Source organism: Cryptotermes secundus, unplaced genomic scaffold (assembly GCF_002891405.2).
Source record: "Cryptotermes secundus unplaced genomic scaffold, Csec_1.0 scaffold1251, whole genome shotgun sequence".
In the NCBI taxonomy this organism is placed as follows: Eukaryota; Metazoa; Arthropoda; class Insecta; order Blattodea; family Kalotermitidae; genus Cryptotermes; species Cryptotermes secundus.
In genome coordinates, this window is record NW_019721527.1 from 283,406 (window position 1) to 427,584 (window position 144,179).

General features: G+C 41.5%; 1 protein-coding gene across 2 annotated transcripts; it reads right to left on the minus strand.

Annotated features, from left to right (window-relative positions):
* Nucleotides 1-13,265: 13,265 nt before the first annotated feature.
* Nucleotides 13,266-113,694, minus strand: LOC111875559 (runt-related transcription factor 3). 2 transcript variants are annotated; one of them, XM_023871893.2, is made up of 5 exons: nucleotides 111,816-113,694; nucleotides 59,820-59,933; nucleotides 58,922-59,041; nucleotides 15,809-16,009; nucleotides 13,266-14,747 (listed from the first exon to the last, which is right to left on the minus strand). In XM_023871893.2, the coding sequence occupies exons 1-5, from the start codon at nucleotides 112,198-112,200 to the stop codon at nucleotides 13,924-13,926; spliced, it is 1,644 nt and encodes a 547-aa protein (XP_023727661.1). In that variant the 5' UTR covers nucleotides 112,201-113,694; the 3' UTR covers nucleotides 13,266-13,923. The 2 variants fall into 2 exon arrangements, with proteins under 2 accessions (XP_023727661.1, XP_023727660.1); XM_023871892.2 differs by having other exon boundaries at nucleotides 58,922-59,056.
* Nucleotides 113,695-144,179: the final 30,485 nt, after the last annotated feature.

Here is a 144,179-nt window from a genome sequence, read left to right on the forward strand (position 1 = left end):
ATCGGTTGTGGAGCTAAGACTTTGATGCAAGTGGCTGAGATCAGAGTCCAAGGGTGACCTGGTTTCTGTCGTCGTTGAAATTTCGTGTCCAGCTGCAAAATGTTGATCAGTTAATCAGAAGCATCTTAGAAAAAGAGGTTGTGAGGTTGAGAGGTAGATGGATCTGGCTCAGGATCGTGTCCAGTGGCGAGCTTTGGTACTAGCGGTGCTGAACCTTCGGGTTCTGCTATCAGAGAGTTAGTTAATTAGTAAGATGGATCTTAAGGAAACAGGTTGTGAGGATGGGAGGTGGATGGAACTGGCTCAGGATCGTGTCCAGTGGCGGCCTTTTGTATTAGCGGTGTTGAACCTTCGGGTTCTGCTACCAGAGAGTTAGTTAATTAGTAAGGTGGATCTTAGGGAAATGGGTTGTGAGGGTGGGAGGTGGATGGAACTGACTCAGGATCGTGTCCAATGGCGGGCTCTGGTATTAACGGTGTTGAACCTTCGGGTTCTGCTACCAGAGTTAGTTAATTAGTTAGATTAATCTTAGGGAAACAGGCTGTGAGGTTGGAAGGAGGAAAGGACTGGCTCGGGATTGTGTTCGGTGGTGGGCTTTTGTATTAGTGGTGTTGAACCTTCGCGTTCTGCTACCAGAGTTAGTTAATTAGTAAGAGGGATCTTAGGGAAACAGGCTGTGAGGATGGGAGGTGGATGGAACTGGCTCAGGATCGTGTCCAGTGGCGGGGTTTGGTATTAGCGTTGTTGAATCTTCGAGTTCTACTGCCAGAGATTTATTCGAATACTCAATCAAATATTTTTGACTCCATGTGTTAAAAATATTGGTTTGCCAGAAACTTGAGCGATGCAAAGCAGAAACCATACAAACAATTGCACACGCAGCCAGTAACATGTACATACCGTTAACAATAATATTATTTTGCTATGCCGAGTTTGCATCTCCCCCAATTTGCACGCGAACTGCATTGTTTTGTTTTGTTCTTTTTTTTTTTTTTTTTTTTTTTTTTTTTTTTTTTTTTTTTTGTAAAATTGTTCGCACCAGTGCATGAAATCAGCAATATTTATCAGACACGAATATTTTGATCAGTGTTTTAATAGGGGTGAGAGGGAAAGAGAAGGATGAAAAGACATGCCTCAAAAATATATTTTTAGCATATTCCTCTGTTAATCATTTTATTTCAGCCGAAAAAGCCGCACATATTGTGGTCAGCGTTACCATCAATGATAAATATCTCATTAAGTGACCATACCGCCGCCACAGCGGGTGTTACGGGTACGGTTTGGTTACGGGTATGCAGAAATTGGTTAGGGGATACAAGTTTTTTCAAACCTCCACCCCTTTTAAAATCAACCGTACTACCTACAGGATTTTCAAAAACAGTATTTTGATGCAGGGCAGCGCGAATATTTCATAATTTTTGTGCATTCCCCACCCTCTTGTTTTTTTAGGGGAGGGGGAGAGTTGGTTGGCAGATATCCCCGCTGTGCTGGTGACATCCATTTTGTAAAACCACGCCCCCCCTTCCTCTCACCATCTGCGGTCCTATGCTTCGATAATAATGTTGAGTGCACGTGAAATAATTGATCGATTTTTGTGTGTGTATGTGTGTTTTACAGAACTGCATTGACGCTCTGCTATTGGTTTACCCTCGAATTGAAAAAAAAAATAAATAAAACTACCTGCTTGCAGTTCACGTCCTGTACTTCCACTAATTAATTGAAACAATGCAATTTTAGCTTTCATTTTACTAGTACTAGCAGAAAAAAAAATACTGAAGCTTTGAAGGGGGTGAAGGGATGGGATTGAAAACTCAACCTCCCCTATCATATATGTGTGTGCACGTGAAATCAATAAATGAATACATGATGCAAAAATCATCGGTATATTCGAGAGTGGTTACTGTTTCAGAGTGTGGACAGAGAGGGGTAGAGTGATGCAGGGGAGTAGGGTGGGGATTGAAAACTCACGGAACAGGAAATGCAATGACGTCACAGCGTCACCACATTATTGTGATTTCAACGCGTTGCATTGCATGCTGGTAATTTTTAATAAATCCCCAGGGACACATATACTTTCCAAATTTTCAGAACAGGTTTTGCAAAGTAGAATGTATATAGTAGGGGTGTATGGGGGGTGGAGAGGAGGAATGGATATGCATGGTGATGGCGGTGCATGGTACCAACTCATAAACAGGTTCATTTGTATCATTCATACTCCTACGCGGATAGAAGCAAGAATTTTTAATATTATAAATCGACTTCCCAATTGCAGTCAAATATTTATTGTACAAAGAACACTTTTCACGCTGGTAGACAAAAACAGTGTTCGGACACCCCGGGCTTCATTTCATATTAGCGGACAGTGTCCGTGGCCCCCTGTACAGCATCCTGCACTTCATATTACAGTAAACGTAAAACAGTGTAGGCCATGACAAAATCTGTCGGTGTCCGAGGACCCATATTCGTTATTAATATTTTAAATTTACACGCGCAATTTTTAATTCCCCCAAATTCTGTTCGGTTTAACACTTCGCTTTCTCGGTATGTCAGTAACAATAATAAATATGCACTGTTTGGGTTATATATGTCATTGTTTTTTTAGATTTAAAATTTTCTTTTGTTATACAAAAATACCTATACATTTTCATTGGATTATTGATGTGTTCAAGTTACGCCAAACACATCACGTGACTCTGTTCGGTCTTTTAACACGGCCATTCACAACCCATGCATAATGTCGAAATCAATTTTTAGGTAAATCATAAAAAGTTGTTATAAAATTTGTAATAAATAGAAAGGTATAATGTTGCAGAATCATGCCCAATCATTTTTCTAATAATCCAAACATACAATTTTAAGAACATTATAATTATATAAAATGCCAGAACATGGAAAAGTATGGGTAGCATGTAGCATTAGTAATAAATTCTCATAATATTTAATTCCTCGTATTAATCTGCTAGAATTTTAATAACAAATTCCACAGAGCTGGCTGGTCTAGATGTAACACCCTAGACTTGTATTCAGTAGGTTATAGTTTCGAATCTCGTTTTGAACACTAGTTATTCTGACTGAAGATGTTTCGTGGTTTTCGTCACTCACTTCATATAACAGTCCATTTCTTCCCGATCTTTCCGGAATTCATCAGTCAGCTTAACTTTCGAGACCACGGTCTTGGTACGACGTAGTAAAATAAGCAACAAAAAATTAAGGTCATTGACGCAAATGCGGAATTTAATGAACACAATTCATGTTACATATTTTGAGGTTTCTAATGCCATGATTATTACAATTTTTGTCTTCTGTATTTGATACCTCTTAGTTTTGCGGGCGGACAGTGACGTTTCGGAGGAATAGTGTACCTACTTGTGCAGGGTTGAAGTAACACTTAACACAAAACTACACAGTATCACATATGTTCATATTGTGACCTTCTGGGTTATGACATATTATTATAGATTTGTAGATGGATAGAGGCGTTTCGAAATTATATACTGCCTCCATATTCAGGGGGGTACCATAGTTGGTTGAGGGCTATGCTACAAGCCGGAAGGTCGCGGGTTCAAGTCCCGATAAGTTCATTGGATTTTTTTCAATTGACCTAATCCTTCCAGCCGCACTATGGTTGACTCAGCCTCTAACAGAAATGAGTACCAGGAATTAATTAAATAATTTTCCTGGGGACTAAAGCGCTGCCGACACGTAAGGCTGACAACCTTACCGCCATCTTTGAGCCGATTGTCTACATAATGTGGGAGCCTCAACGTCTCAGAACCCTATGGGCCTCCACGGCCTGGTACAGGCATATCTTTACTTTTCTTACGTCACTCCACATTCAGGGTTAAAATCACGCCAAAGCTGGTAATGGAGCCAGCACGTTGCTGTTAGACGTTTATACCCTCCTACCAGACCACAACGCTGTACCATGACCCTGAATACCACAGGCAATATCAGCCTTAAGCGTCTGAAAACCTCGAACCTTACTATTTATATAGGATTTGAGATTCTCACAGCGGTGTTTAAGAAGAGTACTATATTCTGGGGTATAGCGCTCTGTATGCTACATGCTTCATTTGATTTCTTGCTTGACTTATTCTTAGAACCTAAAATGGAGGCGACATATTCCTCCGAAACGTTGGATTACTTTTAACGGCCTATATGGCGTTATATGGGCACGAGGTATCGTAGGTGGTTGACGTTACAAGCCGGAAGGTAGCGGGTTCTACTCCCGATGAAGTGGATTTTTTCAATTGATCTAATACTTATAGCTACAATATGGCCCTAGGGTCGACTGAGCCTCTAACAGAAAGAGTACCAAGAATATTCCTGGGGGATAAAGGGCAGCCGACGCGTAAGGCTGACAACCTCAGCGCCATTTGTGAGCCGATTGTCTAGAGAAAAAGTGGGAGCCTCGACATTTCACAATATGGGCTTTCACGGCCTCTTACAGGGATAACTTTTTATATGGCGTTATTTCCCATAAGATATCATTCTTTTTGTAATTTATATTATATTAGAAACTTCCGTGTGTCCATAGCTAGCACAGGAGCCGAGCTCTTGCTTCTATTGCTCCTCGCTGGAAGAGAGTGGTATGTGTAGAATATTCACCAGCATAATTTTCAGAAACATATATTTTTTTTTATTAATTTTATCATCTATCAATGATTTCATTTCCTCCTTCATTTCCCATTTCCCGCTTATATATGAACACATACTTACCGCCTTTATAAATCGGCATAAATATTGTATTTGAAGCCTTAAACAGATGGTTCGAAGCCAATTTACTCTCATTAAATTTTGATAAAACCCATTACATATCATTCACAACTAAAAACAACCACCAAATTGATCTGGACATCAGTTATGCCAACAAATTAATCTGTAAAGTACTTGATACAAAATTCCTTGGAATACATGTAGACAGTACACTGTCTTGGAAAATACATATTGAACAAATTATACCTAAATTAAATGCAGCTTGCTATGCGATGAGATCAATTAAGCCTTTTATGTCACAGGAAACATTGAAGATGGTTTACCATGCCTACTTTCATTCTATTATGAACTATGGATTAATATTTTGGGGGAACTCTTCACATAGTGTAATAATTTTTAAAATACAAAAGAATATAATTAGAATCATTACAGGATGTAGAAGTAGAGATTCATGTAGAGAATTATTTAAGAAATTAAAAATTCTACCTCTTCAATCGCAATACATATTATCGCTTCTCTTATTTGTTGTTTACAACAAAGATAAATTCAAATTAAATTCTGATGTCTATAACATGAATACTAGACAAAAATATAACTTCCACCTACCCTCATCAACTTTATCAGTATATCAAAAAGGAGTCTACTTTACTGGCATAAAAGTGTTCAACAATCTGCCACAAAGTATTAAAAACTTGGGCAATGATACTAAAAAGTTTAAATCAGAGTTAAAGAATTATCTACATGCTCATTCCTTCTACTCTTTAGATGAATACTTCAATGTAAATAGAGAATGATGTAAAATTAAGTTATATTAATTTTTAAGCTAAAATTGCCTGTACTTATGTATGTAACCTTTTGACTTGTTCTGTATCCAAAGGTACTAACCTGCTTAGGATTTATAGAATGTAAATAAATTCAATTCAATTCAATAAACAAAGTGTCCCCTTGTGCAGTATGTTTCCCCTCCTAACACATATTTTGAGATGTTTGAAGCGTTTGTAATGTAGGCATTTGGTTTAACCAAGGACAGATTAATAAACTTACAAATTCGTAATAAGTAATATGAAAATAAGCAGGATCTATGTCTGTCTTCTTTTGTTTTAATATTTGTTTACACGTTTATTACACATAGTCTGCAGAATCTGCAATAAATTTATATGTTCAACAAGTACTGGCTCGAGAATGAGTTGTGTCCAGTGGCGTAACTCATATATTTTTCTTCGGTTCACTTAGGTATAATTTTAATTCTTGTATTGGGGTTTTACTCAGCTATGTCTGGTAGAGTTGGGACGGTGTATCTTTTCAGTCTGTGTGTAGTTTCGCTATTGTCTATTGGGTTCACTGCTAGTGAATTAGTGTGTGTTTTTAATTTTCGTAAGTATTTGATATTCCGCTAATTACAGTGGCCGTGCGCTCTAAGGCATGAACCGCCTTCGCCCGCTCGAGCACTAGGATCGTGGGTTCGAATCCCACTTGAGGCATGGATGTTTATGTGCGTTTTTCTGACTTTGTGTTGTCCTGTGTGTGGGTGGCAACCTTGCGACGGGCTGATCACTCGTCCAAGGTGTCCTGCTGACTGTCTACGGATTAAGGGGCCAAGGTCCAACAAAGGGTCTTAGAGCCATGGATGGATAGATAGATGTGATACATGGTAAAGTAAAATGTAAAGGCATTCTTTTAACAGGCCGTGGAGGCCCATAGTTTTGTGAGATGTTGAGGCTCCCACATTTTTCACTAAGAAATTGGCTCACAGATGGCGGTAAGGTTGTCAGTCCTACGCGCCGGCAGCCCTTTACCCCCAAGAATATTCCAGGAATACTCCTGGTACTTATTTCTGCTAGAGGGTGAGTCAACAACAGGGCCATAATGCGGCTCAATGAACTCATCGGGACTTAAACCCGCGACCTTTCTGCTTGAACATATTACCTCAACCAACTACGCTACCGCGTGCCCCATATGTGATGTATGATATACTACATAAATGAAAAGGCTTTGATCGAACATTTATGCATGTTATTCGTGGTAGACTATGTAAAACTTTCACTTTACGCAGCATTTGATGACCTGTAGGACTGTAAAGAGATACGGGTGAAAACAATTGAAGTTGATATTATGAAAGCATGTATAACAAACGATAACAATCCCCGTTGAATTTTCAACGGTTGATAGTAATTTGTAGTTGTATATTGTATCTATAAATATTTATCTCACTTTAACTTTCTGCATCTCACCATTCCGTTGCAATTGTTCAAACTAGCGTCTATTGTTTATCTTCCGTTGAAGTGTAGAAAGTAAAAGTGTTGCAATTTTGACGGAAGATAAACAATGGACGCTATTCTCACTTTAACTTTTCAGATTGAAGGATAATTCTGCTTACTTACCTCTGGGCGGCTGAATGTCGTGGGTCGTCATGGTCGCATCCATTCACCTACTTTTTCAACGCGATCTAAGAACCTGTCGGTCTGCTTGACCCTCCAACAATATGGTCAAGTTACGGTCGCTTCTACTCCTCCCAGAACGAAGCGGGGTCTTGCCCGTTAGTGCCACATGAATCTCCCAACACCTCGAATTACAGGCCCTTCTTGTCATGGACTGTGGCATTTCTGGTTGTCGTTATTACAGCTCTCTCTGCATAAGAGTGCGGAAACGTGTTGAATGAGACTCAAATTCACCCTTACGTTTGCTGTAAATAGAGTTTCATAAGGGCTAGAATGTATTTGAACCTTCGTAGATTAAAAATGAAAATTCGCTTAGTGGGTGGTGGAGTCCAGCTGGGTCCACTCGGCAAGGCGGCCACTGATGGGCCTATTGTACCTGCCCCGAGTGATTATGATGATGGAGTATTTGGTGGAATGAAGATTGGCAGGTTAAACCGAAGTACTCGGAGAAAACCAGCTCCTGCGCCGCTTTGTCCATCACAAATAACACTTTACCAGACCCGGGATAGAACCCGGGTCGCCATGATGGGAAACCAGCGACTAACTGCTTGAGCTATGGCGCGGCCAAGCTTCATAGCACTCCCATGTTTAGAAGATGGTTAAGCGTACTAGTTTTTTTCCTAGATGTCCAGATTCGATTCTCGGTCCAGAGAGCGTCTCTCCTGGTTTAGTAGAACTCGAAAAATATTACATTGCAACTCATTAGTAGTGTAAGACATAGGTGAAATATTTCGTTCTTTGACCTCTGAAAAGCTGGGGGTCTGGATTTATCCATCGTCCGCTATTTCAAACAACACAACTTTCTGGAAACTGGATCTTTCTGTCCTCAGGCGAGGGGTTGGGAAGCATCTACTATATTGGGTCCGTTATAAAAATCAACCTAAATCACTGGACAACGTATATGTTTGTCTGGTTAATTGCAGCTGGTCCTCGCCAGCATATTTACTTTTAGTTTCGGGCCTCGCGGGACCAATGGTTCAATATTCTTCTGTCTCGTCAATCTTGGACTAAATATGTAACTCTAACTACAGCTATACAGAGTGTCCCAGGAGGAAGGTCAATATTCTGGAGGTCGCTGTATCGGTCATTGTAACCAAAAAAGTTTATACGTACAGGTGTCTTCTTCCGAACGGTTTCCGAGATAGAGTTATTTCACTGTACAGTACACTGTACAGACGAGCAACACGCCATGTCCTCACACTAGTTGCACCGAGATAGAGCAATCTCACTGTACAGTACACTGTACACTGTACAGACGAGCAACGTGCCACGTCTCCACACGAGTTACAAAATGCATTGATGTTGACGGTAGAATTTTCGACAGTGTATTGTCACTTGTACTAGTGATTTTAGGCGAGGGTTTGGATTGGTGAGTCGATTTATTGAATATTCCCCATAAGGAAGTACAATTGATTCTAACACTTTCAATCTTACTGCAACTATAACACTTCGTAACTACGAACAATGATGACACTCTAAAGGATACCTTAATTACGCCATATAAACTAAAGACTTAGCTTCTTACTTTTGTGTCTGAGGTTCTGAATTTAGGGGTCATTCCTGGTTACAACTGCTCTTTGGGATCGCATTATGTTGGAAACAATTGTAATTTCCGTGGTGACCAGCCGTGTCTTTGTTTCGAGTGTACCTTCGGAACGTATGTAGCCAATGGTTGCCTAGCAATGGCTGACTTCGCTGCGGGAACAATATTTACCCAGCCGTTGGCTAGCAGTGGACGTTTGTTTCGACTCCGGTATCCCGGCGTTTACGCTACACGTCACAGTAGTATACTAGGTAAACTGTACCAACTTTGTCACTGGAACAGTAAATACTGGTATTAGAAACAGTACGTAATGTCTCTTTCTTGTCAACAATTTTAGAACCGTACAGTGAAATAGCTCTATCCGGGAAACCGTTGGGAATAGGACACATGTACATGTACATTTTTTGGTTTAAAATGACCGATAATATGACCTCCAAGAATATTGACCTTTCCTCCTGGGACATTATATATATATATATATATATATATGTGTGTGTGTGTGTGTGTGTGTGTGTGTGTCAAAGCGAGATAACAGAAAATTGTACAATATAAATGGTGATAATGCACGTGCAGACATGAAACTAAGACAGAAAGAAAGCTGGATAATACATGCAGCAAACCGAAACAAAAGCCAAATTCATGAACACCAATGCATGGGATTAATTTGAAGATTTTCGTGTTGAAACCTTACTATCAGCCGTTCTGCGGTGTTTCACAAATTAAGAATGGAGTCTCTACACTCTTCTTCTTCTTCTTTTTTGTTATAGGCTTAAAAATACAAACAAAGAAATGAACCACGTACGGACGTAAAGAATTCGTCCGCGTGGTCAACGTTTTCCTTCACCTCTTGTACGTCATTCTGACGTCAGCAGACGGACGTGAAGTATAAGGTCCGCGTTGTATTAGCATTTAAATAGAAGAATTGGTTGCAACTGTTTTGAGTGCCTGTTTGTTTAAAAGCTACTGCGCTCAGTTTGGTGTGGGCTCCACGAAGATATTCCAGGCCTGATTTCCTTTCAGAAAGGCAACTTAACTGCCTTGGAGATAATTGCTGAGTGTGTGTTTTCCATCTTTAAAGGAACAAAGGTAACATAAATGGTTATGAGCTGAGGGTCATTTTCTTGGATTCCCAAAATCTTCCTCAGACGTTCATAAAATCTAATGGCTCAACGAGTTATTTTTAAAATTATATTTTCTAGGTTACTAACCGTCAAAAAGACAGTTAACTCTGTAATTTCAAGCCATTTGCGGTGTTCGGGAATGGTTCATAGATTATGTCCCCTGATGGTATAGTTGCTTTTCATCGTAATGGAAAGGGAGAATTTTGAAATTATTCTGACATTTTTAATGGCGAAGGATAATATTGTAAACTTATTAACATTTACGCGTCATTTTCTTATATTCTGTAAAGTGCTATAAAATCCGGGAAGGTAAAAAGTTAACCCAGTTCTGTTTCTACGTACATCTCAGCACTGTTACGTGTAGAAATGCCAGAAGTAATTACCACAAAACACTTCTTTTCCTGTTAAGTACAGAATAAAGTAGGACATTAAGAGGGAAGTAAAAATGCAGGTGGTAGAATATAATTTCAGAGTGTAAATTTCATAGAATAATAATTTATTAGGGAGGGTAGTGGCCACTCACGAAAACACGAAGGCTAATACTGATCATTTACATTTCTGTTTATATATAAACGGCATAACTCTCCTTCTCTATTGGTTCTCTCAAAGCCTTCTATTTGTCACAGATATTTATTTTCGAGTCTTTCTATTATTCGAGATGATATTATAGTTATCATTCGTGCTTTATGTAAAACAAATATTTGTTTGTAATTTAAAAATAATAAAAGAGTCTCATCGATTTACGTTTACTTTACTGGTCTTTCGGTCGGTATATTTCGCTTCCGGACTAAAGCCACTGAGTTTGTTGTTGTTTTGATACTGGAAGCGCTTCGCGTTTGTAACAGCCTTTTTGTTCCCTTCATTCGTCTCACAAAAGACTTAACAGATTTTGATTAAATTTAGTTACATTGACCCTTAAATCATTTAACGACTTAATTTGATTACAGAATTTTTATAACTTTATATGAGACATGATGACGATCATGGATTGTGAATGAGTAGGGACTTCGAAGGAGACGGTAATGTTCTGTCATATGGAAAGACTGTGGAAAATTAAAAAAAAAATCGGAATAGCTGGTAACAGCCGGGATTCGAACCGGATTCTTTATTACAGAAGCTTCTCACACTGTCACTTAATTAAACCTTTCCATTCTATTTTTATGTAACGAAATATTTTAGTACATCTGCGTAATAATGCCAATATGAAACTTCCTTTGTCGTAAACCAACCGAAGTTTTAACTTGTTGTCGGGCTCAACCGATCTGCAACAGTCCTAAATAATTCAAGATCAGAACAATCAAACTTTTTAAGCGGAATAGCTTATGAAGAGGCCTGGACGAATTTACTCTAATATTTTTATTCTGAACGCTTTGAGGATATCACAAAGAAGGAAAATTGTCTTTAAACAACAAAACATAAACACTTTGTTTCTGTAGTGTTAGTGTATATACATATATTATAATATTATTTATAATCTAAAATATAACGAAACAAGTTTAAAATAAACATCAGAGGCGGAAATCCTCTCTGTAACGTACTGTGCACTGGAAAATGTAAAATATGATCAAGTCTATATTAATCTTCCATAAAGAACGAGGTCAGGTGGCAGTAGTGGCCATGGAATTTTTATTTCTTTGATAATATTCGTTATCACATTGGACGGTACTACGATGTGTTACCAGTAGTTCCCACTACTTCATTATCGTTGACATTCTTTCGAAGTGATAATAATAGCGCACTCATGAAATTCTTCAACAATTTTATAATTTGTGTATGTTAGAAGCTTAGAAAACTGCACTTTTAAAACTTAATTAATCATAAATGCATGCCCCATTTCTATTTTCCAACCTCATAAGAATTTAGAATTGTACATTGTCAAGAGGATTTTGTAAATGTGTTGTGTACAATAAATTTAAAATTAATTTATTTTAACAGCTTCCTTTTTCCAAATGGAGATACATCCAATGATTTATTCTTTCTATAGTGATCTTGATTTATAATGTCTTAGAATCTGATAGGTGATTACTACCTTCTTCACCGCGGTTGGTGAATAATTTTATATCCGCCTTGTAACGCAGTGTACTTCGGAGGCAGCCTGGCGTTTCGGAGTATACGTATATATATATACTTCATATATGGACTACAACCTCGGGTGGGGGGGGGATGCGGGAGCACGCTGTATCGTAGTTGGTTTAGGCACTGTGCTTCAAGCCGGAAGACCGTGGGTTCGATTTTCGATGGAGTCATTGGATTTTTTCAATTGACCTAATACTACCAGCAGCACTATGGCCCTGGGGTCGACTCAGCCTCTAACAGAAATGAGCACCAGGAATCTTCCTGGGGGTAAAGTGCAGCCAGCTGGCGCTTAAGGCTGACAATCTTACCGCCATCTGTGAGCTGATTGTCTAAGAAACGTGGGAGCCTTGACGTCTCACAACCCTATGATCCTTCACGACTTGTTACAGGGATAGCTTTACGTGTTTACCTACATCTACAGGATCGAACTATAATAAAAATAAGAAATAGGAGAAATGGGCGCGAAACTTCAACCGTGAAGATGGTGACAATATGTCCCTCCTATACGTCGACTTTTCTCCAAGTTACAGTACTCTACACAGTCTCGCCTCAAATCCAACAAAATAAGTTATTCTGTTGGATTGAGATCCTCCCAGCGATTGTTATGAAGAGTTCTGTCTTAAGGGATATAACGACATATAATCAGGTAAAAGCCAACCGAGATTTCGGAGAAATATATCGCCTCCATCTTCAGGGTGGAAGAGTAAGTGTAAGATAAGAGACCATCATAAAGCAGGTAGTCAGCATGGCCAAGATAATGAATTTTCTGCGATTGGGGAAAATATATAGGCCTCAGTTCTGGATATAGAAGAGGACTGTCCTCTGGACGCGATTCTGTGTAGTCCGGTAGAAATTCGTCTACGTTTCGAAGGAAAGTATTGCCTTCATCTTCAACATCGAAGAGTATATAAAATAATCAACCAACAGGAACAAAGCAGGAAACTGAAGTCAATGGAGATGGAGGTAGGAAGTTCCTATTCTACCCGACTACACGGTAACACGTTCAGAAGATACTACTCTTTATAGTGACCGCAGTGAGAATTCCAAAATGGGGGGGGGGAAACATTATTCTGTTTATACTCTTCAGCATCTGAGTAATTGTTTACAGATTCTTGGGGTTTTAATTGCACCTTCTCAGTTGTAGACGCACTACAAAAAAAACCTCCGTGGCTTTAGCCTGCACGCGAACTATACCAACCGAGCGACTGCCGCTTGTCGGCGAAGTTAGTGCCAACTTTAGCGGATAGATGGTGTCTCATGCTCAGCGCAACAAATCACCACGGTCGTTAATCAGTTATGCTCACGAGGCTGAGTGGACCCGTTCCAGACCCGCTACTTCTCAGAAAATCTGGTAGCGCCGGAAATCGAACCCGGGTCCTCTGGAACTGTAGCCAGGAACGCTGACCACTAGACCACAGAGGCGGTCTGTAGACGCACTACAGCGTCTAATAATGAGAAGTTTGTTCATGAACTAAGAGTAGATTACAAATTTAAGGGATCAGTTACAGTCAATTTAAAGGTAGTATCCTGACATTCATCTAGGATTACTGAGGAAAGCCACGATGTCTTTAAAGACAGCGAATTTACTTCCCCCACATAGATTTTGTGATAGAACAAGAATATTTCTACCGGCTTTACAATCTTCTGAGATCTGAGACCGTGTAATTTGGTAAACAGATTGCAACGTTAGACGGAACTTAATACCCTAACCTTCAGGGTAGAAGATAGAGGAAACAGGCTCCTCCGAAACATCGGTACATCTAGCCGATCAACCAGAAAACAGCATCACATTCCATTAGAAACTAGGATCTCATACATATTTACAGACTGTTAACATCTGTATAAATATTTATGTCACTTCCATGATCACTTCACTGTCAACTACCATCACCGTTCCCACCGCTGCCACCAATGTATTTTCGTTATTCTAGAACACATCACGTTTAACTTGTCGTCTCCAAATAAATTCGATTTAAAGTCAGATAGAACTCTTTAACAAACACCATGGCCCACTTGATACTTTTAATTACTAATACGGCCGCCAGACGTCGGAATGTCTCGTGGTAGTCTTGGTGGCAGTGACTGTTGAAGCAGGCGGGGAAAGTCCCTTGTTATTACAAGTATCCGCAGTTGTCGCACAGGGCGATGTTGAGGGCTTCACTTTCTTGGTCGGCATTGCAGGCGGCGAGGCAGAGCTGCTGCGTGTCCCTTCCGCATTGGACCTGTTCGTGACTAATTCCTCCGGTGCATCATTCTCTTCAGTTTCTGGGACTGGAGTCCGTCTTATGGGTAATATCAGGGGTGGCCTGTGTGTTGGAGTTAGGTGATGGAGATGGGGGTGCAGATGTGTGTGCAGAGGGTTTGGCGCACTCCCGTATAGTTGGGAATATAACCACTGTGACGTCGGGGGTAGCAGAGGAGTGTTAAGGAAGAGACTAGCGGCCGCCGCTGCAGCTGCTGCGCTGCTGAAATAAGCTGAGTGCTGTCCACCCCCAGGGTGGTGGTGGTGGTGGTGGTGGTGTAACAGGGGATGAAAATGAGGGTGTGGATGTGCTGTGGGTGCGAATCTTATCGTGGGTGGTGAAGGCGGTGGGGCCTCTAGAGGAGAGGTAGAAGAGGATGATGGAGCATCTTGACCTGTTGGAGTAGGCGTTGTTGTGCCTTCAGGTGTAGGTGAGAGCCGCGGAACTGTTGTAAGCTGTCCCTGCTGTCCCTGTCTCCTGGGTTTGGGGCTCCTGACTGTCCCTGACGCCGGCTGACTGCTGGCTGTGCTGCTGCTGCTGTGACTGGCCACACTAATGCTCATAGTCCCTATGGTCGTGTCGCTGGAGGAGCGGCCCTGGGGTTCCGATACTGTGGAAAGAAAGGTCGCATTAATGCAAGTCCCAGCATTGTCGAAACAGTGCCAAAACTGAAAAAACTTTGTGTTCTAATTACACTCTATTCATTCGTGTATCCTTGCCTAAAAGCTTAGTCTGTATAACGATGGGCTAGGAGATGGAGGGCCGCGGTTCGATTCCGACAGGAACCAAGAGTTTTTTCTCTACTCCACAGCGTCCACAGCAGCTCTGTGGTTCACCCAGTCTCCTATCAAATAGGTACTGGAAGTTGTTTCCGTGGGTAGAGCGACCGGGGCGTGAAGCTGACCACTCACGTCCCGAGATCAAGAATTGTGGAGCTATACCTCATCTCTCTTAAAGGTTTCAGTGGCGTGTTTAATTAATTAAGCAAAAGGACAAATTTACCTTTACCTTCACCTTTTAAAATATTTTTATTGTCCTGTATCTCGCCACTTTATAGCTGAAATATAAGAAAACTAGCCTGGAAAGGCACAGCCAACACATTGCCATCAGTAGTAATTCAAATTTAATTAATTTAATTTTCACCAATATCTCTCCTCAGGCGAGAGGGCGAGCGTATTTTGAACCATTATTATTATTATTGTTATTTTTATAATTATATATAAATTAATTAATGTTCAGGTATACTGAAAAATTGTATTAATATTTTTGTTTGTTTTCTTATTTTTACTCTCTTGATAAACGTATTATTTAATATATAAATGTCCCTTCTTGCCTATCTCTTAAGTTTCATTTTTATATATGTGGATAATTTTCATGTATTATTTTTTATTCTTGTTGTATTACATGCGACTTCTTCCTATTAATTAATCATTCCATCTCTGAATTTGGCTTTATTGCTGTTAAGCGATGAAATATGTTAAATTGATTGAAGTTAAGTGAACTACTTTCATTCTCGCCGTAAGAACTAGCCTACCGCAATAAGCATTCCAGCAACACGCCCAAAGTAAGGAGGATACATTAGCTTGACGGGAACTCCCCGCTTGGTGAGCCGACGCTTGACCCTCCAAGTCGCCGAGCTCGGATCCTACCGCTATGAATGCAGAACAGTACCTGAGGACAGTCTGTTGGGTGAGCTGAGGGGCTGGTCGGGGTTGGTGAGCGCCAGCACATGGGGCGGGAAGTGGGGCGCGTGCAGACCGGCCGGTGCCCCGCAGTGTGGCGGCAGGTAGTGGTGCGCGTACCCGCCGGGCCCTCTCCCGAACGGTCCCCACGGGGGCTCCGTTCCACTCATGCCAAGGTGGTGAGCGATCCCTGCAACAGAGGTAGCAGTCAGTGTATCACCATTTGCAGAATCAATTCAGTTAATTACATCACCGTGCGCCTGTAGAACCAGTTCAGTTCATTGGACCTTAAACAGAACCAGTTCAGTTCATTTTACCTTAAGCAGAACCAATTAGTGTTAATTACATCACCGTGCGCCTGCAGAACCAGTTCAGTTCATTGGACCTTAAACAGAACCAGTTCAGTTCATTGGACTTTAGACAGAACCAGTTCAGTTCATTTTACCTTAAGCAGAACCAATTACTGTTAATTACATCACCGTGCGCCTGCAGAACCAGTTCAGTTCATTGGACCTTAAACAGAACCAGTTCAGTTCATTGTACCTTAAGCAGAACCAATTAGTGTTAATTACATCACCGTGCGCCTGCAGAACCAGTTCAGTTCATTGTACCTTAAGCAGAACCAATTAGTGTTAATTACATCACCGTGCGCCTGCAGAACCAGTTCAGTTCATTGTACCTTAAGCAGAACCAATTAGTGTTAATTACATCACCGTGCGCCTGCAGAACCAGTTCAGTTCATTGTACCTTAAGCAGAACCAATTAGTGTTAATTACATCACCGTGCGCCTGCAGAACCAGTTCAGTTCATTGTACCTTAAGCAGAACCAATTAGTGTTAATTACATCACCGTGCGCCTGCAGAACCAGTTCAGTTCATTGTACCTTAAGCAGAACCAATTAGTGTTAATTACATCACCGTGCGCCTGCAGAACCAGTTCAGTTCATTGTACCTTAAGCAGAACCAATTAGTGTTAATTACATCACCGTGCGCCTGCAGAACCAGTTCAGTTCATTGTACCTTAAGCAGAACCAATTAGTGTTAATTACATCACCGTGCGCCTGCAGAACCAGTTCAGTTCATTGTACCTTAAGCAGAACCAATTAGTGTTAATTACATCACCGTGCGCCTGCAGAACCAGTTCAGTTCATTGGACCTTAAACAGAACCAGTTCAGTTCATTGTACCTTAAGCAGAACCAATTAGTGTTAATTACATCACCGTGCGCCTGCAGAACCAGTTCAGTTCATTGTACCTTAAGCAGAACCAATTAGTGTTAATTACATCACCGTGCGCCTGCAGAACCAGTTCAGTTCATTGTACCTTAAGCAGAACCAATTAGTGTTAATTACATCACCGTGCGCCTGCAGAACCAGTTCAGTTCATTGTACCTTAAGCAGAACCAATTAGTGTTAATTACATCACCGTGCGCCTGCAGAACCAGTTCAGTGTATTGTATCACCATGTACAGAATAGTTCAGTTCATTTTGTCATTAGCAGAACCAGTTTAATTAATTGTGTCACATTGTAGAGAACTATTTGTAGAATTATTTCAGTTAATTGTATCACTGTGTATAGAACTAGATCAGTTCATTATATCACATGCGAAACCTGCCAATTTAATTGTACTGTCATGTAGAGAACCAGTTCAGTTGGTTTTATTGCCGTGTTCAGAAACAGTTCAGGTCATTCTAACATGCGTAAGGCGATTTCAATAAATTGTGTCACCGTGTGCAAAACCAGTTCAGTTTAGCCCAAATCACAGCTTCTAGTTTCCATGCGATTCATTTTAAATGTTTCCCCCTATTACCAAATAGATAGTCTCGTACCCATGTCGCGCTGTCTGACTTCAGTATTCGGCTGTTTCATCATCATCTTCATTGAACTCTTCCGCCTCCAACGATGAACTCAGAATTTGTCCTCCTTCTCGTGTCCTTGATTTTAGCGGTAACATCTGTTCACATTGTCTTTCCGGGTTTTGAAACCTATTACATTATACACTCGTTATAAGGGACCCGGATATAACGGATTTCATATATACAAGAAACGGACAAACACTGGCTGTGTAAAATTGTCAATTTGTAGATATGTTGAGACATTATGAAAGAGTTTAGTTAGAAAACTAAGTAAAATGGAAGGCCGCACCATAGCTCAAGCGGTTAGTCGCTGGCTTCCCACCGCGGCGGCCCGGGTTCGATCCCCGGTGTGGTCAAGTGGGATCTGTGGTGGACAAAGTTGCGCTGGGGCAGGATTTCTCCGAGTACTTCAGTTTCCCCTGCCAACCTTCATTCCACTAATTGCTCCACAGTCACCCTCACCTATCATCTGGGGCTGGTACAGTAGGCCAGAAGTGGCCGCAGTACAAAGGACTTAGCCCCACCCCACTAGCAATAAAAAAAAAGTAAAATGGAAAAGTACCCCAATATAATAGCACTGACGTAATCACACTATGTGTTTCTGTTTATTGTGTGTGCGGGTTATGTATCCTACGGTGTACTTCCATGAAAACCCGTTCACTCGGTTATTGCGGACTTCGTCGACAACGGACATCATTAGTCCGTTATAACGAGGGGTTACTGTAGATTCATTTCCATTTGTTTTGTCTGAGATAATAAACATATTATGATGTGACGGCTGGAAGCCGGATGATGGAGCCGGAGCGGATGTCCATTGTTGGGCAACGGCTCGGAAATCACGTTTCCGCTACAACGAATAGCAACGGATGAGTCGTTGCCAGGAAGTAAGTTGCTAAACACAAGATTCACATGATGACAAATATAATAAAGGAGGAAAACTAAGTGTTCGATATGATGACCTACATTCGGACTGCGTGGCAGTTGTAAAAGGGAGTTCAGTGCATTCAATTTCAGGAGAGATTCTTCATACAGATTCGTCAGACTGAAGTCGTTCAGAAATACATCAATATGTCAGCTGTTATATTTGTCTGTAATTGTAAAGAAGAGCCAATAAACCAAATTATCAAATACAGAACATATTATTATTAGTCACGCTAACCCCTAATATGTGACAACATTTAGGAGGCGCGCGTTAGCGTAGTTGATTGAGGCACTGTACTACAAGCTGAAAGGTCACGGGTTCGATTCCCGATGAGGTCATTGGATTTTTTTAATTGACCTAATCCTTCCAGTAGCACTACGGCACTGGGGTCGACTAAGCATCTAACAGAAATGAGTACTAAGAATCTTCCTGGGGGCAAAAAGCGGCCGGCACGTAAGGCTGACAATTTTGCCGCCATCTGTGAACCGATTGTCTAGAAAATGTGGGAGCCTCGATGTCTGACAACGCTATGGGTCTCCACGGTCTGTTACAGGGACAGCTTTACCTTACCTTTATCATACATATTGAATTAAGACTTAAATTTAAGAATGTATCTGAGTTTCTTTCAAATTGTGATCACTTCTGTGGTCTAGTGGTCAGAGTTCCTGGCTACAGATCCAGAGGTTCGGGTGCGATTCCCGGCGTTATCAGATTTTCTGAGAAGTAGTGGGTCTGGAACGGGTCCACTCAGCCTCGTGAATATAATTGATGATCTATTTCAAGGAAATAGCGGCTACTGTTTAGAAAACCGAAATTTACGGCCGTGGGGATCCGTTGCGCTGACCACGTGACACCCGCTATCCGCTTAAGTTGTCACTAACTTCGCCGAAAATCGGCGGTCGCTCAGTCGGTATAGTTCACTTGCGGATTAGAAACACGGAGTTTTTTTTTGCTTTGTTTTTTCTTTCAAAGTGTTCAGTGCTTCAACTGTAGCTACTTGTTTTTCCAAACATCTCACTTGACCGGCGATACCTTGCGATTAGTGACGTCACTGCTGTCGAAGTGGGGGGCAATACTTTCCAGTGGTGTACCAACTGGTTCGCCTCTTGTCCTTTGCGCGGTACGAAGAATGGGGTGTTGGGGAGTGAAAAATATTTTTAAGTTGTAAATGTCGCTTTGTCTGCGGCGCCCTTTAAGGGTGTCGAGAGGAAAGGGCTGATAATGCTAATTACATACAACACGACACTCAAAGGGTAGAGCCAGTGAACAGGACACGAATCCTACCTTAGCCTGAAACACTCGATACATTTACTGAAGAGACAGCGTGTGTTGCCGCAGTATTATTCGAGAGCCCCTTATTGTGGTTTCCGGACGAAACATGACGCGTCATTTTAAATTTACCCTGATATATATATAAGACAGTATTTTGACTGTAGTTTTGTGCTGGGGTGTAATTTCTCTGTCTAATTCAGGCTCTACAGCCCTTTTGGACCTTGGCTGCATTTTCAGTTTCTTAATCCATACACAGTCCGTAGGACTCCTTGGACGGGGGATAATAAGCCCGTCGCAAGGCCGCTACCTACACACAGAACAACACAAACGCAGAATAAACGCACACAGACAACCATTCCTCGAATGGAATTCGAACCCACGATCTCAGCTTTCTAGCGGGTGAAGAAGGTTCATGCCTTAGAGCGCGCGGCCACTGCAATTGGCGAGTGTGAAACTTGGTCTCTGATATTAAGGGAAGAACATAGGCTGAGCGTATTTGAAAACAGGGTAAGGTAAACAAAGGTAATGCCCCTGTGCTTAATTAAGAACCACGCCATGAAGACGTATAAATATTTTTTTTTATTGCTAGTGTGGTGGGAGTAAGTTCCTTGTACTGCGGCCACTTCTGACCTATTGTAACAGCCCCAGATGATAGGTGAGGGTGATTGTGGAGCAATTGGTGGAATGAAGATTGGCAGGGGAAACCGAAGTACTTGGAGAAAACCTACCCCAGCGCCACTTTGTCCACCACAAATCCCACTTGACCAGACCTGAGATCGATTCCGGGCCGCCGCAGTGGGAAGCCAGCGACTAACCATTTGAGCTATGGCGCGGCCCTAAGACGTATAAATAGCCCCGTAATTCTTGATCTTGGTACTAGACAGAAGTGAGTGGTCAGCTTCATTCCCGAGGTAAGAGTTCCTGCTGCCTATTGGACAGAAGGCTGTGTGGGTCACAGGGACGGTCTGGACGACTTGGAGAGGAGATAAATCTCCTCTCTATCGGGAATCGAATCCCGGTCACCCAACCTATAGCCCATCACTAAACCCGACTGAGCTGTCTAGACTCCTAAAATAACAGGATGTTGGAGAAAACTGCATATTGAGGCGCTTCATAACTTGAATCCTTCTCCAAAAATTATTAGAATTTTCAAGTCAATGGAGATTGGCAGGACATGTAGCATGCATGGGGAAGGTGAATGCATACAGGGTTTTTGTAGGAAAGCCAGAAGGAAAGAACCCGTTAGTTATACTAGACATAGGTGAGAAGATAATATTAAAATTGATCTTTGGAAAATAGAATTGGGTAGTATGGACTGGATTCATCTGCCTCAGGAGAGAGAGACCAGTGGAGGGCTCTTGTGCACACGGTAATGAACCCATAGGTTCCATAAGATTTTGGGAAATTCTTGAGCAGCTGAGCAACTGGCGACTTCTGAAGAAGGTCTCAGCTTCATGGAGTTAGTTATTATTTATATGACAATATGCCTTGAATATGTTATCAGATTTGGTGAAAACAGTTCTTTTGTTTGGGTTTGCTGAGGTTTGGTCAGTGAGGAACTAAGTAACATAGAGATAGTGTTATGGGTTCTGTTTTGGACTTAGAACTGTGACAGTCTTATATCTGCCGAGTTGTTTATTGTAGAAAAGAAAATCTTGAATAAGAATGGATGATTTTTCTTCTTCCCAAAGTTTTGAAACTTTGTACCGGGCTCCGAAGTAAATATGCTATTGATTCCTCCATCTCTTTCAAGGATCGACCAGGTTGGCTCACTTGATGACGTTTGTGATTTCTATTCAGGGACATCCGGTACGATTCTCGGCCGGAACACCGAATATCCGGACTAAATATAAGATTTGCATTTCTCACAGCGGTGGTTACATTTCNTTAAGTTGTCACTAACTTCGCCGAAAATCGGCGGTCGCTCAGTCGGTATAGTTCACTTGCGGATTAGAAACACGGAGTTTTTTTTTGCTTTGTTTTTTCTTTCAAAGTGTTCAGTGCTTCAACTGTAGCTACTTGTTTTTCCAAACATCTCACTTGACCGGCGATACCTTGCGATTAGTGACGTCACTGCTGTCGAAGTGGGGGGCAATACTTTCCAGTGGTGTACCAACTGGTTCGCCTCTTGTCCTTTGCGCGGTACGAAGAATGGGGTGTTGGGGAGTGAAAAATATTTTTAAGTTGTAAATGTCGCTTTGTCTGCGGCGCCCTTTAAGGGTGTCGAGAGGAAAGGGCTGATAATGCTAATTACATACAACACGACACTCAAAGGGTAGAGCCAGTGAACAGGACACGAATCCTACCTTAGCCTGAAACACTCGATACATTTACTGAAGAGACAGCGTGTGTTGCCGCAGTATTATTCGAGAGCCCCTTATTGTGGTTTCCGGACGAAACATGACGCGTCATTTTAAATTTACCCTGATATATATATAAGACAGTATTTTGACTGTAGTTTTGTGCTGGGGTGTAATTTCTCTGTCTAATTCAGGCTCTACAGCCCTTTTGGACCTTGGCTGCATTTTCAGTTTCTTAATCCATACACAGTCCGTAGGACTCCTTGGACGGGGGATAATAAGCCCGTCGCAAGGCCGCTACCTACACACAGAACAACACAAACGCAGAATAAACGCACACAGACAACCATTCCTCGAATGGAATTCGAACCCACGATCTCAGCTTTCTAGCGGGTGAAGAAGGTTCATGCCTTAGAGCGCGCGGCCACTGCAATTGGCGAGTGTGAAACTTGGTCTCTGATATTAAGGGAAGAACATAGGCTGAGCGTATTTGAAAACAGGGTAAGGTAAACAAAGGTAATGCCCCTGTGCTTAATTAAGAACCACGCCATGAAGACGTATAAATATTTTTTTTTATTGCTAGTGTGGTGGGAGTAAGTTCCTTGTACTGCGGCCACTTCTGACCTATTGTAACAGCCCCAGATGATAGGTGAGGGTGATTGTGGAGCAATTGGTGGAATGAAGATTGGCAGGGGAAACCGAAGTACTTGGAGAAAACCTACCCCAGCGCCACTTTGTCCACCACAAATCCCACTTGACCAGACCTGAGATCGATTCCGGGCCGCCGCAGTGGGAAGCCAGCGACTAACCATTTGAGCTATGGCGCGGCCCTAAGACGTATAAATAGCCCCGTAATTCTTGATCTTGGTACTAGACAGAAGTGAGTGGTCAGCTTCATTCCCGAGGTAAGAGTTCCTGCTGCCTATTGGACAGAAGGCTGTGTGGGTCACAGGGACGGTCTGGACGACTTGGAGAGGAGATAAATCTCCTCTCTATCGGGAATCGAATCCCGGTCACCCAACCTATAGCCCATCACTAAACCCGACTGAGCTGTCTAGACTCCTAAAATAACAGGATGTTGGAGAAAACTGCATATTGAGGCGCTTCATAACTTGAATCCTTCTCCAAAAATTATTAGAATTTTCAAGTCAATGGAGATTGGCAGGACATGTAGCATGCATGGGGAAGGTGAATGCATACAGGGTTTTTGTAGGAAAGCCAGAAGGAAAGAACCCGTTAGTTATACTAGACATAGGTGAGAAGATAATATTAAAATTGATCTTTGGAAAATAGAATTGGGTAGTATGGACTGGATTCATCTGCCTCAGGAGAGAGAGACCAGTGGAGGGCTCTTGTGCACACGGTAATGAACCCATAGGTTCCATAAGATTTTGGGAAATTCTTGAGCAGCTGAGCAACTGGCGACTTCTGAAGAAGGTCTCAGCTTCATGGAGTTAGTTATTATTTATATGACAATATGCCTTGAATATGTTATCAGATTTTGTGAAAACAGTTCTTTTGTTTGGGTTTGCTGAGGTTTGGTCAGTGAGGAACTAAGTAACATAGAGATAGTGTTATGGGTTCTGTTTTGGACTTAGAACTGTGACAGTCTTATATCTGCCGAGTTGTTTATTGTAGAAAAGAAAATCTTGAATAAGAATGGATGATTTTTCTTCTTCCCAAAGTTTTGAAACTTTGTACCGGGCTCCGAAGTAAATATGCTATTGATTCCTCCATCTCTTTCAAGGATCGACCAGGTTGGCTCACTTGATGACGTTTGTGATTTCTATTCAGGGACATCCGGTACGATTCTCGGCCGGAACACCGAATATCCGGACTAAATATAAGATTTGCATTTCTCACAGCGGTGGTTACATTTCTGTCTCCTGGGATTTTAAGTCATGGTAATTTGAAAGTTAGCCGACGTTTCGGAGGGATATGACACCTCTGGCTTCAGAGCAAACAGAGCCCTACTTGTTACTTGCCTGATTCATGTTTCTTGCTTGGCTTACTATTCAATCTTCAAGATGGATGTGGCATGTTTCTCTGAAACGTCGCTTAGTTTTCAACGAAATATACTGTCTTGTATCCCAGAAGAGGGAACCGTTCCCATCCTGCCTGAATTTTTTTCGTGGCTTTCTTCAGTCCCTCAAGTTAAATACCGGAATGGACAATGATAAAGATATTTGTACACTTTGCAATATTTTTGTTATTTTGTGTCCAAAATATCTTTGAGGTTACGTCACATCTTGTCTGGGTAACCTTAAGGAAGATAGATCCTTTTGTAAGAAAGAAAACCATGGGCATGTGGATTTTGCTCCCAATTCTCTATTTAGAATTAAGTTTAGTAAGTTCCCAATAATGACGCAAAAATCTGCGTCCATTTGTGATGATGACAGACCCTCAAAGATGTTTGAGACATAACATAATGTTCCAAATTCTTTAGTGATGTCACAGTCACTTCTGTGAGTAGGCATTTCAATAATTCCTTAAATATCTCTCAGATTACTTGTATTCTGAATATTTTAGTAATAATGTATAAAACATTCCTAAATTTAGGAGATCGAAAGGAATTCAAGCCCATTCTTTACAGTTTTATCTTATCTTCAGTTAACATTTGTTTCTACCTTGTACGCTAGATATAACTGTAGAAATCAGTCGCCTCTGGCCTGGTGAATTTTATTGTCCCAAGTTATTGGACAGTGTAAATTGTAAATTGCAATTTACTATCAACTAACATGTTCATAACGGACTACTCTACACGGATCACCTACCAAATTACAGTATTTAATCAGACCAAAATATTTCGCTCTATCACAATATTGTCACATTAATTTTTTCCTGCAAATTACCTAATCAGTATAATGTTCTAATTTATATTTTCATACAATAGTTTTAGACGTTCTTCCTTCTAAACGTTGCATAAAATATCAGTTCGTACCTTACAGGAAACACAAGACGTATCCAGCAAAGGTCAACCGTTTAATGCTGATTAGAGAAAAAGCACTGAACGCTCCTAATTTTCTACTTCATTCTAGAGATCTTAGGCGGCGTAAATCATTTCGGATGGTGATTTTCAACCCAATACAGTCAACATAAAATTAATTCGTTTTACCACGACCAATTTTCAGAGCTTATTGCGCAAAAATCATAAATAATTAGAAAAGTCACATGAACATAATTTCATGAAATTAAACAATATATGAAAGCAACATAGGCCTATATGATATCAAAAAATATGTTACTGGAGTAATTAAGTAATTAAAATAATTCTCGAAAGTAAAATTAGATATAAGTTTAACTAATTGACTAAGTCCCTGAAGCTGAATCCTTGGGTAGCCAAGAGTTGTCCAAACACGCAAGAATTTCCCAGCATTTTATGCAAACCAAAAGGTTCAGCACCATGTTAACCATTTCTATATCTGATCCAAGATCAATCCAGTCCATAGCCCCATTCTAGTTCATTCATTCATCAGTAATCTCTCAAGACGACAGGTCCACAGTCTCTTCCGAAACAGTTCCTCCATTTAATGCGATCTAGAGCTTTCTCCTTCAAATGAGAATATCCTCTTCTGTCCCCAAGGTCATCCAGCATCTTCTTACGTCTTCTTCCTCGTCTTCTTGTCACTTCTATCCGTCCCTCTATCTTTCCTTCAATAACTTCTTTTAGAAGGCAGTTACTGTGTAAGATCCATTCTAGTTATATAGAATTAATTTTAATATACTTCTAGATCGTCCTAATGTTTGCCTTGCTTCAGGTTTTCTTACCAAATCTTCCAGAGACTTCTCTCCCGCGAGTCTTACAGTCTTTGTATTAACTTGGGGAAGCGTTTGCGGTTCCTCCGTCGGATCTTCAGAAACAATTGTTTCGGAACTCTACTGTGAAGTTGAGGAGCGCTGTTGTGATTGGTTTATGACGCCAGTTGGGATAGTTGCACAAAGAAGAAGAACTCTGTTGCGGATAAACGCATCCCAGATAGCGTTATTGCGGACGAATTCTGCGTGTCACACCCAAGTCATTTCGTATGAACCATTCTACGCAGAAGGATACCCGCAAACGTTTCCCTTCTACAGAACTCGCTGAAGAGCTTCGTGAACATTCAAATTCTCTTTCAACTTGCCGATATTGCTCAGAAGGAGAATCTTCATGGTATATGCTGACAGCGTCTTTATTCGATATGAAATGAAAATTCAATACCGACAACACAATGTGAAAGGGACAGAAACGCACAAAATAGAAATGAGGCGAAGAAGTTGGAAATATGCGGTGAACGTGGAAGGCTTTAAAGAGAAGCGCACGAAGTTATGACGTGTGAGTCATGGCTGTAGCTTATTAGCAACTGATGACTTACAGACTCGAAATACTGTAACAAATTTCGGGGTACGTTGAAAATTTAAGCCTAATGAATAAGATTTAAAAGTTTACGGTGATGGCGTATGTGTATAAATACAAATTTTGCTTTTCTGGACATTTTAAATATAAATTATGATTAGTTACTATAGGATTCTGACGATGGTGTATAACACACTAATATGTTGGGTTTTTGGACTTTATCCATCGTCATGGTTTTTAAGATAACAAATAAAAACACGACGTTTCGGAAACTGGATCTGTTTCCGTCNAAGTCCAAAAACCCAACATATAAATTATGATGATGAATGACGTGCAGAGAATCGGTCATTTATATTTATCTATGGCTCTACAGTCATTTTGTTGGAAATTTGCCGCTTTTCAGTTTCTCAATCTTTTACACACTCGGTATGACTCCTTGAACGGGAGATCAGCCCGTCGCAAAGCCGCTACCTTCACACACAAAACAGCGCAAACATAGAATAAACTTACACATAAATCCATGCTCGAATGGGATTCGAAGCCAGGATTCCAGTGTTCAAGCGAGCAAAGACAGTTCATACTTCAGGCCACGTGGCCACTATTATCGGCGAATCGGCCATTTAATGAGCCTAAAGACAGTGGGACATAGATAAAGCGAACCCACTTTAACCCGAGTTCCCAGTAATCCTGACTTACAATGGCTCAAAGATAATCGGTATCGCCAAGAATTATTAATTTTAATCTAATTATTTCATTTCCTTGCAGTAAAATGTATTTTTTAATCGTTATGTTATACTTTAATGGACCTGTCTCTCTTGGCTGTGAGAAATGTAATCCAGTTACCGCTTGCCCCGAACCTGGCGTGTTGAACGTTCTCGGGTTCCGTTCGTTGTTCATACGATATATATTCGTATATTTATAAAATGCACGATTCAATCTTTTGAACAAGTAATTTTACTAAAAAGATCTGAATGTCATATACGTAACCTAGTAATAAAGATTCGCTAGTCCAAACACACCAGTGCTTTGATAACAGTTAGTGAGGATCATTGAGCTCGCGCTGCAGCTATCGAGATGGGCAGGAAAGCTCCTGATTTTGCATAATCTTACTTTACGTCACAATTCATACCCTTGAATTTTAGCACCTGTAACATAATATATAAATTTTTTCGGGAATAAACTGTGTAGAGGGTTGAAGGGTTTCCATCATTTCGACAAATATTATAGTTTTTTTTAGGGTTGATATCTTTTGAAGGTTTCGATAAATCTTATGTAGATATGGAAGTGATCAGTGGTTGCAAGTGAAGCTACGTTTGGATGGAACAGGCGAGTGGGTTGTTTTCTAGTAACGAGTGACCACGTGGTCAACGAAATTAGGTGATAAAATATGTTTTGGCAACCAGGTCGTCTTCAGAAGAGAAGATGAAAGTTGTTTCATCGCCCTGTGCTTAGCACAAGACGTGATGGATCAGTTTTTAGCTTCCACATCATGAGAAGAAGAGGTGATGAAGAAATTTCTAGAGTTGTACAGGTATGAAAGGTGAAGTAGACTAAAATACCAGTAAGAAAAAGTATTAAGTATTTTAAATATATATATAGAACATATTCATAGGGGCACGCGGTAGCGTAGTTAGTTGAGGCACTATGTTACAGCCGGAAGATCACGTGTTAGATGCCCGATGATATGGATTTTTTTCAATTGGCCTAATCCTTCCAGCCGCACTATGGCCTTGAGGCTGACTCAGTCTCTAACAGAAATGAGTACCAGAAATCTTCCTGGGGGTAAAGGGCCGTCGGCGCTCAAGGCTGACAACCTCATCGCCAACTTTGATTTCATTGTCTAGACAATGTTGAAGCCACTACGTCTCAGAACCCTATGGGCCTCCACGGCCTGTTACATGGATACCTTTAAAGTTTTGTCACGTATTCAGAACAAATACTAATACAAGGAAGTGTGTAGTGATGATGATGATGATGATGATGATAATAATAATAATAATAATANTTGTACATTAATTTAAACACCAAAAGAAGCTAGTTAACAGGAACCTGTTACGTTAATTTTTTCTTAAAATGTCGAATAAATATAGTATCGTAGAACTTATAATATTAGCTAACTCTTGGCGAAAACGTAATAAAAATGGTAGCAAAGAAGCAGAAAATACACAGAATATAAGAATATAGTTAGGTATGCCTTGAACTGAAACTTATTCCCCTACTTTAAAACTAGATAGACCGACACGAACTGGGCACTTGATACATTTATGCATTTTCATACACCAAATCTCCGGCCACAAGTAAATAGAGCTTGCGGGAACATAATGCTCTGAATCCCTGCTGACATGCTTGTTTTGAGACGCTTGAAAAGTGTTTTTTTTTTGTTATTGCAAAGTAAAGCAGCTACATTAAAGACACCAGTAGCTGCAGTAGAGCAAAAACATTGAAGATGACAAAAGGATAACAACATGATACTCTTGATTGTAAGAGTAATTTGAAATGAAATGTCAAAGTAAAGTAAACACTATTATGACTAACCTGACAAACCCTGTGGTTACTACATGTACGTACTACTACATAACATAGAAATAATTTCTTGTTTTACCTGTATTTCGCACGATTGCCAAAATAAAGAGTGAATATTTACCTAAATAGCACTGACATTTATATTGGAGAAGCTGTGTATTTCTCTGAAGTAGGAACTTCATTTTTAAATATTATTAAGATACATTTCAGGGTTCGGTTGGTTAATACAAAGTCAAGTCAATTTCAAAGCAAGAAGGCCAAAGCTATTCCTGTAACAGGCCGTGGATGTTCGAAGGGTTGTGAGACGTCGAAGCTCCCACATTTTCTAGAAAATTGGCTCACAGATGGCGGTGATATTGTCAGCTTTACGCGCCGGCCGCCTTTCCCCTCCCAGGAAGATTCCTGGTACTCATTTATGTTAGAGATTGAGTCGTCCGCAAGGGCATAGTGCGGCTGGAAGGATTAGGTAAATTGAAAAAATTCACCTCATCGGGATTCGATCCCGCGACCTTCCGGCTTGTAACATAGTGCCTCGACCAGCTACACTATCGCGTGCCACTGCCCATTTCGCTTAGTGGGGGGTGGAGTCCAACTGGGTCCACTCGGCACGGCGGCCACTGATTGGCCTATTGTAGCCTGCACCGCGTGATTATGATGATGGAAAATTTGGTGGAATGAAAATTGGCAGGGGAAACCGAAGTACTCGGAGAAAACCGCCCCAGCGCCACTTTGTCCACCACAAACCCCACGTGACCAGACCCGGGATCGAACCCGGGCCGCCGCGGTAGGAAGCCAGCAACTAAGCGTTTGAGTTATGCCGCGGCCCCATGCTTGTGTTAACTATCTTATTTCGACTGCGAGACACATTTTCTGGAATGAAGACGTTAAAGCCGCCTTCCCCACAGAGTCTATTACGAAAACATTCTGGTGGTGTTGGTGTGTGTTGTGGCCGCTTGGCGTCGCGACGCTCGTCGTTGAGAAGACGCCCGCGCTGTGTGACGGATAGCAGCGCGCGGTCATGCTTTGCGGGGGACCAATGGGGCGTCCCACAGCCGGGGAACCCCCCGCCCAATCCCGCCCGTTCGCCCGTGACGTCATCCTAAACCCCACCCTCATGATAAGCCTTTACTTTGCTAGGGAAATTAATTTTTTCCTGTTTCCTTCTCTCTTCTCCCTTGCGCTCTCGTTTCTTCGCGTCGTAAGAAATTCAACGGGTCTTAGAGGATATTCTTTTGTCATTTGGACTGACGGGTCTGCTGCTCCTCCGATACTCCGTTCTAGAACATAATCAGCCCAGCTCTCGTCCTCTGTTTACCCTTCATACTTAATTTATCTTTATTTATTTATTCATTAATTGATTTCCTCCTTTCTGCATGTCTCCCTTCCTCACTCATTGTTTCCGATTTTCCTTTCTTCGTTTTTCCTTTTCCTATTTTATTTCCTTTGTTTTATATATTGCTTGACTGTCTTATTTTATTTTGTCTGTCCCCTAGCCTATCTATTCCTCTCTGCTTTTTCTTCCTGTCTCTCTTCAATTTTGTTCACATTCCCATTCAGTTCTTCCTTGTTATTTAGATTTTTATTTATAACTCATTTCTTACATCCTCTTTTCCTCACTGCTTCTCTCTTATACTCTCCTTCTTCCTTCCTGTCTTTTTATCTTTCTTTCCTTCTCTTCACTTTTATATTTATTTATTTATTTATTTGTTTGTTTATTTTTTACAAAATCCTTAACTCACATTTTCCTTCCTGGCTCCTTTCCTCTCTCACTCTATCATGTTTTCCCTCTTTCTCCCTACTTTTCTCTGTTCATTACATTTTCTCTCCTTATTTTTTTATTGCTTTTATATTAATTTAACTACCGATTTCTTCGTTTCTATCTTTCTCTTTTCCTGCCCATGTTTCTAATTTTCTTTCCCTGCTTCTCTGTACCTCTCTTTCTCTCTTTCTCTCCTCTCCTGCCTCCTTTCTCGTGTTCTAAATCCGTTTCAGTGTCACAAGCACAATTTCAAATTATTCATTAACCAAGCCGAAGTTATGCTCGTCCACCGAGTTAATAGTATTTTCCATTATGTGAAACAAAATTTATTTTGATAATTATTACATGCTTTTTGATAACCTGCAGCACAAAGAATGCCAGAGGTCTATATTAAATGAGCCTGGTGTCATATTAGTTCAGAACAAGGCAGCTAGGGCTTTACTATGATTAAAACTTTCCTCATATGAAATTTGAATATAATTATCGGGTACAAAACAGTTGCGAGTTTAGAGCTTCTAAGGGCATTGACTACGTACCTGTACGAGTATACTTCTCTCTTTCGGATATGACATTGTGTATTTTATACAGGGTGATTCATATAGAACCGGCCCGACGAAATTAGGTGTAATATAAAATATACCATACAGATATTAAAGTAATTTACACATATCTTCTCTTGGATTGTGTGCCGTGATCAGAGCAGGTGTTGAAAGTGTCCGCCCTTTTCAAGTAGGCATTAGAAACACTTGCTGTTCAACCGTGTACTCCATGACTGTCACCTGCGCACTGCAGACACGTTTCGGCTAATGGCTGCCACTTCCCGGATCATGCGCACACCATTCGACTCAGCATGGCCCACGGATTATTATGTCGTAATTGTGAGCGGTTATATGCATCACCTGCGGAATTATTAGCAAATTCATAGGGCCGGTTCTATACGGATCACTCTGTAGATGAGTACCAGTATTTCTGGCGGAGCCTTCTAGCTCCATCTTCAGGGTAGAAAAGTCTTTATATGGTGTCACATCTCAGGAGAGAGTAGTTGCCATAAAAATAATTTAAAAAATCGTCCCGTAGAATAATTATCACATTGTCTGATAAGATATTCTGGATATGCCCCACCGTGAAGTCTGGTAGACGTTCACTAGCATTCCTACAGAACTCTGATAAACTTCTACCGAACTACAAGGCGTCACTTTCCAGAAAGTAGGACTATTTTACGTATCACGTTAATCATTTGGTTATGACATTAACTTGGATTATTCTGTGTAAGATTTGAGGTCTTCACGGCGGTGACTATGAAGAATGCCGTCTTCTGGGATGTGGCGCCGTGTAGATATTATGTTAATCGACGTTTCGGAAGAACATTTCGCCTCTATTTTCAGGGTATAAGAAATCTGCGAGCGATGAACTAGCGTGAGCAGGTGGCTGCAGACTGATCATAGGTTCTTCTGAAACGTCGATTAACATAATATCTACAAGGCGCCACATCCCAGAAAAAAAAATTCTTGGATTATTTATATTTATCTGGAGAAAAGTTCAATTTAAGAAGTTCCTCATTATTTAATTCCCTCGAACCTCCTGTAACTTCCATTTCCTTTGGACAAAATAGCCCTCTTCTCCTCTCAAAAGATCTCATCTCCACATTCTGTGTATTCATGAGGTGAAATATAAAGCTGATTCTAAATTATTGTCGGGGTGTCTGTGGCCTGTAAACGGAAATCCCGAGAATAATTTAGAATCAAGTTCTATATTCACTCTAATGGCAAAATTTCTCGCTTTACTCACCGATATATTCTGTACTAAACACATACCTTCTTATCCTATTGTCTTCTTGGTTTTATCGTCTTGTAATTCGAAGACACACCGACGTTTCGGGCGAATATATTATCTCAATTTTCAGTGTCGAAGAGGAAGGGAAGCAAAGAACCAGCAGAAGGAGACAGAAGGCCAAGGCTGTTTCTGCATATTTTATGCATGGTTTTACTGTTCGACCCTGAAGATGGAGGCAATATATTCTTCCGTGGGGTCAGACTGTCTTCGAATTACACGGTCCTAGAATAGAGAAGACCGTTTTCTTCATACTCCCTGCAGTAAGAACCTTAAAATCGAAGCTGTTTTGGGGCATATTTTAATTGTCTTAAATAATGTTTCTGCTTTAACTTCTAGTCCTGCGAGTTCTTGTATTATTTATTCCCCATTCTTATCTCCTTTGTCGCAAATCTGTCATTCTTCTCTATCCTTTCGACCCTCTTTTCATCCTAGTTTTAATTCTCCTCTTATAAAGCTTACAGTTCTAGTGTTTCAAACCTAGGCAAGCTAGAAGAAGGGGTTGGAGGGAGGATTACATCGTTTAAACGCTTGTGTATTGTAGTGGGGCTGCTGCTGGCTAGGGTAAGGGAGACGGGTTAAATCCTCTTAGTGTCTTCCCCCTTTTCCTCCTAAGCCTTCGCCCTGCTAACCCTTTCAGACGAAGGAAATTCCCATTCATTTAGAACTACACGCCCTCGCCGCTTCTGTTGTATACAGCGGGAAAGAGACGTGAACCCGGCCTCGCGCGTTTGTCTTCATCTGTTTGACTCAGATCCGCTTTTATGCGTGGAAGGAACTGAAACTGCTACCGGAAGAGACAGTGGACTTCACTTATTCATCATTATATAATAAGGGGATTCACAGAACGCAGTCGGTATTGTAGTTCCCTGTTTGGGAAGTCGTCACAACAGCAGCAACTATAAACCGAAACGACATTCAATTTAAAGTTAGTAACTGTCAGCTTGGAGCCGGGATAGGTCAGTCGGTACAGTGATGGGTTATGGACTGGACAGTCGGGATTCTATTCCAGGCAAAGATAAGATGTTTATTTCTATTCCACAGTGTCCAGAGTGGTCCTGGTGCCCACCCAGCCTCATATACAATTTTGTATTGGTGTTCTTTTCCCGGAGGTCAAAGGGGACGGGGCGTGAAGCTAACCTCTCATCTCCGTCTAGTGCCGAGGTCAAGATTGATGGAGCTATACCACCAGTCCCCTGTCCGTCTTGATGGTGTAGTTGCTAAGTTACTATGTACAATTTTAATGGTAAGATCCAAAAGTAGGAGACTCTTTCAGGGATAAGATCCAAAAGTAGGAGACTCTTTCAGGGATAAGATCCAAAAGTAGGAGACTCTTTCAGGGATAAGATCCAAAAGTAGGAGACTCTTTCAGGGATAAGATCCAAAAGTAGGAGACTCTTTCAGGGATAAGATCCAAAAGTAGGAGACTCTTTCAGGGATAAGATCCAAAAGTAGGAGACTCTTTCAGGGATAAGATCCAAAAGTAGGAGACTCTTTCAGGGATAAGATCCAAAAGTAGGAGACTCTTTCAGGGATAAGATCCAAAAGTAGGAGACTCTTTCAGGGATAAGATCCAAAAGTAGGAGACTCTTTCAGGGATAAGATCCAAAAGTAGGAGACTCTTTCAGGGATAAGATCCAAAAGTAGGAGACTCTTTCAGGGATAAGATCCAAAAGTAGGAGACTCTTTCAGGGATAAGATCCAAAAGTAGGAGACTCTTTCAGGGATAAGATCCAAAAGTAGGAGACTCTTTCAGGGATAAGATCCAAAAGTAGGAGACTCTTTCAGGGATAAGATCCAAAAGTAGGAGACTCTTTCAGGGATAAGATCCAAAAGTAGGAGACTCTTTCAGGGATAAGATCCAAAAGTAGGAGACTCTTTCAGGGATAAGATCCAAAAGTAGGAGACTCTTTCAGGGATAAGATCCAAAAGTAGGAGACTCTTTCAGGGATAAGATCCAAAAGTAGGAGACTCTTTCAGGGATAAGATCCAAAAGTAGGAGACTCTTTCAGGGATAAGATCCAAAAGTAGGAGACTCTTTCAGGGATAAGATCCAAAAGTAGGAGACTCTTTCAGGGATAAGATCCAAAAGTAGGAGACTCTTTCAGGGATAAGATCCAAAAGCAGGAGACTCTTTCAGGGATAAGATCCAAAAGCAGGAGACTATTTCAGGGACCTAGGCATCGGCGGCTTTCCTCAGCGTGTAGTCGGGTTCGATCCTAAGTCCGGTTGTATAGACCTTTGCGTGGTAAAAGTGGCGATTGTGCGGGTTTCTTCTGAGTACCTCGGTTTACCCTGCCGATTTTCATTCCACCAACTGCTACCTATTCACCAGTCGTCCTATCAGGGACGCTTTATACCGACAGAGTCGTTAAGTAGCCTATCAAAATGAGACCTGGGCGTAAACGGAAAGTTTAAATTAAAACGTGAATAAGATTAATACGACTCACTACATAATGTAGTTGTAGGCTTTCGTGTAAAAGGTCGTAAATAATTTAGTTCTAGAAAAGGCATAGTTTGGCTAGCTGAGCGACTATCAGATTCGTTAAACTACTCTGCCTATTTAATACTTAAAGACACTACCTTAACGTTTTCACTTGAAATGGATTTGGAAGGTTAGAGCCGTAGCCTGTTTTAAATTTTCAGGTGAGGTGTGGAGAAGATTATGAATGGTCCACAGCGAAAGATTAGGACGGAGGGCTCCTTGCTTAATTAGATTATGAAATGAATAATTTTAATAACCAATAAATGTTGAACCAAAAATTTTAATGAACGTTTAAATGAATAACTATTATGTCAGGGAAATCAGTGAAAAACGTTTGAGATTTTCATTACATAATACATCATACTAGAGAATTAGATACTACGAGGAAGTGTCAGTAAATAGGTCACAAATTGATATAAAAAATAGAACATGCTATTCAAACCTGAAGAAGAAAAGCATCTTTATCTACACATATCTTCCACCAACAATGGCATATTTGTCCTAACGCTTTACCAACGCTTAGACACCCGCATCATAGAAGTCCCTTGACTCTTGTCTCAGCCACTTCCGCACCTCCGTTTCAAACTCTTCATCATCAGCAAAAATTTTGCCACGAAGGTGGAAGTGTTTTACTCGACAAACACTTCCCACAGTTAACAGACAATATTTTTTATGAATATCCTTTGCACTGAGTCCTTTTGTTCACAAAAACACAAGAGAACGCTGCTCTTGTATTACATTCCTCAAGCACGGGTGCCATTTTGACTACTGAAACCAGTCTCTGAACTTGCGCATGCGCATCTATTACTTCTACTTTCATGAAGCTGGGCTGTGCTGCTACCTAGTGATGCATATAGAAACTTCTTACGTCCATTACAGTTGGTTTACTTCCATTTGTGACCTATTTACTGACTCTTCCTAGTACATTGTAATAAAATAGTATGTTGGTGTGTAGTTCATATACGCATCAGTAATTGTAAATAACAATGGTTATGGAGCAATATAAATGTTAAGTTTATATTTTTTGCCATCCTCTAATTTATACATCTACATGAACGCTCATAAGCTGTGAAATCGTTTTAAAATTAGCTTGCTCCCGCAGCATTATAATTAGACTACACCGATAAACACAGCAGTAGGAAAAGTTGCCGTACAAGCGCAGCGCCAAGGAAGATTCGTTTGCTCCAAAGGTGCCTTGAATTAAGCCATAGACCTTGCATCCTTTCATCTTATTAATGAAAATATTATTTACTATGTAAAATAAAGCAATGTTTCTCTCATTACTTCATATAAATTGTATAACAAAACACGTAGTGCCAGATTTGAGGTTGTGAGAAGTGTTATCTTCAGATATGATAGTCTGGTAGAAGTTTGCCCACATTTTCAGAGGAAATTACTTCCTCCATATTCAGAATCGGAGAGTTAGCCAAAGAAGAAAACAAACTATGAAGATGGAAACAATATGTTTATCAGAATCATTTATAAATTGTTACCATTCCCCATGGCGAAACAGTATTTCACGACTACGAAAGTCAAACACGATAATAAAATAAGCCATCTTTTGACACATTCCTGAACTAGTGTGATTCAATTCAAATTACAGACACTTGTTACTTGAAATCAGTAATGAATATCAAATAGCGAACTGAAATTGCTGAGACGTCATGGGCCATGTCGGTCTGTCATGAGGCACTTTTCAAGAGATTTATATATCAAATTGTTTATTTATTTCTTTTTATTGCTAGTAGGGTGGGACCAAGTCCCTTGTACTGCGGCCATTTCTGGCCTATTGTACCAGCCCCAGATGATAGGCGAGGGTGATTGTGGAGCAATTGGTGAAATGAAGATTGGCAGGGGAAACCGAAGTACTTGGAGAAAACCTGCCCCAGTGCCACTTTGTCCACCACAAATCCCACATGACCAGACCCGGATTGAACCCGGGCCTCCACGGTGGGTAGCCAGCGACTAACCGCTTGAGCTATGGCGCGGCCCTTCAAATTACTTACATGACTTTCTTCTTCCTTGAACTCTGCTACACGTTCTGCCCATCTAACTCTCTTGATTTAATAACACTGGGGAAGAATTTCGCGTTTCATGCAGACCTTCGTTTTGTAAACCCATTCCAGTCTATAAAAATTTTCCGTCAAAAAGTCCCTGTTTTTTGCTTTAATGGCGACACAGCATATATATGTACACCCTTGCCTAATTCTCCTCTAAACAACGGAAATACATTTCTCTCAGTCACAGCTAAAGAGCCACAAAATTCGAGGGTTTCATAATTTGGACCACACATACAAAGTTAGTACTAATAAATATTTTTTAAATTGTATTAACAGCTATTACTTCTATATTACCACCACGAACTCAATTTTCTCCTTGTAGTAAAGTTGTCCATGTGCTTAACTAATTAAGCACTACGTCATGAAGGCGTATGGGCGAGGGGATGTATAGCTCCATTATTCTTGACATCGGCACTAGTTTGGAGGTGAGTGGTCAGATTAAAGCGCCGGCCGGTTCGCCCCTGGAGAAAGATCACCATGTACCCACTGGATAGAAGACTGCATGGGCTTCAGAAATGGTCTGGAAGCTGAGGAGTAGATAAAATTTCGTCCCTCCCATGTGCACTGCGCAATATTCGTTTATATTAACATGCAGCCTAATTTTTTCTGAATAGTCTCGAGTGTAACAAATGACAGAACATTCAAAATAGACAATTCCGGTCTCTAGCTGCCATTTCTACAGACAGCCCTTTCATTGATTTATTCTAATACATTACATTATGACAGACCTGTTACTGAAAATGCATGCGGTCAGAAATTGAAATTTGCTTCCGGTAAAGTTCGAAGAGTAGGCAGACCTCCTCTCAGATGGTTCGATTCAGTTGAAGAAAGTTGAAATTGGAGACGAAAGTTACAGGTTTTGGACCAGTAGAGAGCAGTAGTAAAAAAGGCCAAGGTTCATTGTGGACTGTAGCGCACGCTGAAGAAGAAGAAGAAGAAGAAGAAGAAAGACTGACGCCTGGCGGTCCTATCAGGAACTACGAAAAGAAATGGCGTCTACTTAAGGACAGAATGGCAAGCCTGAGGCTTTTGTGTGCGTGGATCATTAATTGCACATTTACTTCTCCCTTCTAACGTCCAAGCATCACTTTAAGCAAGATTTCCATCCTGTCAGCGGGATTAGAACACGTTCTGTCATCAGCAGCAATACTGGAGCAGCTGTATGCTGTGCAAGCCATCTCCTAGTCAGCTGCCTCAGGAGTGGAACACGTTACGTCTTGTATCCACTCTCCAGTGGGATATAGAACATTTTAATTGTTCCCTCCCCTTTCAACCCCCATCATTTCCCTCTCTGCCAAATTATTTTTCCGTTTCGCTTTCCAATTCGTAGCGATTTTTTTATTTCATCCTTGAATCTCGTCTTTTTCTCTCCATCCCTTTCCTAGCGTTCTGGACACGGAGCTAAGGGTAGGAAGAGGGAGAGGAGTGAGAGATGAGGTGCCGAGCAGTGGCCCGCCAATTTGTAGCAGGAAGGCCCTCATTAGTTTCCTGTCGCCAACACGTGTGGCGCCACTGCTGCATGCCACGCAACTGATTAGAAAGCAGAGCCGCTGGAGGGGATGTGGAAGTGGGGAGTGGGGCATGTCGCCTTGAGGCAAGTCTGGTCGGGACACAACTTGGGCCCAGACCCGTACTTCTTGTTTGTTTATCGCCCCGGCCCCAAATTCATTGCTTTACAGTAGCTCCCTGACAGCTGTGCCGAGCGCACGGGTACATGTGAAAGCAATGAATTTATATTTTTTTGTCCGGAAGACCAAGAAGGAAGAGACCACGCAGGGGGCATAGACGTAGATGGACTGTAAAGTTATCCCTGCGCTTAATTAATTAAGCATCACTCCATGAAGACGTAGGGAGGGCGGAGTTATATCCACCATTCTTGACCTTGGTATCAGATGAAAGATAATATTAAAATTTAATTTAATGCTGTAAGTCTCTACTGGATTAAACTGGGTCATACAGATGACGTTTGTGAGCATGGTGATAAATTCAAGACTGCGGTACCTAGTGGGTTAGAATAGGGGTAAAGTTCTAGACTAGAATCCGGGAGACGCTCGGCTCGAATTTTAGGCGGGACACCAGACATCCTGATCTAGGTCCTTCGTGTTTTTTCTCAGTTCCTCTGGGAAAATACTGGGATAATATTTCGATAAGGCCACTAGAGTTTCCTTCCAAATCCTCTCTAATTCATCCATCATTCTACCATTCGGCGCTATGATATTGTCACGTATCCTGGTAACGCGACAGGTAATTAATGGGTTCCGGGTTAGATGAAACGATTCACTGGATGTTCAACAGGCGGAGCTACAGTTAGTTGTAACACAGTCTTACTCTAACAATAACACTTCGTAACTACAAACAATGATAACGCTCTAAAGGATACCTTAACTGCGCTACACACTCGTAAGATAAAGACTGCGCTTCTGACTTCTTCTGACTTCTGTCTACCTTCTGTTGGTCAATTCAGGTAGAACCGTATGAAGTTGAGTAGAGTTATAGCGTTCTTCGCCGTTACTTTGCTTTGGATGTTCGTTGCCGTGTGAACGGAAACGTTTCTATATGCGTTGTCTCGGAATCTACGTGACTCTGTACGCAATGCATTGTTTCTTTAGTCGTATTCGGTGTTGTAGAAACATGACTATCGAGCCGTTGTCTAGCAATGGACGCCTGGCTGTGCCTCCACTATTGTCGCTTTCAGGCGTCATGTCACGATATACCGTATTTACGCATGTATAGGCTGCGTGCGTGTATAGGCCGCAGCACAATTTTCAGACAGAAATTATAGAAAAAATAATTTTCTTGGAATATTATTTCAGGAGTAGAAATTATTCCGAAATTTGGCAACGTTAATTTTTTTTAAATGAAGTGTGATTTCGAATATTTCGAATATAAGCCGCACCCCAGTTTTCCTCTTGAATTTTTGGCAAAAAATGTGCGGCCTATACATGCGTAAATACGGTGATTAAGTCGTTAGATAATCCACAAAAGAAAAAGAAATGTTGTCTTCTATAAAATGATGCCGTGTAGTTTGGTAGATACGTACCAGCGACTCGGAAAATGCCTTGAAGATAGAGACAGTAGATTCCTCTGAAATATTTGTACCTGTCTGTCAAAGTATATGACGCCACATATTAAAAAAAACACGTTTCTAATACATTTCGCTGAGAAAACCTCAGATGGTACATGCTAATCCATGGAATCTTTCTTAATAACACTGGATGTCAAGCAGAACCTCTTCTTTAAGAATTACATCTTTCGGGATATAACGCAATGTTGTCCGGTGAAATTCAACCGAAGTTTCGGAGGAACATATAGCCTCCATTCTCATGGCCGAAACTGGAAGACACCAGCATCGAGCAGGTATGAAGCAGATATTCCTTCGAGACGTTGGATGACTTTAATCAGACTACACGGCGATATGTCCCATAAGATAGAACTTTTCATAGTGGTCGCTGTGAGAACCTCAAGTCCAACAAGAACTTTTGGTCACATGCACAAAAATGAAGAGGCAGACACACCTCAGTTCACATTCTAATCTAAATTCGAAATATCCAGAATTCTTGTGTCACCAAAATAATGAGGTCGATAAAAAGAATCAGTTTATATGAAGAAAGCAGTCTTCTGGGATATGGACGTTCATATGTTCGTATATGTCCGTAATAACCCATAAACACAGGAATTTTGTTGAACAGTGTGGCAGAGTAACGACATTAAAGAAGAGCAAATGGTAACATAGGCATGCAATGTCTTCGCTCGCTCGGAAGCCGGGATCGTGGGTTCGAATCCCATTCAGGGCATGGATGTTTGTGTGCGTTTCTCTGTGTTTGTGTACAGGTAGAGGCCTTGCGACGAGCTGATCACCCACCCAAGGAGTCCTACCGTATGTCTAAGATCTAGTAAAACCGAAGTGAAACGGAGAGTTTCATGGAGGTAGGCCTAGGCCAAAATAAGGGCTGTAGCGCCAGTGAAAAAAAAATGGTAACGTAAAGTTATCCCTGGGCTTAATTAATTAAGCACCACTCCATGAAGATGGAGTGGAGCTATAGCTCCACCACTCTTGACATCGGCACTAGAAGGAGACAAATGGTCGGCTTCATGTCTTGGACGCTTTACACCCGTGGAAAATATTCCAAGACAGCCATTTGATAAAAGGTTTGATGGGCCCCAGAATCGGCCTGGAAGCTTGGAGTAGAGAAAAATCTCTTGCCTCTGCCGGGAAACGAAACCCGACTCCTCGGCCCGCCACCTCATAATCTAATCGCTATACCGACTGAGCAGTCGCGGTTTGTATTAGATGAAGGGGTGTGTTCTTAAAGTTTATGTTTCAGATTGGTCCAAGAACTGCTAAAGGAACACCACAGCCACTCTGTGGGAACCCCCTCTTCTTTTCTCTTCATCATTCCTGCGAAGGTCAAACGTGACTGCGAGCTTCGAATTGGGTCAAACTACAGGATAGTTCCGCGCATCTTCGCACAGGGACTCGAAACAGGAACTGCCTTAATTCCTTTGCCTTGAACTTACTCCTCAGAGCGTCTGAAACAAATGCTGCTGGTTCTAGAATCGAACACAGGATTCGGCTATCGCAGCACGCCTCCTGAGGATTCTTCACTTCTTCCTAGCCGTGCCGTGAAGAAAGAAATTCGAAGTTGTAGCAGTGTTGTGCTTCATTTAAGTTTTTGGTGTTCTGGGTTTGACTCTTGCCCTCTCAGTTACTTGAGGTAATACGTAAAGGTAATATTATCCTTCAGCAGGTCACGGTAGCCGAGCGGTCTAAGGCATGTACTGTCTTCGCTCGCTTGGAAACCCTAATCGTGGGTTCGAATCCCACTCAGGGCATGGATGTTTAGTTTGTGTGTGCGTTTTTCTCTGTTTGTGTACAGGTAGAGGCCTTGCGGCGAGGTGATCACCCGCCCAAGGAGTCCTACCGAAAGTGTAAGATCTAGAAAAACCGAAGTGAACGGAGAAGTTCATGGAGGTACGCCTAGGCCCACTGGGGCTGTAGTGCCAGGGGGAAAAAAAAATATTATCCTTCTGCTCATTTAAGTACGAAACCTTGAAGAGTGGAGGTATACTAGGTCCACCATTCTTGACCTCGGCATTAGATGAAGGTGCGTGGTCAGTTTCACGTCCTGAGAAAAGCTCTCGGTATCCTTTGGGGAGGAGGATGGGCGGGCCTCAGAGCTGGTCTGGACCCTGTGGGGTAGAGGAACATTTCTTGACCCTGACGGAAATCGGGACAGGACGTGCGGCCGTAAGCCCGCTGCTATACCGACTGAGCTATATTTTTGCAAATCCATTCCCAGAAATTTAACAGGTTTTTAGCCATATCAGTTTTTGTCTTATTTGCATGTAGTAGGTGCTTATTTTTGATTCTATGTAGTAGAATATCCTATTTCTATGTAAGTTTCTCGTGATTTTCTTCACATTCCACAGTCCCACTTTCCTTTCCGATTAGATTTTTTTTATTTCTTATTTTGGGGATGTATTCTCTTGAAATGGGTAAATTATTTCTTATACGTTTCGATCGAGAGTTCTGGAAGGAAATAAATTGATTTTGTGCCGAGGAGAACTGTGTATTCACATATAAATTCATTTAATAATAAAATATATTTTGTGGTCATACTCTGAAACAGGCCACGACAACTTTCATCGTTTTCTTTTTTGCTTCAATATATCATTCACAGACGCTTCATTATTTGATGCTATGTAACCTGTGCAGTTAAAATTTTCGTTAAAAAAACAGGAATTATTTCATCGAATACCGAGCAAGCGGGTATATTGGTAATGTTCTAGACTTGCATGCGAGACGTTCTCGGTTGGAGTCTTGACCAGCACACCACCCATCCACACTGAGGTTTATCGTATAGTCTGCAGCCACCAGCTTACGCTGGTTCCTTGCTCACGGATATTTCTACCCTGAAGATGGAGGCGTTACATTCCTCCGAAACGTCGGTTCATACAAGATCTACACGTCGCTACTAATAATTTGTCATTTGACCGTAAGCAACAATATAAATACGGGTGACGTGAAATTTTGGCGAAAACCAGAAGGGGTTTGTCATGTTAACAAATTTGAAAGCCATTGATTAGAAATTATTCCCGGAATCTTTTGATCATACCGCGTATTTCAGGATCTATGAAATTCTCTTTCTGAGAACTCATTACATGTTTTGGACATGTCAAGACCTAAGCCTCGCTATTCAGTTACGTGGAGCTGTGTGTACAGCTGCAAGTTTAAGAGCTAGAGAGAGGGGCACGGTAATTGTATTATGTAGGTGTCATCTTGCCAGTCCTTTGACAAGGCGCGCGAATGGATCTTAAGTATACATACAGGTTCCCAATAAGGTAGCTGAAATTCTGGGTTCGGACCCCTTTCGTTAACACCAGCCGTGTTTTGACAATCTCTCTAGTGAATATTTGGTAGCCAAAGCATGTAGTACGCATGGTGGAAAAGAGCATGTATAACAAATTTTAGTCCAGAAAACTCAAAGGGTTAGAACACTTAGAGGTATGTATGTAGTTGAGTTAAGTAAGCAAAGTAAAGTTGTCCCTGTGCTTAACAAATTAAGCACTACGCTATGAAGACGTATATGGGATTGGATGTATAGATCCAAGTTTTCCTGACCTCGGCACTAGTTGGAGATAAGTGGGCAGCTTCAAGGTCCGGCCGCTTTACCGCTCGGGCAAAAAGTCTTTTGTACCCATTGGATACGAGGCTGGTGGGACCAAGTGCCGGTCTGGCCGACGTGGAAAGAAGAAAATTCTTGACCCTATCGCGACTCGAACTCTGGCCCATCAATTTCTTGACTAGCTGAGAAAATGTCAAGTTTCATATTAATTCCTTCTGGAATTTGATACCGTAAAGTCTGATGAATTGTTACTAGCGTTTAGGAGGAAAGTGTGGTCTCCATTTTTAGGGTGGATCTAACCTGAAGAAGGGAGGAGCAGGCTACTCTGACATGTTGGTAATAATGCAGTCTCCTATATCTAATTTTAATAAAATCTGTGGAACGATCAGCATGTCTGAAAACTGAAAGAATGTCCAGCAGCACTTAGTAATAGCAATAATAATGACAGGCCAAGAAATTCAGCAATTTGTTTAATGGAAGCTCGGTGTTCATTGGCGCCTTCATTAAAAACCGCAGCCGGATTCGAGAACACTGCTTTTTAGATGTGACTAAGTGTAACTCGGTTGAATTTCACAGGGCTTTCGGAGAAATATGCTGCCTCCATCTTCAGTGATAGCCGCTTACTTACTGTTCGTTGCTTAGCTTCCTCTTTGGCCCTGAAGATGAAGGAACATCAATTGGAGGTATCTTTGAACTTCTGTCAGACTACACGGTGTCACATTCCAAAAGACAATATTCTTCATATTCAACGCTGTCAGAACTTTCACATAAGTTTTTGACTTCATCTTGATTCGTCACACAAATATAAGTATAAAGATTATTAACGCCGTCCAGTGTGATTGATAAATATAAAGGATGAAAAGTTAAAAGAACACAACATCTCTCAATCACACTGGACGAAATTAGTCATCTTCTATACTTTCATACGAGCACAAAAATTAAATTTTCACGTCAAGTATTTTTTTATTATTTTTTATTGCTAGTGGGGTGGGACTAAGTCCCCTGTACTGCGGCAACTTCTGGCCTATTGTACCAGCCCCAGATGATAGGTGAGGGTGATTGTAGAGCAATTGGTGGAATGAAGATTGGCAGGGGAAACCGAAGTACTCAGAGAAAACCTGTCCCAGCGCCAATTTGTTCACCACAAATCCCACTTGACCAGACCCGGAATCGAACCTGGGCCGCCGCGGTGGGAAGTTCACCTCAAGTAACTTCCAGGCTTACGTAACGACAACGCAACCATTCAGTAGTACATATACAAGAAAACCCGATTTTATAACCTTTACAGACTGAATTTCTTTTAAATATTCATTTCGTACCTCACAGGAAACATGTTTCCGCTCACAAAGCTCAGCCGGTTAATGTAGATTAAAGAAATAGTCCCTGTTCATTGTGAAAACCACGCGGAGTCACACAAATACACTCTGTGGGGAGAACGCAGAGTTTTGGTATGTTAAAGCAAGCTGTACGTACAGTACTACCAGGCTTTAAAGGGCTGAAGTGTTGATGGCTGAAATGAAGTGTTAGAAAGGGTTAAAAGCAGCACCATTCTGCCATCTGGCGAGTTCGGTGCTGTACTGAAACAGCAGTGGCTGCGTCACGGTGACCCAACAACATTTTCATAGCGGGCAGTTGAACATCCGATGGCGTGGGATCTCTCTGCAGAGTCAAAACGTTCGTATGTAAATCTGATCTCGTGCAAACAAATGACTCGATTAGGGAAACAGCGCCGGTCTGCATTTGTTTCACTTCTGTATTTTTATGTTCGGTAGGCTACATTGTAATGCGAGTGTCTCCATTGTTTCTGTGTTTTTTCCTTTCATTTCTGTCTCGCTTTGTCACAAGAGTTTCACTGTGTAAACCTGTACAGCTCGTCCTGCATTAAGCGGATAATTAAAAATCACATTATCGCCATTACGGCGAGTGGAAGATAATTTGCTTTTATATATGGTGAGTCATTCTGTCCCTGAACCATTTGGTGACCCCAGCGCGATCATCGTTTTCTTGTCATTCATTCTTTCTCTTCTTTCTTTGTTTTGTTTATCAGTCTATCTTCCTAACTTAACTCTCTTTGTTCCATTCTTTCTCTTTCGATATTTTAGCATTTATCTGATCGCCTGTTTCAGCACTTTTTTTCGTTTTTTCTTCCCTTTTATTTCTTTCTCTCTTTCCTTCTTCCTCTCCTTTCCTTGTGTCCTTTATTATTTTTTTCATTGTTTAATTTTTTCGTGTCTCTTTTTTCCGTCTTCCTTCCGTTTAAGGTAATGATATTTTTATACTGGTATTTTAAAATTATTAATTTAAGTATATATTTAATTTTGTATACAATTTAAACTTTTTTTTACAATGGAGCCGTTTAGAAGAAATTTTTAATGTTTTTGTTGAATGGATTAGTAATTTAATATTTATATCGAATTCTTATTTTTTCATTTTGATTATTAATTACTGTGAATTTTGCGTTACCTTAAGTCTGAGAGACAATGAGTAACGCAAAGGAAAATCACGAAACGGAGTTGTATGTTTGGTTGTTATTTTCATAAGATCCTGCTCCAAATACCTGGCTTACACAGTTTCTGATGAAAAATTACAGCATCATTATAACTCATGATTTTGAAAAGGATGTGACAGGAAACTCTGGATCTGTTGCAGTGCTCTATCGTAATACTCTGCTGACAGACCAAAAAAAAAAAAGAACGTGAAATACCCAGTCCCCAACCATTATAGAACCTTCGAGTTCCCGAATACGAAATGACCCTTCTTGCTTCAACTAAATTGTAAAACTGAGGCACTGAAACCCTTGAGACTTTATACAACATGAGGTATTCTTTCGACTGATAATTAGGGAGTAATTTAGGAAAGAACCGCCGTGGTATATTTTAAGACACTACCCTACAGTTTCCTTGAAAATACGGAGAAACAAGGAGTCGGGATAACTCAGCCGGTATAGCGACGTGCTACGGGCTGGACGACCCAGATTCGATTTACCCAGAGTCAAGAAACTTTTCTCTACTTCACAGTGCCCAGACTGGTTCTGGAGTCCACCCAGCCGCATATTGAATGTGTACCGGGGACTTTTTCCAGGGAGGTAAAGCGGCAGAGGCTCGAAGCTGACCACTCTTCCAGTGCTGAGGTAAAGGAGGGCAGAGCTATATCCACTCTCTCCATATGTTTTCAAGGCATAGTGCTCAACCAATTAAGCGCAGAGGCAACGTTACCCTTCTTAATTTTAGAGAGAAACCATAAAAACTTCAGTCAATATGGCAATACCTGGTCAGTACTCGACTCGGCCAAACGCGAACCTCTCTCAGAGGCGCGGTGTCCTATATTGAGCAGCTGGCTGCATGGCGACAATCAATACCGAATTATGTTAACTGTGAGCAAGTTAGAATGGCGTTAACACTTCTTAAGTCGTATTTCGGAGATGCCGGGTTTGAATTTCAGCCGAAGTACTTGCTGTTTATTCTTACGGTTTTTTCTTCAGACTCCTGACTCGAATTCCAACATAATCTGTACTAGATTATTGCTTGGTCTCCATTCATGACCGCCTTTCCATTTCGTTCCCAGTTAAATTATTGACCTATATCACTTGGAGCTGAAATAACGTATTAATACTGAAGAAAAAATCAATCATTCTTTCAGTACTTTTTCATCTGGGTTGCCTAGGACCACTCGTATATAGTGTCGACTGCCAAGGTGATAAGTAAATACTAAATCAAATTTGGAAGGAAATGGCTGTAATCTCATTGAAGTTCGATGCTTACCTGTAGGGACTGAAGAAAAACCGCGCTAAACAACTTAAGATTGCAGGTATCTCGGCTGAGATTCGAACAGAGTACATCACAAATACTATCGGATACCTAACTACTGTCGAGAATGGAACCCGGTCCTCCAGTCCGTTGCCTCTCGCTATACTGACTGGGGTATCTCAGCTCCATTTATGTAGCACAGCACGAAAACATTATCAGTACTCACAGAAATATTCGGAAATTCAGAGGGTGCATAATTATAATGAAGTAAGCTCACACTCACAAAACTTACGAGCGAGAGTCAATAAACTTGCCACAGATGGATACAAAACTTGAAATATATTACACTCGAACCCCGAAAAACGTTTATTTTTGGACATATTCTCCACCAACACTGATGCTCTTGTATTATCGCTTTACTAGTACGTCGAAGTCCGCAACATAGAAATCTTTTGACTGTTGTATCAGCCACTTTCGCGCCTGGTCGGGCTTTACCTGCGAATTTCGAACGCCCTTGAGAGATTTCTCGATCCAGTTGTGAAACGCTTTAAGAGAGACCCACCGTAAACAGGAAACATTTTTTTATGAATGTCCTTTGCATTGAATCCTTTTGCACACAAAAAAAGCACAACATATTTCTGCTCTTCGGTAGTATACTGTCAAGCTTGGTCGCCATTCTACTGCTGAAACCAGCCTCTAAAATGCGCATGTTCTTGTGTTACCTGGACTGTCATGAAGCTGGATTGTGCTACTACCTAGTGACCCATATAGAAAAGCTATTACATCTGTTACAGCTGTTGACCTTCCATTTGTGAACTATATACTGACTCTCCCTCGTATTTGTAGGCCAGGACAAGATTGCGCTAGTTTAAAAGGAAAAGAGCAGAAATAGTATTTGATTCTTTACGGTAGCATTTACGTCATGACGTGGAAGTCATCAGATCGTGGGGTAACAAATTGATCGGACAGCCTGTCAAATGAATACAGATTTCATTTTGAAATATGAAGGGGACAGCTCGGGAGACCTGTATGTAGGTGAGATGATGATATTAAAATTGATCTTAAAGAATACGATTTGAAGGAGTCAAATGGATTCAGCTAGCTTATGACAGGGACCAGCGTCGTGCTTTTGTGAATACGGTAACAAACCTCCATGTTGAATAAAGTGGTGGAAATATCTTGACTAGTTTAAAAAAATTTGGTTTATGAAGAAGGGTTCTGCTGGATGAATTTGTTATCAAGGTAATTTTTACTGTAGAAGATCCTGTTTCGATTCTCTGCTCGGAAGCTGGCTACATGACTGGGTTATTTTTTTCTTTTACTTCACTCGGCCCTGCAGGAAAATTATGGGACAACACTCGTACTTTAAAATATGCCACGACCGAGTATTTACGTACATTTCTTAGTGGTTATTGAATGATCAAATGGCTACAGACAGCATAATACGGGAAAACCATCGTGAAAAATACAGGCAGAGGTAAAAGAAGGCAGAAGTTCCTGCAACAGACCGTGGAGGCCTACAGGGTTCTGAAACATGGAAATGAAGATACAGGATCTACCAAAAAGAGTGCCTGGTTTTAAAACACCTGTAACTTAAGAACAAAAACGCTTTGCAGTAACTGCAGTGTAACGCATCCCAACTGTACTTAACGGACAGCAGTTTTGATTACGTGTCCTGCGTAAAGTCCCGGCTTTCAATTTGATACGCCCTCCAGAATCCATAAACATATTATTAGAATTATAACATTAACATATCCAGGCGCTTAGATGCTGACTTTATTCCTTTGAGCACGTGTTCAGACATGGGTGATATCATGTGAGATTTTTGGTGGAAGAAGTATCACTGAAGCGATGCTTTCTCCTGCTCATTGCCATTCCAGCATTGCTCCATACCCTTATATCATAGAGCCAGATCAGGCAGCGCATTGTCACACCCACGCTCTTTAATTTGGGAGCTTAATCTCTAGACACGGCACCTGGCTGCTAACCAAATGTTATACATACAATGAAAGATAACTTTAAGAACAATTTCTAATTTTGCAAATACTGCTATCTCTTAAATAAGCATATTTTTTTCCCCTTTGGCACTACAGCCACAGCCCCAGTGGTGCTAGGTCTACCTCCATGAACTTCTCCGTTCACTTCGGTTTTTCTAGATCTTACACATTCGGTACGACTCCTTGGGCGGGTGATCAGCTCGTCGCAAGGCCTCTACCTGTATACAAACACAGGAAAAAGCACACACACAAACTAAACATCCATGCCCTAAGTGGGATTCGAACCCACGATCCCCGTTTCCAAGCAAGCGAAGACAGTACATGCCTTAAATAAGCTTATTAGTCAGACTAATTCTATTCTGTTACGATAGAATGGCGACGTACAAAAGCAGTTCTGTATCATATTCAGTAGATCACCGGTTGGACGCTCATCCTGGAGATCATTCATCCTGACTGAAGTTGTTCGTGACTTTTCTCAGGCTTCTACACTCCTTATAACTCTGAGTTATTACAATAAGAGTTTACCAAGCTCGCATTTATCGACATGTGTCCAATTCATAAATCTAAAATATTAAAATTCTATGCGAAATAACGTATTCAGTTGATTAAAGCATCGTTACGAATCCAAACAATCGATAGATCGCATCCCGAACACAGTCGATGCAACCATCAAATATTTGATTCGAAATTCTGGTGGTAGTGAGTGTTGAGTTTGCGGCCATCTGACATGTAACGCCGTCTAGTTTAGTAGCTAAATACAAATGTTTCGGTGGAACATGCTGCCTCAAAGCTCCTCCTGGTCTGAAAAAAGGGGCAGCAACTTCCGCGAAACATTGGTACCTATCTACCAACCCACAAGGCCTTAATTTCAAATGAAGCTAGACCTCATCCTAAACAACCAAGTGAATTCATTTTGTGGTCCGCGAAACCCGAGAAGTGCGTTCAGTTTATGAAATTGACTTGACTTGCCAGTCCGACACTGATGCCACAATTTGAATCCAATATCTGGATGTTTTTTCTCAATCGTTAACAGAGAAATCCCCTGGGCCACATCATCACAGAACAAGTTTCCGTTCACTAAGCGGCTTACAGCAGTTCGCAAAGCGCTCACTGCGACTCGCTCTGTTATACTCAACAACGGTCTTGTACCCCTTTAAAAGGAACGCATGCAAAATGGAACATTAACAATTTTAAAATAAGTTAAAAACTATGCACGATCCTTATGTTTACATTTTTAAGAAACAATCATGGATTCTTATTTATAATAGTACGTTTCTAACAATTTTTTCTTCGAAGAAAGCAGTCTTCTGGGATTTGGCACCGTGTATATGTGGTGTTGACCGACGTTTCGGAGGAACGTATCGCCATCATCTTCAGGGTAGAAGAAAAAATATAAGGAATCTGCAAGCGAAGAGACCGTGAGAACCGGTAAAAGCAGACTGTTAACGTCGGTTAACACCACATATACACGGTGCCAAATCCCAGAAGACTGCTTTCTTCATAGTCACCGCCGTGAAAGCCTCAAATCTTACAATTTTTTCTTCGTTCAGACCACCCAAATTGTGAGGAGTGATAGCTCAGACGATACAGTGATGGGGTACGGATTTGACATCCGGGGATCTATTCCCGGCAGGGATATGAGTTTTCTCTACTCTACAGAGTCCAGATCGGCTCAGTGACCCACTCAGTCTCCTATCCAATGGGTAACAGGGGTTCTTTTCCCAGGGGTAAAACGGCTAAAGCGTGAAGCTGACCACTCACCTCCATCTAGTGTCGAGATCAAGAATGATGAAACTATACCTTCACTTCTCCACAGCCTTCATGGTTTGGTGCTTAATTAATTAAGCACAGGGACAACTTTACCTCTCTTAACTTTACCCCACAGCTGTAGAACACATTCTGCTGAGGAATTTGATTCTGATTAGCGTCCTTGCCATCGCATTTGAGATGTCCCTGGTTTCGAATTCGGCCCGGAGATGGGATATCCTGACTGACGCCGTTCGTGATCTTCCTCAGTTCCTCGAGCAAGTTAATGGACGGTCGCTTCCTTCCTCATCCTATCCATTCTGTCATTCACTTATTATATAGGCTGAGTTAGTAATATATTCGTCAAATCAAACGTAAATATACAACACCAGTTGCCACCTCTGTTCATTCAACCTTGAGCATACGACTCATAAACTTTAATTTTGTATGATTTAGTTGTAATGATTATGTTTGCTGACCTGACCTGCTGGCCTGTAAGGCCCCCGAATATTCCATTGTGGATCCTCAGACACCCCACATTAGACCCTGTCCAGAAACAGCCCAACGCTGTCCATTTTATAACACCTTCCACATCTACAATCAATCTTAATATTATCCTTCCAACAGTGTCAGGGATTCATAAATTATCACTTCATTTGAGGTTCTTTAAATTCAAAATTTATATCGGATGCACATTTTCCATTTACATGCTACATAACCTCATCCATCAGTCCGCTTGTGGGCACAACTGTACGGAGTCTCTGAGTCCAGCGCGATCTCTTCTTGGTGATTTTGGTTGTCACCGTATGCTCGAAATGTAATTTAGTAATTTTCTAATCATGACGTAACGATCTTCTTTGTTATCTTATGATGACCCCTCCTCAAAGTAATTTTAGACAGAGGAGATTATATTTCGATAAGATTAAATAAGTTATGGAAGTTCTTCCTGCATGTTTTCGCCGCCCTCCTCTTACAGCTCGAAGCATTGGTGTCAGTATCTTGTTCTCAAACACCTTAATTCCGCATTCTTGTCTTAGAATAAAAATCGTACAGAGTTACAAAACAGAGTTCGTAATCTTAGCGATAAAGCTCTGTCCTTGTACTCGGCAGGTACTATCTTCGAATCTCAGCCGGGACACCAGACATCCTTCAAGCAGTCCCTTCAAGCGAACTCGAGTATTTTACAACTGATTCCTTCCAAATCCTTTATAATTATAGGGTATGGATTACAACAGGGTCTTGGTTATAATATGTCATCCTCTTTCTCTCTAAAAAAGTGCTGCTGCAACCACTACACAGGAGCTTTTTTCCACAATCTTAATGCACAATCCAGAAGCCAGGCCTAAAAACACGGCCTGTATGTTGGTACAACTTCCTTCCGATCCTCAGCCTGTTCCATCCACCTCCCATTCTCACAACCAGTTTCCTTAAGATCCATCTTAACTAGTTAACTAGATCTCTGGTAGCAGAACCCGAAGGTTCAACACAGCTAATACCAAAGCCCGGCACTGGACGCAATCCTGAGCCAGTTCCATCCACCTCCCATCCTCACAGCCTCTTACTAATTAACTAACTCTGGTAGCAGAACCAGAAGGTTCAGCACCGCTAGTACCAAAGCCCGCCATCGGGCAAGATCCTTAGCCAGTTCCATCCACTTCTGACCTAGAAAACCAATCTCTGTTAGATCCTTCTTAATGTAATCCTCCCGTCTACTTTTTCGTTTTCGAAGTTGAAGTTCTGAAACAGTCCATGATTTATTTCAACCGTCTTCCAGTGCATACACTCATCTATCTCCTCCTTTCACTCGCACTACATGTTTCGGCACATAAATGCCATCTTCAGGTGCTTATTCAATTTACGCTAAACTAGTTCATTGCATGCCTTGTCTTCATATTAAAATAACTAAAATATATATTTATCATATATTTATCAATATATATGATAAATATATATTTTAGTTATCAATATTTATCAATATATATAATAAATATATATTTTAGTTATTTTAATATGAAGACAAGGCATGCAATGAACTAGTTTAGCGTAAATTGAATAAGCACCTGAAGATGGAATTTTTGTGCCGAAACATGTAGTGCGAGTGAGAGGAGGAGATAGATGAGTGTATGCACTGGAAGACGGTTGAAATAAATCATGGACTTAAATCAGTGCAACAGGACGCTAAAATATAAGATTCTGAAACAGGTTTCCCCACTTAATTTCTTCATACTTTCTTTATTTCTGTACCTAAGTATATCTCGAGAAGCTTGCACTTCCAAAACTTCACTATCATAATAATAAAAATGACAGCTGTGTGGTGGCCCATGGCATCAAGGCGTGCAGCGCAAGTTTAGAAAGACGGTTTCTACGTCTGTTGTATAGCTTAGCTGTAGAAATGTTTTGCTACTGCCAGCAACATATCTCTACATCGTAGACTACAGTACGTGTAGGAACAGTCCTACAGGTCTTGCGGTGCACCTCGTATCGTCACCTGCCTTCCCACAGTAACAGAGATCTCCTACTTTAATATCCAAAATTGCCGTTTGTTTCAACGTTCCTACTTGCATACTATTTTGGGGGGAGACACTCATTTCAGTCATGCGTAATTTACATATTTCTTTAAGGGAAAACATTATTACGTACTCATACACAGTAAGTAGCAAAGATATTTACAAAATTTCTGCGTTTTTGGACTTCTTCTATTGTCCAGTATTCTATAAAATAAAATACACGACGTTTCAGAAACTGGATCTCTTTTCGTTCTCAGGTGAGGGGGAAGACACATACTAAGTTGGGCCCCTTAGAAAGAGATAACCTCAATCATAGCCTGTTTTCTAGAATACCGGAAGATGGAGAAAGGCCGAAGACCCAGTAACTCTATGTGTTATGCATCACCGTCAGAACGTCAGAACTCTTTGGAACCAACTAAGTTATTGTTTTCATATAACATATTTGTCACTTTGAAAAATGGACAGATTGAAAACATTTTTCGAATAAAATAATAAATATTCACGGAATGTATTCTTGTCCTACATACTCCGATTGAACGATTTTTGTTCAACTCTGTACGAAAGTCATGCTACCAAATTTTCCCTTTTCTCTTGCTCCCACTTTGGAGCACAGCGCTGATTTCTCAGTTTCATTATCATTTTTACAGACGGTAGGACACCTTGCACGGGTCATCGGCTCGTCGCAAAGCCTCTACCTAAACACAGGATAACACAAACACGAAATAAACGCATACAAACACACCAAACATCGATGCCTTGTGAGGGATTCAAATTCACGATCCCAGCTTCCAAGCGAGCGAAAACAGTACATTACGTAGATAGCTCGGCTACCGTGACCGACCATGCTATCAATTACCTCACAATAAAGGTAACCTACTCTTTAAAATTATCTGTGATCGAGGGTCTCAACAAGGTCATTGTGAGAATTTCGAAAGTGAGAAAAACTGGGACCCTTTACATACACATATTGGAGGTTCCAGGAGTATGTAACATGGTGGCCTCATAGTCTATTTTGATGTCTGAAATTCCTTTGTTGCCATATTATATATTTCTAGTAAAGAAGTCTCTATATAATGAGCTATCAAATTATTTTTAAGCTATCAAATTTGGCACATATTGGTTGAGAGTTCTTGATTTTTATTTAATTTTACTTGTAAACCTATTGTTGACACATTTTATTAAATGAACATTTTTAAAAATATGTTTACGACTAAACAACTCCAAAGGTATGTCAGCAGATACACAGAACCTTGATCTGTACATGCAATAAATTCCATAAATGTATATCTTTAAATTGATTAGAAAATTCATCTAAATTGTATCAAATTTCCATTCCGAAGGAAAGATTTACGAGCTAATTTTAATGTGCTTTTACATCGGAACGTTATCACAGGAGGAGCTCATAAATTTCCTACTGTGGTACCGTCCATGGTGCAATTAGTGGCGTACAAATGATAAGGAATTGTCAAGTTGCCATGACAACAGAGCCCTGCTTCAGCAGTTGGGAGTTAATGAGTTTGTTAAGAGAGCCTACGCATTTTATTGAATCCGAAGATAGGTTGTAGCATTGATAAATCTGCGCCTATATACCAAGTCCTAAGGGAATTCAGTACAAGTCAAATCATCACAAATCATTTCTCTAAGGTCCATTTAAGCGCTGTCCTATTTATCAGCACGCCGCAGCGTATTTGGTTCAGGCACTGTGCTGCAACCCGGAATGTCGTGGGTTCGATTCCCAATGAGGTAAATGTTTTTTTTCAATTGACCTAATCCTTAAAGCCGCACTATGTCCCTGGGGTCGACTCAGTTTCTAACAGAATTTAGTACCAGGAATCTTCCTGGGGTAAAGGTCGGCCGGTGCATAAGGCTGACAACTTCACCGTCATCTGTGAGCCGACTGTCCAGAAAATGTGGGAGCCTCGACTTCTCGCAATCCTATGGGCCTCCAAGTCCTGTTAGAGGGATGCTCTGTAACTTTTTTATTGTCTCTTACATCCTATTTATCAGTTCCATTTGGGTTTGTTTCTAAAACTGTGTACACATCTCATGTTTCCCGAATGTTATAGCATAATGAATCATTCTGTCATGTTTTTTTCTTCACGTAAGAGAGGCGTGGATAGCGAGAACTGAGGTTTTCTTTGTAGTGAAAATTCGTACTAAGGAGGTGCTTGGCTCGAATCTCGGAAGGGGTACCAGCTGTCCTAATTACTATTGTAGCGTGTGGAGCCGTTACTATGCAACGAACGCGAGATAAGCAAAATATACCAGAGCCGTTCCTAGGCAACTGCTCGGTAAGCATGTTCCCGCAGCAAGAAATACGAACGCAACAAGAGAGGAACGGTGTTTTCTCTATGGTCCTTGACGAGGTGTTATAACCGGGACGGTCTGGGACAACAAGCTAGTTGCATCGTAACAAACTTTTAAGTGTATATCTTATTTTAATAACTTCCCAATCAGTCCAGAAAGCACAGATTGAAGTCGTGGGACTTGACATGAATGAGCTGAATCCCAGGATCTATGTAGAGAGTCTATTTTCTCGTGCCACCGACGTTCCTGCTACTCTGTTTAAGCCGCTTTGTCTCTGTACAGTTCCAGATTCCCTGGAGCTAAGTGAGGTTAGGTAGAATGAGCGAGTGAGAGGCACAGAGAAAAGTAGAGCTATTAGTTCACCTGGTGGCGGTCTTTTGCATTTGCTGTCGCCACGACAACGCGATTTGAGGGTAGTTTTTTTTTTTTGTTTGTTTGTTTGATACCCCTAGCAACAGGGATCGAAAAAATCCCTCTAATTCTGAAATCCTCTTTCGATTCTCGATTTTAGCTTGGGCTTACTTCTCCCATGCGTGTACCCTCTTCCAGGCCCGTCTGTCTGTTTCTACCGTCCATACTTTATCTTCTCTCTTACGCCCGCTCTCAATAAGCATAGGCATTTAATCGCATTCTCGTCAGATACTGCACGGATATACAGGCATAAGGAATTAGGAACAGTTTTTTATAATTCTACATATTATTCTACAAATGTGTAACGGATAAAATTCGCGATTTCGTAAATCAATTTTAAGGATTATAAGACGCTCCCTCCTGAGCTCCTCATTCAAAAATATCCAGAATATTAGAGAGACAAATATTTGGATATTGTTGCTGCGTTTTTCATTGTTATTATTATTATTATTATTATTATGTCCAGTAAAACAAAATGAATTTCGTATATTATTATTATCCTCTGAAAATCTATACTATTCATTTCTTAATTAAATATTTATGTTTCATTCCTCAATTCATAATAACACTTAGTTTAATGATAATGAAATTATTATTACTGTTATAATTATCAGTTATTTGTTTGTTTACTTTTACTTTTATTCATTATTATTTCTTCCAAGTACTTACCTGTAATTTGTATTTGACTTTAATAAGTTTGTCTATAATGTAATTCATTCATCTGCACTGTGCTGTGTCTGTAATTGGCCTTGCGGCTGTTGACTCGGCACATTAATATTAAAGAATTGAATTGAATTATTGAAACTCGGTTTCTTACTTCAAAGACATGAGGTGATTGCAGAGATTAAAATTAAATATGACCTATTTTACCTAGTCTGTGAGAAAGTTTAGTGTTACGACATCATTACATCTGTACATGTCAATTTTTGCACCGTTCTAAATTCAAATCGGTTGACAGATATTGTATTTGTGAAATTTGGATTTAACATATTATTGAACACTACCCTGCTTTTATACTTCACAGTTTCCTACCATTAATGATAACGGCGCTGCAGCCATGTGAAATTTTTTATGTAGAAGTAACAATGTGTAATATAGAATTCTAAAATTTGTTATGGTAAATATCTTAATAGCCGGTCACGGTAGCTGAGCGGTCTAAGGCATGCACTGTCTTCGCTCGCTCGGAAGTCGGGATCGTGTGTTGATGTTTGTGTGCAATTTTCTGTGTTTGTGTACAAGTAGAGGCCTTGCGACGAGCTGATCACCCGGCCAAGGAGTCCTACCGTATGTCTAAGATCTAGTAAAACCGAAGTGAAAACGGAGAGTTTCATGGAGGTAGGCCTAGGCCCAAATGAGGGCTGTAGCGCCAATGAAAAAAAAATTAATAAACAAATAACTTGTATTAAATTCTTATTCGTGTCGAGCGTAATACAGTCATATTGCAGGGCTGTGAAAATTACAGCCGATTCATCAATCAGTATGAAAATATTGAGGTAACTTTAGACCTGGATAGAGAAATTATATATTTTTTAACGTTAAACTTTGTGGTGGAGCGAAATGTTTGTAATGTATGTAACATATAAAGAAAATACTGAACATGTTCATTAACATAGAGACGACTGAAATTTCTACGTGACTGTTTTTATCGTTATTAACATATTTATAAAATTTGTATCATAGATCTATTGAGAAGGCTTTGTGTATGCAGGTGCAAAACGTTTTCCCATACAAGAAACAAACTTCGTCAAAAATGATTAACATCAAAACCTTGAGAAGTTTCGGAGAAACAGCTGCAATTGTACAAGGATGTTATCCTTGATATACTAACAATATGCACTAAACAATGATACTATCTCAAGGTACCCCACGAACATCTAGAGACAAACGCAGATACCGCGGTTTTAACTCAAGCGTAATTTTCACTCTTCTTTATTTCTGACATCCTCTGTTCCTACTCTAACTACTACCAGTTCTCTATGTGTGCATGCACCATCTTGTACTTTCTAAGTGACTTGTCCAATAGAGCAGACAACTTCTTGAGAACCAAACTGTAATTCAGTCAAGAAATTCCAAGCATTTAATGAAACCCGAAGGTTCATTATCTTATTCAGAAGAGTTTCTCATTTTCGAGGTACTGTGTAGCATTTAGTAGTATGGTGATTTTTGTGGCGATACGATATCAGCCTCCCATGAAACCATAAACTGAAGAATAACTTAAGGTCAGCATTCCTAGACTGCTTATTCAGTATATCCCTACGTACTCGTTACATCTACATGACGTATCCTCTATCAGAAACTTGAGGACGCGCTATAATGTGTTTAACAGGCGCTCATTTAACATGACATCACCTCCTGCCCAGAAATACAATCCAAGTGTCACGCCAGAGGCTGTAGGAAGTACTTTGCAACGTGCTGAGTGCTTACCTGTCAGTTTGAAAGGAAGGCTTCCAACCAGGGGATCTGGCACTCTCTGTCCTGGGTCCAGTGGGTTGCCGAAGTGGAAGGGGCGCGGTCCAAAGTGGAAAGGATGAAATGGTTGATGTCCTGCAACAATCAGAACTGTGGTTACGGGATGTTAGTACATCCCTGTCCTTGTGAACCTGTATGGCGGGCAGCAGAATATTCCCTGATGATGGAGGCAGAAAATGTCTCCGAAACTTTAAACTTCTGCTTAGAAATAACACGGTTGTTGCCCGAGAAGGTTCTTCCATCCGGCAATGATTATTCTTTGATATTGGAGGCAAATATGATCTCCGAAATGTTGGGCTTCTCTTCCGAAGTGACGCAGCTGTTTCTGAGAAGGTTCAATAATAAGAGGAAGATCATTCCCTGATGATGGATGCACAGAAGTTGTTCGAAATCTTGCGATTTTCTTACAAATTTACACGAATCTTGTCTTAGAAGATTTAATCATAAAAATGATAATTTCCTGATGATTAAGGCAAATGTAACCCCCGAAATGACGCGGCTATCGCCCGAGGAGATTTAATCATCAAGAAATTATCAATTCCTGATAATGGGAGCAGAGAACGGTTTCGAAACTGGACTTCTGCTACGAAATGACATTACCGTCATCCGAGAAGATACGGTCACCAGCGTATGACCGTTCAAGTCTTACATTTTGAGTTGCCGTTGTTAGTTTAACACGCGACCTTGGACATCACAGATCTTCTACGTTTAATACTGAGCATAAAACGTTTTGAACTGCTCTAATTCCTTCTTCTAAAGGAAAACCTAATCTGCTTTACCTGAGCTCTTAAATACGGCCTGCTTGTAAAAGTCTCAAAATCGGCTAATTTCAATCTGTCAGTCTGGCACTCACGTGTTTTGGAGCGGGGTTCTCTTGGCCCGTCCACCGTCACCTTGATGGCCTTGTTGTAGGTCGCCATCTGTGGGGGTGAGGAACTGACAATGATGGTCAGAGTAAAGCTCTTTCCTGAAACGAAAAGAAAACCAATCTTCAGGGGGCTTCTGCAGGACCGCAGCTCTTACATGCGATTGTCTCGCTAATGTCGATGCTTTCGTCTTACTGCAATTGACAGTCACGAATAGGAATTTTCGATAGATTTTATTTTCCCACTCTACTGCCTATATTAGAGTCACGCGATAGCGTAGTTGGTTGAGGCACCATGCAACAACCCGGAAGGTCGCGGTTTCGATTATCGATTAGGTCGTTGGATTTTTCAGTTAATCTGATCTTTCCAGCGGCACTATGGCCCTGTGATCGGCTCAGCTTCTAAGAGAAAGGAGTACCAAAAACTTCCTGGCAATAAAGAGTAGTGGGCGCGTAAGGCTGATAACCTCATCGACATATTTGAGCCGATTATCGAGAGAAAATGTGGGAACCTCGTCGTTTCTATGGGCCTCCATGGCCTGTTACAGGGATAGTTTTACTATATTTTTACTGCCTATATTAGAACAAGAAGCAAATAATTATTATTCGAAAATACTGAAAAAGTAGACGCTGTTTACTGCAGATAATTTGGGGAGGGTTCTCTACTAGCTACCACAGTTAAAAGATTAATGAATAATCATGGCTCTTGAAAGTAGAATGCAGTGTTAATAATTAGATTATGTTATTTTAAAGTCTTTAAAATACTAATTAGAAGCAAAACATAATGTTGCAATTTATTTTTTGATAAATTTAATATAAATAAAAACAGTGCAGCGGAGAAGTGTAGGAAATGGATCATATTATCACGTGAGAGGAGTGACTACAGACGTGATTTGGATTGGTAACTGAATTTATTAAACTCTTGCACTACGAAACTACATGTAACTATCGCTAATTCACACACACTACTATTTACTACAGCACACGCTAAGTCTTCTGAACCTCCTATATCTTCACAGGTTGTCGAATGGCAACGGCTTCCAACTCCGTAGCTTCCTCAGGTTCCGTGTTCGTGCCCTTACTGGCTTTCGATTTTCTCCCAACTAACTAAATCCTAGATTTATCCTGCTTATAGCACCTGGGCACGGATCTCAAGGAAAGCACCTCGCCCAGCAGCTCTTTTAATGTTGCGTCACCCAGCTGTCGCACGGATTCATAGAGAACGCCGCTTCACCGTTATTACATGGCTGCGTCTTAGGAATCTGTCACCTAGCAACGGCGTTGTTTACATTTTCATTACTTAGCAACAGGTCTACATGCTACAACATATATAAATTGTTTTAAGAATTTCTTCTTATTTTGGGGATATTGTTTGCCTTAAAATGTTGGCAGTATTTGAACAAAGTAGTTTCGTCTGACAGGAGAGAGAGAGTGAGAGAGAGAGAGAGGTTCTACGAGTATTAGTCCTGAGAAGGCCTCGAATAATAATTTGACATGCAAAGAATGTCCGAAGCCACTTAGTAGAGCAGGCTACAAATGGGGAGGGAGGCTTCTGGCTGCGTGTAATTTACATGTTTCTCATAATGTGCACATGGCATTTTCATATCGCCCGACACGAGGCTACAGTAATCCCTCAGAATGAACTATTCATAGGTTCAGGAATGGTTACAACTGCTTAGGGAAATCGTTGCCGTAAATGTTCACTTGTTCATCAAGCCAGGGCATTGACTACAGCATGCCTCACAAAGAAACAGCTCGTAACAGTTCCTAACGCTTGGAGTTTAGAAGAATTGCCACAGTATTTTGCCCGATATATTTTATTTATTTAACAACGACAACGTTCGAGTCATTCTCCTTTCGCATAACATTTCTAAGCTCTCCCAAGTATTCTGTCCATATTTCCAGCCTACACTCTAATCTTAATCGTTAGCTACTTTCATTATTTTGGAATAATGAAAGTCGGCTTATGAGATCACCATGCTGTCTGTGCGTATTTGAATCCCCCACCCCTAAATGTTTGAATGCCTGAACTAGTCTTTATGAAACTTGATATGTATATCATGGTAAATGAGCCCATCTCATTGGTGTAATTCATAAATCACTCCCATCAGTCTGTGCATCTCTATGTGTATCTCCATATCGTTGTTAGGTAACGGCTAGGTAAAAACATTACCGTGTCAGGCTATTATTTCTTCCCAAAATTTGTTGTTTTAACTTTGTTGTGCCTCCTAAAAACTCTAAAAAATCCTTCATTCTCGTATTCCTGAATTTCTCTCTCTGGAAAGTCCATGTGACTGTTCTTAATAATTTCATATAGATAAATGATTACTATTTAGTATTAATAGCAAGCAAAGTAGATAACTTTAAAAGCTTTACTGTACAAATTTTTCATAAATTTTCGAAACATTAACATTAGTATCCAGCTCCTGACAGGGTTGGCATAGAGGGTACGGACTAAACTCGCATTCTGGAGGTACTCACTTCGAATCTAAACCGGAACACGGGCTGACTGATATTTATCGCAGCATTTTTCAGCCCTTCCAGTAAAATTCGGGATCCTGAAAAAAAAAATTCATATTTCGTCCATCGTCCCACTGTTCGACACAGTCTATATTGTCACGACTTAGGTGTTGTGACTGTTGGATCGGTTTTGGATTGGATGATTGGATTTATTGACCATTTATAAACTCAGCTCTTAACTAAAAGTAATAGAGGGCAATCGCTGATCTACACACTTTACAAATCACTAGGACACGCCAAGTCTTCTCAGCCTTCATAAGTTCTATCCTTGCAACGGATTTATAACAGTCTCGCTGTAACTGCAGCACACATGAAGTCTTTTTTGCATAGCCTAATTCCTTTCTTGTCATTTCTTCTTAATTACTGTGCCGACTGCCAACTTCGGAGACTTTCAATTCTCTGGTGCAACAGCCAACTTCCGAAATCGACTGCCTTAAACGATCTTCTTTGATTTTAAATGCCCCTTCGGCACGGACCGCACATAAAACGCATATCTTCTATTGTTGCGTGTACTCGTCTACGCGGGATCGTCTTCACTCAACTGTTCCATGGCAACGGCTATAAGCATCACATCTTTTATCGTGCCACTTCCTCTATTGTTGCTTGCGTGTGTTACCTAGCTACGGCTGTTTCTCTGCCTCCACAGTTCTTACTTTGAACAAATGCCACAGTATATTGGCAGCATTGTAAAATAAAAAGGTAAATCTATCGCTGTAATAGGCCGCGGAGGCCCGTAGGGTGTGAGACGTAGAGGCTTCCACATTTTCTAGACAAGAAATAATATTTATCTAACCATGTAACTGAACTGGTAACCCTCTGAATAGGCTCATTATCGTGTTTACAAAATCCAGGCGTTGCAGTTCGTCCCGAGGGACCTACGGCAAAAGGCACATAAATATTTCTTTTAAACAGTAGAAATCCTTTTAGCGCCCGTCAGTGGCCGCGAGGTCTAAGGTAGGCCGCACATCGGCATGCGTCAAGACATGTAACAGTCAAGACACGATGTCTGCGACATGACGCAAATAAAGGATCACAGTTGATTGAGATTATGAAAACCGCCGCACACCCGTCTAAATCATGATGCTGACGTCATCACTCAGACCGGTATGCGCCGGTTTTCATAATCTCATTCGTTTCAACTCTGCTCCTTTCTTTGCGTCATGTCGCAGACATCTTGCCTTGATTGTTACATGTCTTGACGCATGTCGGTGTGCGGCTTACCTAAGGCATAAAATACATTCGCCCACTTTAATATTTGGATCGTGGGTTCGATTCCCATTCGAGGCACGGATGTGTATCTAGGTATTTTCTGTGTATATGTTATCCTATTCAGGCAGCGGCATCGCGGTATGCTGATCCCCCATCCAAGGATTCCTAATAACTATCTGTAAGATTAATAGTTTCACATTAATTCTGAATGGAAAAGGCGAAACAACCTAATCCGTCGAAATGAAGACTAAGATATTATTTTAGGTTTGTAATCACCGTGTAGCGAGAGAGCGCCTCCAGACAGTTGAAGTGTGTTTGTGTTTTGTGGCGTACCAAGCAAATGAGAGAACAGGAAAAACAAAGTGATAAAATGTTATGGTGTCGTTAATTTGAAATGTACTGGGGTGCAGTATATGCATTGTCAGAGCGAGGAATTATACAAGGAACGTTCAGAAATGGAGCAAGGGGAGAGGAAGGAGCAAGGTGGGACGGCAGTTGGAGCAACACTCGCGATCCCACACGATGTGCTAACAGACCTCGGATGTATAAGCAAAGTTGGTAATGCAGACAATTATATTAACAGGAGTGAACATGTTGACTTCAATCTGGTGTACCTCCTAGCTTACTGATCTCCAGAGGGACGACGAGGTAGCGTAATTGGTTGAGGCACTATGATATAAACCGGAAGGTCACAGGTTCGAGTACCAATGACGTGGATTCTATTCAATTTACCTAATCATTCCAGCCGCAATATGGCCCTGGGGTCGGCTCAGACTCTAACAGAAATGAGTAGCAGGAATCTTCCTGGGGGTAAAGGGCGACAGGCGCGTAAGGCTGACAAACTTATAGCAAGTGTCACGTAACTTCGAACGAGGTCAAGAGTAACCTTGAATGGGCAGAAGAAAAANCCGCCATCTGTGAGCCGACTGTCTAGAGAAAATGTGAGAGCCGCGACGTCTCACATCCCTGTGGGCCTCCACGGCCTCTTACAGAGATAGTTACTGATCTCCAAAAGAACCGGGATTTGCAAAGACAAATTTTCCTTGCAGTGACAAATAATAGAAGGAAAATATTTATATAAATAATATCTTCATTATATTCATGTGTAAATTTTCTGTAATGTAAAGTAAGTAAAGCTATCCCTGTAACGGGCCATGAAGGCCCATATGGTTGTGAGACATTGAGGGTCCCACATTATCTAGACAATCGGCTCAAAGATGGCGGTGAGGTTGTCAGCCTTACACGCCGACCGCGCTTTACTCCCCAGGAAAATTATTTAATTAATTCCTGGTACTCATTTCTGTTAGAGGCTGAGTCGAGCCCAGGGCCATTGTGCGGCTGGAAGGATTAGGTCAATTGAAAAAATCCAATGACATCATCGGGACTTGACTCCGCTACCTTCCGGCTTGTAGCATAGCCCCTCAACCAACTACGCTACCTGTAATGTGTCCTTATTTAATGAAAATCCATAAATTAAGTTTCAAACTTCATGCAAAATGAGTCTCGTATTTTATTGATAGGAGCCTAAGAAAATCAACAAATAATCTTCAGTGTAGTCCCTCCGATAATACCAAATTTAATCAAAACATGTTAATTTATTTCGGGGAAATATTCATATGATATATAAAGGGTACCCAACTTGTTACGCGCCATAACATGTACAGCTGTTATGTATTATACATTCTTCCGAATCTTCGGTAAATATCTACCACACTACACGGTGTCACTTCCCAGAAGTTAGTACTCTTCATACTTAGAGCCGTGATAACTACAAAGTTTACATTTCGGAGTGGAACTTGAGCTTTTAACCCATCAGACCACGGTCTAACATAATACGACTAGCTCATACTTTTGATATCCAGAGAAATTTGACCACGGGATGGATCTATAAGAAATGCACAAAGAAGAGATGGATGAAGGAGAAACAGAAAGAAAATTACTTCTGAGGTTGTGGCAGATGTGCTGGGGCACAGTGGATACAATTGGATTTGAATTATTGAAAAGTTGGAGGTTTGTCTGGAGCAATAGAGAGAGCAGGTGTTCGGAGAGCAGGCTGGAAGGCGCAGATAGGACAGAGTTACACCACGCAGTATGAATACAGAAGTAAACGGTTCTTGAGACAACTTTCCGATACAGATACATACTCTTTATTTCAATAATTCTGAACTAAGTATCAATTCTCTGTGAATAAACGATGTCCCACGAGAAGAGTGTCTCATTATAGTTCTTCAACGTACCAGGATATTCTTTGCTTCTTATGGAACTCGGATATTGAGTCTCTGTTCACAATAGTCCATCGCTGAATCATAAGTAAGCCAGTTGATTCCAGTCTACAATCTTGAAACAAGTTTCTGTGAAACACATTTAATAGTGACGAGTTGTATCTTCTGAGACATAACAGCGCATGGACCGTTGAAAATCAAGAGACATTTTGGAGGAACATGTCGCCTCCTTCTTCACAGCTCTGCTCGCTACCTGCTTCACTCTGGATTCTCGCTTTGCGTATTTCTCAACTCTAAAAATGGAGCTGATATATTCATCCTGAAAAGTCGATTAAATTTCAACGGACTACATGACATTCCATCCCACCGCTATGAGCACCTCAGATGCTACATACATTTAATATAATCTTGTCGTCTAATCCTGTATTATAGTACTATAATTTTGCCTATGGTTATGTATGGGTGTGAAACTTGGTCTCTGATATTAAGGGAGGAAAATAGACTGAGGGTGCTTGAGAACAGGGTGTTGAGGAGAGATGAAGTGACAGGAGGTTGGAGAAGACTACATAATGAGGAGCTTCATAACTTGTACTCTTCTCCAAGTATAATTAGATTAATTAGAAGAAAGATGAGGTGGGCAGGGCATGAAGCACGAATGGGAGGAGGAAGAAGAAGAAGAACTCATATAGGTTATTGGTGGGAAATCCAGAAGGAAAGCGTCCACTAGGAGGATCAAGATATAGGTGGATGAACAATATTAAAATGGATCTCAGAGAGATGGGACGAGGTGATATTGTCTGGATCGTTCTGGCTCAGGATAGGGACAAGTGAAGGACTCTTGTGAATACTGTAATGAACCTTCGTATTCCATAAAATGCTGGGAAGTTCTTGAGTAGCAGCACACTGTCGGGTTTTCAAGGAGGGCTCAGCTCCATGAGTGAGTGAGTAATACATTATAATTGATATATTCCTTGGAAATCTATGACTACATACATACACGCATTTCTCGTTCCCCCAGACGACTTAAAAGGAGGTAAAGCCTGACAAATTGAGCACCGATGAGGATATGGTTACACTGATAGCCACAGTACTGCAAATCATGACGGGTCTAAAGTCTGCAAAACCTGAAGATCACTTTGGCTTTCTTAGGCTCTGTAGGCTCTCGTATTGTACGTATGGCACAGTTGTGCACTTCGCCATTCGTCTGACCCCTCTTTTCCTCAGAAAGGAAGCGCCAAGAGCCTTGCTGCAAGTCACCATCTGGCCAGGAGGCCAGGCAACGCTTGATGCCGATACTGCAGGAACCGTCTTGCAGACTAGGTACAGCGGGCACCAGACAACTCGCCCATCTTATCCTCTATACAATCACTTTAAACGTAATTTATGAAGAGCAAAACTTGTAAATGAATAGCTCAGTCGGTGTAGCGACGGGCTGAACGGAGGGTATTCGATTCTCGACACGATAAAGAGACTCTTCTCTTCCCCACAGCATCCCAACCGGCTCGAGGGTTAAACCAACCTCCTATCCAGTGGATACTCGGGACTCTTTCCTCAGAAATAAAGCCACCGGGGCGTGAAACTGATCACTCACCTCCATCTAGTGCTGAGGTCAGTAATGGTGGAGCCATACCTCAACTCTGCCACGTCTTCGTGGCGTTGTTTTTAAGTACAAGGACAACATTACCGTTACTCGTTACGAAACTTTGTGCTTTCTACCACCGTCTCCATTTTAGGTCCAAGATCCTTCTTTAGCAATTCGTGGTATCATCAGCTGTTAGTTTTTTGTTTATTTAAATAAATTATTTTGAAACGTGTACTTTGTATAGTATCAGATGGTATATTGACTTCAGTTATTAGTCTGTTATGAAGCGTGCGTTATCTGTTTTGAAATTTGTCTGTAGGGGCAGATGAAAGCCATTACAAATCTGTCAGCATAGCACCTCTTTGAGTCACGTTCCAGCCATTTTCATTCATTCATCAATGGCTCTACAGCACTTTGCTGAGCCTTGGCCTCTTTTTCAATTTCATAATCTTATATACAGTCGGTAGGACTCCTTGGACCGGGAGGGGGGGAGTCAGCCCGTCGCAAGGTCGATACTTACACACAGGACAGCACAAATACAGAATAAACGCACAGAGACAACCATGCCTTGAGTGGGATTCGAACCCACGACCCCAGTGTTCGAGCAAACGCAAACAATTCATGTCTTAGACCGCGCAGCCAATGTGATCGGCTTCCAGCCATTTAACCCCTAGGGAAATATCACTCTTACACGTTTGACAGGAGGATTCAAATCGGGTTTGGTCGTAGAGGTGACAAGGAGAATCGTTTCACCCGCTGAAATTTGAACCACATCCAGGACCCGGTTGCCAGTTACTCTATTGAAAGACCTGTCCAGTCCAGACGGAATCCACAATGCTTTCAATTTCAAGTTATTTAAATGCGTTGTCAAATCAGATAATATTGACATTGTACTCGGATGTCCGTGTAAGAAAGATGCCCTTCGTGTGTAAGGTCAGTTCATAATGAAGTGGTCATATCCTTGTTCATCTTCCGAACCAGTTTATAGATTTTAGTGAAATGGAGGTATTTACATTAGAAACTTGCAGGATGAATTTAATTTTAGTCTCTACGAAGCTTAAGTCACATATGAGCAGTGTTCAGTACTGCTTGTTAACCATTATATCCTGCTAGTAGTCTACAGAAGCAGGTTCGGTGTAAGCCTAAGTGTTATGATACGCATAAGTATGCCTGTAGGTCCCTCTAACAGGACTATAGGGTTGTGAGACGTCCAGGCTCCCACATTTTCTCTGGACAATCGGCTCACAGATGGCGATGAGGTTGTCAGCCTTATGCGCCTGCTGCCTTTTATCCCCCAGGAAGATTCCTAGTACTCATTTCTGTTAGAGGCTCAGTCGATCCCAGGACCATAGTGCGGTTGGAAGGATTAGGTAAATTAAAAGAAAATCGACCTCATCGGGACTCGAATTCGCGACCTTCCGGCTTGTAGCATAATGTCTCAACCAATTACGCTAACCCGTGCCCCTAGAATGTGCATAGACAATGCCCAAAGAACAGTGCTCCCATAACTACAGCGCTACAGTCCATGATGAACTTTGGCCCTTTTGCGATTGTTCTCCATTGGTCTCGATCCTATGACTTTCGTCTCCAGTTTGTAACGTCCGTTGCCTTCACATCTTCTTGAGCCGTAGGCAGCCACACGACAGCAGGTCTGTCTACTCGGGGAGTACCCTCTGGTTTATGTAGAGTTAACTTCTCGCAAGGGTTCTGCTCCTGCGTTCTAAAGAGTTGTCCCAGCCACCTGACAGCAGGTCTGTCTACTCGGGAAGTACTCTCTGGTTTATGTAGAGTTAACTTCTCGCAAGGGTTCTGCTCCTGCGTTCTAAAGAGTTGTCCCAGGCATCTGATCCGCCCTACTTTGATCACTGTCACTATATCTGTTTCATTATACAATTTATAAAGTTCGTGGTTATACGCAAGACCTCGTCCAATTTAAAATTATACACTTGCACACATCCATCTTTGTTTTTAACGTCGATCTGCACCATGGGATAGACATGTATCACTGTGATTTGTAATGAATGAGATATGACATTCTATCTCGTACCCCCCCCCCCCACAAAAAAAAATCTGATTTTTTTTAATATAAAAAAAAGTATATGTGTTTNAAGTAGTCGTTGTGTTGATTAAAAAAAATGTGGATTGGTTTTTGGGGTGAGGTCACGAGTAAAACACATTACAGAACAATTAGAATAACAGTCTTTTTAAAATTAGTCGTCATCGATCGGCAGCCAGACAATAAATCACACCATTCAGTGCTCCTCATTCGGACCGCATCGCTGGGTGCAACAGTGACATATGTCGGACATTGGTTTCAATAACAAGTATGTTGTTAGCGAAATTCTCAACCGACTGGCTCTTAAGCTAAAGTAATGCAGAGAATACACAGACGTGTGAAACGACAGGAGGATAGTGAGCTACAAGCTGGTAAGTATTTGAAAGAAGATTTTCTTAACTTATCTTCATTCATGGGGATAAACTTCCCCATGTCTACAGAATCCCCACCCGCATTCAACCCTAGCTCGAAGCAGTTAAAATCTTTAATTTTGGTGGAAAATCCAGAACGAAAGTGACCACTGGGAAGACCAAGTGATAGGTGGGTGGATAATATTAAAATGGAGCCTAGAGAGATAGAATGGATTGTTATGGATTGGATTGATTTGGCTCAGGATAGGGACCAGTGGAGGGCTCTTGTGAACATGGTAATGAACCTTCGGGTTTCATAAAATGCTGGGAAGTTCTTGAGTAGCTGCAGATTTGGCGGTTTCTCAAGTGGGGTCTCAGCTCCATGAATAAGTAAGTTTTTAAGATATATTTTTAATATTTTAATTCCGTCTAGGCTATGTAATCGAGTATCGCTGTTGCTTCATATTCCAGAGGTCCTGAGTTTGATTCTCAGTCCGGAATAAGTATTTACTGATTTTACTTAGTCTCTTTAATAAAGTAATTAAATTTTACCTTAAAATAGGACACGAACATTCCACCCATATCAGTTCTTAACAAATGCCTTTCAGTTTAGGTTGTTTATCACACAGTTCGAAAGAAAACATTAAATGAGCTAAAATGGATACATAATATTATATTGAGAATTCTGTTGCATTGCTGTATTGCTCGCTCATTCACCTCTGTCTTTAATGTAACTTAAAAATGTTCACAATCTCGCTTTCATTTTAAATAACATTATAATCACATAAATTGCTACATGTTTCGGCCTTACTTTGCCATTTTCAGGCAATTTTTCGAGGTACATATGCCCAACAAATGAGAATATTCATACGACGAGGAACAAACATGGACGCCGCAAAAGGAAAACAGTGGGGAGCGGGGCGAGAGTTTTATTCTCAAAAACACATCTAAGTGTGAACAATGATATGCAATAGCATGCAAATATATTGGCTTAGGGTCTAGTGCAGTGCGACGGTTTTCAGAAGTGAACAATTGCCTGAAGATAGCCAGGTAAAGCTGAAACATGTAACAATTGATGTAATTTTAAATTAAAGAGAGATTGTGAAGAGTTTTAGGTTACATTGAAGACAGAGGTGAATGACTGTCAAAATGGATACATACAACCAATGACTCAGCTGTAACTTCTTCCCACAGAGTGTTTCAAATTATACTTTTCATTCATTTCCAACTAACGTGGAGAACGCATATAAAAGCTAAGAGCAGACAACTGGAGCTCAAAACCAGAAATATGAATTGGCTAATCGACAAAAAAATCACAGCTATCTCTTAAAAACAAAATAATCCTATACAAAGAATGACCAAACCAGCCTGGACCTACGGGATAGAGTTATGGGGATGCAGCAAACCTTCCAACACAAAAATTCTCCAAACGTTCCAATCCAAAACGCTAAGAATACTAGTTAATGCTCCCTGGTACGTATAAAACGCTACCTTACACAATGATCTAAGCATACCATATGTAACAGAAGTCATCAGAGCATACGCGGAGAAACACAAAATCCGGACCACTAAAAAAAAAACAACCAACCAACAATAGAAAGAAGACTAAATAGAATGTGGCCAGAGGATCTCATTAGATAAGCACCAGAGAATCACCGGAGGATGGTACCTGCTTCAATATTACACACACCCATCCCTTTTACTGATTACTCTATTTATGTATATTGAGTAGATTGTAAAAATAAAAAAAATCATTTCCTGTTTCCCCTTAACTAATGAGAACTAAAATATTATGATTATTCTTTGGAGATAGTTCTATTACATTAAATTACATACCTGGATAATTTCTCCAGATATGTAATAAAATTTAAAAAATTCGCACCACCAGATACATTCTTATCCAAAAGTCTGCAGCCAGTTTCATTTGAATATTAAGTTCGGAATTCCACAAAAGTATGGAGTACAGTCTGTTATCAGGCTATATTTTTTTATTGCTAGTGGGGCGGGACTAAGTCCCTTGTACTGCGGCCACTTCTGGCCTATTGTACCAGCCCCAGATGATAGGCGAGGGTGATTGTGAAGCAATTTGTGGAATGAAGATTGGCAGGGGAATCCGAAGTACGCGGAGAAAACCTGCCATAGCGCCACTTTGTCCACCACAAATCCCACTTGACCAGATCCGAGATCGAACCCGCCCGCCGCGGTGGGAAGCCAGCGACTAACCGCTTGATCTATGGCGTGGTCCTATCAGGCTCTAAGCATCAGCTATGAAATCAAGCGCGTTAGTGTAGCAATAACCGTACAGACCCTACCTCGGTAGTTATGATGTTGAAATCTCGACCAGACCTCATCCGACCCAGACTGAGATGTTTCATTGTTTTCCTCAGTTCCTCCATCACAAATGTTGAGATGGTGTCTCTATTTGGCAACGACTGTTTCCTTCCAGATCCTTTCCAATTAGTCACTAATTAATCATCATCTCATACAACTACGAGAGTATATATAGTGTGGATACTGAGAGTAAAAGAAATCCCACAGAAGAAATAAAGGAGACATGTTTGTTGCCTAACTAACCAGCTAACCAACTCCACGGAGCTGAGCTCCTCTTGAGAAGCCGCCAGTTGCACAGCTATTCAGTAATTACCAATATTTTATGGAACCCGAAGTTTCATTTCCGTGTTCACAAGAGCCCTCCATTGGTACTATGTTGAACCAGATCAATCCAGTCAATACCTCGACATCCTGTCACTCTAAGATCCATCTTAATATTATCCTCCCATCTACGTCTAGGTCTTCTTAGTGGTCTCTTTACTTTTGGCTTTCCCCCAATTCCATAGGTGTTCCTCTTCTCCCCAGTGCATTCTACATACCTTGCTCATCTCATCCTCCTTGTCTTGACCATTCTATTATATATTGCCTGTTATTTTATTTAAAGATGATCACAGTGGCCGTGCGGTCTAAGGTACTAACTGTCTTTGCCAGCTCGAACGCTAGGGTCGTGGTTTCGAAACCCACTCGAGGCATGGATGCCTGTAAGCGTTTGTCCTGTGTGTAGGTAGCGGCCTTGCGAGTGGCTGATCTCCATTCAAGGGAGTCCTACCGACTGTGTATAAGATTATGAAGCCGAAGATAAAGCAGCCATGGCACAACAAAGGGCTACAGAGCCGTTTATATATTAAATTAATTTAAAAATTAAGCGCAGTTTCGTAATTGGAGCCCAAATGTGTGGACTTCTTAGTTCTGTTGTGCTTTTAACTGTAAGATCCTGTATTGTTAGTTTCCTGTAACTTGCAGAGAGCTGCAATATCAACAGCTGTCCCCCCTTGCCTGCTGATTGCGACTTGTGACAATGCCTTGTATCGTTGTTGCAGAAAGTGGAGTGGCGCCATGCATGTGTCTAATTATTTGCGGTGTCCTATCGTGGAGTGACCGGTGGCAGTCAGTGACGCTGTAATGAAAAGCAGGTGAGTAACACGGCCATTAGCAACCCGCCCTGATTTTTATAGCGGTGATACTCATGTAATAATGGCATAAGCCACTCAGACAAAATAAGGTTCGAAAATATGACAATTTTGTTCCTATAAGCATGTATAAAGCGGCAGTTTGAAATTGTAGTGTGTCAGACAGATTCTTCAATTGATGTGTCAGCCATTTATGCTGATAAGCATGTGGAAGTTTTGATTAGAACATTCATTCATTCATCAGTAATCTGTCAGACGACAGGTCCACAGTCTCTTCCAAAACAGTTCCTCCACTTAATGCGATCTAGAGCTTTCTCCTTCAAATGAGAATATCCTCTTCTGTCCCCAATGTCATCCAGCATCTTCTTACGTCTTCTTCCTCGTCTTCTGGTCACTTCTATCCGCTCCTCTATCTATACAGTCACGAAATAATCAACGATAAACTTAAGGTAGCTGTAAGCGGCTTCCGTAGTCTAGAGGTAACGTTCCCACCTCATGATTCGTAGTACACGGGTTCAAACCCGGCGGAGGTCGTCGAATTTTTAAAGGCGGAAAAATTCAGGGAACAAGTCCTCCGGGAGGGACTTTAAGCCGTGGGTCCCGTGTCGTAGCTTTACGGCACGTAAAAGAACCTCATATCTCCAAAGGAGGTCACTGAGCCAAATTAACGGACGTTTCCCGCCCAACAATAGTCTCTAACGCCTCTGATAGATGCGGGAAGCATTATAGATACCTCTCAGCTAGTAGAGCCGGTCTCGCTGGCTGGGCGGGACTGATGGTAAGCACCAGTACCGGTAGGATATAGAGACTGGTAGAAATCATAGAGGGAAGCACAATGGACCAATACAGGTCTAAGTGCATGGGGAAACCCTCCCTCTCCAATAACTAACTAACTAAGGTGGCTGTACATGTCAGATACTCTCCCATGGAATAATTGGTTGCATTTATCCATCTTCTGTACTCAAGACGCCATTGATTTGTTCGATTATGTACCTATTTATTAATTAATCTAAAGGTCACCATTAGGGATCACATTCGAGATCCTAAATTGTTACGACATAGTGCAACAGTTACGTGGCCATTCTGACGTGCTTGCATGTTGTGGCGTAATATATTTTGTGGATTTACACTCTGACAGTTTTGTATTGATTATAGATAAAAGAGGGGCACGTGATAGCGTGTTTGGTCGATACACTATACTACAAGCCGGAAGGTCGCGGGTTCAATTCCCGATGAGGTTGATTGATTTTTAAAACGACCTAATGCTTCCAGCCACATTATGACCATGAGGTTGACTCAGCCTCTAACAGAAATGATGACCAGGAATCTCCCTTGGGGGTAAAGGTCAACCGGGGCGTAAGGCTGACGTCACAGCCATGTCTGAGCCGATTGTCTAAAAATGTGGGAACCTCGACGTCTCAAAACCCCATGGGCCTTCACGGCTTGTTACAGTCATATTTTTTATTTTTTTGCCTTTTTTATAGATAAAAGAAGACATAGTTTTAAAATTACTAGTAGGATTAAATTTTTTTAATAGCGGTTAAAATTGGAATTGAAGACAAATCCTTTCAAAAAATGTATGTTCACGTAAGTTTTGTAATATTTTGAGTTTTGGGTTTGACTGATTATTGCTCTTTTTTGTTGAAATTATTGATGTTTATTTTTGTGTTGCTGCTTGATATTTATACTTGGTTTTGCCTGGTGGATCAGAGATATCAATTTTATTGTCACAATATACGGACTGCGTGTTTCAACATTAATGGCCCAGACCAGCCTCTTTGTCCCTACACAATGAAACTAGTATTCTCACACTCAGTGTAAGCCAAGATACTGCTACCTAGCCCGCTGAAAGGCAACCGACATTTCATAGGAATACGTCTCCTCTACCTTCAATGTCAATGAAGAAGCCAAGCAACAAACCAGCATGAAACAAGCAGCAAGAAAGGCTCTGCTTCGTACCTGCATACCATCACCCTACAACCCTGAAGATAGACATGACATATCCTCCGAAACTTCAGTTAACTTTCGACGGACTACACGACGTTATATCTCAGAAGATATAACTCTTTATAACTCATTGTTATAATATTTCTCTAGTCGTTTTCTATTGGACATCAATCGCTAAATTTCTTAACACATATTGTTTTGGGGGCTGAGGTTATTAGCCCCACGCCCAATCCAAATCGTCCAACTGAATATTGTTTGGCCCGCACTGGCATGGTTGAACCTACCAGGAGCCTACCCAATTAAGATATATCCCTGTGCTCAACGAATTAAGCATTACGTCATGAAGGTGCATGGGGGAATGTATGTATAGATCCACATTTTCTTGACCTCGGCACTAGATGGAGATGAGTGATCAGCTTGACGCTCCTGCCGCTTTACCCCAAGGGAAAGAGCCCCCAGTACCCATTGAATAGGAGCTGGGTGGACTCCAGAGCCGGTCTGGACAATTTTGAGAAGAGAAAATTTTTGACTCTACCGGAACTCGAACTCTGAACCCTCAGTCGTCCAGCCTGCAGCCAGTCACTATACCGACTGCGCTATCCCGGCTCCTTTAAGATTATCAAATGCTTTAATTTTCAATAAATTGTTAGATATGATAAATTTACTTTGTATACATATATATCCCGCTCAAATGTAACTTATTGTTTTGTCCTACTTCTCTATCACTAAATGTTTCGGCCTTATACGGCCATCTTCAGGTTCATGTCCATCTTGTCAAAGTTGTTCCACTCTATGTTAAAATTATATATTGCTTGCAGCCGATGATGGCCCTATACAGCCGAAACATGTAGTGGCACGCAAGTAGGACAAGTTGCATTTGAGGCGAAAATATATGTAGATAAAGTAAATTCATTAATGGAACAGAATGCTTAAATTCAATAGGTATGATAAATACTTGCTGAAATGTAGGGAAATATATTTTGCATTTGGGATATTATAAATCTTCAGGTCTCTTTCGTTTTGTTAATCTGTGTACTCGTGCAGAACAGAATAGTGAGGTTGAGGAAAGCTCAGTTATTTTTACATCACCAAATTTCTATATCATAAAAAAAATATATATAATGCATGTAGGACTGTTGCTATGCAACGACCGCCAGATGGTGGGATATACCAGATCAATTTCTTGGCAATGGATCGGTAAACACGTTCCCCCAGCAACCTACACGAACGCAACAATAGAAGAACTGTGTCTTCTATGTGGTCCGTGCCGAGATGTTATGGGCAAGGGAAAAGGTTAGAGCTTAGTGAGTTAAAATTCGGTTCTTTACAGGGGCTGTGAAGAGAGGATACGAGCCGGAGGCTGAGGAATAGCCATTATAGGATCCATTACCAGGAAACGTCTAGCAATAGATTCAGAACACTAGATTCTGTGCACTTGTGAACTGTAAAGGTGGAAATAGCGATAGTATTACAGTTATTTGTAGTTACTGCCTGCAATTTTCAGTGTATCCAATATCCAATCAAAAACCCCGTCGATCACACACGTGACAAATTATATAATATATATATATACAGTGAGTTGGCATAGTGATAATGTGGAGATGATCGGTTCGAATCTCTGCCGGGACACCGGCTATCGTGCCTGAGAATTTGTTTGGATTTCCTCGATCCCTCCAGGAAAATGCCAGATAAATATTTCAGGTAGATCAGTACCGCTTCCTCTCAAATATTTTCTATTTTACTAATCACCCTATCATTCGATTCAATATAATCTAGAAAAAGACGGCCTCGTAAAATTAACCGCAAACACAAACCAGCCCACAAACAGATAAAAGAAATCACTCCGAAAATGAGAAGCCGTAAGTTATAACGACATATGCCACTGTTGCAGTATCGGAGGCAGTCACACTAGCGCACGTATCACTCCGCCGGAGAGACACTGTAGCTGCAGTGGCGGTTATTGGCAAAACTTCATTACGCCTGTATTCGTTCCATACATCTTCCGTGCCTGACCGTCTGCTTAATACTGACCCCACTGCTGTGGTCGCCCCCCCCCTCCCACACACAGCAACAAACAAATTGAAGTGGTCACCGCTCTTTTTACAGTAATGGCAGCTATGTTAGTTCCCCACCTCCACATTTAAAAAAACTGTCAACGAAATTTCTGTTTTTATACCCGGGAAATTCTTCGTTCACCTGCTATTTGACGCAGCTGGATAAGTCAGGAGACTGGTATTCCTGTGTTCGATCTCCTGGAGTAGCATTTTTGTTGATACCTGCAGCTTGCCCTTCTGCTTGTGCGCCGGCTGGCTCCTACTAATAAGATAGATAAACTTTACGCTGGAACGCGCTATGATACGGAGAGACGGACCCAAATGGCCTGACGTCACTATGTCCATAAACCAATATTTTTCAACCCGTGGGTCATGACGCATTATGTTACCTAAGAGAGAGCCCCCCGAAATAACCCGAAGGTGACTGACTACAAGAGAATAGAGGTTCTCATGGCGGTCAGTATAAAGAATATTGTGTTCTAAACTGTGACGCCGTTTAGTCTGTCACTTGTTTACTGACGTTTCTGGGGAATGTACTGCCGCCATCTTTAGTTTACATCAGTAAAAATCTATTGGATTACACGGCTTCACTTCTCATGAGACAGAAATCTTCACAATGTGACTGTTTTAGTTAATAACAGATAAAGAAAGGAACTAGTTAGTTAGTTAGTTATTGGAGAGGGTGGGTTTCCCCATGCACTTAGAACAGTATTGGTCCATTGTGCTTCCCTCTATGATATTCTACCAGTCTCTATACCCTACCGATATTGGTGCGTACCATCAGTCCCGACCGAGCCAGCGAGTTCGGCCTCCACTAGCTTGGCGGTATCTATAATACTTCCCGCATCTATCAGAGGCGTTAGAGACTATTGTTGGGCGGGAAACGTCCGTTAATTTGGCTCAGTGACCTCCTTTGGAGATATGAGGTTCTTTTACGTGCCGTAAAGCTACGACACGGGACACACGGCTTAAAGTCCCTCCCGGAGGACTTGTTCCCTGAATTTTTCCGCCCTTAAAAATTCGACGACCTCCGCCGGGTTTGAACCCGCGTACCACGAGTCATGAGGTGGGAACGTTACCTCTAGACTACGGAGGCCGCTTAAGAAAGGAACTAAGTAAATTTGACGTTAACAAACTGACATAGTAATTAACTAAATAACAGATCTGTATGACTGAAAAATGGCTGGAAAAAAGAATTTCATCTTCCAACGCAATACTCAAAATAATCACCGCGGTGTCCCCTTGCTTTCAGTATTACCCTGACATCAACTTAACTGATGCTAACCTAACTTAACCTGATGCTAACCTAACTTAACCTGACGTAACCTAACCGAAACCTATTCTAACCTAACCTACTGTAATACATCTGGACCTAAGCTAACATAACCTAACATAATCTAATCTAATCGAACTACACCTAACTTACCCTAATCTACTTCATTGCAACCTAAAAATATAATAAAATATAGTCAGTTTAACCTACTTTAATTTAGCTGAATCTTACGTGAATTAATATAACAAGCGTAGTGTAACCTAAGTTGTTCTAACTTAATACAATGTAACCTAAGAAGCCCAAACAGCTCTAACCTAACCAATCTAGGACAATCAACCTAACCTAACCTAGTGTGACATAAATAATCTAGCCTGCTGAAATGTAACTAACATAAACTTAATCTAACCAAATAGAAGTAATCCATGTTCGTCCCTCTCTGTTCAACAGAAGCGCAGTCCAGCACAAATGACACTCCAATTAGTTTTCCTCAGATCCATTGGCATGTAACAAACTACACGGCGTAGACACACAGCACAACAGGAAGAACACGTATGAGCATGTGGAACCACACATCGAATATTAGAACCACGAAATGGAAGCACAGCAGTTTTCACCAACAATTCTATACACCTGACGATGACCAATGACTGTCGAAACATGTAATTCAATGTACAAATTTTTTTATATAAGGTTTAAAAAGACTCATTATGTGTATGTAAGAAACATTTAAATAAGTTTTAGAAGGAAGCGTTGCAGGTGAGACAGTGACTCAGTGACATCTGTTGAATAGCGCATGATGTGCAACTGGATGCTGCAACACAATACTAATATATAATTCCGCAATATTGTTGACGTAGCCTAGTCTTGCCGTGATAGATATTCATTCCTTTAAGATTGATTTTTTAATTCCTAGTGGGGTGGGACTAAGTCCCTTGTACTGCGGCCAGTTCTGGCCTATTGTACCAGCCCCAGATGATAGGTGAGGGTGATTGTGGAGCAAATGGTGGAATGAAGATTGGCAGGGAAAACTGAAGTACACGGAGAAAACGTGCCCCAACGCCACTTTGTCCACCACAAATCCCACTTGACCAGACCCGGGATCGAAACTGTGCCGCCTTGTGGGAAGCCAGCGACTAACCGCTTGAGCTATGGCGCGGCCCTTTTAAGATTGATATTTTAATGGTAATGTCCACTCAGTCTCGTGAGGATAATTGAGGAGCTATTTCAAGGAAATAGCGGCTCCGTTCTAGAAACCCGAGATTAATGGCCGTGGGGATCTGTTGCGCTGACCACGCGACACCCTCAATCGGCAAAAATTGACACTAACTTCGCCGATAAGAGGTGGTCGCTCGGTCGGTATAGTTCGCTTGCGGACTAAAAGCCACGGAGTTTGTGGCATGGTAAGTGTGCCACATTTTAATATCCTATTTGCACATGCAGAAAATTCATATCGGGAAGTACACACACAGTTTTTAATGAAGGAAAGGTTCCAGGTTAGTTTCAATTGATTTCTGATGTTTATTCTGTGGGCTAGATAACCACACCATATAATGTTTCATAATACTGAAGGTCCGAATTATACTATCTCATTGATCACCTATTCCATTCCTCATTTAACATTTTGTCATTGGAACTGATAACATTTCCGGTTAGTTGAGAGGCCTATGACATTAAGAATTTAACTTAAAATTAAACTTTCCCCTATTCACTGGCGCTACAACCCTGTGTGTATCTTAGCGCCTTTCATAGGCTCTGCAGATTTTTTCGAGTTGGGTTTGTTAGTCTAACTCCCAACCCCCAACCCAGAGGACCAGGGCTTACACTCCGTCTCGCCCTGACCCTTTTGCTTGTCTTGCATGGATGGCCCTACCAGGAGCTCACGCTCCGGTCAGCATAGCTCTTCTGGACAGTTTTATTAATGTTTGTTCAGTAGTGCTTTGGTTGTGACAGAGTGCTGAACCGTGAAAAGCATAGCCGTCCCACTTTACTTATGGACTGAAAGCAGCAATAGGAATACAGGATTAAAGGGGGGGGCACATTTTTAGGGGGAGTGATTTCAAGACTTCTTCATAGGTGAAGAGAAGATAATCATAATAACCTTTTGAAGTGTGAATGAAATTCAGCTAAGTAATGCTTAATCCTGCCTCTCCGCTTCTCCAGTACAGAGACAAAGCTGTTTAATGTTGCCGAGGGAAATAATTTGCCATTGGTTCCGGGAATCGCAAAGTTTTGCAGTGTTGAAGATGGTAGTAACGCAGTAACATTTCAGTTTGAAGGCATTATCATCGCCATCGTGAACTGTGTAAAATTAGGCCTGTGCCCCTATAGTTGTATTTATTCTGTGTCTCTTTTCAACATTTATTGAGAATCTCTCCGTCCTAGGTTCATATCCCAGTGTTTATTTTGATATTCTTTTGAACTTCATGAACTGTAGCCATTTCTCTTGATACCCTTCAATTGTAAGTAAAAGGTAAAGGTAACGCTATCCCTGTAACAGGCCGTGAAGACACATAAATATGTAATATTATTATCTTGAATTCCTAAAGTAGGCTTATGAAATCTACATCCTGTCTATTTGTCTGTGAATCTCTCCCCCTTCTATTAACTTTTGAATGCCTGAACTCTTCTTTATGAAAGTTATATAATGGGTCAACTTACACAAAAATAGTTATGAAAAAGATAAAATTTGCACTATTGTGTTAATATTTGCGTTATTAACTGTTCGTGGCACAGCTACATGTTTAAACCCTTTACTTGGGTCATCTTCAGGGGTACAAGAATTGCGTCATTAATCAATATAAATTCATATTGTGTTTGTATGAATTATTATGCTAACAAATACGCTTTAATTTAAATGTAGTTTACATATAGTTTAAATTTGCCGTTAAATTTTGACATTAAAAAAAGTAAAGGTATCCCTGTACCACGCCGTGAAGGCCCATAAGGTTGTGAGACGTGTAGGGTCCCACATTATCTAGACAATCGGCTCAAAGATGGCGGTAAGGTTGTCAGCCTTACGCGCCGGCCGTGCTTTACTCCCCAGGAAAATTATTTAATTAATTCCTGGTACTCATTTCTGTTAGAGGCTGAGTCGACCCCAGGGCCATAGTGCGGCTGGAAGGATTAGGTCAACTGGGAAAAATCCAGTGACCTCATAGGGACTTGAATCCGCGACCTTCCGGCTTGTAGCATAGTGCCTCAACCAACTACGCAAAATTTTTCTTTTTTCAGACCTATTGTTGTGTAGACTGTACCTTTCGTATGATATACAACAGGATGCATACCATAAAAATTCTTTATGACGCATGGTATATATATAATGACACCTGAGCCCATCTCAAAAGCGAAATTCATAACTCCCTCCCATCAGTCTGCGTGTCTGTCTGTGCATCCCTTCTATCGTTGCTAGGCAGTAGCTCGATAAACACGTTCCCGCGGCAAAAGAAAACACAGTGGAAGAATCGTTGGACTTGTGGATCTTTATGTGTCTAACTATTGTTGCTAGGTAACAACTCAGTAGACTTCCTTACACCAACGAAGAATTTTTTTAGGCGTCCCTTACTATGCGCTCAGTGTTGTATCAAATGAAAGTAGGAGATTAGTTCTTCCCAGAACTTATTGTCCTCTAATGATATAAAGCTCGTTTGAGAACGAAGTTTCAAATGACATTTCAAATTTGTTATAGATTTGGTCTGAGGTTTCCGTTGTAGTAAAATTTTGATTATGACCTTGTTTAGGACACCGTGTAGTCTGGTAGCGGTTATCACAGTGCTGGATGCAGAGACTAATGCATCCATCTGAATGATATAACATGAAGGAAGATGGAGTCAGCGTGTTTCGTCAAGACGTTGGCAGCTACCGACAAGAATACACGGTCTCATAATCCCGAAGACCACAATCTAAATATTGCGTGTTCAGTCACTGCAAAGGGCTGATTTCTTATATCAAACTGACGTACTTGAACAAGGCTATCTAGCCTGTTGTGGGAAACGGTACATTAAACTAAACTCCTCATACGTATCATGTGATCCCTGAAATATACGCTTTCATTATTCATATGTTTATATTACAATGCTATATCAACTGAAGAGAGAATTTTTGGCACTGGTGATTATGAATAATGAACTGACAGGCACGAATACTCCTCTGCACACTGATTACATAAGATCCATTTTAATATTATTCTCCTACCTACACCGACAAATTTCAAACCGTATCTCATCCTTGAGGGCTTTCAACAAATTGGGTACTAATTTAACATGTCCAGGAACGTCATCTTCATTTGTGTAAGCACCCAAGTTATGTATTGAAGAGTCCAAATTATAGAGGCTAGGACTGGATTAAAGGGCCGTGAATCCAGAGGAGGAGGAGGAGGAGAAGAAGGACTACTGCAGATTATAAGCTCTTTATTCTGTAGTCTTTTGCCCTTCCTCCAGTCACTTGCCGCCCCTCTCTTCCGGATATTTTCCCCAGAACTCTGTTCTTAATCATCTTCAACGTGTTTTCTCCTTCGGATGAGAAACCAAATATCATACCCATACAAAACGACGTGTAACATTATTCTGCTCGTCCTATAATTTGAACAGGGATTCCTCTAAGAGATGAATAAATACGGGGTCACGCGGTAGCATGGTTGGTTGAGACACTATGCTACAAGCCTAAAGGTCGCGGGTTCGATTCCCGATGAGGTCATTGGATTTTTCAATTGACCTAATACTTCCAGGCGCACTATGACCCTGGCGTCGACTCACCTTATGACAGAAATGAGTACCAGGAATCTTCCTGAGGGTAAAGGTCTTGTGGCCTGCGCTTAAGGCTGACAGTCTTACCGCCATCTGTGAGCCGATTGTCTCACCTCCCTATGGGCCTCCACGGCCTGTCACAGAGACAGTCTTAGCTTTTTCTTTAACTGTCTCTAAAAGGAGAATAAATGTCAGTTTCTGACTACGGGCACAGATGATCTGTAATCCAGTTAACATAGCCAAAGAGTTAGATTTCTGTTTCATTTGTCCTAAGTCGTCCATTCATCGTTCAGTCTGTCTGTTGCTCAGTGAGTGAGTTGCTCAGAGTAACTTTGTCGGCTGCAAAAGTCAGATTCGAGTTTCTTTCGAGAGGAAACTATGAAGAGTACTATCATACGGGATGTGACGCCTTGCAGTCTGGTAGAAATTTACCGATGTTTCTTAAAAAAACTTATTCCCTCAATTTTAATGCTCGAAGAATAAATTGCACAAGGAAGAAGCCAGTGCCAAGAGAAGTAAGCCAGATTTTATGCACGTCGTGATCCACGGATTGAGAACCAGCGGAACGGGATCAGCGATATACGTCATAGCATCAGGCCACTAGGTCGGTCGGCTCCCTTCTAAGCGCCATAACGCGTTCAGTATACACTTCATCTTGTAACTACTCACCCCCAGAGTGACTCACTGACAACCCCTGTTATCTTCTCCCTTTCTTCCCATATTTCTCCCTGCCCCTATTGTTTAGACTGACACCCTCTGCAACTCTGAGCCTTCGTGGCCATGGAGATAAAATTTCGAGTAGAAATAATGAAAATGGAAGGGGGGGAAATCAGCCCGTCTCACACGCACAGTCTACTGTAACTGAAGCCGATCGGGAATCAATTAGTCGATCCAAAGCCGAGACAAGGTATTCTTCCCCTCCCTCTTTTGACCTCATCTGCAATTTTTTTTTAAATAATGTAATAAAAATATGGGCACGAGGTCCTCTTCTGTCGTTGGAAAGAATCTGACCGCTGTCCCTTCTGCACTAATCGGACCTGCCCTCATTCATTTTGTACTGTAGGCTTATAGAAAGTCTATAGATCGATCATATTAGCTGTGAGTTTGATGGGGTCGCCACAGTATTGTGTGTCTAAAACATCTATGAGTTGCGTCATCACCACATAGTGACGTAGAACATTACGTCATTCTTAGAAATTTAGAAAATTCCAATTTTCAACATACAAACTGTCACTAAGACTTCCATTTGTGTCTTAATTTCAGGTCTGTGCATGCTTTATAGCAATTTTTATTTCATATTTCCTTGTTATCTCCTTTCGTCACAGCCTGATTTCAAGTCTTCACTGTTTGCATTCTGTTGTGTATCATGAGCGGTGGTATTTGGCAGTCAACACAACTCACTCACTCATGGAGCTGAACGCTTCTTGAGAAGCTGCCAATTGTGCAGTTACTCAAGAACTTCCCAGCATTTTATGGAACCCGAAGGTTCATTATTCTATTCACAAGAGCCTTCCAGCAGTCCCTATCCTGAGCCAGATCAATCTAATTCATAACATTCCATTCTATCTCTCTTATATTCATTTTAATATTGTCTGCCCACCTACGCCTTGGTCTTTCCAGTGGTCTCTCGTTCCTTCCGGCTTTCCCACCAGTATCCTATAGGCATTTCTCCTCTCCCCATTCGTTCTACATGCCCTACCAATCTTATCCTCCATAACTTGATCATTCTAATTATACTTGCAGAAGAGTACATGTTATGAAGTTTCTCATTCCGCAGTTTTCTCCAACCTCCTGTCACTTCATCCCTCTGTTTTCCCTTATATTTTCTTCAACATCCTGTTCTCAAACACTATCAGTCTATGTTCCTCCTTCAACACAACAATAAAAATAAAAATTAACCAATCGAACTGCTCACATTGGCTTCACTTGATAGTTGCTACATGTTTCAGTCTGCATCTGCGACCATCTTCAGGAAGTCTCATCAGGTACGTCTCTTGTTATTGAACTGTCCTAATATTGATCCATATTAGTGCTACTCATCAAGTCATATAATACATCCAACATACATTTCCATACAATTTTCTAATTTTAAAATGTTTCAGAATTTAAAATTTAAATTTAAGTTTTTAAAAATTTTAAAATAAGAAAAATTCTTGCAACTTCGTGACGGCTGCATATGACTGTGATGACTAGTACCAATATGGATCCATATTAGGACAGTCCAGTAACAGACTGCCTGAAGATAATCCCAAATATGTTCCGAAACACGCAGCAAGTATCAAATGAAGCCAGTGTGAGCTGGTTTCCGGTGTTTTTATAACTGTAGTTCCGTTGGCGGCCGGTCACAGCGGCTGCGCGGTCAACGGCATAAACCGCCGTCATCCGCTCGAACACTGGGATCGTAGGTTCGAATACCACTCGAGGAATGAATGCCTGTATACATTTATTTTGTTTTATGTTGTTCTGTGTGTAGGTAGAGGCCTTGTGACATGCTGATCCCCCGTCTAAGGAGTCCTACCGAATGTGTATAGATTAAGAAATTGAAAAAGCGGCCAAGGTCCGCAAGGGTTGTAGAGCTATAGATAGGGGGCCCAACTGAGTAGGTGTCTCCCCCCCCCCTTACCTGAGAACGGAAACAGATCCAGTTTCCGAAACATTGTGTTCTCTAGTTTTTAGAACACCAGACGATGGACGAAGTCCAAAAACCCAGTAACCTCAATTCTGAGTGTTATACACCGACGTCAGAACCCTCCATAATCTACCCACAACTACTATTATATTATCATAAAATTTCCATACCGAATTTCCGGTTAAGTTGTATGAACGACTTCTTATTCGTGATATATCGGGTTCGATTCTCAGCATCGAGGTCAGGTATACTTGCTTGAATTTTTCCTGGTTCTCCCCTGTCCTTCTAGGAAGGATTTTTAAGTATTAAATTCAAACAGGTTACGACCACATCATTCCACATTTCTCATTGACAATCTACATGCCAGTAGATACTATATAAAAGAAACAAACTCCTTGGTTTCAGTCCGCAAGCGAACTATACTGACCGAGCAACCGCCGCTTGTCGGCGAAATTAATGCCAAGTTTAGCGGATAAAGGGTGTCGCGTGGTCAGAGCAAGGATTCCCCACGGCCGTTAATTTCGGTTTCCTAGACCGGAGCTGCTATTTCCTTGAAATAGCTCCTCAATTATCCTCACGAAGCTGAGTAGATTCCGTTCCAGACCCACTACTTCTCAGAAAATTTGGTAGAGCCGGGAATCGAACCCGGACCTCTGGATCTGTAACCAGGAACTCTGACCACTAGACCACAGAGGCAATCAGCTTAGTCGCCATACCGACAGAAAATGAAGTATTCCATGTGCTTAATAGAGTATCAGGCCATGAGGATTTATGGGGGAGTGAAGGTAAAACTCCATATATTCTTTCAACATTAACACCTGTTGAAGGTGAGTGGTAAGGTTTTTTTTTTAATTCGGTTAGTGGAGGGTGGAGTCCAACTGGGTCCACTCGGCACGGCGGCCACTGATTGGCCTATTTTAGCCTGCCCCGTTTGAGTAAGATGATGGATGATTTAGTGGAATGAAGATTAGCAGGGGAAACAGAAGTACTCGGAGAAAACCAGCCCCAGCGCCACTTTGTCCACCACAAATACCACTTGACCAGACCCGGGATCGAACCCGGGCCGCCGCAGTGGGAAGCCAGCGACTAACCGCTTGTCCCAATGCACTTTAAATAGTGTTATTAAGCAGATCGAAACAGGCATAGGGCTGCGATAAGAAGAGTACTGAGTTCACAGGGTAATTTGACTCGAAACTTGTTAAACCTTGCTCGGAAATAGGCCTGTACCATACAATTAAATTGTATCCAGTGTGATTTAGTGTGAATCCTAAGTAGGCTACTGTTTTTGTCAAATGGAAAGAATACTACATCCCACACTGCAATTTAAAACCATTTCAGACAAGCAATTGTCCTTAATGCCTATAAGGAACAGATTAATTCTAAGGGAAATACGTCCTACTTGAGTTTGATAAGTATACTTTTGTGCCACTTGTAGGACACAGAATATATTCATGTTTTTATTTTACTCTTTCCGTGCGAATGCCGAGATATTAGTCTGGAGTAGACTGCGCCAGATTATATCGTCCGGTCATGTACTCTTCCGCATGGTTGGCTGGCCGAACTGGGCGGAAATGTTCTAGACTTGTATTCTGGATGTTCTCTTTTCGAATTTCTTCCGGAACACGGGCTGTCCTGACTGATATTTCGTGGTTTTCCTTAGTACCTCCAGGCAAATTTCGGGAGACTACTTGTATTAGGCCACGATTGCTTTAGTCCAAGTTCCTCCGACTTCACCAACTCGCGCTACCTTTCGGCGGTGTAAAGGCGGAGCAACCGGAGACTCCCTGAGCCTTTCATCGAGCGATCACAATATCGCATTGCTGCCGAGTGTGTCACTCCGAGCATGTGCTGTAAAATTATATAAATTGAGTTTAATAACGAATCGCGATACGGGAAGAAAAGAACAGAAGAAGTCTAAATTTTGATACATTCCTTTTCTGATCTTGAATGAAATTTTAGCAAACAACTTGTCAGTGTATTCGTGTCTGCCTTCCATACAACGCAATCTATGAAAGAATTACATTTACATAATACAGACAGACCTGTCTCACCTTCTCGTGTGCTCTTTGATACAGTGTAAGTTTTGCCGGAAGTGTTTCCTAATGATATCAAAACAAGGGAGAATCTTCAGGTAGCAAAGTTGCAGCCCTTGCCTATATAGTTCAGCTATTGACAGATTCAGAATATAATAATAATAATAATAATAATAATAGTATTAGCCGGGATAGCGCAGTGGGTATAGGGACTGGCTACTGGCTGGAGACCGAGTGGTCGAAGTTCGGGTCCTGGTAGAACAAAAAATTTTCATTTCTCCATGTAGTCGAGACCAGCTCTGGGGTTCAACCTGCTATCCAATGGGTATCGGGAGTTCTTTCCCGGGGGTAAGGCGGCAAGGGCGTGAACCTGACCACTCACCTCCAACTAGTGCCGAGATCAAGAAAATGTGGATCTATACATCCACTTGCCCATACGTCTTCATGGTGTATTGATTAATTAGCTAAGCACAGAGACAAATTTACCTTCAATAATAATAATGAACCACAAAAATACCGACTAGTAAACTGGTTGGTTGTTTGGTGGCTGGTTGGTTGGTTGGTTGACGGGTTGATTTGGTTGATTGTTGACTAGTTGTTAGATTGGTTTGTTGACTGGTTGTTAGATTGGTTGGTTGATTGGTTTGTTGACTGACTACAAATAATTTAACAGCTCTGTGTGCAAGCAGTGCATACAGGCCACATAAACGGTACTGCGCCCCTGGCCATATTTCCCTTCACGTCTCCCTGTGGCTATCCAGATTGACAGACCTGTCGGCCGTGGGTATCGGTTTGCTGGAATGTCCCCATGACCACAGCGACTGAGGGCTCGAAAACTGCGCTCTTTGACTTTTCGCCCAGTGTTGCCCCAATAACATATTTCGGCTTAAGAAATATAGACATATGCATTCCATTAGTGCGCAGATTACATGGAGAAGAGATCTCCTCCAAAATCTAATAGTCGCTCAGTTAATCTCCTCCTCTTATGGAACCCCTAAGGTTTATTACCGCGTTCGCAAGAATCATACACTGAATCAAATGTCAACGCACTTTCACTCAATTTATTTATATCTGCATTAATGTTACCCTCTCGTCTATGCTGGGTACTGGGATAGCACAGTGTAGTGACGAGGTTATGGGTGAAGGATAGATGGATTGAAGTTATATTCCGGGTGCGTGTAGAAGTGTCTGTTTCCTCCACAGTGTCCATATAGGCTCAATGGTCCACCCAGAATGCTAGCCAATGGGAACTTGTAGAAGTGGCCAGGGCATGAAGCTGACCAATAAGCTCCACATAGTGTCGAGGTTATATCTTCATGGTGTCATTCGTAATTAAGAACAAACATAGATTTACTACTTTTACATGTTACTCCTACCTCCCATTTATGCTTAAATTTTCCAAATGATATCTGCCTTCGGGGTTTCAATCAAAAAACTTTGTATGCAGTTCTTATCTCCTCGTATGTAATATTTACCACTTTCTTCCTTTCCTGCTATGCCTGATTATCTTAATATTTGGTGAATAATATAAATTATAACTCTATATGTTTTGTACCTCTCTCCAGCACTCCTGCTTTCTACTCTTTCTTCTCCGCAAATTCCCCNCCAGTCAACCTGTTCTCAAACACCGTCAGTGTGTGTACCGCACGTAAGTTCTGTGGAAGTAAAAACTGTAGCAGGCATCCCTATAATGCGACAGCAGAACAGCGTAAACATTTTAACTTCAATGCATATCTTATCGAGCGGGTTGGCTTAGCTCCTTGCTCGTATTTACGTAGGCCATTTCAGAAATAATGCACACAATTTTTTTGTTTACGTCCATGTTTTCTTTTTAATATCTCTTTACAGTCCTTCAATATAGTCCCCCTGCTTCTCAATGACCGAGTCCCAACGTGTGGGAAGCTTACTCTTCCATCCAGGACACCATCTTTGTTTATCTGTCGAATGGCTCGGGTACTGCAACAGAAAGCTCTTCCAGAGAGGGAAAACGACGGCCTCGCATAGATTATTTCAACTTTGGGAATAAGTCGAAGTCTGGTGGACTCATGTACGGGCTGTAGGGAGCATGAGGCAACACCTCCCAACCGTACTGGCGCAGATTTTCTGTTGCGTCATTGCCGGTGTGCGGGCGATCGTTGTCGTGGAGAATGATCGGCCCAGCCTCGAGCAACTGAGGTCGGTTTTTGTGCATTTTTCTGCGCACATTTTGCATAAAGTCACGATAATAAACTGCTGTGACACTTTTCCCGCATCGAACTCTGTCTGTCATGATGATTCCTTGGTGATCATACAGTCCGCAGCAAGGCCGCTACCTACACACAGAACACAAACACAGTATACATGCACACAGACATCCATGCCTCGCCTGGGATTCGAACACACGATCCCAGTTTCTGAATTTTGTTGTAATANTATAATCATTTATGCTCACACGATCTCCACGAAAACGACAAGCTCGGCGAGAAACTGTACTACGGTCCACTGTTAACTCGCCACAAACTTCACTTAAAGCACTGTGGATTTCTGTCAGGTTTTTTCCACGTAAAGTTTCGATCTTAATGTACATTTACCATCAAGGCGAATAATTGTGGCTTGTATGGCGCATGATCGGTGTGTTTCCTCGTTACTGCGACCCTTGAGACAGAGCCAAACCTTTACCAGCTGAGTTACCTGTCCCTACCCATCCACACCTCAGCTAACTCCGCCCAATCAGGAGGTCGGATTGACTTGGCCGGTTATAACATCGTAAAATAGTCCTCAAAAAGGAGCATGAACACACGTACTTCACGTCCATTAGAGCCTCAAGTTTTAATTGGTAAACTAGTTTTAGGACGGATTATCCTTATTATCTGTCTGTTACCAGCGATGTCCACTCAAGCGCCGTGTATTCCGGTATTGTATCTCAGAAGACAGAACACTCCACAAACAGCTGTGAGAACCTCAACTCCTTCGTAACAATTCTGTCTTATATTCTGTTCAATTTCAGGAAGGAACACAAACTATCATTATTGAGGTTTTCTTGCGCCTTTCTGTTGAATGTCAGGATTGTTCCTTAAAATAGGCTACCTTCCGCTTGCTTCCCTAACGTTACAGCTATATTTAATCGTCCTTTCATGTAATTTATGCTAAATATTCTCAACAGTTTATACAGCATCGTTAAACATCCTACCATCCATATCGTATTGCAGCCTGATAACTAAGAGGCCCAAAACCAAGCAGATTTATGCCACATCAACTTTGTAACTGCCCCTAATTATCTGGGGGAGGGAAACAGAGAGACTGACATAGGAATAATGATGAAGACAGAGCTGTCACGTGACACGCTGATAAATGAGCATCGTCATATAATATTTTAGAGGTGTTCCACTCCCCTGCTCCCTTGTTCAGATGCTCTGTATACAAACAACGATTTGCTAGTTCCTCTCTGTAAAATCTGCAGACAGATGAATGGTACTCTTCTGGCGCCTCAATGCAGCAAACACACAGACGCTCCGTTGTTTTATGCTGAGGCTAATGGCACTGAAAATGTGGCAGGCTTCCTTCCCCCGCAGCAAACACAACTCCCATGAAATAAGCATATTTCAGAAATATTGTTGGTTTTACGTATGTTACTGGCTTTGAAGAGCCAACCGAAATTTCAGAGGAACATGTCGCCTCCATCCTCAGGGCCGAAGAATAAGGCAAGCAAGAAACTAGCGTGAAGCAGGTGGCTAGCAGAGCTTTGCTCAAATCCTGCGCCATAGGCAGGCTAAGCCTGTTGAAGCATATTATTAAAAATAAACTTCGTCAAGAAGTACTGAATCCTTTGGAGCCCGGCGGTTATTATATACTGCCTGCTTTAACATACAAAACCTGTGCCTGTTTCTGTGCTAGACTAATTAAGCACTACGCCATGAAGGCGTATGGGGGGAGTGGATATATACTCGTAGATTCACGTTTTCTTGACCTCAGCTGGAGGTGAGTGATCTCTTACATGCCCTTGTCGTTTTACTCCCGAGGAAAGGGCCTCCAGTACCCATTGGATAGGAGGTTGGGCGGATTCTAGACCCAATGTGGACAACATAGAGAAAAGAAAATTCTTGACCGTACCAGGAATCAAACTCCAACCCCTCGATCGTCTAGACTGTAGCCAGTCGCTATACCAACTGAGCTATCAAGGCTTTCATCGAATCCGGTACCCATTATTATTAGTCACGCAAACCCCGAGTACGTGACAACATTATAAAGACGCATTTAAATATATAAAGGGTTAACAGCAATACATTGAATGATTTGTGGGAAGGCAGTTACATTCATATTATGATATTACACTTTAGATGATAGGCACATGCACTAAGTGGGTTTTTCCTTTTTTAAATTCGCTTAGTGAGGGGTGGAGTCCAACTGGGTCCACTCGGCACGGCAGCCACTGACTCGCCTATTGTAGCCTGCACCGGGTGATTATGATGATGGAGAATTTGGTGGGGGAAACCGAAGTACTCGGAGAAACCCAGCCCCAGTGCCACTTTGTCCACCACAAATCCCACTTGACCAAACACCGGGATCGAACCCGGGCCGCCGCGGTGGGAAGCCAGCGACTAACCACTTGAACTATGGCGCGACCAAGCGGGTTTCCTTAACTGTGTATTAATTAAGCACAGGGACAACTCTGTTTTTTACCTTACATATTTTATTACTTGTTATTTGGTACTTCCTTTTAATTTTATGATTTACTGGTCATTCTATCATTCAATGATACATAATCTGAGCTAACGAACTGAGGGTCAGTAAAGGACAGGCATGTAAACTGACGTCATGTGACATTATGTTGTGACATGCATTATTTGTCCTTGTATTTTTGTCTGACTGTGCGTTACATAGAACAGCGTGTCATGTAAATATTATAGATCCGTCACGAACATATATCGGAAGAAGTGAAAAAATGCGTAACCAGAACTTCAAAATTTTTACTCATCTCCAGAAAAAAAAATAAGAGTGACCAAATCGAGGTGAGTTGTGTTGGCTGGACATTTAGCCCTCAAGAGGAATAGATAAATGCACACAAAATTTTAGTTAGAAAATCTCAGGGGAAGAATCTACTTGGAAGACCAGAATATAGAGCGGTAGAGATAGACAATATTAAAATACGTTTTAAAAAGAAATGTCAGGGCATGATTTGGAATATGGGCCAGTGACTGACTGAGTGCAAGTCAACGAATCTGAGGCCGAAAGTTTCTGTACAAGCTGAGCCAACCCTCAACTTTCGAGCAAAGTTCCCTTACTTGGAATCGCTTCTATACTCGCAAGCTTACATAAGGTTTCCTGAAGGCGAAACACGAGTGGGCAGTGTTTAGTGATGAGGAAGGCTGCTGCTTATGCGACTGACATCTTGTTTACACACACATTGCATGCCAGTGATGCGTTTCGTAGCTTATAACGTTCAGTGTTCAGTCTCACGAATGTCATGTTCAGAAGGTCAATGAACTACCCTTTGTTTGCTTATACTTAACACTCGCAACACATTTACCTCGACAGCAGCAGCAGCAGTAGTAGTAGTAGTAGTAGTAGTAGTAGTAGTAGTAGTAGTAGTAGTAGTAGTAGTAGTAGTAGTAGTAGTAGGGACATGGGCGGTAGTAGTAGTGCTAGAGGTGGTATCATCCCTCTAAATTTCTGGAGGGACTGAGGAAAACAACTAAGAACTTCGGTCACAATAGTCAGTGTCCTGGCCGAGACCCGAACCAAGTATCTGCCGAATACAATTGTACAGCGTTACCTCTAGGCCGACCTGTTCAGCAACAATGGCGTAGCCGGGATTTAATTACCGGGGGAAATTTTGAAAATTAATCCAAAAATAAATGAAAAAAACTCTTTTAAATTTTAAAGGCGGCTAATCCTTCGAAAGTACGCAAAGTTAGGATATTCATGGAAGACATTAACAAATCAAAATCCCATGCATGTAGAAAGTGAGAGTTTATTAATTTCTGGAAGTCCTTGGTAGTCGGGACGTCGCGAAGGGAAGACAGCGAGTGACAGTCTGAGCTATGGCTTGGCAGAATAGCTGAGTGAGAGACTGCCTTGTTGAAGCGTGTCATCCCAGTGCGCCAGGTGCCCAACGGAAATTCACCCTCCCCTATCAGACGTTTCCTTAGTCAACAGTCACTCCACTCTCACGCTAACTGATGCCTCGCAAGGCACAAACTCCTGCCCAGCTGATGCTCGCCGCTTACAGACACTGAGGATGTTTGTTCTGTTCCAACACGCCCACTCTTCAGGAATTATTCATTGTTCCGTGTAAAGAAGTGACAGGTAGCCAAGTGCCAATCAGACATGCAATTCTCGTGGTCGTGAACCCGACAGACAGTCTCACTTCGGCAGTAAGTCATGACTCATCCATGTATAGACAAAGATGACAAGTTAGGAGCAAATTAACGAGATAACATAGGAAGACACTGCTCACCGATGCTAACTCTGGACGGCTAACTCGACATATACTCCTGATCAACAGTTCTGAGGGTAACCGGGAATATTCAGTTGGTCATGGATGGTCGGAAAGGAACGGTTATCCGATGTGGTAGTTGGGGTTTACAGGTTGTGAAACCCTTCGGTATTGGAGGAAAATATGTGGACACAGTTTTCGAGAAGACAGATGTATGTAACTGGCTCAGGATCGTGTTCTAGTGATGGGATTTGGTATTATAGGTGTTGAACCTTCGGGTATTAAAATAAATAACCCACTGATAAGTTAGCCAACATATCGCGTGACGTAAATCCGGAAGGTATACTTCTACGGAAAAGCAATAACAATGGACCGTTGCCTAGGAATACTTTAAGTAACAAATGCGTTTCCACGGAGATTAACGGGCAACAGAGGGTTCGTTGCATGACAGCAGCACAAACCAAAGGCTCTTACATGGTGCGCTATATTACGTCCGAGACCAGGTTATAAAAGTCCAGCTTCGAAGGGTCAGGAGAGGCGGGGTCGAATACCTCCACCGTGACCCTGCGAGTCGTAGGAGGCAACGAAAAGGGAAGTCTCAAATCTGAGACAGTAAAATACGGTCGCGAGTCCCAAGGGACTCGGACCCGAGAAAGACTGCGCTGGCAAGACCAGTAGCGTGTAAAGAGATAGACCCGTCCTCTCGTCAGAGAGGGCGCCCCACAAAAAACAAAACCGCAACGTTCATCAGTAAGAAATATTTTGTCATGAGCCCCAGAAAGGGCTCGACACCAAGACTTACTGACTGACTGACTGACTGACTAACTGACTGACTGACTGACTGACTGACTGACCGTCAGTCGCAATGTGACTTGGACTTGGACTTGGCAGGAGAGTTTATCTGTGTGGAGGCGGGGTCGAATACCTCCACCGTGACCCTGCGAGTCGTAGGAGGCAACGAAAAGGGAAGTCTCAAATCTGAGACAAAATACGGTCGCGAGTCCCAAGGGACTCGGACCCGAGAAAGACTGCGCTGGCAAGACCAGTAGCGTGTAAAGAGATAGACCCGTCCTCTCGTCAGAGAGGGCGCCCCACAAAAAACAAAACCGCAACGTTCATCAGTAAGAAATATTTTGTCATGAGCCCCAGAAAGGGCTCGACACCAAGACTTACTGACTGACTGACTGACTGACTAACTGACTGACTGACTGACTGACTGACNTATCTAGTCATGAGTCCCAGATGGGGCTCGACACGAAAACTTACTGACTGACTAACCGTCAGTCGCAATGTGACTCTAACTTTGATAGTTGAGTTGAACTGAGTTGACAGTTGAGTTCTAGAAGTTGCCGAGAAGATTTCAGTTTACATTTGATTATAGCAGAAGCAGGAATTGTGATACTGAAAGTGATGGTAATTGTACTCCCTAGTGTAAAAGTGAGCCTTCAATAAATATTCGCTAAATCCGAGATCTGCGTGAATTTATTTGTCGCGTTACATCCGCAAAACGCGACAATATAATTCAATTTAATTCTGTTTCATGCCAGTCAAATTTTGGTTCCATTGTCCATGTTCGGTTTCTTTCCACTTCATAACATTTCCACATCATCTGTTGGTTTGCAGAGTGTTCGCACCGAATACGTAATGTTACACTTTATTGAAGAACTTCTTGCGACGAGCTCATCACTCGTCCAAAGAGTCCTACCGCTTGTAAAATGAACATGAACTTAAAAAAGTCAGAGGCCAGGGCCCAAGAAGAATGTAGAGCCAGTAAAAAAAATTGAAAAACTTCAGGGCACCATCAGCTCTCTAGACGTATTTGCAAAAAGTCCCCAGGTCGAATCTCAGTCGGATTGCATATGTCCATAGCGCTTTTTGAATCTTTTTCTCTGTAGGCATATACTAACTTGCTCGTCATTTATTATTGTCCTTTCGTCACATTCGAAGCGATATAGCCTAAGCAGTTGGAACAACGCTGTTACCTACTAACGATTGAATGGATCAATATCCATAAATACAACAATATAATTAAAAGTGAACGATACATAAACAGCTTTCTTATTTTAAACACTTTGTTATAAGTCCGATATCATGTAACCCACCACACACACTTAGTCCATTCTTTCACCCAACATCTCTATTCTTTCGTGAGGAATTATGCCCTTCTTACTCTAAAGAGGTCGAATTCTCATTCAACCTAAATTCTGAACATATCCAATGCTAAACGCGATGAAAGAAATAAAAACAAAACGAAATGCAAATAATGCTGAAGATTCTTTGTCCTTCTCTGTTCCTCTTTTCCCTTTACGATGAATGTCTCAAGATATGAACCAGTGGGCATTAGATCCGCTTCAGTGGAGCCCAAACCAAACCTCCCCCAACTCTTACCCCCTAAAACTTTTATTATTTTGGCTTCTGCGGCGTTCCAACATAACCTCCGTTCTGGGCGCTTTTGTTTTATATCCTGCAGTTCGTACTCTGTGTTGTGGACTGCAAAGCAGAAATGAGATCTTAAAAGAACGAGGGAGTAAAGGAGAGCGGTCCAGCTGCAATGCTGAGATCCTTTATTAGAGTCTTCCTGCCTTACAAACTGTTACAACTCGCAGAAACTTGTTCTTCACAGCATTTGTCCACTTAATATTTGGAATTCCCACGATAAAGACTATGAAGATTAATATCTCCTGTGATGCCATTTAACCTGGTATATATTTATTAATGTTTCGAAGGAATTTTCTCTCCTTCTTCAGGGTAGAGGTATGACTCTTCTAAACTGAATTTAGATGAAATATTTTCCTCCGAAACGTCAGAAAATATTTATTACCAAGTTACTCAGCGTCATATCTCAGAAGTAATTTTCGTGTTTAAGTATCTTATGGCTTACAATAACTCAGACTTTGTTCAGTTACTTCAGCACAGTGCGTAAGTTAATTGAATGCACAATAGGGAGGTCGTTAAACATGTCGCAAATTAATATTTTGTGCACGTGTAACAATACAAATAATCGAAAGCTGTATCTTCTGGTATATACCGCCCTGCAATCCGCTGAAAGTAAACTCTTACTTTGATAAACAGTAGTTAATTTGAAGAAAGCAGTCCTCTGGGATTTGGCACCGTGAGGCGATACGTTCCTCCGAAACGTCGGTTAACACCACATATACACGGTGCCAAATCCCAGAAGACTGCTTTCTTCATAGTCACCGCCGTGAAAGCCTCAAATCTTACACAGTAGTCAACTTGATTTTCAACGGATTATACGGTGCCACGTCCCAGAGGAGAGACTTTCCATAACCACCGCTGTGAGAACCTCAGATACTACAATAAAAGTATTTGTCATAATTTTTTTATATTAGGCAACAACGCTAACAAAACAGAATGGCCGCGACATAAGTCAAGCAATTAGTCGCTGGCTTCCCACCACGGCGGCCCGGGTTCGATCAAGTCAAGTGGGATTTGTGGTGGACAAAGTGGCGCTGAGGCAGGTTTTCTCCGAGTACTTCGGATTCCCCTGCCAATCTTCATTCCACAAATTGCTCCACAATCACCCTCACCTATCATCTGGGGCTAGTACAATAGGCCAGAAGTGGCCGCAGTACAAGGGACTTAGTCCCACCCACTAGCAATAAAAAAACAGAATTATTTTGACGAAGAAATTGAAAGCGTATTTAGTTCGAGGAATGTTTGTTGTTATTCACTTCACAATCTCTGCTCACAAACAGCTGAAAATGCTACAATACACGTGCCCGTACACGAGTACAGCGTCAGAGCACACAGGAATAGCATGTCACATTTGAGCAAACAAGAACAGTGTGGAACCAGAGAAACATCCATTCTTAGGTAACGGTTGTGAAAAATGCAAGGGTGGAGTGATCCAGTGATTGAGATCAGTTCTTTCTAAGGGGCCCAACTGAGTAGGTTCCTGAAGACGGAAACAGATCCAGTTTCCGAAACGCCGTGTTTTCTATTTCCTAGAATTCCGGACGAAGGAAAAAGTACAAACACCCAGTAATTCTGTGAACAAACAAAGACTCTTAACCAACTATATAAAGTGGAAAGAAAACACTTCCAAGACCTCCAAGGGCGGGAATCTACACAGTATCCCGTTGATAGAAGAGGCACTAATACAGGAACCTTAGCGGTTTAAGATTTTAAATATTAAGAATTTTATTAATATTTTAACTCACCTCATTTTTAGCTTAACAAAAATCTTCATATAAATCTTTGGACAACTTTGAACTTGATGTACTATAATTTATGTAATAGTAGTTTCCTCAGTGTGTTGTTGTTTGCCTTCTGAAGATGGCCATTAATTGAACGAAATATGTGAAGGCATCGTATATATATATATATATTTGAGTCACACTGGACGGTATAGTCAAATCATTCTAAATTATACTTATTTTCTTCATAATTTTTAACTAAGCATCAGTTATATTTTGTAACTCATGATCCACGGGTTGAGAAACGAATGAGTTTTTAAAGAAAAACTGGATAAAACTCTGCTGGAATGCGTGAAAATGGCTTCAAGTTACAGATCAAATGGCTGCCGCCTTTCCGACATGATGTCTGAAGAGTTACTGTTCACAAAATATTCACTGCGTTCAGCTTTCAAAGTGTCGCTGTTTCAGTTAATATCAGTCAGGTCGTGAGGTGTTGGGTTACCCGGCATCTTCATTGAACGTGAGGCGCTCACTTCCACTCACCTGCATTTGTCTGTCTGTCTGTCTGTTTCACAAATCGAGAGCTACCCCCTACCTTCAAAAAAGAGAGAAATAGGATTCGGGGAGGACTCGAAACAGAAATTACAGTTCAGGTGCCCTGAAGAGAAGCCAAGCTTTGTTACGGACTTTTCATACCTGTTCATTTTTTATATTTCACACGTTGTCTTCTACTGCTGGCCTTGTCATATATATTTCGCCGTTTGCTATTCACGCCTGGATAGCTCAGTAGGATAACGACGGTCTACTGGCTGGACTTCCTGGGTTCAATTTACGGCAGGAACAAGGGATCCTTGTTTATTCCACAGCGTCCAGACTGGCTCTGGGGCCTACCCAGTCTCCTGTAATGGAGCCTCTTTGCCCTGGGGTAAAGCGGCCGAGAAGTGAAGTTGGTCACTCACTCTATTCAGTGCCGAGATCAAGAATTCTGGTGCAATACTTCATTTCTCCATACGTCTTCATGGCGTGGTGCTTAATTAATTAAACAGAGGGACAAATTTACTTTATACCTTAACTTAACCTATTTACTATTTATTTTTTGCGTGTTTAAAGATGTTGCAAGCAGCTCGAATTACATAAATTCGAGTGGTAGGGTGGTAAGTCAATTATTTTTTGGAAATGGACATGGCCTCATTTGATGCTACATCCCGGAATTTGCCTTGAGTGACTGTGTAAAACAGTGAAAGATCTTTATCCGCATAGCTGGTGTCTGGCCCGAGATTTGAACCCCCGAACCTAAACAACATGAGCCAGAAGTGTCCACTGTCGACCACAGACTTCGATCGCTTTTGATACCGATCTCTAGTTCCGTCTATATTGCAACAATCAATAACATTGATTCACACTTTAATCCACACAGTGGTCGTTATGTGCATAAGATGTTATTAAAACTATTAAAATATATACGCATTATTATAATGTTACATGTTTCGGACATATAAGGCCATCTTCAGGGAACATTTATGTGACGATAACTACCACTGTATGGACTAAAGTGTGAATCAATATTATTGATTGTTGCATTATAGATGGAACATTTGATAGACTGTAAGTGGTACCATAATGCAACAGGATGCTTAAATATAATATTTGATAGCGATGTTTTTTTCTTTTCTATTTAGCTGTAACGCTCTAGATCTGTACTCTGTAGGCACCCTGTTAGAATTCCGGCTTTTCAACCGGCCATTTCACCTCGTCAATATTCTCAGTATGTCCTCGCAGATTTTGGGGTAGTAACTTCAAATCACCTTCATCTATATCTGTGTCTACTCACCATTCATAATCACCTTTCCGTCTCATAATCGATGAAGGTGAAAGAGAGCTGTTGATAACACAACTGAAAGAAAAGTCTTTTATTATTTGTTCACTGCTGAAGCTCTTTATGCCTTTGCATATTTAGAGATTATGTACAGATTTCAAAGCGAATCCAACCCTTTCCAACACATAGCATTTCTTTAAGATCTATTTTAATATTAGTCTCACTTATGGGTCTACATCTTTATCTTACCAAATGCTTTTCCGTCAGTTTTTCCGATAAAAATTTTCTTCTATTTCTGATCCTTTCCATTCGTGCTACAAGATCCACCAATATATTATTATTATTACTTAGAGAGGGTGGGTTTCCCCATGCACCGCGACCCGTTTGATCTATTTTGCTTCCCTCTATGATATTCTACCAGTCTCTATACCCTACCGATAAATGGTGCGTACCATCAGTCCCGCCGAGCAAGCGAGTTCGGCCACTTGCTTAGCGGTGTCAATAATGCTTCCCCCATCTATCGGAGGACTTAGAGATTATTGTTGGGCGGGAAACGTCCTGGAATTTGGCTCAGTGATCCCCTTTGGGGATATGAGGTTCTTTTACGTGCCGTAAAGTATCCACCAATATAAATTTCTTTTATTTAATTATCATAAATAATGTATGGCGAAGTCAACAAATTATGAAGTTCCTTGTTATGCAGTAATCTACACACTACAATTTACAAAGTCTGTTTTCTGAATTCCTGTAGAATCCCAAAATATTAATGGAAATTTCTCCCTGAACATAGCATCAGCACTAGCGTAGTGGCATAACGGGGACAAAAATATTATGACACTTTGGAAGATGTCTGCAAATAAATGAAATCTGGCCTAATATGAGATTGGGGCACGCAATAGCGTAGTTGGTTGAGGCACTATGCTACAAGCCGGAAGACCGAGGATTAGAGTCCCGATGAGGTCATTGGATTTTTTTCAATTGACCTAATCCTTCCAGCCGCACTATGGCCCTGGGGTTTACTCAGCCTCTAATAGAAATGAGTATCAGGAATCTTCCTGGGGGTAAAGGGCGGCCGGCGAGTAAGGCTGACAACCTCACCGCCATCTGTGAGCCGACTGTCTAGAAAATGTGAGATCCTTGACATCTCACAACCCTATGGGCCTCCACGGCTTGTTACAGGGATATCTTTACCTTTTTACTTACTGTTAGATGTGGCCCACATTCAGTTGATTGAAAATTTTACTCTCTTTGATCAACTGACTCGTAAAGTCCTTGACAAAGGAAGTACTAACATCATATTATGTTATTACTGAAGAATATGTACTATATTTACCCGAAATCAGTGCTTGTTTTGTAAAGCTCTGATACGTAGCGAAGAATCACCCGCGAATTGTATTATTATTCCTTAAATTCAGTTACAATGTACCAGAAGCTGCTCCGCCAATTTTGTTATTTCTTTAAGGAAGTTTAGCGTTTAGGTCGAAACAAAAAACGAATATTATACGTACCATAATTCAGGTGCTTAGTCGCCGTCTTTCTGCCGCGGCGGCCCGGGTTCGGTCCCAGGTGAAATCATGAGGGTTTTATGGTGTTGAAAGTAACATTGGGGCAGGTATTCTCTTAGTACTTTAGTTCCCCTACCAATTCTCATTCCACGGCTGCTTCAGATTGGTTATTAATCCTAACATCGACTATATATATAACAGATTTGTCACACGCATTTTACTGTGTTCTTTCTACATACAGTCAAGAAGCATGGAAATATTATACGTATATTTCGTAAATTATTCTTGTTTCTGTTCTTACTTAATGACGCTGTCAGTGTATATATACGTATAATATATATATATACACTGAGAGCGTCATTAAGTAAGAACAGAAACAAGAATAATTTACGAAATATACGTATAATATTTCCATGCTTCTTGACTGTATGTAGAAAGAACACAGTAAAATGTGTGTGACAAATCTGTTTAATTTTACATTTAAAAATTAGAAGAACATTGTATTGAGCCATAACACTGTACGTGAACTTATTTTTCCAAGGTCGTGCAACAAACTTAAGTTCCCGTTTCCATTAAACAGTGACTCCCTTAAGTGACCGGACCAGCAGGAAGTGACCTGTTATAAGCCCCCCCCCCCCCGCGGTGGTGAACCGACCCCCAACCGCTCACACCCCTTTAAAAACCACCCTCACAAACGCTTGTTTTTCACACTTGTTCGTCCGAACACAAGATAAAAAGAATTCGCAACTCCCTGCATCCACAGAACAGGAGATGTAGTGGCAAAGAGAGAGGTGGGGGTTGGTTCGTTAAAATGACGCCTAAAACATTTAAACTAGCAGGGCACAAAGGACAGGAAATCAAATAAAGAGGAATGGTGGTAGAAGTGGGGTGAGGTCACAATAACACTGCGTGGAGCACTTGAGCTGGCCACTTGTATGTTTTGCTCCAGAGTGAGGGCACGCGAATTAAAAATAACCGATTCCATTTGAGTGTGAAGCTATAGGATTAGAGCGAGGGATGTTTTGAGTCAGGTTACGCGAGACGGGAGGTTTTTTAACCTCACACCTCTTTCCCCTCTCTTTGGTTGCTGGGTGTTAACTAATTCATTTTTTTCCTCTTTCGCCCTCACTTTGTCTATCGCATATCATGCAATGTCTGATGTAAGCTCCATCCTCCTCTCTTTATATTTTGTTGTGGCAAAAAAACACATACACACATACATAGACCGTTGGATTTTGTTAGTGTAATTTTGTCTGTATATATATGCAGAAGCATGGAGTTCAGCCTGGGGTTGTGTTGTAGAACGGGCAAAATCTGGTTTGTGTGTGGACATTTCTAGGTGACCTTATCAACCAAACCGACAGGGTACAAATTCCAGCGTAGAAACTCTAAACCAGAATTTAACCAACGTTTCCAAGTAGCAGCTTTTAAAAGTTAAAAATATGTTCAGTTTCCACATAATTTAATAAATAAAATTTCCGTCAAACGAAAATCAGTGCCTGAGGAAAATATAAGATTTTCATCCGTCTGTTTACTACGGTACTTGCATTTCACCAAACGGAAGTGAAGGCTTACATCCGCGTTGCCGAAACCCAAAACACCCTATTTCAACAATTTTGCAGAATATACCAAAAAAATCACCTAAAGACTGTCAAGGGTTCTTCAGCCGAAAGAAAATATTAGTTATGATTATAGCTGGTGGACACAATAAAAATTATTGGCGGTCAAAGGTGGCCACAGTGGCCGCACTTTATAATCGCTGCTTCAAACCTACAATCTTTGTCGTATTCACGAGTACATGGTTCGATTTCACGCCACTGACTTCAGTTATTGCTAGACATGAAGACAGTCGTAAATTCATTCTTTTGGCTCTCTGTTAAAAAGTTTCGTATGTTTCTATATTTATCCGTCTCATGAGCGACGATTTTCATGCTGAGTTTACGCCACAAAACCAGTGCCATGTTCCGCTTTTGTATTTGCATGATAACGTATATTAATGTGCATTAAAGGATATCATAATTACAAACTGAAGGTTCCGGTAAAGCAGTTGGCACTCCTGCTTCAAATTGGGGAATCCCAAGATAGTCTGACGGAAAATTCTCTTGGTTATGCTCGGTCTCTGATATGAAATACCAGAGTAGTACCTTAAACTAGGTCCCGAATTTTCTACCCACTTTCTTTCCAATTGATTTTTCTCAGCGTATCTTCTAACTGATGATTATAATCTCAACAATTGAAAGTGCAACTAAATAAACTAATTGTAAAGTACAGTTTGAGTTTGTTACCAACTAAACTAACTCCATGAAACTGAGACCTTCTTGAGAAGTTGCCAGTCACTCAGCTACAGAAGAATTGCCAATATTTTACGGAACTCCAAAGTTCATTATCGTGTTCGCAAGTGCCCTCCACTGGTCCTTATCCTGAGCCAGATCAATCTAATCCATATCAGCTCATCCTGTTCCTCTAAGATCCATTTTAATTTTGTTACCAAGCCTTTCAAGATAATTCGTCATTGTTCTGCATTTGTTTCACGAAACGTAATAAAGAACATAACCGACCCCCAAAATAGACGCAACCAACAAAGTAACTTTCAGAATTAGTGTTATTTTAGACTTTGTCCATCGTCCGGTGTTCTAAAGCTTTAGAACACAGCGTTTCGGGAACTGCATTTGTTTCCGTTATCAGTTGAGGAGAGAGACACCTACCTTGTTGGGTCTCCTAGACACAGTGATTGAGATCCAGTTTCCGAAACGTTGTATCCTCTCTAGTTTTTTAGAATACCGGACGACGTAAGAAGTCCAAACACCTAATAATTCTGAGTGCTATACACCACCGTCAGAATCCTTTACAATCTAAGTAACTGCTCAACAAATTGGGTAATTATACATACGGAGAAAGGTCCTTCTTGTGTGACTGCTAGTAATTTAGTTTGAAGAACGTCGTCTTCTGGGATGTGGCACCATGTAGATCTTGTGTGAACCGACGTTTCTGAGGAACGTATCTCATCCATCTTCATGGTAGAAAAATCCACGAGCGAGGATCTAGCTTGAAGGGGTGGCTGCAGACACCTACTTACGCTAGTTCCTTGCTCGTGAATTTTCTACCATGAAGATGTAGGCAATACGTTCCTCCGAAACGTCGGTTTATACGAGATCTACACTGCGTCACATTCAAAAAGACGGCATTCTTCATAGCCACCGCCGTGAAAACATCAAATCTTACACAGTAATTTAGTTTCTTAAGAAAGTCCAAACGATTTATGGGAGCCGAAGGTTCAGTACCGTGTTCACAAGAGCCCATCGTCGCACCCAGCACTGAGCCAGATGAAGTCAATCCAAAGTTTAATGCAAATACATTCTGTAAACTCCTCTTGCGCGACGAACACTCAACGTCGCTCCCGTTTGGTATACCAGCCAGCGCTACACACCTGTTGAGACCCTCCCGCAATTTTTTTGCCAGAGTGAGAAGGAATGTTCCAGTCTGAAATATCGTTAAAATGAATTCCTTGCAAAGTTGTATGTGCAATTGTTCTGAATAGTCATTTACTGAACTTAAACAATCTCTTATTTCTAAGTAATTTTACTATAGATATTGCAGTGACGGAAATGCGCAGTTTGTAACAGTCCGATTTCCTGAAGTCCCGGTCTCAAGTCTTGGGCCTAAGACTAACTATAATGGCTGGGGTTTTTCGTGGTTTTGCTCAGTTCCTTCAAGCATCCGCTAAATAGTGTCTCAAACTAGCCTACGGCCACGCGACTCCATAACCTTGCGAATTCACTAATTATAAAATCATTCGATGATACATAGTCTTAACTAGTGAATTGTCTTTAATGAATTATAAACAATTACATTAAATACAGCTACTAAACTGTGTGGAAATGAACAATTTTCGGATTTCCTTTTTAAAATCCTTAAAAATATTAGTTTAATTTTAATATTACATATAAGCAGAACTTTGGTTCTAAATAAACGTCTTTAGACCGAAGAAATAACATAATTTATAGACTATTATTTCTGTTGTAGAATGTGATACGGATCTTAGGGAAATAGGTCGAGAGGATGGGAGGTTGGATGGAACTGGCTCAAGGTGGTGTTCAATGACGGGTTTTGATATTAGCTGTGTAGAACCTTCCGAGTTCTGCTGCTAGAGAGTTAGTTATTGTATAATGATTTGACAACACCGTCCAGTGTGACTCAGATGTGAATGTCTCAACACACAACGAAAAGAGAAACAGCTGAACACAACGGATTCACGACCAACTACTGTATAAAAAGGGGAAAACAACACTGCCCGGACCTTTAAGGATGGCAGTATCACCCCAATCTCCCGTTGATAGAAGAGGCACGAAGACACGAACCTTAGCGGTTTAAAATTTTAAATATTAAGAATTTTAATAGTACTTTTTAATTCAGCCGTACTTTATCTTAATTAAAATCTTTATATAAAACTTTAACTCACCTTGATGTACTATGATCAACGTAATAGTACTCGTAGTTTCCTCAAAGTGTCGTTATGCCTTCTGAAGATGGTCATAAGTGACCAAAACATGTAAAGGCATTTGTATAAATGGACATTTGAGTCATACCGGACGGTGTTGCCAAATCATTCTATAATATTTAACTAGTGTGACGGACCAGAATGAATTCTGCATCCTATCCGGAGCCAGACATCATTATGAATTTAAAAATTTGTGTAGGACAAATTTGCCCCAATTTAAATTATTTCGAGGTTACGAATTTTAGTTTAACGGCATTTAAAATTACACTTAAATTTAATTTTCAGTATACTATAAAAAATAATGTAATTATCTGTCTAAAATCTGTAGGATTCGTAAACGGTTAAAATGAATGCCTTTGAAATCATACGAATTATCTTTTTTTTAAGTGGAAATTAAACCGAAAGAATATTCAAAGTGACCGTAAAATTGTTGAGAGATTTGAGGCTCATATAACGGTAACTGAAGTATGACGTATTTTAATTTGGTAGTATTTTACCGACGTTCTGAGGTATGTATTATTTCCATTTTCACGGTCATGTGAACAAGCAGAGTAACAAAGTATTATCATATAATTAATGACTGTATACGGGGTTTGGATTGCTAACTGGATTTATTGGACTGTTACAAACCGTGGCCACAATTAATTATAGCACTGTCGTTAATTCACACGCTTTACAATTCACTATAGCACCCACTAGACCTTTTTAGTGCGCCGTATCTTGACTAGGCGTTTCTTGGTAACGGCCCCTAACAATAGCCATTCTTCTGCTTCCGTACTCAAGTACCTTCTGAATAGCGACTCCCTTCTAACTACGTATTCTTGCCCTATTTGCCCTCCTTATAACTCCTGGGCAAGGACCAACGCAGAAAGTCCCCTTTCTAACAGTTCCTCTATTATTGCGCGCGGACTGTTGCCGCGGGAAGCTGTTTGTTTACGACCGTTGCCTAGAAACGCCTCTACACGCTACAGTAGCATTCACTCTGCTTTCTACTTGCTTGTCGGAGCCTGTGACTTTGCGACACTTTGGCATGTGGAGATAATATTAAAATGAACCTTAAAGAAATACGAATATGAAGATATAGATTAGAGCCATCTGACCCATGATGGCGGCCATTTCAGTGGTTTCGTGTTGTTCCGGATAATAACAATATCCGGGCTCTTGTGAATACGGTAATGAAGCTCCGGATTCCATAAAAGGGTAAATTTATTGACTAGCGCAGCTCATCAGGAAGGATCATTCTTCACAGAGATTGTTACTTGCGTAAATAAATATTTTATAAGTCACTTAAATCAAACGCACATCACTTCTTTAGTTGAAAAAGCCTTTAAAAGTTATAATGTATGTATTAAGAGATTGTATTAAATGTTATTTTCAGTTCAGAAATGCACGGATAACAGATATTATAGAGCACAGGAGAGTTATCTCGTTCGTAGAATGGAATGTGTTAACTGACTGACACATAAATAGGGGGAACATTTTTCCCAGAAGCCAGACAAGCCCCTGCACCTAATTCCGAGTCTTTTGCACATCCCAACGAGAGAGGAGACGCAACAGTGGGCTTCTAGCTCCAAACAAAAAGACAATCTTCGTTACAAAAGGTTTCCTCATGTTTCGCCCCTTTCCTTCCTCCTTGCAGATTATTAACTACTGTTAATAAAGGGGTGGGGGTTGTTGGGGAATAGCGTATTAAATAATGCATTCCTCTTCTAGGGCAGGGAAAATTTCCCCCCAAAATGCATCTCCTATGTTATCATGGCTGTATTCTCATGTGTTACAAAAAGACAGGTTTTTAAGCTTCTGCATCATTATACATTAAACACGTTCTTCGTCTGGCACTAAATAAAGGAAAGAGGGTTGTGAAGGAATTGAGTAAAAAGTGGAGATGTAGGAAAAATATGGGTTATATTTAAGTTATATGCAAGAATACTGGTTATACTTCTTAATAAAACCTGCAAATTCATTTAAAATGAACTAATATTTCACTATGATTCGAAAATACTCAATATATCAAATGAAAATTTAGGAGAGAAACGGAAGTTATGGGTAGAACCACTCGCATAGTAAAGTAAATCTATCCCTGTAACAGGCCGTGGAGGTCCATAGGGTTGTGAGACGTTGAGGCTCCCACATTTTCTCTAGACAGTCGACTCAAAGATGGCGGTAAGGTTGTCAGACTTACGCGCCGGCCGCGCTTTACCCCCCAGGAAGATTCCTGGTACTCATTTCTGTTAGAGGCTGAGTCGACCCCAGGGCCATAATGCGGCTGGAAGGATTAGGTCAATTGATAAAAATCCAATGACCTCATCGGGACTTGAACCCGCGATCTTCCGGCTTGTAGCATAGTGCCTCAACCAGCTACGCTTTCCCTTGCTACGACACGGACCTCATAGAAAGGGCACGTCCAATATTCTTTCTATTGTTGCTTATGTATTCGTTGCCGCAGTAACTTTATTACCGAGCCGTTGCTTAGCAATAATATGGGAATACACATGCAGGAACACAAACTGCTGCCAAGTTTCATAAAGATAAGTTCAGGTACTCCAAAGTTAATTCACAGACAGACGGATAGGCCGGTGATCTTTTTATTTTCTTCGGAACAAGGAAAGTGTGCCAATAATATCGAAATCGAATTCACGAAGAAGTTAATACCAGATTTGAATCTGAAGAATGCTTCTTACTCTTCAATTCAGGATCTTGTCTTCCCTTCTGTTGTGTCTTAACGTAAACACTAAAGTGAGGAGAACTGTAATTTTGCTTGTAGTTTTGTATGTGCGAAACTTGGTCTCTTGCAATAAGGAAGAACACAAACTGAAAGGGTTTCAGGATAGGGTCCTGAAGGGAATTTTTGGACCTCAAAGAGAGAAAGAGAGAGAGAGTAGGTAAGACGAGATGAGAGATATAATTCCCAGGACATTCATATTTACACTCTCCGCCAGGTATCATTATAATGTTCAAATCAAGGAGGGTGAGACGGGCGTGACATGCAGCACGCACGGTAGCTATGAAAAGTACTGAAAATTTTCTGGTCAAAAGGAAGTGGATTTAAATAAACAGACATTGGACCTCCAAGATCAAAATGGACATCTAGTCTAAGAACTGGCCACGACTCAATCCTTGAATCGGAAGAAGAAATAGTTTGGGAGATTGTGGACTGGATTCAGCTGGCTAAGAAGAGGGATATTTGGTGAACTGTTATGAAATGGTAACGGCTTTTCGGGTGCAAAAAATGACATCATTTTTTGATTAGCTGAACAACGGTTGGCTTTTTAAAACGGAATCTAACCCATGAACTTTGTAAGAAAGTAAGTAAGTTACTTACTTAGTTAGTTAGTTAGTTAGTTAGTTAGTTAGTTAGTTAGTTAGAAGGAGAAAAGAATTCTCTGTCACTATACCAGTTCTTGCGTAATGCAGAATTGTCCTTATGCACACGGCACAATAAATTAACTCGTAATGAGGAGGTCTGAGAGTAAACAAAGCAAAGAAAAACAACAGAAGCAGGCGACAAGCTTAGCCATTTGGCCTTTTGGTGGTGCTAGTTTATTGGTTGAAGATGTAGGCAATGTGTTCCTCCGAAACTCCTGGCTGTATCCGAACTTCATGCCGTTCATCCCACAGATCATATTCCTTTTTATATTAAATTTTAAATGACACCAGCACCACCATTTTACTTTAAGTCAGTAGAACAGTAAGATAACTGTAACACAGAAGTAACTGCCCCTTCGGGTTACCCTATACGAGTAGGTTTGCCACTTGTAAGCTGAGTCCTGTGCAACACAGACACGTGGCCATTGTCAAGTGCCTTCCAGCGAAAATTTTCTGAAAATATTTGCACGATGTGTACTGCTGATGTTGCTGCTACTGTCATCATCATCATCATCATCATCATTATTGCCGCCGTCGTCGTACCGAGCGGGCTAGAGCAGTGGTATCTTTTTGGACTTGTATCCGGGAGGTGCTCGTTTCAATTTCCGGCCAAGAAGGCGTCTATCCTGACAGAAGATTTCAGTAGTGTTTGTCAGTTTTTCCAGAAAAGTTCCGGGATAGTGCCTCCATATGGTTACTGGCGCGTTCTTCCAAGTCCTTTTCAACTCACCCTTCATCAGTTGTACCAATATTCGATCCTATAGATTCTAGTTAGTGACAGCGTGTTAAAATATGCCGTTGAAATCAACGTTTCCTTCATTATCGCGTTGTTACCGGTACAGTAAAGAAATGCATTTTGTAGATATTTTTGTATCAAACCTTAATTTCGTATGCGCACTATGAACGGGCAATTTTAACTTTGAAGAATGCCGTATTCTGGAATATAGCGTCATGTAGATCTTGTGTGAACCGACGTTTCGGAGGAAGGTATCGCCTCCATCTCACGCTGGTTCATCGCTCACTGATTTTTCACAGCCGTGAAAATCTCAAACGTTAATATAATTTTAACTTTACTTACAAATTTGTTTTAAATCCATCTTCGCAAAAATAATACAAAGCTTTCTTGTACTACTATATAAAAATTATTTGGATCACATCAATATTATAACGTATTATTTAATAATATCACCATTATGTCTACAAAATTTTCAGCATTACTTGCATCGTCTTGTAATCACCATTTTGTTCCAGAATTCACGTCCATTTATAAATATAAGGACTTCACGAATAATAGAATATTATGCTATTAAAATATCAGTTTAATTTTAATGTAAGTAAACTAACCAATTTTGATTTTTATATGGATTACTCCTTCTATGTACATCGTCATAACTTGTATAGTATTTATGAAATGTATATACTATAATTCGAAGAAGTTCATGGAGGTAGGCCTAGGCCCACTGGGGCTGTAGTGCCAAGGGGGGAAGAAAAAGTACTATACTTAATTTTGACAATAATGTTAATTGAAAATAAAATCGAAATAGATTCATTAACCCTTTCCTATGGCATCGGAAGAGTGAAATTTGACAAAACCAGAGCGAATCATTGAGAAGGGTGGTATATCAGTAGCAATTTCGACTTGCTCTTAGGGAGGAACACTGTTCAGGTCTCGGTAGTCACCGGCTATCTTAGTAAGGCTTTACATGATTTTCCTTTATTATTAATATTATCATAGATATATCAAGTACTTTTTTCATTCGGGATTCCGGCCTGCAAATTTATTGGCATTTCTCATTTTCCCACTACACAAATGTCCTTGCAACTCCCTTGATTTAATAGCCCTAAAATATTAGGTGTGTAGTAGGGTTAAAAAGTTAAGGTTGTCTCTTCACCTCGAATTAAAGACGTACGGGAATTTCAGCCATAGTTCCACGTACACTTTACCTCTGTTGGAGGTGTTTGGTCATCTTCATGTCTCGGCCGCTTTACTGCCAGGGATTAACCTCCGGTTCCCATTACCTCAGTACCTGTCTGGATACTGGACACTGGCTGGAGTCGAACCCACCCCCTTGTCTAGCCACCGTACCGATTTAAGTGAGAAGTTATCTTTAGACTTCGAAAATAAAATAACTCTTGTTCAAGAACTCACCTCTGCCACTTCTACCGACGAACCTGAGGTCATTAAACTTGGCCACCTGGTTCTTCATGACCGCCGTGCAGTTGCGAAGCTCGGCGCAGTAGTTCTCGTCGTTGCCGGCCCGTACAGTGACCAGGGTGCCGTCCAGCACGTCCCCCAGAGCCACCACTTTGAATGCGACGGGAAGAGTCTTGTTAGATCTCCAGTGCGGCGGGAGGACCGTGCATACGAGATGAGGACTTCCTGTCCGGACAAGTTCACCAGGATGTTCCGACAGAAGCCCGTCCAGTGTCCTCTCAGCCAGAACATCTGCAGTTATTGCGCTGTAGCCGCCTCCACCGCCGTCACTTGCTGCCGCCCCCGCTGTCGGTGTGCCCACCTCAGAAGACAAGTGCATCACTCTACTTCAAAAATTACCACAAGACAGTTATAACTTGTCTTCACTTCTGAGAACTCTTAACGTGTCGTCTTTTCCGAGCACCGGACACTTTTACCTGTAACGTCAACTCGAAACTAAGTTTACAACTCCACATGTCTGCTTCCGTTTATTCTGAGTCGATTATGGCCTACATTGAAGAAGTCTGTCGTCCTTTATGTTCACTTCTATTTTCTTTTTGGACCGAACTTGTTACCTTCCACAATTCGATTTCTTTTGTTTTCTTACTCGGTCTGCCACAACGCACACTTACACCTCTCTTTCTGAACACTAAGTTACACACGCGCTCTTTGCAGACTTCTTCTGTTTGTCTGTTAGCAACGTCCCCAATAAAATCAAGGAGTTTCCCGTCACACCAAACTCGACCTCAGTGAAGTCACAGCGGAGTCACAGACGTGGAAACAAAAAGTAATTCGATTGTCTTCCCTGTTAGTCTTCCTCAAAGATTCGTTTCCTTTCACAGAGTCAAGCTATGAGAAAAAAAAATTGTCCGACTCAGTTTTGTTCTCTTGCGTCTTAAATTATCACTCTTTCATCACTGCGAAAATTACGAACCTAATTATTAAATCATAAAATATAATTAAAAATGTATTCACAATGCAACACTGAAATTTTAAGTCCATTAATATTTTATTTATCTATTTAAATATATCGTCTTGAGGTTCACTTCAGCCTCTGTGTTAAATATGTCTGTTTAATTGCAATATTCATTTTAAGTTTTAATGTTTCAGTGTTGTACACAAGAAAGCACAGAATCTTGTCACATTGCTTGCTGCGGCCGCCGCAAGGGGGCGCTCTTGCTGCCGCCGCCCGCCTCCTTTTTGCGGCACGGAGTTGGTCTGCGTTTTTACTCCTTGCAACCAGCTCTATGGTTGCCGGCGGTTGCGATGCGATGACTTTTCGCGGGCATCCATCACACCGCATTCGCCAATTAGACGCGGGAAGAGAGAGATGAGGGAGGTTAGAAGAGGAAGTTGGAAGGTTGGCGGGGGTAGTTAAAACACCCCCCTTTTTCCTCTTGCCCTGTGCGCCTGTCTAGCCATCTAGCGGTTCCTGTGCGTCCCTTTTGGGTGTTCTTCGGGCCTTCCTCCACCCCCTACACATACACACTTCCCGCAACCACTGCTGCCGCCGCGATGGTGGGTAACATTGACGTCACAACTTTCCTGCCCACCCCTCAGCTCCTCAACGACCCCCTTCGATGTTGAACCACTTACAGTTTTTCTCTTCTGAGAAGCATTTTCTCGCGACAGGTGGCAATGATGGCCATCACACGTTAAAAGAGAACCAGTCGCTTTGTGCGTCGATTCTGTTTCACAGTTCTCTGTCACACCGTCTGTAGAAGTCTTGTAATTTCACGGAAAGGATTGGACTCTGCTAACGTGTGTCAGATTTGTAGATCAAAGAATAAAATGCATGTCACGTCACCCTTCCACACGCGGGAGGGGGTGGGCCTGTGTAGCGGTGACCCTGGTAAAGGTAGTGGTTGTAGTGGTGGTTAGCAAAAATAATAATAAAAAAAATGTGAATTTCAACTGGTTCCGTTTCCGTCCGCGCCGCGGCGCTGCTTGTGTGGCCGTTACTAGCTACCTAGCAACCCCCCCTCCGACCCCTTTACACCGCCACTGTCGGTCTGTAAATCACTCGCGAGAACGGGACCCGTCTGCAAATTCCCACATTCCCACCCGAAATGTTCAGTCGGTATTCTCTGCCGATTGCAAGTCCTCCAACTCTCGAGTGACGACGTCAACTGAAGATACAAGCGGTCCGCGCGAGTTATCCCAAGAAAAGTTTTTTCCTTCCTTCTTTAGTTAACCGAGAAGAGAGACTGAGCACGTTGGGTACGTGCGTACGCAAAGCCGAAGGGTGAAAATAAAGAAGGCGAAGAAGAAGAAGAAGAAGAAGAGGCGGCTGTTCTTGGGGGCTGCCACTGCTGGGGGTTTTTGAGGATGGGCGTATCTCGACGTCGGTTTTGAGGGCGGAGTTGAGTTGTCAGGGAAAACTCTCTTTCTCTCTCTTTCCCGCGTCTTCTTCTACTTCTTCTACACGCGGTAACGTAAGACGCTCCCCCCTCCCCAAGTTCTCTGGACGGGAGGGGTGAGGGGGTGTGGCTGCGGCAGACGACCACGACCAAGGAAACGAAAGAAGCAAGCAGCAAGTAGGCAACTCTCCACTCCTCCTTACATCCCCCTCCCCCACACACAGAGCCCAGCGGGAGAAGGAAAGGCGAAAAAAGGACATGTTGAAGGTCCTGGGTGACGGCGGCGTCGGTAGTGGTGTTGAGGATCACGATAGTGGCGACCGTGGTGGAGGTAGAAAAGAGAGAGGAAAAAACTTTTCGTACTTTTGCGCATGTCAAGACTTTGAAAGTACTTTACTCTTTCTTTCTTTCTTTCTCCTTTGTCTCTCATATTTCCCCACTCTTCACCCCTTTCATCGTGCAACCTTTCAGACGCAGCGCCCTTTTCTTGAGGTGCCGCGACGTGCGGCTCTCTGCCAGGACGGCAGTACAACCCGTCCCAAAATATTCAGCCTCGACCTACTTGCTAAGCAAGACGGCGAGCGAATGATGGTTCGATGCGCGGATAGAGAGAGACAGAAGTATAGGACTGCGACGCTGCGAGATTGCTTCCACTCGAAATAGTCTCGTTTCGTATGGCTACGAATATCGTTCAAACCGTCGCTTTTATTTCCCTTAATGCAACTATTATTGTGTGACTATTGCACTAAACCATCTCTCCATTGTAAGTTCAACAACATATTCCTCAGTAGATGGACCAATGGGCTTCGCGTTATTCTGAAAATGCTTTTCATATTTTCTTCTGCCCATCTATGCTTTTCCAGGATGTAAATCCGCCAACGATAACGAATTATTTTTTCCTATGAATCGGGAAAGAAATTAAGTTAAAATCAAACAAAGATATACATCGAAATATCACATATTAATAAAAAAGAATCTATTTCAGCTGCATGAAATTTAGAAATTTTACTATAATATCATTCGGGAAAATCCTGCTTTGTACTTAGGGCGGTATATCTGATATGCTGTGTGAGTTTGTGTTGGTTTCCTCAGCTTCTCAAGAATAATGCTGCGAAATTCTCTTGAAGTTGTTCACAATGACCTCCATACAAATTCTTACCTTCTCACCTTGATATCTTCCTTGGTTACCTTTGAAATTGAAAGAGTGTCGTGAAATAAATTAAGAATTGTTGATAAAATGCAGAACTTAATGTTCACAATTTATTGTCGAGGCTAAATACATTCTTTTGAGGCACTATGCTACAAGAAGGACGACCGCGGGTTCGATTCCCGATGAAGTCATTGGAGTTTTCAATTGACCTAATCCTTCCAGCCTGTTTGTGTGCATTTTTCTGTGTTTGTGTAAAGGTAGAGGCCTTGCGACGAGCTGCTGACCCGCCCAAGGAGTCCTACCGTATGTGGAAGATCTAGAAAAACCGAAGTGAACGGAGTTCATGGAGGTAGGCCTAGGCCCACTGGGGCTGTAGTGCCAAGGAAAAAAAAATCCTTCCAGTCTCTAACAGAAATGAATACCTGGAATCTTACTGGGGATAAAGGTCAGCCGGCGCTAAAGGCTGACAACATTACCGCCATCTGTGAGCCGACTGTCTAGAAAATGTGAAAGCCTCGACGTCTCACAAACCTATGGGCCTCCACGGCCTGTAACAGAGTTAGTTTTACTTTTACCTAATTACTTTCCTAATATGGGACCTCTGCCCTCCTGTGTGTTTATGCACAAAGAGCATGAAATGAACGCACAATGGAGTTGTGTTTCTTTTCTCTGAAGGTGATCGCGGAATTGGGTGAAATTTAGTATTGGGTTTTTAAACTTCAAGAAGGCTTGTGGAAGATATGTTTAGGCGTACTCCAGGGAAATGAAAATATTAATTCTCTTATTTTTAACTTAGCAAGTGTCTTAAATTTTTTAATGAACCACATGTCTTGTCATTTATTAAGAATTTATGAGTGTATGGATTTATAGATATATAAATAATATATTTCATGAATATATTCATGGAGTCATGCAAGTATGGAAAGACAACTGGTTGAATGGATGGGTAGAGCATATTTTCATTGTTCTTAATTAAGCATTTTGTCATGAAGGCGTAGGGGGAGTGGAGGTAAAGCTGCAGCATCTTTAACCTTGGCTCCGGATGGAAGGGTCTGGTGAGCTTCGCGCGCCGGCCACTTTACCCCTGGGGAAAGAGACCCCTGTACATATCGGATAGTAGCCTAGGTGAACCCCACAGTCGGTCTGGACGTTTCGGAGTAGAGTCGAATCTCTTGCCCTGCCTGGATTGAATGAATGGATGGGGTATTGATAAAGTGACCACAACTATCAAAAGTTAAGACATAATATTTTTAGGTAAGGTAATACATTTCCAGTGGAGAAGCAGGGTTTCATCATGAAGTCTTGGGTAGTCGCTTGGCAGAGGTGGGACAGAGAGAGAGTGTGTGTTTGGTGTGGGGGAGGGAAGGAAAGGGTTACAAGATGGAGAGGAGAGAGTCTCTCGTTGTCTTGGAAACAAGAACACCATCTCCCTGGAGATCCTTCCTACTCTTTTCATGTTCTACTTATCCCTAAGGACGAGACCTGTCTCGCAGTCAGCGAGGCGCCTCATAGGGGTCTGCTGGAGGCGTATTAGGAAAGGTGACTCAAATTCTAGAGCTCTCCGATGGTAATATTATCCATGACAGTTCTCACCCTAGCTCCAGAGTTTCTGTGTATCCACAGTCTCTCTAGAGTTTGTTGTATGATGTCTGCTACACTCAACGCATACGGAGAGGTCATTAACCTAAATCAGGCCACGACCACTTCCACATACTACAAGATTCTCTTTTTACTATCATCGGATACTCTCTCATTCTTCGTAGCATGCACTTAGCAGTTGATACAATGTCATAATATTCTGCTTCGTATTTAGAACATCCGGGGAACAAATCTTGACCCCCAGTCCGCCGATCCTGATAGAAATGTTGCATGGTTTCCTTCAGTCCCTTCTGAAAAATGCCGGGTTCTTCCTAAATTCTCTTCAATTCTTAATGCGCTGATCTCTCACTCTCATTCGACCCTGTACACATAATCTGACTTACAGTACGTGTCGTTAAACAAACGGAAATAAGTCAGTATATACACGTATGTGAGTCAGGACAGCGCAGTCGGTATAGCGACTGGCTATGGGCTCGACGGCCGATGGGTCGGACTTCGAGTTTCGATAGCAAGTGGTCCAGACCGGTCCTGGAACTCATCCACGTTCCTACCCAATGGGTACAGAGGCATTTCCCGGAGTAAAGCGTCTAGGGGGCGAGGCTGACCACTCATATCTAACTAGTGCTGAGATCAAGAATATATGGATCTGTACATCCACTTCCCCATGTGTCTTCATGGCACAGTTCTTAATTAGTTACTAGAGGGACATCTATGGCTCTAGAGCCCTTTGTTGGACCTTGGCCGCTTTTTCAGTTTATAAATCTTTTACATGCCGGGCACGGTAGCCGAGCGGTCTGCACCGTCTTCGCTCGTTTGGAAACACGGGATCGTAGGTTCACATCCTACTCAAGGCATGGATGTCTTGATGTTTATACGTGTGTTCGCGTTTTTCTGTCTTTGTCTACAGGTAGAGGCCTTGCGACTAGTTGATCATCGCCTGAGGAGTCCTACCGAATGTCTAAGATTCAGTAAACCGAGTGAAACGGAGAGTTTCCTGGAGGAAGGCCAATGCCTAAATTGGGGCTGTAGAGCCAAAGGAAAAGAAATCTTTTACACAGTCGGTACTACTCCTTGGACGGGGATCAGCCCGTCTCAAGGCCGGTATCTGCAGACAGGACAACACAAACACAGAATAAACGCACAGAGACATCCATTCCTCAAGTGGTTTTCGAAACCACGATCCCAATGTTTGAACGGGCGAAGACAGTTGATGTCTTAGACTGCGCGGCCACAAGCACAGGACAACTTTACCTTATTATCGTCAATTTATTTGTTACTTTCAAAATTTCTCTGGCGTTGCTTTCATGTTATGTGAGTTAATTATATATGATAGCCTCAGGCTCTGAAAATTATCTATGCAGGCACTAGATACTGTTCTTGTTCATACAGAGCAGTGAACACCAACACGCCACGTGATAGCTGTAGTCATAAACCACAAGGATATTGCATGCTATACCTCAGTACAAAGAACTTCCCCCACCCCTCGAATGACTCCATTACGCTGTGACGAGGGCAACACGGACACAGTTAAACTGGGTGTGTAAAACCCACCTCTACTGTCACATCATTAATTTCTGGTTCTTCTGTAAATACTATAGGCGTTAAGAGAAGCTGGTACCTAAATGTTGAAGAGAACGTTTGGACATAATTTGGAATGAATTAACAGGAGGATATACAAGATTAAATAAAAACGGCTTGCACAGTTTTGAATTCTCATCTAATACACATATTATGGCGCATTTGCTCAAAGCAAGAAGAGTGGAGGCAGTGAAACAACCGTTGCTAGTTAACGACCCGAACACAAGCAGCAGGGAACGCGTCACGTATGCTGTGAAGTCAAGCAACAATAGCGTCATTCTCTGTGGGTCCGCACCGATCTCGTTGCTACGCAGCTGTGCGATAAACACATCTCTGCTGCAGGGATTTAACATGCAATAATAGAGGAAACCATGTTTTCTCGGATCCGTGCCGATCCTATATAACGTGGATGTCACGCAGCTATAATGAGAACAGCATACAGATTTTTAACAGAGAAGTTTTAAGGAATGAGTCCAAACGCAAGTCCTAGGTGTACATGGGACAGTAATATTAAAATTCATTTTGAGGACTGAGTATAGACTGTACATATTCGGCTCAAGATAGGATCTATTTGTGGGCTCTTATTAACACGGTAATGAATTTCCAGGTTCCGTAAAATTCGAGGAATGTCTTAGCCAGCTGAACATCTGTCAGACACGTTACCGGAGATTTCATTAGTTAGCTGCGTGGTGGCCTTATACTTCCATAGAGGAGAGTCTTCATTTGAACTGGTAGCCTGAGGTAGACCACGAACAATAATAGTCACTATATCCAAGAGTGTGGACTAGATTCCAACCGGGTACTCCCAGGTATAAGTCTGCTGTGTTACCGATACATCAGTCTGAATACATTGCTTAAGCTTTTCCCCAGGTTCCACAGTTAGCTCGGCGGCTTATCCTTTTGATACAGCCAAGTCTTTCCTAGTTTCTGTCCAGACAGCTTCTGGGATGTCTAAAAGAAGCCACCGCAATTTTCTACCCTATTCTTCCCATTTCATAATTTACAATCATCCTACCATTTGGGAAAGTCGTCCCTGTGCTTAATTAATTAAGCAGTATGTCATGAAGGCATATATCTCAGTCGGCAGAGCGATGGGCTAAGGGCTTGATGACCCTGGTTCGGTTCTCGGCATGGCAAAATTTTTCTTTCTCTCACAGCGTCTAGACCGACTCTGGAACCCACCCAGCCAACGGGTACGGGGGCCGATTTGGTCGGAGGTTAATCGGCCGAGGCATGAAGCTGACATTCACCTTCATCTAATGCCGAGGTTAAGAAAGGTAGAGCTGTATCTCTACTTCCCCATATCTTTATGACGTAGTGCTTATTTAATTAAGATCAGGGACAACTTTACCTTTATATAACATTTGAAGCTACATAGATTGAGCAGTTGAGAAAGTCCCTTTAAAGAAACGAGGAAGACCGCTCTGTGAGACTTGTACAGTCTGCCGAGGCTCGACTGTCGTCCTGAATGCCTACTTGGCCCCTTTCCTTGTACTCTCCCAGTAACAAAAAGTGGGCGCATGGCCATTCGTGTTGTTGAGTCATTACTCATTATAATTACTCGCTATTATTTCCTCCGTTAGCGTATGTTTCCACACTCCAGCACGGTACCACTTTGTGCCATGTCACGCCTCAGTTTATCGCTTGCTACAAAATGACATGTCTGTCGCGTTGTGTTCGAGAGGTCGAGTATTCAATTATTCGATTCTCGAGAGTAGTTAACCTCAATTCCCGGAGACAAATACTAGTCCTTCCCGGTTATCTTCATAAGTATCTATTAATCTAGTACATATCCGTTGAAAGACAAGTTAAAATAATTTTATTTTCTAGTATAAACTGCGAGAGTGTCAAAAGATTAGAAATATTTTGAACAGTATTCTTTACTCAGGTACTGTTAATTCTGAGATGTTAGACAGGCCTGGCCAGCCAGGAAGTTACAACTTCGTATCAACGTTAGAGCTAGAAATCTTGCCTCGAATTATAACACTACTTAATGACTGCCGAATTATATTAGAATGTTAAATTTAAAGAGTTTTGATGATGGAGTGATATATTTTCTAAAAATATGATTTTGAAGTTTGTCCATCGTTTGAGATTATTAAAACCACTAGCTTTAGGTACCGGTACTATTTTGCTATTTCCCTTACTCAGATGAAGGAGAACGTACTTGTGGACCCTCCGGTACAGCTACTCTTTCCTGCCCATTATTTGAGGGCACATAATGAGAGGTCCAACACTGGAGTTTCATTCGTGCCTTGTTCACTGAATGGAAGAAAGAGAACCAGTCTCTGAAACGTAGTGTTTTAATAAACTCACATGAGAGACAAAGTTAAAAGTAAGATTTCTGAACCATCTACTGGAAGACTCTACAACATGATGAAGCATCATGTTACACTAGTTAATGATTTGATTTGCGTTAGCAGTCTTGAAGATGCAACTTCTTGTTGTGCTCGTAACATTTGGTGCTAGACTTTGTCACTTTTTAGCATGCTTTCCTCATTTTGAAACAAATGGAAGTAGGCTTATGCGATCTCCATGTTGTATTATTTTTATCAATATCTTTCTACTTCGTGTTTCGATCTTATATGGTCATCATCAGGTAGAAAATTTTATAAAATTGCTTCACTGTGCTGCTTTTCTTTAGTTCAGTATTCTAAAAGGAAAAGTTTATATTGTGATTGGACACACGTCATGCAGGATAGCCTAATTCCATCTGATATTCAAACCGTGTACTTCCCGAATAGACATAACAAATAAAAGACGAAGTTTTTTTTAAATAGTGCTTCTTAAAGAAGAGGGGTTGCCTTGTTTTGGGGTCCTTATGAACGACTACCAAGAAGATCATCATAGGGAGATCTAATTGCTAATTATAATGATATTTATGAAAATACCTACAATTATATTTCTTTATTAAAGTATTAAATTTTGATGTATTATTTCTTGATCGTTTAGCTTTTACTTATTTTTGTTTACAACCCTCAGAACTATATGATATATTTAATTCTGTCAAAATATTGTCACGCGTATTAGTGACTATAGACGGGTTTTTGGATTGGATGATTTGATTTGTTGACACCTGGTACACACAACTCAGGACTACAGGCAATTATAGCGCTATCGCTGTTCTACACACTTTACAGTTAAACATTCCTCACGTACTAGGATTTTCAGTCTCCACTAGTCGTATTCTGGCAACGGATTTATAACAGTCTCACTCTCACTTCAGATCACACGCGAATTCTTCTTGTCACAGTCTAATTCCTTTCTTGCCATTATTCTGCAGCTCCCAATTCCGAAGACTCGACTAAATTCAGTTCCTAGGTCATATCCCGGCAGTCAGACGTCCAGAAACTCTATTCTTCACTCTTAATTCGACTACTGCTCTGCTCTATGCTGCCGAATACTTTCTATAACCACTTTGCACGATCCACGAAGAAAACGGCCTCTATTGTTAAGGAGACGTGTTGACTGGTCCGTTGCCTAGCAATGGGCGTTATATTGTTTAGCGCCTACGCTTGCGCTGGAATGTGTTTACCGAGTCTTTGCGTAGCAATGGATCTATACGACACAGTAGTTTCTTCTTATTTTCTCGTTGGAAAAATAAGGAGCCTCCTTCCATGTGGACTCCTACGGTATATAAAGCCACAGCAGGGTGCTCTGATGTAAGTAAAGTGAAGACTACGTCAACTATACAGCTGACGTATGGTCTGTGAATGTTCCATAACTTTCGACACGTCTAGGTACTATTTCTGTTCCACAGACAGACAGACAGACAGACAGAGAGTTGGAGTCATTGGTGTTTTCTAGTTTGTTCGTTGATTATTGAGAGTTTCGTGGGCTGGCCTTGAAAAGTGGAAACCTCTGTGGCAGAGTATGTTACAACAAGAGCGACATAAAGGAAGTATTCAGACTGAAACTGACGGCAGTAGAGATTCCAGATATAACCCTCTAGCTTGTAACGAGGCATCTGGGTATTTGCAGTTTATATTAATTGTTAAGAACAAGACATCCATAAAGTGTAACAAACATTTACTAAAATGTTGAAGAAATGAAATAGTCTTACACTTTTCTGTCCTTTAGGACAATATTCAAGGACTCGTGTTATAGAACGGGTTTGCCTACCTGCACATTTAAAATCACAGTAAACCCTCGTTATAACGGACTATCACGGAGAGGACAGCGCGTCAGTTATCATCGATGTCCGCTATAACCGAGAGCAGGGGTACTCACGGAAGTACACCCTAGGACACACAGCCACCATCTGCAATAAACATAGAAAAACAAAGTTTTGTTTTTTAAAGGTTTTTATTTTGGGGTTATTTTTTATTTCAAATATTTTTCTAATTAAAAACCATAGAGTCAGTGATGTTAGGCAGATAGAAATGCACACAGCTGAGCCGTTAGTACCTGATCCCAGCCCTTTTGAGGTTGAACTTGCCATTGCAAAATTGAAAAGATATAAATCGCCCAGGTAGTGATCAAATTTCGGCAGAACTTTTTCAAGCAGGAGGCGAAATATTACATTCTAAGATACACAAGCTAATTACTTCTATTTGGCATACGGAAAAATTGCCTGATAAGTGGAAGGAGTCTATTATTGTACCAGTTCGCAAGAAGGGTGATAAAACTGACTGTAGTAATTATTGGGGATATCACTGCTAACAACTTCATACAAAATTTTATCCAATATTCTTCTTTCATTAAGTCCACACATAGAAGAAATTATTGGGGATCATCAGTGTGGGTTTCGACGTAACAGATCAACTACAGATCAGATCATTTGCATTCGTCAGATATTGGAGAAAAATGGGAGTAAAATGAGACAGTACATCAGCTCTTTGTAGACTTCAAGAAAGCCTATGATTCAGTTAGGAGGGAAGTATTGTACAATATTCTGATAGAGTTTGGGATACCCATGAAACTAGTTAGGTTGATTAAAATGTGTTTAAACGAAACGTATAGTAAAGTCCGTGTAGGTAAACATTTGTCTGATAAATTTCCTATCCAGAATAGTCTAAGACAAGGAGATGCTTTATCACAACTCCTTTTCAACTTTGCTTCAGAATCTGCCATTAGGAAGGTCCAGGAAAACCAGGAGGGACTGAAATTAAATGGGACATATCAGCTGTTGGTTTATGCTGATGGTGTGAGTCTACTGGGTGACAATATACATACCATAATGAAAAACACACAAACTTTAATTGACTCAAGTAAAGAGGTTGATCTGAAGTGAACACAGAGAAAACTAAGTATATGCTGCTGTCTCGTCACCAAAATGCAGGGAAAAATTATGACATAACGTAGTAAACAGATGTTTTGAAAATGTGGCACAGTTCAGATATTTGGGAACGACGATAACAAATCAAAACCTGACTGAAGAAGAAATTAAGAGGAGATTGAACTCGGGTAATACTTGCTGTTCAAAAACATAAAACTTAAAATATACAAAAGTATAATTTTGCTGTGGTTCTGTATGGGTGTGAAACTTGGTCTCTGACATTAAGGGAGGAACATAGACTGAGGGTGTTTGAGAACATGTTGTTGAGGAGAATATTTTGACCGAAGAGGGATGAAGTGACAGGAGGTTGGAGAAAACTGCATAATGAGGAGCTTCATAACTTGTACTCTTCTCCAAGTATAATTAATATGACCAAGTCAAGGAGGATGAGACGGGCAGGGCATGTAGCATGAATGTCGGAGAAAAGGAATGCATAGAGGATATTGGTGGGAAAGCCAGAAGGAAAGAGACCACTGGGAAAACCAATGCGTAGGTGGGTGGACAATATTAAAATTGACCTTATAGAAATAGGATGGTATGGTATGGATTGGATTGATCTGGCTCAGGATAGGGACCAGTGGAAGGCTCTTGTGAACACGGTAATGAACGTTCGGGTTACATAAAATGCTGTGAAATTCTTAAGTAGCTGCAGAATTGGCGGCCACTCAAGAAGGGCTCAGCTCCACGAGTAAGAGTAAGTAAGTAAGTAAGTAAGTAANATGGTATGGTATGGATTGGATTGATCTGGCTCAGGATAGGGACCAGTGGAAGGCTCTTGTGAACACGGTAATGTCCGTTATATCCGGGTCCATTTTTATGAATATTTACTGTATATCAAAAAATCTTAAAATGAGGGTTCGGGTCGCCGACATTTCAACCAGCACCTTACCCACACGGACACTAGCATGAAACACAAGAAAACAAGCATTACTCTGTGAAACACGTTAAAACAACTTAATAACACGCCCCTATGGATCTTAGAGTCACAGGATGGAGTGGTATGGACTAGATTCATCTGGCTCAGGATAGGGACCGGTGGAAGGCCGTTGTGAACACGGTAATGAATCTTCGGGTTTCGTAAAATATTAAAATATTCTTGAGAAACTGCACAACTGGTGGCTTCTCAAAAGTGCTAAGCTCCAAGGGGTTAGTTCTCTGAAGACAGCAACAAGTACCCATCTTATTCATGTATGCGTACTTAGAAGAAATGCTTATAGTAGAGCTTTAAGGTTTTCAGATATAATTTTAAATGTATAAGCAATCTTCTGTTACACGAGCAGATAAAAATGGTTCTATAGAACCGAAAAATATACTCAGTGTTTTAGGAAAAGTTTGTTTCACTTCACTGTGGCCTTGTTCTGTAACAATTACTCTCCAGATTCATTTTATTTTTTTTTTAGTTATCCGGTTCGTATCTCGGAAGGTTTTCCACCAACCCAGAAGAAGAGTTTCCCTCCTCCTCTCCATACAGACGCTGCGATAATACGTACAAATATTCTACTACTGCCTCCTTCCAAATTATTATCTCATCATTCATAATTGTCTTTCCTTTTTATTGGATGTTGTACGGCGTGACATCTGCAACTGAAATAACGGCGCTAGCTTATGAATACATCACGTCATCAAATACCTCCTTTCCTGGTTGAGGTATTCTGTGGTTTTCTTCGGTCACTACACAAAAATTCCTTGATACTACATCGGCTACGCGATGATCACTTCCCTTCAAATTTCTATGAATTCATCAGTCAGCCAATTAGCGACGCAGTATAGTGTACATACTAATAGGGCCCTCACATGAACAGAACAAAGACCTCTTGACAGGCTGTATGAAACCCTCTGCTATACGTCATAATCGGCATTAAATATTTATACAAGTATTATGTTTCTGGATATTATCCATCATCCACCATCTTGTTTTTAACGTTTCGGAAACTGGATTCTGTCTCCGTCTTTAGGTAAAACCTACTGTAGAGATAGCGAGTAGCTCTATCGAGTGGGCCCAACTGAGTAGGTTTTATCTGAAGACGGAGACAGGATCCAGTCTCCGAAATGTTGTGTGTTTCAAATACAAACAGGATGATGGCTAATGTCCAGAAACATAATATTTGTATTATTGTACCATCGTCAAAAACTTCCAGAGGTGGATATTTTTATATGTGCTTTTATTAAATGCATCTAAATTTTAGTATTCTTCTAGTGTTAAGATTATGACTCCAGGTACGGACTTCGAGCATCCGATCCCTTATCCTCCCACCCCCACGGCTGGTGATGTTGGTAATAATTTATATTTTACATGGAAACAGTCACAGGTTTTACACTTAGTCTTACACGACAGAGAAGGTGTCGACTGCCGGCGCAAGGTATCTTAAATTTAACGTGCAAATCGAACCGCGGTGTGGAGCGCACTAAAGGAAAGGTGATTATTATGACATAGTTCCCTGAAATGAGAAACCTCAGTTTTGGAAAAAGCAAGAGCTGAAATCTGGTAGAAACCATCTCGCCTGTTTCTTTGGGACCTTGAATGTGATTAGTGATTAACAAGAATCAATAAGGGATTACTATGATTTTGGCCTTCGTCGATCTGCCGGTATTCTAAAGAACATTAAAGAACACAACGTTTCGGAAACTGGATCTGTTTACTTCCTCAGATGAGGGAATGGGAGGCACTCTGTTTGTGGTGGTCCAGTGAGTTAGGTTAGCTCTTTCTAACAGACCCAACAGAGTAGGTGTCTCCTAGCCCCTCACCTGGAGACGGAAACAGATCCAGTTTCTGAAATACTGTGTTTCTTAGAATACCGGACAAGGGACAAAGTCCAAAACCCCGATAATTCTGAGTGTTATATACCATCGTCGGTCGGTCACGGTAGCCGAGTGGTCTAAGGCATTAACTGTGTTCGCTCGCTCTGAAGCTGGGATCGTGGGTTCCAATTCCACACAAGGCATGGATGTTTGATGTGTGTATGCGTTTATTCTGTGNGGAAGCCGGGATCTGATGTGTGTATGCGTTCATTCTGTGTTTGGGTAGAGTCTTGCGACAAGCTGATCACCCGTACAAGGAGTCCTACCGTCTGTAAAATGGTAATGAAACTGAATAAAATCAGAGTCCGGGGCTATACAGCCAGTGAAAAAAAGCATACCATCGCCAGAGTTCTTTAGGATCTATTAGAACGAGTGCGGTAGAGGAAACAGTACTGAAGCAGGGTATGGCAGGGTATGTTGTTTATAAATTATTTTGCCAGACGCGTAGAGAGAAATTGGCCCAGTGTATGAAATTTTACTCTTCGGCGCACGAGGAGTCTGTGGGATTCAGGAAGATCGTTTTCTGTGCCCCATGTTCACAAAGATTAATAAAATCACAGATTTTCCTGGGGAAAAGCTGAAAACGTCATATTAGAGAACTATGTGCATTTAATAAAATGTGATATGATTGCATATTTTTCATGTATCGTGAAAAATATATCATATTTAAAAAAGAATTATGATAGTTTCATTCTTGAAATTCTTTCTCTTAATTTGCAGAACACTGTTCAGCCTCTTGATTACTGTATACAATATTTTAAAGAATTACCTTCTTTCCTCTATATCACATGTTCATAAAGTTTTGATTATTTCTGACGATGGAATCAGCCCCGGTTCCGTGCCGTCCTTATATATATATTCCCAGTGCACTGTGTGATAAATCACAGCTCCAGTTAGGCATGAGCATAATATTTTGACCTTCAGACGGCTCCTTATAGTTTCAAACATTGATGAATTATATGTCTGCATTAGTAAAAGGTAAAGTTGTCTCTGTGTTTAACTATCAAGTACTGCGCCATAAAGGCGAATGGGGGAGTGGATGTATAGATCTATATTTTCTTGACTTCAGCACCCGCTGGAGGTGAGTGGTTAGTTTCACGCCACGGCTGCTTTACCCCCTGGGAAAGAGCCCCCGCTATCCATTGGATAGGAGGCTAGGTGGACTCCAGATCCGGGTCTGGAAGACGTGAGGAAGAGAAAATTGTTTCCCTACTGGGACTCGAACTCCGACCCCTCGGTCCTTTAGCCCGTAGCCAGTCGCTATACCGACAACGCTATAAATTAAAGAAAATTGGCCAAATTTTACAGATGCATAATCCGAACCAAATTTATGAAAATAATAATGAATGTGGGACTAAAAGTGGTGGAAATTTTAGAAAATAGAAGGCTGAATATTGTAAAGATAACATTAATTAATTTGAAATAAGGAAAACAAAAATATTATTGAAGGAAGGCTGCCAAATTATCTGATCTTAGGCTATCGCACTGTACACTTGTTTCGGGGTACGTCCTTCTCTAAGTCGGCCGCTTCGAGAGAGATCCTTTGTAGTGGTACTGCGCAATCGCAACATTTCTGCATAAGCAGAACAGCAGGAACTAACGAGGTCAGAACCTGCGATCCCAGAGTTCTCTCGGCTGTATTCACTTGTTCCTCCTCTGTGTACTTGAGCTGTTTGTGACGTCGTGATACTTGGTACGCTCTACAATTCAGAGGTTCGGAAATTATGCAGAGTGCCTTCCATGGTACTTGAAAGCGGCGCTGCTAATTGTGAAGCGGTTGAGACACGGAAAGGTAATCAAGCCTCGTCCCCGGTCCGGAATAATTGGCGTCCACCTGAACGAGGGAACAAAGTGGCCGGACCCATTATTAAGTCAACCCTCAGCATTCCGTGATACAATCCGCTCAAGTCATTCGTACTAAATAACTTCATGATCCAGTGTCTTTCTTCAGAAAACGGCAGTTGCTAATCTGGCCAAGATATACCTCGCCTTTATAGAATCTCAACCTTTCTTAGCGACTAAGATTAATAAAATCTTTTTTGTATATTAGTTATGTTACGTGATTAAAATGAGTGACATTTCAGAGACCACCATTTTTAACCACTTAACATGGTCGATAGCCAAGATTTTTTGTTCATTACCTTGTTCACAATAGTCTACTACTGGCTTGTATTCCGAACCAGCTGAATCCAGTACACATTTCATTTCAGTAGAACTGATATTCGTTTGACAAATGAGAGGCCATTGGCTGATTCTTAGAAAATGGTAATAAAACTTCAGGTTTCATAAAAGGCAGAAAATTTGTCAGTTACTCTAGGATAATAGATCATTGAAGGTCGCAGTGTGAGGGCCAGTTTTATGGCTCACCCCTCATACTCATACTCTACGCCGTCTGTACTGCATGTTACTTATTCCGTTGCTCTATTTTAATAATATTCTACTATATAAGAACATGACTTTACTTACAGCTTCTCTGCTAGTACACCGGGCTACTCTTAGAGCCCCGGTCACCACTTACAGCTTCTCTGCTAGAACACCGGGCTACTCTTAGAGCCCCAGTCACTACTTACAACTTCTCTGGTGGTACACCAGGCTACTCTTAAAGCCCCAGTCACTACTTACAGCTTCTCTGCTAGTACATCAGGCTACTCTTAGAGCCCCAGTCACTACTTACAGCTTCTCTGTTAGTACATCAGGCTACTCTTAGAGCCCCAGTCACTACTTACAACTTCTCTGTTAGTACATCAGGCTACTCTTAGAGCCCCAGTCACTACTTACAACTTCTCTGCTAGTACACCAGGCTACTCTTAGAGCCCCAGTCACTACTTACAGCTTCTCTGCTAGTACACCAGGCTACTCTTAGAGCCCCAGTCACTACTTACAGCTTCTCTGCTAGTACATGAGGCTACTCTTAGAGCCCTAGTCACTACTCACCGCTTCTCTGATAGTATTCCAGGCTAGTATTAGATACTCTGCCACTATATGCAATTTACGTGTTTGTACCCGGCCACGTCTCAAACGCATACTGCTATTCAGCGCTGGCGCTTAACATTTTCGTCGTCTCCTTGCGTTCTATTGCGATGCAAGCGGGGACATTAGCTAAACAGGATAATTGACACCAACAGTTACACCCAACGTCGTGTAGATGTCACTCTGGTTACGACTGAAGACAATGAATGACGCATTGCGGTGACTCCCCCACGTTCCTCTCCCTGGGGCCCACATCTCTCACGGGAACAAGACGACAGAAGTACCAAGTTTGAACTCGCCTCCCCTTCTGATTAGCCTACCCTCCTTCATCCCTCGTGACAGCCCTGCATTACAAATGCAGTGTGGTTTTCTACTTGTACCGATAAGTCTTGATCTAACCCCTATCACCCAACTTCGTCCACCCCTTCGAGACGATCTCGCAGGGGGATTATTCGACTGATGTGATGATCGCATGTAGGGTTGCTTGGATCTTTTTGAGAATGCCGAAATTGCCGCATGCATTCAGAGGAACCTCAACGCGGTATGCATTCACATGGCCGATACTAGGTAACAGCTATGTGTTAGGGTGGAGAGAGGCGAGCTGGTGGCAAATGATAAAATGGATCTTAAGGAAACATATAATGAGTGTGTGAACTGGTTCGAAATTTTGCGCAGTGGCGTCTTTCAATAGACATGGTGTAATATTTCTTGTTCCATAGGGAAACAAAACTCATGCTCTATTTACATGTATGTATGTGCATATATACAAATATATGAAGTATACAAGACAAAAGCAATCAAAGTGCAGTTTTGTACATTTTTAGACAATTGGTCTTAAAAGTTCGAAACTATATGTCAATAAGATAATTTAAAATTCTTGCAAAATTCGTTTTCTCAGAAGTATATTTATATTTTTAATATTACTTTCTCATATTGTATTGGAAATATTTTTTTTCTCCAGTCACGAGGTATTCAAGAAACCACAGGTAAGCTGGCAAAGAAACATCTAAACTAACAGTATGTACAAGTGAAAGAGACAAAGTTGTCTCTATGCTTAATTGATTAAGCACCATGCCATGAAGACGTATGGGACAGTGGAGATATAGCTCCACCATTCTTGGCCTTGGCACTAGATGGAAGTGAATTGTCAGCTTCAAGGCCCAGTCGCTTTACCCAAGGCGAAATAACACCAGACGCCCATCGGATTAGAGCCTGAGAGGACCCCAGATCCGGTCTGGAAGCTGTGGAGATAAAAAGTATATATTTATGTGACAATTTCTAACATTGTACAGACAAATTTTCGTTTGTTAGAGTTCAGACTTCCACGGTGGTGACTAAAAGAGTACAGTTCTTTTGGTTAAAACGCCGTGTAGTTCAGGAACAGCTCAACATTTCGGTGAAACTTATAACTTCCATCTTCAGGGTCGACGAATAATCCAAGTAAGAAACCGTCAGAAGTAAATGTCAGGGAGATACTGTAGTCTTCCTCCGCAGACTTGAAAAATCAAGCAAGAAACCCGAGCTGTTCTATCCGTGTTCACGCGTTTTTAAGAAACATGCAGACAGAATGTGGGCCAACTTTTAACAGACTACACGGCGTTATATCCCAGAAGACAATATTCTTCATAGTCACCGCAGTGAAAACGCCAATTCGCTTATTTTACCTTCGTTTGCAGTGACATTTCTGTTTTAAGTTCATTGATCTATTTTTCTGGCATATAGCGAGAAAATTCACATCTTCGTTTGATTTTGTTTGTCTAAATGGAAGTGATTAAAAAAATCGGAGCTTGTACTATAGCAAGAAGTGTGGAGAAATGCATATAAAATACTGTCACCTGTATGAATGATAATAGAGGGGGTTTGGACTGGTAATTGGATTTATTGAACACTCAATGATCGTTAATAAAGTAACTGTAGCGCTATCGCTAATTCACACACTCTGCAGTTCACTACATTACGCATTAAATATGTTCAGTCTGATATGTCTTCACCAGTCATTGCCTGGTAACGGCTTCCAACGGCGGAAATTCCCCTTCCTCTGGATTCCCGAACTGTTCCAGCTTCTAACAGTAACTAATCACAATGACTGAACTGCAGTTCTCTAACTAGCTCACTCACTAACCAACTAGCTTCACTCCACTGTAATCAAATGCACCGCACTCACTCGCTAAACTGAACTCATTCGGTCGAGTTATATAGTTTCGGAGAGGACCCACAGAGAGCACCGCTTGCAACATCTATTCTATTGTTACATGACGTCATCGCGGACGTGACGTGTTCTTCTTTTGTGTGTGTACGGTCCATTACCTAGTACCGGGTCTACATGCTACAATATATTTCGAAATATTATGGAGAAAACAATCTGAAAAGAAAGTTATGGTTGGAACGATAATATTAAAATGAATGTCAAGGATGTAACTGTTGGTAATATGAACTGGACAGTGCTCTCTCAGAATACGTCCTAAAACACGCCTGTTGTTTTACTTATAATGGTTAATTTTTGTTTTCTGTAAGAATGTGAAATCTTTTGAAACTGCGCAAGACTGGAGAAGTGTTTGTGTCGGGGAGCGGGTCATGCCACTTGTGTGGGTCTCTATGACGAGGATAGCTGTAGTTTTTCTTGGAGAAATATTCCGTGTAGCTGTCGTTCTGGATGGCGCAGCTTCCGACCCGCGTCCCAGAGGAGCCCCTGACATGTGACGACCCGCACGTCCATCCAGTCCTGTTTAAAATTCCGCCCGAGAAACTTCCTTCCCGCTACTTGCCGAGAGGTCCACCTCAGTGGTCTGGGGCTCCAGTAGAACGGCAAGCCAAGGGCTGAATTACTCATTTCAAACCAGAGTTCTGGTTTATCTCAAATTACTTTATCTTTGTATCTTTACAACGTGTTATTTTATTTTATTATAAATAAACATAAAACCTAACCTGTGCATTCAATGTTCCAGTTCTCATTTTTTTTAATTCGCTTAGTGGAGGCGTGGAGTCCAACTTGGTCCACTCGGCACGGCGGCCACTGATTGGGCTATTGTAGCCTGCTCCGTGTGATTATGATGATGAAGAATTTGGTGGAATGAAGATTGGCAGGGGAAACCGAAGTACTCGGAGAAAACCCACCCCAGCGCCAGTTTCTCCACCACAAATCCCACTTGATCAGACCCGGGATCGGACCCGGGCAGCCGCGGTGGGAAGCCGGCGCCTAACCGCTTGAGCTATGGCGCGGCCTCATTATCAACTTACTTCGATTTTACCTTTCCACACACACGTGGTTTCTAGCCCATTTTCTTCGTTTTGGAAAAAAAAAATTATGAGGTCAGCTTGCTGTCTGTCTCTGTGACTGTATAAGTATACCACCCTAACAATTTTGAATTCCTGAACCAATCTTTGTGAAAATCTGTATGTAAAGTATGTAATGGTATCTGAGCCAATCTGAATGGCGTATTTCATAATTCCCTCCCATTAAGAATACCATCATAACCCTCTCAAATTTCTTAGCGGCCTTGAGAAGGGAGCAATGTGACATGACACCTGAAGGTTAGAATAGTGGAACAATAAAAGGTATCTGTTGCTAGGTAACGCCTCGGTATTCACCTTTCCCATGCAATGAGAGCATATGCAACAACAGAATTGTCGGAGGTAGTACCTTCTACATAGTCTACCACGCCCACACAAGAAAGTACAAGATCTGAAGTGAGTGAGTGAGTGAGTGAGTGAGAGTAGCCGATAGCAGGGATACTTCCCAGTAGAGAGGGAATGAAGAGCAGTAGTCAGATCCCTCATCTCTTCGAAAAGGAGGCTCCATTTCAAAACACGTAAAAGTCTAGAAAGAACAAAAATATGGTCGTGGGTCCCGATGGAGCCTGAAAAGAGAACGACTGTGCTAACGAGGGCCTGCAGCAGTTTACTGGACTGGACTGTGCTGCAAAAGAGATGTGTAAGAAGAATATATCAGAATAAATTCTGAATGAGTTAGCGGCCTCCGTAGTACCACCTCATGACTCGTGGTACGCGGGTTCAAATCCGGCGGAGGTCGTGAAATTTTTAAGGGCGGAAAATTTCAGGGAACAAGTCCTCCGGGAGGGACTTTAAGCCGTGGGCCCCGTGTCGTAGCTTTACGGCACGTAAAAGAACCTCATATCTCCAAAGGAGGTCACTGAGCAAAATTCAAGGACATTTCCCGCCCAACAGTAGTCTCTAACGCCTCTGATAGATGGGGGAAACATTATAGATACCGCTAAGTCAGTAGAGGCCGAACTCGCTGGCTCGGTCGGGACTGATGGTACGCACCAATATCGGCAGGGTATAGAGACTGGTAGAATATCATAGAAGGAAGCTCAATGGACCAATACTGGTCTCAGTGCATGGGGAAAACCACCCTCTCCAATAACTAACTAACTAACTAATTCTGAATGAGTTAGTTATAGATGTAGGAACAAATCTTGGGCATCGGATAGATGAGAAACGATTGATATAAAGTGGACGTGTTCGTGGAACTGGAGATCACCACTGAAGGTCCCAGGCAATAGTATGGGGCCCAGTGGTGGGCTGGAAGGGGGCAGATCATGTGAATTTGGAATGACAATACAACGGAACTAATGATGAAGCTAGGCCTGTCTGAGGAAGATGCAGAATATCTTGAGGACCCATGAAAGGGAAAATTGCTTTCGAAGAAGACATAACTGGACGTAATAACTACCACAACTAACAGAGAAGATGATTGACTTTAACCCTAAAAATATTCGTTTTTAGGAGGTTCCCATACTTTACCTTTTCGTTCTTCTGACTAGAGTGAAATTGAATACTTTAGAAGGGTTAGTAGCAGTTGCTTCTGGTGGGCTGGTGGAATTTTGATTTTTTTTAATTAATGTTAAACTGTGTATTTTGAAAAATGACTTTTGTAACTTTGATAGCACTGGAGCTTAATTTTGATGAATTTAAGGTTGGAGGAATTCATGAGAAGCACGCAGTAGCAACTTGGAACTTGGGAACGGTCTCAGTCTTTTCTTGAAGACAGAGGAAAACCGAGAAAACTTGTGTTGAGATGGCTTGTCGCAAGAACTTCTGGATGCTTACTGACTTCTAGCCAGTTTTTCATCTAAGTAATAACAGAGAATTTAGTTCCTACCTCACAGAAAACACTAAATCTCCATTATGAAAATCAGCTTGTTAATTCTGTGTAGTGAATAATCGCTGCTTATTTTGAAAATCATACAAAACATTTGAAGCTTGAATATTTCAGTCAATATAGAGCCTACGCTATGGCTGGAATATCACAAAATCTGGGATCGATTCCCAGCAGGGACAGAGATTTTCTCTTCTGTAATATGTCCTGACCGTCTCTGGGTCTATGCAGAATCCTAACTAATGTATGCCTGAGGACAGAGCCACCGGAACATGAAGCTCACCACTCATCTTCACCTACTTTCGAGGCTAAGAATATGTGGAGCTATATCTTCACTCCACAATAAGCCTTCATGATATTGCGCTTAAGTGGGTCCGTTATCACGACATTGGTCGCCCTCAGGTTTCGCACTTGGGAAGAGGTCTTCATATATGAAGGATAACTGCAAATATATCAAATATATTATTACTTATATCCGAAAAGGGGATGGTCCTTTAACTTGGGATTAGCGAGGGCTAACGACTCCTTACCGTTAAAAGGAGGCAGTACCTTATGAAGTGCTACTCGTACATATGGATTCGGACTTGGGCCGATTGTTTGACCAATGAAGCGCTCTTGTGAACACGGTAATGAACCTTCGAATACCATAAAAGGAGAAGAATTTCTTGAAGAGCTGTGAAACTCTCCAAGGAGAGCGTTACTGAGTTAGCTAGCTAATTAATCACATATGTTAAATTTGTTTCCTTCAAGAAATGAGAGAAGATCTCTGTAATATTATACTGCAGGATCCTATTGCACTGTATATTCTAAGTTATTGCCCTTATTCCTTGTCGTCTACGTGGAACTTGGGCGACTTCGGCCTAACTGGCCATTATCACGTGTATAAGATGTTGGGCTGAAGGAAACTGCTGTTCTGTTTTCACGCTGTTCTGCTTCATATTTTGATGTGAAGTGCTTAAAAAAATGTAGTTTATATTAGATTGTCAATGCACGTGTCTGGTATCTGTCTTTGTTGTTGTGCTGTGTGTAGTGCCGATCACAGTGGCTGCTCAGTCTAAGGCATGAAATGTCTTCGCCGCTCGAACACTGGGATTGTGGGTTCGAATCCAAGTCATGCATGGATATCTGTCTGTGTTTATTCTGTATTTGTGTCAGCAGCCTTGGGACGGGCTGATCCCCGTCCAAGGAGTCCTACTGACTGTCTTAATTTAAGAAATTGGTGTTAAAAGAAGTGTTTTACGAATGCCCTATGCTCCAAGTGGCAGCAACAGGAATAGAAGAAGAAGGAAAAAAATAAAAAGCTGTGTGTAGCTGTACGAAGCTGTAAGTTTCATTATCGACGGAGCTGGTCAGCAGCATAGGCACGCACTGAACTGCGTAGTTGCAGTGAACTGTCTGGCTTGTATTTCATTGAATCTTAAACAAGTAGAAAATCGTTTCAAATGATAATTCTAGGAATTACTGACTTTCAATTTTGTATCTAAAATACAAGAAGTTCGATTTTCGGTGTCATATGAATTAGGATGTATACTGGATTTATGTAAGAACTGGATAGCTCAGTCAGTACAGTGACTAGACTGTGGATTAGGTTACCGGAGAATCGGGCTTCGATTTTTGGCCGGGGCGAATATTTTTCTTTCACCATTTCCTAGAGTCCTGCCTGAGACCCATCCCACATCCTATCCAGCTGGTAGAGTCAGCTCTTTCCCCTGCGGTAAAGCGGCAGCAGCTTGATGCGAACTGCCTGCCTCCACCCAGTGCCGAGGTTTAAAAAAGATTGGAGCTGTACTTCCACAAGAAGACCGTGGCCTATTTTGGGCTGTAATGACAATCGTTTGGCTTTCACTGGATTGATCTGAATAAATTTAAATTCGAGTATAGAGCTTTAGTGTATATAGCAAATTAACTAACTACAAAGAGCAGAGTTATTCGTGGGAAGTCAAAGTTCATTGCCATATTTAGAAGAGCCCACAATTGGTACTTATCCCGAGCCAGATGAATCCACTCCATACCCTCTAACTTTACTTATATAAAATCTGTTTTAGCATCCTTCTACCTAAATCTTGGAGATCCTTATAGTACCTTCAAGTTTTCCTACCAAAACTTTGTGTGCACTTCTTTTTTGTCCCATGTGTTAAACTTAATCCGAAAGTGCAGGATAGTTTTGGAGATTAAATATGATGAGAGACAGATGGAGAAACACCAAAACACAAAAAAATACACTCCGTGACCTATAGTCCGCAAGCGAACTATACCGACCGAGGGATCGCCGCTTGTCGACGAAGTTAATGCCAACTTTAGTGGATAGAGGGTGACGCGTGGTCAGCGCAACCAATCGCCACGGCCGTTGTTTTCGGTTTTCTAGACTGGAGCCGATATTTCCTTGAAATAGCTCCTCAGTTATCATCACGATGCTGAGTGGAACCCGTTCCAGACCCACTATTTCTCAGAAAATCTGGTAGCATCGGGAATCGAACCCGGGACCTCTGGATCTGCAGCCAGGAACTCTGACCACTAGACCACAGAAGCGGTGTATGGAGAGATAAGACCTCCCACATTAAGCCTTCATTCGCTGCATTTTATGTAGAGATTGCTTAGAATGACAGTATATAAGCTGTCAGTATCGGGTGGCAGATACGTAATACTAGCGCACAAGAATTGAAGCTAGGATCGGAGGATTGTGTGTCTTGCGCCAACTTAACACACCGCCCGTCACCCCCTCCGCATACCCAACTCACTCAGGGGAATGCGTCACACAAGATTTGGAGCGACTGGCATCAAGAGCAATGTAAGCATTCAGCACTACTAAGGTGGCGACATCTGCTGCAGAGGTAGAGGAAACAGTGAGCCGAATTTCGAACCAAAACCCCTCGATCTAAGATCTCTCTGACTGGGATTGTCTAGCTGCAGGATTCCTTGTTGTGCATTGCTTCACTCTGAGGGACTACCCTTCCTCGCATTTGACGCCTCTTCCTGAAAGCTCGTTGCATTGGATACATCATTTTGAGTTCCTCGTATTGGGATTCCTTCTCATGAGCTCGTCGCCTTTGAGTCCTTATTCCTGAAACATCATGGCAAGAAAAGAACCCCTCTTATATGAAATCCTCGAATTGGGCCAATTTTTTGAGCTCTTTTTATTGAGAACTTTCTTTCTGAGAAATTCCTCTTACTGGAAGTCCATTCCCTATGATTTCTTCGGATTGGACCCCAATTTTATGGCAGCGCTTCGCATTCCTTGACCTTTTCTAGGTGTTCCTTTTATTGGGTTCTTCATCATTGATTTGACGTCTTTTACCCTGTGGGTCACTGTCTTCGAAATCCTGAGGCTGGAAACATTTCCCTTCACATGTTCGCGTTGGAGCGAAGCAGTAGGCATGTCTCATTCATTCAGCGAATTCAGTAAATTTAATTTGCCATCGTAGGAGATGTTTCTCTTCTCGACAGCGTTCAGACCGGTTCTGAGACCCACCCAGCCTCCTATACAATGAGTACAGTGGGATCTTTCCTCAGATGTAAAGCTGACACCTCCATCTAGTGCCAAGGTCAAGAATGGTGGAAATATAACTGCACTCCACATACGTCTTCATGGTATGGCGCTTCATTAATTAAGCGTAGGGACAATTTTTCCCCCTGGCACTACAGCCCCAGTGGGCCTAGGCCTACCTCCATGAATTTCTCCGTTCACTTCGGTTTTACTAGATCTTAGACATAATGTAGGACCCCTTGGGCTGGTGATCAGCTCACCTCAAGGCCTCTACCTGTACACAAACACGGAAAAACGCACACAAATATCCATGCCCTGAGTGGGATTCGAACCCACGATCTCGGCTTCCGAGAGAGTGAAGACAGTGCATGCCTTAGACCGCTCGGCTACCGTGACCGGCTAGGGACAATTTTAGCTTTACCTTTTTAAGCCTAAGTGCTGTTTTCAGGAATGTCGTTTTAAAAGAAACGTGCATATAAAAGTAATTGTTACAGATTTAATATAATTATTTCTTTTTTTTTTCAGGATATGGCGAAATGTCGTGTTTAAAGGTAAGAACTCACCTTCATATTACCAAGTTATTAGGATGAAGGAAATTCATTTTTGTATGAGAGAAGATTGCAAATGTAATTATTTTCTAAGAAGCTCCGGTGCAGGGGATTAAATTGTATTGTGACTTCTGTAAACAGATGAACTGCCATCTCTCGGTCCGTTCTTAGAAGTCCATCTCTGGATTATAATTTCGGCTGCTACCCTAAAAGGGACAATCCTAGCTACTACATCAATGGCGCCCCAAACGTAGGAGCCTGTGTAAGCTTATGTTGTGATTATTAGCAAATATGTGAGATATAAATTAATTTATTAGATTTTTATAGTTTTCTGTACTTCTTTGTACAATTCAGAACATTTATCGAGTATCTTATCCCCCCTTCAAGGACTGTGTTTGAATCTCGTTCCAAGTTCCAGCATTTAAATTAGCATTTTCATTTACTCTTAGATCTTCCTGTGTGCTGCTTTCCTCTGGGAACGTATATGTATTGACTCTGTCTCTTGGCAATCTGTCTACTGGTTTTCTCCATTATTCTACCTATAATATTTACATATGGTCAACTATTTACGTAATTTTCAGTAGTCCTAATTCATTTTGTAATCTGTCTCCTAAGAAGCGGTAAGCGAAATCTGGACCAGTGATTGAGGCTAGCTCTTTCCAAGGGACCCAACAGAATAGGTGTTTTCCCTCATCTAAGGACGGAAACATATCCAGTTTCCGAAACGTCGTGTTTTTCTTAGTTATCTTAAAACCAGGACGATGGATAAAGTCCAAAAATCCAATATCTCTGTGTCCAATTAGCACGTTCCATTTTTTCTTAGAGAGACAATTCTGTTCTAATCATCTTTGGCATTTCATAATCTACTGTACACATACAAATTAATTCAACAGTGACATAAGGGCTCTGAAATTGTGCAGATTTGGGTTACCGTAACAACGAATTGTCGGGCCTTAACACATTTCATGAACGTAAGGTCACTCTCAGGCGAGAAGTCTCTGCTTTCAGTTTATCTTATCTGTTCTTGAATACTGATAATACTGTAGCGTGTTTCGTTGTCACGCTACAAATAAGTTCACGCCGTCGTTTGGCATAGCGAGTTTATTCCTTCGCTCGTTTACACACACTTTACAATCATTCCCGTCTGCAGTGTCACAATCACTGCTTACAATAACTCGGCGATGCTGGACTATCTCTTCTGGCGGTTATCCCAAGACTGGCTCCCAAGATGGCTCGATCACGACTGGCTTCTTAGCTGGCTCGATGAAGACTGAAGACTTCTCGTCGAAACTGGGCTTTTATAACCTTGGCCGCTGTTAGGCAACGAACCCTTTGTTATAACCATGGAGACTCCTGTTAGAACTACAATGGAGCAATTGTTGTCTCCTCTGTAACGGTCTATTCCAGCGTTTCCATAGCAGTGACTCTTCTGGATTGCAAACACGTTACAATACATTTATGTGGATATATGAGATATATTATATATAAAGGTCGGCTTAAAATTATATATATATATATGCGTGTTATTCATGGGAGATGTTGTTAAACGTCGGCCTCGGTGTATATAGGACTGTAAATGAATATGGGCCGGTCACGGTAGCCGAGCGGTCTAAGCTACAGTGCATGCCTTAGACTCTTAAGGCATGCACTGTCTTCGCTCGCTTGGAAGCCGGGATGGTGGGTTCGAATCCCACTCAGGGCATGGATGTTTGTGTGCGTTTTTCTGTGTTTGTCTACAGGTAGATGCCTTGCGAAGAGCTGATCACCCGCCCAAGGAGTCCTACCGTATGTGTAAGATACAGAAAAACCGAAGTGAACGGAGAAGTTCATGGAGGTAGGCCTAGGCCCACTGGGGCTGTAGTGCCAAGGAAAAAAAAAATGGTCCCTGTGCTTAACTAATTAAGCACTACGCCAGTAAGGCGTATGGAATAGTTGATGTAAAAATCCACATATTCTTGACCTCGCCAATGTTGGAGTTGTTTCGTCAGCGTCACTGCCGGCCGATTTACCCCCGGGGAAAGAGCCCACGCTACCCGTTATACCCATTGGATAGGAGGCTGTGTGGGCCCCAGAGCCGATCTGGATGACTTGGAAAAGTGAAAATTCCTTACCCTACCGTGATTCGGAACTCCGACCCCTCGGTTGTCCGGCCCCGTAGCCAGTCGCTATACTGACTGAGCTATCCCGGCTCCAAAGTTGTTAATATTGAAAGTAAATTCTTTTGTTACTCATCATACTTTGAAGAAATAATTTTGGTTCTCATAAATGGAATTTATAAACTTCAATGTAGAGCAATAACGAATTTAAGGGATGTAGTTCCCAAATTAAATTAAGCTTTACAATATTTATATTGTAACATATTGTGCACTCTAGTGCCAAGAATTGTCACCTTGGTTCTCAGAATACATTATAAAGACAAGCTGGAGACTGTACGCTGTTGCTGTTTCAGTCGTCTTCAATTCTAGCAATTAAGTCACTTAGAGTAAGGCATTCCCTTGTGGTTCCGCCACCTTGCAGGAAACTAGACGCGACGCACCGCGACGCCAGCAATAATTTACAGCTGCACACCCGCAGCGCCCCCAAGTGTCACACCTACTTTCGTAACTGTTTCAAAATTCTGCATGAGCAGGCAGATTTGGACCACCGGGAGTTGTGATATTAAAGTTTCCGATGCAGTGGCTGTTATAAAACACTGAGAGAAGAAACCGGTAACTCCTGTAGTGTTTCCTGCTTAACCATTCGTCTTTCCGCCTAACAGCTCAAATGTAACAGTATTAGAAGTGCCAACATCGGTCATATCGACAGTTTCCATTATTATATTTAACTGCGTCGTGGTGGTCGAAGTAAGAAACTGTGCTCATTGTGATAGGAAATATACCATATTTACGCATGTATAGGCCGCACATTCTTTGCCAAAAATTCAAGAGGAAAACTGGGGTGCGGCTTATATTCGAAATATTCGAAATCACACTTCATTTAAAAAAATGTGTATTCATAATTAGTAATACAGAGTGTTCTACTCTTGAAATAATATTCCAAGAAAATTATTTTTTCTATAATTTCTGTCTGAAAATTGTGCTGCGGCCTATACACGCACGCGGCCTATACATGCATAAATACGGTATACGTTTCGTGAGAATATAACTAACTTCATGAAGCTGAGCCCTTCTTGAGAAGCCGCCAGTTGTGAAGCTACTCTAGAACTTCCCAGTAATTTGTGGAACACGAAGGTTCATTTCCGTATTCTCAAGAGCACTCCTCATGTCCTTAACTCGGGTCACATCGATCCAGTCCATACCAACCCAATCTACCTCTCTAAAATCCATTTTAATATCATCCACCCACCAATTTCTTGGTCTTCTTAGTGATCTTTTATTTTTAGCTTTCCCACAAATATCCTATACACATTCATCTTCTCTCCCATTCGTGTTATATGGTCTGCCCATTTCAGTCTCCTTAACTTCATCATTCTAATTACACTTGGAGAAGAGTACAAGTTATGAAGCCCCTCATTATGCAGTTCTCTCCACCCCGCCGACATTTCATTTCTCTTCGGTCCCAATTATTCTCCTCAGCATCCTGTTCCAAAAACACCATCAGAAATAAAAAATAATTAATTTCCATATTCGCTAAATACAAAAAAAGCAGTGACTTTTGTAATAGGAGCCCCGCTTTTCAGACTCAAAATTCAATCATAACATTCAGCACAACAAAAACACAAAATCCAAATTTCAAGAAGCTCTCTTAATGCAAGAGTCGAAGGAAAGGCTATTGATGGTAGATCCACGTGCACAGAAATCTCACGCAGTATCGTTATAATGTAATCGTATTGTGGCTACTCCCCGCTGAGGACTACTACCACGGCTAAAGTCGAGGCAAGGTAGTGCCACGGGGCTTCTTTGTGGACCGCAACACTGCCCAGTCACAGATGTCAATGACTATTATGTCAGAATTAATGAAGAATTGCCCTTGTTATTCTTTTCCTTAAAAATTATAATCTTTCTTAAATAATAAAGTATTATCTTCATGAAAGTACTTTAAAGGAAAATGTGAAATGTAGGTCCATGTTGTAGCAGAGTGCCTCAACCAACTACGCTACCCAGGAATATGCTTGGAATATTATTGGCGGTAAAGGGCGGCCCGTGCGTAGGGCTGACAACCTTGCCGCCATCTATGAGCTGATTGTTTAGAATATGTGGGAACCTCGACATCCCAAAACCCTATGGGCCTCCACGGTCTGTTACAGAGATACCTTTACTTTACCTTTATCTCTCTTTTTAAAACTCTCCGTTCTCGTCTGTGTTCCCTCCTCTTCCTTCGTTTGCTTCACATTCTTCATTATAACTTTCATCCGTTTCTTCATCCCATCATTAAGTCTCACATCTTTTTGTCACTCGGCTCCCTGCCGCGCCTTCAGCGCCTCCAATCCGCCACGATCGGTATCAGCTGCAGAACACAGAAACTGCTCTCTTGCAGAATGTGTGCAGTCGCACAAGTCTCCCTCCTTTTCAGACAGTTTGCTAAACTTTGCTTCAAGATGAAAGCACTCGCTCGCCGGTTTAAAGTTACACGCTGCTGCTGTAATTTCGCGAGATTCAGAAAGAGACGACGAGAACAGTTCAGTAACAGTTGGCGTCATCTGTGGCCATGCAGCGCCAGCCCACTGTGTGGCCAACTGGGGAACCAGAAGTTAACCGAACTTCAGCCCGTAACGAGTTGAACTAACTCATCCCGCCCACTTTCTTCGTGTGCCAACATCCAACCAACTGGAGTTACTTGTCAGCACAGTGGAACTACTTGGTGTGCTCCTCTAACGCCGCGTCTGTCTGCTTCTTCCAAAAACTTTGTGTCTTCTGCTAGATATTTCTTTGTCTACTCACTGGAGGACTAAAGGTACAGCCCTTTCCCATACAAAGTATACTCACATTGCTGGATGTAAACACATTTCGAAGTTTTTCCTGTAACATCGCTTATACTTCGCATAGTAGAGCCTTTATGATTATTTAATTGTAGAAATAAAGGAAACAGTCAGGACTTGTTTCAAAGTAGTAATAGAGTACTTGCCTGAAGAGCCTGAAGAAAAACTTTAGCCAGGACAGCCAATGTCCGGACCGGGAACTGAACCTGGCTCATATACAACTCTACCATGAAGTTCGGTCTCCGTGGTGGTTAACTGATTCTTATATTATTTGATGATTTCTTTTAAATTTAAACATTATATAGCTTCGATCGAGACAGATTATCTTGAACGCCGAGTGGGTAAGGATTTTAAAGGAGGCTATCGTAGCCTATTTGAAATTACTCGTTCGGCATTCGGATAAAGAGATTGAGGAAAACGACAAAACCTCATATGCAGCTTAGCTAAAGTCATCGTCTTCAAGCAGGATTCTCACCTTCCCGACAGCTGCTTCTGCTGCTAAGAGCTTTAAATTAT

Coding starts and splice junctions, on each gene's coding strand:
- LOC111875559 (XM_023871892.2), bottom strand. CDS start 112,200: ATGCACTTGTCTTCTGAGGTGGGCACACCGACAGCGGGGGCGGCAGCA. Junction 59,934..111,815: donor CGTCGGTAGAAGTGGCAGAG/GTGAGTTCTTGA, acceptor TTTTCGTTTCAG/GAAAGAGCTTTACTCTGACC. Junction 14,748..15,808: donor ACCCAACAGACTGTCCTCAG/GTACTGTTCTGC, acceptor TTCTTTCCACAG/TATCGGAACCCCAGGGCCGC.